At 42.1% G+C, this 144,179-nt stretch overlaps 1 protein-coding gene across 1 annotated transcript; it reads right to left on the bottom strand.

Annotated features, from left to right (window-relative positions):
• Positions 1 to 34,888: 34,888 nt before the first annotated feature.
• Positions 34,889 to 129,321, bottom strand: LOC136406446 (cytosolic beta-glucosidase-like). The gene is made up of 3 exons (XM_066386523.1): positions 129,249 to 129,321; positions 128,723 to 128,950; positions 34,889 to 35,085 (listed from the first exon to the last, which is right to left on the bottom strand). The coding sequence occupies exons 1-3, from the start codon at positions 129,319 to 129,321 to the stop codon at positions 34,889 to 34,891; spliced, it is 498 nt and encodes a 165-aa protein (XP_066242620.1).
• Positions 129,322 to 144,179: the final 14,858 nt, after the last annotated feature.

Raw genomic sequence — 144,179 nt, 5'->3', positions numbered from 1 at the left:
ATGGCCCGGGCGCTGGGGATGGCTCCTTGGCCTCTGCCCCAGGCGCTAGAGTGGCTCTGGTCGCAGCAGAGCGATGCCCCGGAGGGGCAGAGCATCGCCCCCCCCAGTGGGCAGAGCATCACCCCTGGTGGGTGTGCCAGGTGGATCCCGGTTGGGCGTATGCGGGAGTCTGTCTGACTGTCTCTCCCCGTTTCTAGCTTCAGAAAAATACAAAAAAAAAAAAAAATTAACTGATTATACTAAAAAGCTGCAGCAAGCACTCAGAGATAACACATACCTCTATTTTGTTAAAGCATACAACCTGGTTGGTAGAGGTACACGTGCATGGATGTAGTCCTCTAGAATGACTTCTGTTTCTAGCAGTACGGCACACGAGACGATTGTGAACAACTGCCCTGGCTCAAACAGCTAACGTCTTGGATCAAATATATATAGTCAATCTTCTAAAAGCATTGCTGAGTTGGCACAAAAAGATGGAATTCACAGAGGCAAAAAAAAAAAGAAATGTGAAAGCAGGAACCTTGAAAGAGGATACCAAAATGAGGTTCCCTGTAGAGATTTTTGGAAAATCCTATTGTTCCTACAACTTTAAAGTTGTAAAAGATACAGAAAACTGGAGTATTTTAAAATTTAGGATCAGCCTAAGGAGGGAGCCCGTGAAGACAAATGTCATAGGGTTCGGCCCCCAAGGACTGCATACCCTTAGTGAAAAGAGTTCCAAGAAAAGAAACATTTAGCAATTCATTTATTGATTCTATACTGGGTGAAAATTAAAAAAAAAAAATCAGTTGAGAAATTTTTTTACCAATATGCAATTATTATAGAACTTTATAATCCAAATACATATTTTCATCTTGGTTAAAAAAAAAAAATCCCAAAATGAAGTAAGTAATCCTATGTTTGGAAAAGCTGCCAAGTAGCCTGAGCAGCTACAATTGCAGTTTGGAGAAACCCAACCATCCTCAAGAAATTCTCACAGATAAAGTGCCAAGGAAAAGAAGCAAATCACAGCCAAAAATAATCACAGAATACAAAAGGGAACACAAAAGTGACAGCCAGCACAAACAAAGAGGTGACAGGACCGGGACTGAAAGTTCTCAGCAACGGCAAGACCTGATGCAGGATACAGAAAGTACCAACTCAGTGTGTTTAACAAAAAACAATTGGGAAGCTTAAAAATGTACGAGTAGAAAAATAGACTATAGAGAACATGTAAACATGATTGGAAAAGAGCCAGATAACACTACCAGAAATAAAAAAAATAATTAATTAAAATGAAAAATGCAGTGGGTAAAACAAATAACAAATTAAAGACAACAGCCAGGAGTGTTCAAAAGTTGAATGATAGATTCAAATAAATTATGTAGAATTATGTCAGAAAGAAAAGGTACTGAAAAATTAAAGAGGCTAAAAAACAGAGGGGATACAGGAAGGTCTGGCATAAGCATAATTGTTGTCCTAGAAGAAAATAAATTAGAATGGGCGAATCTGTGATATGGCAACAACAAAAGCTTCAAATTTACTATTGATAGCTTAACAAAATGAGCATATTTTTTTTCTTCTTTTCCAAGTGAGAGGAGGGGAGATAAAAAGACAGACTGACACATGCGCCCCAGCCAGTATCCAACTGACAACCCCCATCTGGGGCCGATGCTCATCTGGGGCCATGCTCACAGCCAAGCTATTTTTATCACCTGAGGCAGAGGCTCCATAGAGCCATCCTCAGTGCCCAGAGCCGACGTGCTCAAATCAATCAAGCCATGGCTGCAGGAGGAAAATAGAGAGAGAGAAGGGGAAGTGGAGAGGTGGAGAAGCAGATGTCACTTCTCCTGTGCACCCTGACCAGGAGTCAAACCTGGGGACATCCACATGCCAAGCTGACACTCTACCACTGAGCCAACCGCCAGGGCTGAGCATATTTTTTACTCACATAAAGTCTAATGTTTCCACTTGTTTGTATCTTCCTTGATTTCTTTTATCAATGTTTTATAATTTTCCGAGTACAAGTCTTTAGTCTCCTTGGTTAAATGTACTCCTAGGTACTTTATTTTTTTGGTTGTAATAGTGAAGGGGATTGTTTCCTTAATTTCTCTTTCTGATTGTTCATTGTTGGTGTATAAAAATGCCTCTGATTTCTGAGTATTAATTTTATATCCTGCCACCTTGCTGAATTCATTTATCAGGTCCAGTAGTTTTTTTGACTGAGACTTTAGGATTTTTTATATACAATATCATATTATCTGAAAATAATGATAGCTTTATTTCTTCTTTTCCAACTTGAATGCCTATTGGAAGATACAAACAAGTGGAAGCATTTACCATGCTCATGGTTAGGAAGAATAAACATCATTAAAATATCTATATTACACAAAGTAATTTATAAATTCAATGCAATACCAATTAAAATACCAGTGACATACTTTAAAGATATAGATCACATATCCCAAAAATTTATATGGAACCAAAAGAGAACACGAATAGCCTCAGCAATCTTAAAAAAGAAGAATAAAGGGGGGAGGTATCACACTTCCTGATATCAAGCTATACTACAAGGCCATTGTACTCAAAACAGCCTGGTACTGGAATAAGAACAGGCACATAGATCAATGGAACAGAACAGAGAACCCAGAAATAAACCCAGAACTCTATGGACAACTGATATTTGACAAAGGAGGTAAGGAAATACAATGGAGTAAAGACAGCCTCTTCAACAAATGGTGTTGGGAAAATGGGACAGCAATCTGCAAAAAAATGAATCTAGACCACCAACTTACACCATTCACAAAAATAAACTCAAAATGGATAAAAGACTTAAATGTAAGGCATGAAACCATAAATATCTTAGAAGAAAACATAGGCAGTAAGCTCTCTGACATCTCTCACAGCGATATATTTGCTGATTTGTCTCCACTGGCAAGGGAAATAAAAGACAGGATAAACAAATGGGACTATATCAAACTAAAAAGCTTTTGCACGGCCAAAGACAATAAGAACAGAATAAAAACACAAATTACACAATGGGAAAACATATTTGACAGTACATCTGATAAGGGGTTAATAACCAAAATTTATAAAGAACTTGTAAATCTCAACACCAGAAAGACAAACAATCCAATCAAAAAATGGGCAAAAGAAATGAATAGACACTTCTCCAAAGAGGATATACAGATGGCCAATAGGCATATGAAAAAATGCTCAACATCATTAATCATTAGAGAAATGCAAATTAAAACCACAATGAGATATCACCTCACACCAGTCAGAATGGCGCTCATCAACAAAACAACACAGAATAAGTGCTGGCGAGGATGTGGAGAAAGGGGAACCCTCCTGCATTGCTGGTGGGAATGCAGACTGGTGCAGCCTCTGTGGAAAACAGTATGGAGATTCCTCAAAAAATTGAAAATCGAACTGCCTTTTGACCCAGCCATCCCACTTTTAGGAATATACCCCAAGGACACCATAGAACGGTTCCAGAAGGAGAAATGCACCCCCATGTTTATAGCAGCATTGTTCACAATAGCGAAGATCTGGAAACAGCCCAAGTGTCCATCAGAGGACGAGTGGATTAAAAAGCTTTGGTACATATATACTATGGAATACTTCTCAGCCATAAGAAATGATGACATCGGATCATTTACAATAACATGGATGGACCTTGATAACATTATACGAGTGAAATAAGTAAATCAGAAAAAAACTAAGAACTATATGAACCAATTCATAGATGGGACATAAAAATGAGACTCAGAGACATGGAAAAAAATGAGATGGTAACAGGGAGTAGGGTGGAGGGGTGGGGAAGGGGCAAGGAAGGAGAGGGAGGGAGTGGGGGGAGGGTAGGGGCACAAAGAAAACCAGATAGAAGATGATGGTGAAGGAGGACGATTTGACTTTGAGTGAGGGGTATGCAGCATAATCAAAGGTCAAAATAATCTGGAGATGTTTTCTCAGAACATATGTACCCTGATTTATCAATGTCACTGCATTAAAATTAATAAAAATAATATAAAAAAAAGTCTAATGTGAATCAGGCAACTCTTTAGGGAAATAGTTTTTCCTGGATGCCCTAGATTTTTTTTTTTTTTTTTATTCTTCCATCTCAACAAGTGGTCTCTACAGCTACTTCCCAGAGACAGAAAGCTGGAGGGGGTCACAGAATAAGCAGAAATGATACAGTACGTGCACAGCATTATCTCTGCCCTCGTGTGCTCTTCATTCATCTCATTATTCTAGTTTTCTACCCACACATAGAGCACACTCAGCCCAACCCAAAGTCCCACTGAATCATTGCCCTGAGTTCAAAATCCAAGAAGTCTGACTGATATTCAGGTCAGTCTCTGAGAACATAGCTTCTCTTCTTCCTGAGGTCTATGAACTAACAAGTTATCATTATGCCCCATGTCATCGTATCAACAGCGGTGAAACAGGAAAAGAAATTAGAATACGTGTTCCCATTCTGAAAGAAAAAGAGTGGAAGACTTGTACTATTCACTTCAATCCATAGAGCAGACACTGTAGGTTGTCCTTCTTCAAGAGACGCTTTTCTTGACTAAGCCTTGATTCTCTCCTTTGGATGAATTCTTGTCCATTGGTTTTGTGTCTTTGGTGCCATTCTCTTCAACGTTATTGCTTTCTAATTACTGTGCTTGGCCACATGCGAAGTGGGCTCTGGGAGTCAATCATCCTGTGGTCTGCACAGGCTTCACAAGTGACTTTCTGTTTATGGAAAATTGGAACCGATAGGGTATTAGAATCTCAAAAAAAAAAAAATCTGTTTCTTTAAAAATCCATACTCATAATTCCTTTGTCAATATAGGTTTCCTAAAAACTTACTAAGTTTCTGATCTATTTGCTTTCCATCAGTGACATGTGCCAGGAATGGTACCAGAAGTACTCTTAGAGACCTTGTTCTCAGATAGGATTCTTTGTTTTCTCATCCTACTCACTTTTCTCTCTCTTGATCGAATAGCAGAGACAAACTATCTGGACCAATGAGTGGTGTGGCCAGATCTACAATGTGACTTTATTTTGGGTCATTTTATCTATCGATAGGTCTTGCTAGTTGCCATTTTCATACATTTTGACCTTTTCAATTATTTAAGGTTCTGAGTTTCCGAAATTTTATTTCCTCTTATTGTGCTTGCAAACTGGTCCCATCTCTCTTGAACAAATCCCATTTTTATAACACTGTCATGAGTTGGGTTTCGCAGGAAGCATATTTCAATACAGAGTTTCGGGTTACAGGATTCCTGCTAAGGGGCAGCCTTGGGATCAGCATCTATAAAAGGGAAGGGAAGGTGGCCGGTACAGAAAGAGGGAGAATGTGAGATGTGAGGAAGACTTGTAACAACCTCAGCCTACTCCACACGGCACTCCAGAACCAAAATGGTTCAAGAGAACTGTCGCAGGTTGGGACAAAATAGCTGGCTATTTATACATCTGTTCTGATCAATCATTCTGGATATAAGTCACCACCAGGAAGGTAGAGACTTTGGACAAGACGGCTTTCTGCAGGTAAGGAATTCCATGAAGAAGTTGGACCCTATTAATATAACTATCAGAAACAAGGGAATAAGTCATTCTGTGAAGAACATCTAGGAAAAACATCTCCATGTCCACCACAGGCCATCCATTCTGGCTCTTGGTAAGTTTGAAGAGCAGTTCTTCCACCGCTCCTGTGGGCCTCTCTTTTGGGGAGAACTTAGAAGAAAAAGGTAAATAGAACACAAACCAGTCCCACTACTGTAAATGGCCTCTGGGCTACAACTGATATTCAGTGTTACAATCAAGTCTCTACTAGATGACAAAACCCATGGATGTCATGGTGTGTATACCCAGTTGTATAACTTTCTGGTATAAACTGGGTCCTCTGAGGAAACACAGTATTATATGGGATGAACCAGTGAGTCAAAGATCTATAAGTCCTTCAATTGCAATGCTGGTTGAGGCCCGACAGGCAGAAATGGTAAATGCATACACAGCTCTATTCCTATGTGAATCCATCATGGGATTTTAGTCAACTTCCCACCAGAGCTGCTATTGGTCTGCTCAAGAAATGGTGTCATATCAGGGTCTTAACCTTGGTATCATGTATTGATTCGTTGGACATTCAGCAGTGGAAATAGCTACAACAGCCCTGGTGAGTGTGAGCTCATGTTATTGAGGCCATTCATGGCTCCCATCTCTGTCACTATGGCCATCTTTTTTCATGTGTCCATTATCCAGGACTAGGGTGACAGAGGCTGGACAATGTTAACCAGACAAGTCATTTTGTGGTAGTCAATTAGACATGAACAGAGCAAAGACTATAGGCCAGGCTGGAAAGGCCACCAGAGTGGAAAACCCCAGGTGCCTAGTAATGAGCAACACTGGAAAACAAGGACCTCACCCCCAGGGTGACCTCTCCTCCCTTAGCTGGTCATGCAGTTTAGGCTCCCTGATTTCGTGTCACTGCGCATAGAATTCAGACCCTCTCCTGACCTTTCCTCCCTGGCTTATCACTAATCATGTGGTTTTAGATTCCCTTAGAGGAGGAACAAACAAGAAAGCCAGAGAATAGTGCTTAAGCATTAACCCCTAGATATGACATGTAGGCCTCAGTTATGTTTCAGCTCCAGGCCCAGAAAGGCAGCAAAAGAAAGCCATAGCTAACCTCAGGACCAGCTGCGTTGACTTATGACCCCCTGCCTTGGTGCCGACCCATCAATGAAGGCCACGACCCTAAAAGACACATCTGGAGAGCTGATGAATATTCTATTCAGAACCTGCCCTGAGACCTCCGCTAAGATCCTCGCCCCTATAATGCCTTAGGACTGAGGTCCTGGGTGCAAACCCTTCGGCAGCATGCTACCCCTGCTTCTGCTTCCTTCTCTAACTTCTTTTAGGTGTGGTTTCCTTGCCCCTCTCCTCTCCTAAGTTCTAAGGGACCCTGAGAGACTGGCAAGCAGGGGAGCAGTGGGCAGTGGCCACTCACGTTGGGCTAACCCCTGAACCTGTCTCCATGGCCCCTTTCTCTCTGACTTGTTTCCTGTGCAACCAATCAATTCTTCCTTTGCTTGCTGCACTTTGTCTCTTGACTGAATTCTTTCTCTCAAAAAGAGAAGAATCGAGGTCTTGTTGCTCCCCCTGTAACAATTTGCTCCTGTCCCACAGAGGATGCTCTCTGATGGGTATCACTGGGTCTTACAAAGATCTTTTCACCTAGCACCGACTCCTATATGTTCACTCACATGCCTCTATCCTAGATCACCTCTTCCCTGGTCATCTAATATTTCTCTTTCCAGATGTCTGACCCATTGTCCAGCACAGTTGCATCTTCCCATAAGTCAATATATATTTTAATCTGAAGTGGTCACTCCTCTAGCCACATGTAGCTGATGACCAGGTGCACAATTTGTATGTCTTTCCAAACAAGATGGGACAATCCCTTCCATCCACACTCCATTGTCCATAACTCGCTTACATAGTTTCTAACTAAAAGAGGCTAGATAAGCTAATCTTATTCTGAAATGATCAAAGTATTGTTTTTGCCACAGAGATAACAAAGAATAGGGGAAAAAAAGTAATGTTAAAATTAATAATTGTTGGGAATTTTCCAAAGCTATTTAAGGACAACAATTCTCCGAACTAAGAACTGAAACAAATTCCAAGGAGATTAAATAAAAAGTGGCCATATATCAATCATAAAAATAATACTGAAGAATATCAAAAAGAAAGGAAAGGTCTTAAAAGACAGATTGTCCATAAAGGAATGGAAATTAGGCTCATTTATGACTTATCAACAGCAACAGTAAAAAAAAGATAGTATTAAAATAATACTTTCAATGTATGAGAAAAAAGAATGTTGAACTATTATTCAAGAAAGAAGATAAAGACATTTTCAGATAAATAATATATGAGAAGCTCAACTCTAGCACAGACACTCCCTAGAGTACAGTCCATGGAATGTATTTTAAACAGAAAGAAAATGATCACAGATAGAATATCTGAGATAGAAGGGTGAGCAAAAACAAAATAAAATTGAGAAATATGTGGGTAAATCGACATTAACACTGACTGCTCGAAATAACTACAAAATGTTGAATTGTTGAAGGAAAAATAGAAGAGAATTAAAATACAGGACCACGATGAGTTTTAAATTAGGGAAAATGTGATTACGGCTAAATTATTTAAGGTCCCTGCGTATGTGGGAGGATGTAAAATGGTGGTGGTGATGGTGGTGGTGGATAAATAAGTACGCTAGAGGTATGAGGGTAAGAAAAACACACTGAGCACATAACATCCCAACACAGAAAGGGAAAAATGAAATGAGATTTATACATATAAATCCTATATGTAAGTAAAATAATATGATTGTATTCGAAAGCCGCAAAATGAAACAATATTTTTTTAGGTGTATATATCAAACCATGAAAAAAATTTAGAGAGTTATTTAGAGGAACTTGAGCATAGTGGTTGCCCTGGGGGGAGGTTAGGGTGGGGGGAGCAACAAGAGAAATGCAATGAGGGAGGGGCACACAGGTTTCTATTCTTAAAGCTGGAGAGTGGTATTGAGGTATTTACTATTATCTTTTAAAAGAATTGTAAATGTTTTTAAATTTTTTTGTATATGCAAGACATATTTCATCAAAAAAATAAAGAGAAATATGTGAGTTGATAATGTTAATTAACTTGATTGTGGAAATCCTTTCACAATGAATACTTCTACTACATCATTCTATTGTACACTTTAAATGTATAGTAACTTTATTTGTCAGCTCTACCTCAATAAAGCTGAAAAATAAATGATAAAGTAAGTAAACAAACAAAGAAGGAAACCGACTTAGAAAGCCTGGCCTACCTCTGAGCAGTCAGAGCCCCATGGCTGTTGGTCATTACCTGTGGCTCACAGATGCATGTTAGAGAAGGAATGGAGAGGGTCAATCTGTACAGTCGAACGATCCACTCATCAAATATCTTAAATATTAAAAACATGAAGGCATCAATTTGATTGAGTAGAGACCAATTAAGAGTGGTTCCATTCTGGGCATATACAACCATCTGGACGGGCTCTCGCTGGGGAAAAGAGGACAGGACAGCAGACCGGGTGGAAGTCACTGCCCCTGGTTTAGTTTCTTGGAAACTTCCCTGGACGGTGGGTGCAGGTCTGGCTGACTGTGATGTGTGAGGACCCTGTGTGTGCTCCCCGCATTGGCATGGTGTGCAGACTGAGCTGCATTCTGCAGGCTCTAGTTCTTTCTATAGCATTACAGTGTGTCCGTAAAGTCAGGGTGCACTTTTGACCGGTCACAGGAAAGCAACAAAAGACGATAGAAATGTGAAATCTGCACCAAATAAAAGGAAAACTCTCCCAGTTTCATACCTATTCAGTGCAGTTCGATGTGGGCTCACACACAGATTTTTTAGGGCTCCTTAGGTAGCTATCCCGTATAGCCTCTACAGACTCGTCACTGACTGATGGCCTACCAGAACGGGGTGTCTCCACCAAACTGCCGGTTTCCTTCAACTGCTTATCCCACCGAGTAATGTTATTCCTATGTGGTGGCGCTCCATTATAAACGCGCCGATATTCACGTTGCACTTTGGTCACGGATTCGAATTTAGCGAGCCACAGAACACACTGAACTTTCCTCTGTACCGTCCACATCTCGACTGGCACGGCCGTGGGCTGCTCCACTGTATACACGGTGTTACGTCATCATCTGCGCATGCGCACATGCTGCCACATCATCCTACAGAAACTGGGAGGGTTTTCCTTTTATTGGTGCAGATTTCACATTTCTATCATCTTTTATTGCTTTCCTGTGACCGGTCAAAAGTGCACCATGACTTTACAGACACATTGTATTTTTCCTCCAGGAAAGGCACAGCAATATGTTACTGGTTAACAACAACAAAAAAGATGGTAGTTCTCATCAGGCTTGTCTTTCTTCTAAAGTTGCTTGAACAGTGTCTGCTTCGCTCCCTGAAGATACTTGGATAAATAGCGGTGTACATGTTATTAAATATGCAAGGAGTTTGAACATTAAAGGTGCCATTATCGGTATTACAGTTATCAGTAGAGAAGTTGTATACCTAATTCTCCATATATCATGATAAAAATTAACACACTGTCGCTAATACAATGTCAGAGACGATGTTAATGCAAAAATTAACTACGGCAAAGTGCAAAAGTGAAAAGAGGGAATTGTAAACGAAAAGATTAGAAAGATGGTAGCAAGAATATATCATTAGCTTCTGGAATTAACCCAAAAAGTTTTCCAAAGCAGCAGGCTAAAAAAATTCACTCGGGGGAAGTTTTACCTGTCGTCATTTACAATGACATAAACGATATGTAAAATGGCTAGTTAAAATGCAGTATTGATATTAGATTGATAGTGAATAAATAACCAAGAAGTACCAAGACTGCGTCCATCTGAACTGTTATAATGGCCAGACACTGTGCTTTGTCAGAGTGAACAAAGAAGACAGAAATTCTGTGCTCACAGAGTGAGTCCAGCCACCAGTTTCCTGTCTCTTAGTAGGTGCTTACTGAAACGTGAGCTGAATCATGGTGATGTGGTTGGCGTACTGGGTCAAAGTACGTTCAGAATACCAAAGCGTAGGTCAATACTCAAGCTGAATCTTTAAAGAAGGGCAGGGCGTATTCAAGAAGGGAAATTTTCAGCTAGCAGAGATCAAGGGACAGAAAAATTGTGTCTGCCTGTAGAAAATGTAAGGTAATGCAGAGGTAAACAGAAGCGTAAGCCCTGAAAAGTTCAGAGGGCCTGGAACAGAGGAGGAGGGTCGACTGGGCCATGTCGTGAGAGATAGCTATTCCAAAGCAAACAAACGGCTTGCACTTGTTCCTGCAGAAGATTTGGAGCCTACAGGGATTTTTCTGCAGGGGAGTATGCATACATATTTCTTTCTGTATGGAGAGTTCTGGAGCATAAGAGAGGCTGGATTCAGGTAGGAATGGCCTGTCTTAGGCTCTGTGCTAGGGACCACACAAAAATGAGGAGACCAGTTATTGACTTCTGGAAAGTGGCAGCCTAGTGGGGTAGGCAGGTACATCAGGGAACAGATGATTGCTATACAACGGCTATTGTATAGATTGTGAGGACTGACTCTCTCCATTCCTATTGTATAGGCTGTCCTAAAGATATACACAGTGATGCTTTGAAAGAACGCAGCGGGGCTCTCTACCTCATGGTGCAGAAGGCAGGGAAGGCTTCCGGGAGAAAATGTCTGCTGAACTGAGCCTAAGACATCAGGAAATAAAGGCACATCGGCCGCTAACTTTTTTTTTTTCCTGACAGAGACAGAGAGAGAGTCAGAGAGAGGAGCAGATAGGGACAGACAGACAGGAAGGGAGAAAGATGAGAAGCATCAATTCTTCATTGTGGCACCTTAGTTGTTCATTGATTTCTTTCTCATATGTGCCTTGATCGGGGGGCTACCGCAGACTGAGTGACCCCTTGCTCAAGCCAGCGACCTTGGGCTTAAGCTGGTGAGCCTTGCTCAAACCAGATGTCCCGGCACTCCAGCTGGTGACCTCCAGGTTTCAAACCTGGGTTCTCCGCGTCCCAGTCTGACGCTCTATCCACTGCACCACCGCCTGGTCAGGCTAGGCTGCTAACTTTAACTCACTGCTCAGACCACACCATAAGGTCCAGAGATCACAACTGAGTCTTATTCAATGGTGTTAGTTTGGGGAAAATGGCAGGGCCTACATATAAAAGTCATTAATTTAATAAATCAATGGAATTATAAAAATAGTATTTGATCTTAAGCACAGGAATGTTTAATTGGTTAGTCACACACAGAGAGAGCTTATCAAGGACTAGGCACCAGAGAAGCCGAGAGAGAATTTTTAAAAGTGGTCAAACTGTGACCCATGGGAGTCGCACTTTGGGAAGTGGGTTAGAATGGGTCACATTTTGTTAGGTCCCTTTGGGTATTGAGGGTCCATTTCTGCTGCCTTCTACCTCAAAAAGGTTATTACCTAACTGACGAAGCAGATTTTTCATGCTAGAAAAAAAATAATGGTCTAAAACAAGGTTCGTTTTTAAAGGTAGTAATAAGGGGTATGGTACAAAAGGCACTTCTCTGTGGGCTCTGAAGGATGAACTCAGGAATGTGTGCTAAAGTGTTCCAGCCAGAGGTGGTGTTCTGAGTAGAAGCCTCCCTCCTTCTTGCTCTTTCTCATTAGTTCTTCCCTTATTTCCTTCTTCTAATACACATTCATTAGAAGAAGCCTAGAATGGCTTTTTTTATTCAAAAAACATATTCCCTCACAGCAAGTTACATACTCACAGTTGTTCGATAAAGGGACCCCAAAAGAAGCACCCTGCCCCCCTTTCCTCCTACATCCAATTCCATCTTCCAGAAGCAGGAGTCGAGGTTTGATCAGAAAACAGAACCTCAAAAAGGTGATGTCAAGCTAAATCATGAAGGAACCTACTCACTCCGGGCAGAAAAACAGCTCCCATCAAAGCGAAATAGAGAGTGTGCCACGCTACAGGAAGCACAGGGGTTTGAACATAGCGGAAGTGGGGGTGGGGGTGGGCTGTAGAGGGGTGAGGGCCGGGAGCAGAGGTGCAGCGCAGTGATGACTCACAGGAAAGGGCGTGTCCTGGCTCCCAGTGGGGAACAGGAGATCACGTGGGATATAACAGATGGGCTTTGCATAAAAACGGTTCCTGATCGTTCTTCAGAACTGTGTTTGCGAAGCAATTTTACACACTTGGAAGCAATCCGGGTCCATTTAGGCCTTCTCACTGTGGCCTGTGTTACCTGTAATTATTATTAATTAAGGCTGAGACTTCTGTGTATGTGAAAGGAGTGTGGAAATCTGCAGGGTTCATTTTCATATTTGTCAACTTTTATTTGAAAACAGCAGGTGAAATTGTGATGTGAGCCATGTTTCGCCTCAAACTATCATGCCGATTATTTTGGTATCTATGTAAATTGCAAAAGCCAGAGCTGGTTGAAGCTCCTGAACACTTTTTTATTGTTAATTTTGGCAATAAACCTGTTAATTAGTTAATTGTAAAACACTAGTGAATCAGGGAAAAAGAATCCATCTGTTTATAAAAATTTCAAAGATCTCTTCTGGGCATAACATTTAAAAACAAGAGCTGGCTTGCCCTGTACTGCCTACTGACTACAAGCCATTATGGGGTATTTGTCCCGTCTCATCTTAGGGCTAAGAGGTGATATTTTAGTGCAACCGTTTGGTGTATTTGAAGGTAATTTTGCAGGCACGTGGTGCTGCATGCAATTGATTTCAGGAACTGCTGGAAATGAAAATATTGGTGAGGGATATATGACTTTTTCATCTATATACCAAGCTGGCCCTAGAAATAATTATCCAGGCAGGAAAAAAGCAGAAGGGCATTTTACAGTCATAAAAGCCAGAAGGGGAAAAGAAAAACTAAGAACTATATGAATCTATACCTAGATGGGACATAAAAATGAGACTCAGAGACATGGACAAGAGTGTGATGGTAACTGGGGGGGGGGGGGGAGGTGGGATGGGCGAGGAAGGAGAGAGAGGGGGTGGGAGGAGGGGAGGGGCACAAAGAAAACCAGATAGAAGGTGACAGAAGACAATTTGACTTTGGGTGAGGGGTATACAGCATAATCAAATGTCAAAATAATCTGGAGATGTTTTCTCTCAACATATGTACCCTAATTTATCAATGTCACTACACTAAATTTAATAAAATAAAAAAAGAACCTATAATTCAATTAAAATAAACTTATTTTGCAGCTAAGTTTTCCAAAATATATTAAGTATCTTTTAAACTGCAGAGCATATATCATCCATAGAACTTCTCTGTAGTTCTCAGTAGTCTAAGGTTTGGGTGGGTTTCCTAGCAAATACAATAGAAACTTCCACAAGGACACTGCAAGCCTGTATAACTGGTCTGTTTATAAATTAAACATTTTGCCATGATCTCACATAAAATCCTAAAATCCTAACCTTAGATGTATTTTCAAAATATGAACTTGGGAGAAATTGGTTTTTTTCCATCACCATGTGAAATCTGTTATAATGTGATAAACAGAATAAAAATTAAAAATTAAAAAAAAATAAAAAATAAAAGACTGCAGAAATCCCTAAACAAAGAAAATCAATAGTGTAGCAAGAAGGGTGAGAGAGAAGACTGAGGAGCTGGGTGGGGCTGGAGTGAAAAATTTAAATATCCATAAAGAGGGATCTTCCGGACATTTTACTATCACAGTCATGGGAATTCAGTGAAAATGCTCCATCTCGAGAGTATGACAAAAATCTGTTTTTAAGAAATGTCACCAATCATCCACTTGAAATATTGGGAAGCGTCTTCACTGAGAAGTGTAATAGGAAGCCCAGGGAAGCCTGGGCCCCCAAAATAAAGCAGGGGAAAGGTCGCCAGATTGAACCAGAGATGGGGGCTCTAGACTCAGCTCTCACTAGAGCTGAGGGGGGGGGGCAAGGGGTAAAGCCATGGTGATTGTCTTTCTGGGATCTCTAATATTCTCTGTTAATGAGAAAGTTGTCTGGGGACACATTTACCCGGGGTGGAAGGGGATAGATCCCATTTGTAGTCATTTCTATGGATAACTAAGTTACTGGTAGCTATCAAATGGATGTAGGAATTGCTTTAAGAAACTCCTACTACCTAGAATGCCAGCTAATCTGACCTCCTTACATGAAGGTGCAGGGCCTGAGGCTATATTGCAATATAAGCTAACACACCTATAACGAGAACTCTGTAGGCACTGGGGAAGAGACGAGGCTTGAACTGTAAGGTGGCAGAAGGTAGTCTATGGTCTAAAATCATAAGTGGAGTTTTGGTGGACATCTAATTATAATGAAAGTTACTGCATTTGTCATCATCTAATTTTTTTGTTACAATTTGCCTCTCAACATCAGAATGATTTCTACTGATTTTTTTTTTTTTACTGCTGATCTTCATAGATTTTGTTCTATATTCTATTTATTCTCTGACTTTACTCTCAGACCTCCAGTAAACAAATTTCAAGAGAGCACAAGAAGAAGGCACCCTTCAGATATGTCTACATTTACCATTCGTTGTGTTTCTTTAAACATTCTAAAATATCTTCCTAAAATGCAATTAAAATGAGAGTAGATTCGGCCCCTGGAGAGGATCATCAAAGGCACCCAAACTTTCAAACAGTCTTTCTCTAATGTCTGCTTTTCCTTTCTGTGGGAGTCATTATTATGTCTTGATGCCACGAGTTACTTCAACAGGATGGCGCCACCTCTAACTTCCCCGCTCATAGTTCTGCCTTGACCATCGATTGCCTACGTGTAAGTGAAAATTCCATTCGCTCAATTACTTTAAGGCTTTCTCTGCTTTGGTATTCCCACCTAGGGACCCAGTGGACATCTCTCATTCAGCATTCTGATTTCTTCATGGAGTCCTCATTTTACCTGTTCAGCAGAACCTGAAGAGGAAAAGGTAACACGATATGACAAAACAGCAAGAGCACTTTTTGGGGAGTCAGGAAAGGTGGCTGCGGGGTAGTCCTGAGAGCCATAGGACCTTTAACAATTCATTTCATCTCCCTAAGTCCCGGGTTCCTTCCACTGTAAAAACGGGCTTGACCAGATATCATTTCTGCTTGCTTCCAGTGACAACATGCTGAGATTTGATTTCCCAGGCCGTTCGGGGGCAGGGGGCATCTATTTGCTGCCAACTCAAGCAAGCCGAGGCCAAGGCTATTACAACCTGACAGCCGGGGAGAGAGAGAACGGGAAGGAACACTGCCTTAAGTGCTCCCGATACTCCTTTTTTTGTTGTAAATAAATGAAAAGACTTCATTTTCCAGAGCAAAGCCTGAGTTGCAGATGCCATTCTTTTTTCTTCTTCATGAGGAGGTTAAAAAATTAGCATTTAAAAATACTCCACCATGTAACATTTTGTTTGTTTCCATAATGTCTGATTTAAGGATAAAGATTTTTTTTTTTTAACACAGAAGACAAAACCTCCCAATTCATTTGCCTTCCAGGGTCATTTACATATCCAATGGAACATTCCCTTTATCTGACCAGAATTGAAGATGATACAACATTCTCGGCTGAGATTAAAAGTATATAAGGGTGGAATATTGAGGGCAGTACACAATATGGGGAAGAGCAGCCCAGCTGATGCTCTGTGGATGATAAGAATGAAATGGTTCTTAGCTAAAGTGAAACGATAACCTCAAAAGATATAGATTAATGACAGTAGTTTCTAAGATTGTAAAAAAGGAAAGGCAAGGATAAAAGAGGAACACATTTAAGCATCTCAACAAAGGATGGAGAAATTTAAAGGCTCATGTTAATTGAATTATGTGTTGTAACCAGATAATACTCTATTATACAAAGATGAAAGCCACAGTCATATCAAACTATCTAGTGGGAAGACATCAACTTGAATTTGCCAGGGCTATTTTTTTAAAGTGGCAGAGTCTAAAGTGAATCTAAATTTCAGGAGTACAATTTTACTTGAACCTTCTTCATTTACAACGGTGATAAACTTAGTTTGATTGCTCAGGAACATATATCCAGATTTATGGCAAGGTCAGAATAACTTCTACACTGTTATTTTCCATCCAGAGTTCATTGACTCATTTTATATATTTATTGCGTTCCCCTATGTGTCCACAATACCAAGTGGTTCAAAGGGCCCTATTTTTCAATCTTCATTTATTCAACACACTTTTCCTAAGTACCTTCTGTGTGAAAAGCACTATACTAAATTTTAGAGCCTAAAAGAAGTTAATACACTTTTTTAAGGTAAGTGCTACATCATCTTTATCTTTCCATGCCTAGTAAGGGGCCCCAGACTAATACATGTAGTTGGTAAATGTTAAAATGAATTAAATATTCTAGGGAGGCACACATACATAAAACTATGAACTAAGAGAACCAAATACTATCTTACATGTCCAGAATCATGAACTGAAAAAGTTGGAAGAGATCTTATACTGAAGCTCATGTTCCTTGAGTTTGTTCCATGGGGTAAAAGCAACGGATGTGACTAAAGCAAAGGGGACTGGGAGAGTCCTTGGTCAAAGAAATATGAAATAGGCCTGATCTGTGGTGGCGCAGTGGATAAAGCGTCGACCTGGAAATGCTGAGGTCGCCGGTTCGAAACTCTGGGCTTGCCTGGTCAAGGCACATATGGGAGTTGATGCTTCCTGCTCCTCCCCCCTTCTCTCTCTCTCTCTCTCTCTCTCTCTCTCTCTCTCTCTCTCTCCCTCCCTCCCTTCCTCCCTCTCTCTCTCCTTTCTAAAATGAATAAAAAAATAAAAAAAAAGAAATCTGAAATAAACAATCAAACAAGTTTCCTCCCCTCTCAGAAATGCCAGTGTGCTAACAGTTTATATTTCCCTCAAACTCAGATATAGCACATATCATTTCCAACTGTATTCATTGGGGGCATGTTTATTGAGCTACATCTTGTGAAACTACTGAACTAATTTGAGGAAGGGCTCCACTGCTCCATTTCCCTAGCTTTACCCCTCGATCCCAACCACCCTTCACCCAGTGAAAGAGAACTTTAGAACTCTGCTTGAGTAATTATCTAAATGAGGGATTCATCCTAGTTCTTGAGCAAACAGGTTTTTATCATTGGCTAGCCTTACCTGTACAGCTCATTTGGAATTTGAGCTGACATCTGCCTCACAGTCCATTACAGGAGGTATTGGCGAACAGTGGTCTGCAGGAAAAATCTGGCCAATGTCTCATTTCTGTATGGCCTTTAAGCTAAGAATCATTTTTATATTCTTAAAGACTGTAAATAAAAAAAGGAGAGAGAGAGAGAGAGATGTGCAACAGTGATTACATTTGGTCTATCCAGCCTAGAATATTTACATAAAAAATATCTGGATCTTTACAAAAAAGTTTGCAGAACTGTGCTCTAAAGAAGTGGTGTCCAGATTTTTCCATCAAAAACTCTGTTGTAAGCAACCTCTAAATCAGTCCCCGAAGATCCCTGCATCATTGTATTCAAGTCCTTGTATAATCCTCTCTTCCTGAGCATGACCTAGATTTAGCAACGCACCTCAATTCTATTGCACTGCATTGCATTCCATTCCATTCCACTCAATTCTATCCTATTCTACAGACTCACTTTTATTCTATTCTGCTAAATTTAATATGGTGAAAGTGATGGAATGCCTCTTCTACAATTAAGTTTGGAAAAGACTGGCTTCTGACTTGGACTCTCTCTCTCCCACTCTCCCCCACTTGCTCTGAGGGGAGCCAGCTGACATATTGTAAACTACACTACAAAAAGACAAGAACAGGAGAAAGACCTCCCACCAAAAGACAACAAGGACCTAAGGCCTTCAGTCTAACTGTCTACAAGGAACTGAATCGTACCAACAACCAGGAAAGCGAGCTTAAAGCAGATTTCCCCACACTAGGTCCTTCAAATGTGACCACAGCCCTGGCGAACAGCCTTATTTCAAGTTCATGAGAGACCTTGAGCTACAGAGAGTCAGCTAAATTACACCCGGATTCCTAACCTATTAAAACTGTGAGATAATAAATGGTTGCTATATTAAGGTGTTATATTTTGAGGTAACTGTTATCCAGCAATAGATAACTAACACATACTCTGATTAGTAAAATAACAAAACAAGAAAATGAAAAAACCAACCAGAGGCATGCAGTCCCAAAATATGTATATTATGAATTATAAACATGTAGTACTACTAACTTTTACTTTAAATACTAGGAAAGCTTACATTTTTCTTAATTTTAGATAAAAATAAATATAGAGAAAAGTTGTAATAATAACTTGTTAAGGGTGTGGACCCTACTGGATTGGTGTGACTACATCTGCTCTGCAGAACACTGTCATAGAGTAGCATATGAAATCGTAATGACACAAACACTCCCCACGTTGTGAACATAGAATTTTATGTATATGATAACTATATCACTCAATAGAATCAAATCTTTCTGTCTAAAATATTTTTATTTGTTCAGAAGTGTTAGCTCCTCATTTATGTTAATCAATGGACAAATCACAGATGTCACCTTGGAAACCTTTACTCAGGTTTGCAGGAAATTTTCAGATGTCTAAGAGTTTATCTGTCTTAAGAGTTGCCTGGTCACTTTAAAAGGAATGTTAACAGCTGTGAGAGAAGCAATTAGTGTCCATTCTATCCTGATTGACAGTTTTCTAAAAGGCCCAATTGCATTTTTCTTACGTTTTTCTAAAATGGCGACCTTCTGTTTCAGAGTGCCGGGTGGCTATTGAGTTCTGCGTACAGTTAACATCATGAGGATGCCCCATGTGGCTTCCAATTAGGGAATCAAACCTAATTTCACTTCCCAACCAGACTGAAATATAAAAGAGACAGATAAGACCATCATAGTGAGGTATGAACAGAGATTTCGGGCAAGCGGAATGCATGAGTATCAACTTTTAGGAGCATTCAATTAGAAATGCAGAGGCACAGCTCTCCGAGAAACCGAGAGGCTCGGAATGAAAGGAGAGAGATTAGCAAGAACCCTGCGTGGAGCACGCTGTTTTCATACAATGCCCTAATCAGGAGGACAAGTGGCAGTTGTTGCGAAGCAGTGAGATTCAGAACAATGCCTTTCCCAGGGAAGCAGTCACCAGGAAACAAGGCCCGCAGGAGGACAATGCTGACTGGTACACATGAAAAAGGATAATTACTTTAAGACATTATGCCCAACAGCTGGTGAGTTTTCTTGGACCCAAAACAAAAATACTAGAAACTTGAAAGTAGTGGGTTATTTTTCCCTTGGCTTCCAAACTTCCTATTTTTCTCACTATGCATTTCATATTATCCCAATTATCTAAGTTAGTGCATTAATACAGAAATACTATGATCTTCCATTTTCCCTAATTAAGACTATTAGGAAGACATTTTATGCTCTTATTTTTTAATGAAATTCAATTTAAAGTCACTGTATCAGATCTTATTAGCTGCTACATTATAAAATATAATATTTCATTGGGGGCGAAATGCCTAAATCAAAAATTAGATCCAAACTTCAAGAATACAAACCATCATAGGAACATAGTCATGGTTCTTTGCATATATTTCATCCTGCATAAAATAAAACTTTTTTGTGTGTCAAGTTTTATTTAATCAAGAATGTCCCCAGGAAACAGTATGGCAATGGGAGATCAGGGAAGAAACAGTACCAGCCCAACTTTCGTACGAATAGGGCGTCTAAATTAAACTTTGCACATATTTTAAGAAGGATTGGAGCAGTGGATAAAGGACTTGACCCACATTATACCATTGTATAAAGAAATAAAATGGGAAAATTTTATTTAATTAATACAGCAAGCACATTGAAGCGTTATCTGCATGCTAAGTGTGACTCGGGACACAATGGGCGGGCATACTGAAGGCAGCTAGCCCGCTGCCCAGCACCCGGCAAAGTCCTTAGTCTCTTTTCTAAAGGAGCACGTGATATAGTTGGAATTAACAGACCCTCCCTCGTGTGACCTTCGCTATACATCTGTGAGGAACAAGGAAGCATTTGTCAGCTAATCTTATAACCGAGGCAGCTGGGGTTCTGAAAGGTTATTTACTCAAGGTCAGAGTATTAGGGGGGCGGTGGAGGAAGGAATGTCATCCCACCTGTCTGACTCCGGAGTGCCGGCTCTTGACTGGGACCCGAATCCTTCAGCTGCGGACGTTTCCCTACTCTGAGAGCGAGGGACCGCACTCCATGATCTCCTGGTAGGCTGGCCGTCCGGGACTCTTCTCAATACGTGTTCTGCCTTCCCCTACGATTCTCCCTTAGCAATGCTTACAATAGCAATCCAGCCTCCTCCAGGAAATCTTCCAGCTATAACTATCAAAACACAGTAAACATGGACACCCCCTCCGCCGCAGAGGTTGAGGGAAAATCATACTTCCGGTCAAACCTTGAGGTGACCTGGCAAGCCAGTTGGCACATACCCAGGGTTCAGGACAGCCACCACCAGGACAATTGATGCTCAGGGATGTTTTCTTTGTCATTGCTGAATGGAAGGGACCTTCCTCAATGATTTTCTGTCACCCCATGATAAGTTCTATGAATAGTTTAATGGCCAAATACAGGATTTCTTGGATCCCCTATGGAGGGGATTCTCAATTTTGCTGTGTTCCCAGCACATCTCACAGAGATACTGTCAAGGGCACATCGACGTTCAAGTTTTTACCAAGGCTCAGGATCGTCTGTTTCTCTTAGAACAGCTCAGCATGGGCAGGGCTTGGCTGAGACGCAGATAAAGTAACTTAGGAAATTGACAGTCAATAAAATGGTATGGGGCCTCACTTTTAGCTGATGGGGACAGAAGGATTTTTCACTGGGGGTCTAATACTTTAAAGCCTCAATAAATTTGAATAGAAGAGGTACATACAACTGATAAATAGGCCAAAAAATAAAAATGACAATTAGGATTCCTCAACCAACACCAATGAATTGTGTCACACAGCCAAAATAGTTTGGTGACTGATTTACTGTTGTTTTTGTTTGTAAAGCATAGGATTCTTGATGAACACATTATCACTCTTGAAGGAGGTTCAGCCATTCTTGGGCAATAGGCTTCATCCTTTCACTCAGAGTCTGATCTGGTGAAGAAAATTGAAAACTCTGGTTCCCCCCAAATTGACAGATTGCCAAATACAACAAAGAAGGAATTTACGGAAACGACACAGAATTGGTCACACCCAATTTTTCTGTGATGCCTGATTTATTGCATATTAATGGTCTACATTGCATTCTACCTGTAATCATCATTGTCTGAGGTCAGAGATTTTCTTTCTTTCCCCATCTGTGGGCCATTGTTCATTGCACGCCCTAGACAGAGGTATATGATCATGGTGAGAAGTACAAAAAGTTAAATCTCAGAGGATTTTTTTTTTCAGTTTACAGAATACTTTCAGATTTATAATTTGATTCTTGCAGTAACACTGCTATAAAAACATGCATTCGATACATCGGGGAAGAAATTTAGAGCACTTCAACAAGAAGATGATGAGAGCATTTAAACAGTGGGTCTGGAAATCGATTCGGGTCTTCTGATTCTTAGGCCAATACTCTTTCCACCACTCCATGATTAAGGTTTAGTTAATTAATTGTATACACCCAGTGTTCTCAAAGTGGGCAGTAGCAGTATTACCTGGCCACTCATGAAAAATGCAAATCCTCAGTCACCTCATGCCCAGACCTGCTGAGTCAGAAATTCTGAGATGGGGCCCAGCAATCAGTGTTCTGAAAACCCTCTGGGTGAGGTTGATGCCCACTAATGTTTAAGAACCATTCACATATGCTAAACACAGCCTAGCTAACATTATGATTGATTTACAACCTTATATCAAACTGCCTAAGGACCAGGCAATATGTTCCTACTTATGATATCAAAAAGTCCTCCCAACCTGACCTGTGGTGGCGCAGTGGATAAAGCGTCAACCTGCAACACTGAAGTCACCTGTTCAAAACCCTGGGCTTGCCTGGTCAAGGCACATATGGGAGTTGATGCTTCCTGCTCCTCCCCTTCTCTCTTTCTTTCTCTGTCTCTCTCTCTCTCCTTTCTCCTCACTAAAATGAATTTTTTAAAAAAAGTCATCCCCGAAGCAGTCCTTATACCAACAGTCCTTACAGTAAACTTCCAGAAGACACCTAGTCCATGAGGAGCAGGACATGTAAAGCTTATCTCTACAGTGCAGGTGACTTGGCCTTTACTTACTTTCTGTCCCCCTCTTCCCAACCACTCGGGGATAAAGGAAAGGGTTCGCGCTTCTTAATCCCAACATCCTCCAATGACTCCATTTTGCTAGAGTAAAAAAAATCTTTATCCTATGCAAGTCTTTTCTTAAAAGTTATCCATTCTTTCTGAATCTTCCCCAGTGTTCTTACCCAACTCAAGGACAGCCAGAAAGAATGGTGACTGCCCCCCACCGTCACCCACTCCAGGCACTGTTGACACCAGCTCTTCCAAGACCTACACCCCGCCAGGGGGTAAAGTGTGTGTGTCTTGGATTTCATGGAGAAAAGAGAAGGGAGGTCAGGCCCCCGTCACATGCTCCACAGCACTCCTCTCTACGGCAGGCGCTCCTCCTTACCCGCTCAAAGTCACCGTCTAAGTACTGGGCCCCCACATGGTCTCTATGAAAACTTTTAGAGGCCCTAAGCTCCGACAAGATAATGGTGTCTCCTCCAACACCATATGGATTTTTGGAAATAAGAAATCAAACTAACTTTCAGGTTAGTTTAAGATGTCCAACAAGGTTCTGCCAGTTCCCATCACTGTCGGCCCCGTGAGCCGAGGGGGGGGGTTGTCATAAGTGACCGGTGAAGGACTCAGACGGCGAAAGGGTTGGTGAGTGAGTGAATGAGAGGATGGGGTGACAGGAAGAGAATGAGGAAGAAAAGATAAAGCCACAGGAAGGAAAGGATAAGAGAAAGAAAAGAGGGGGGGGGGAAGAGAAGGAGGGGAGAGAGACAGAGCTGAAGGGCAGGGGGAAATAAAGCTTGTTGATTATATCCCTCTTGCTGTAGCTTAGGAAGGAGAGGTATTGGTAGTCAACGCCCTGCTCCCCCCGCTACTGCTCCAACAATCATCTGTTTCATTGCTGCCTGCCTCATTCTAGAATAAATGTTGTCATCGTCCTTTCATAGAATTATGAACTATGTCTTTATTTACTTAGACGGCACCGTTTTCAACCATGCACTTGCCCATTGCTCCTGTTGTCTTTGTCACAGAATTAGGGAAATGTAGCATAAGCTATAAATTTGCAGCTGCCCTCCGCTCAGGGTGGGGGGACCACCGGCGGGCAGGTCGCGCGCGCCATAAGACGTGAAGTGAAGTCAGCGATTCGACAGTCACTGTCCTTGGGACTTCTGATTTCTGTCCCCCTGCAAAATAAACAGCACTTGTGCTGACAGCTTTTTTGTTCTTCCCAATTCACCCCTTTTCTAATGAATCTATTGTGAACTGAGAGACGCATTTAAATAAATTTTACACACCTATCAGAAGGGCAATATTAGCCGTGCTTGTTGCCACAAAATCCCATGCAAATCACAGGGAACGTACGCACGGCAATCCATTTAGCCAAAATGGGGCTTCTGAATGACATCAATCTTATACGGTGTCAACACCCAGCAATGATGTGCAGACCTTATTTTCTGCTTTTTCTTGATGAGAACAAAAGTAGGGTGTGGTGTAGAATACAAATTCATCAACTAAGTCCCCAAACACAGAGTTACTGCACAGGCTGACGTTGAGTAAAGAAGGCCCATATGCTGTGTAAAAAAGGCTTTTATATCTTTAGGTCCCCAGATCCTAATGTGACAAGGATATTATTATCCACTAGAGTCATAAAGCCTTTTATAGAGATATTTTCTCCTTTGCCCTGTTATTTTAATTTGTGCACAGATTTTAGCACAGGCAATTTCCCTCGGCAAGGGCTTTGCACTAATAGAATTAGACTGTCTTAGCTCAAAAATGGCCTTTGCTTCTTAGTCCACTGGGCTCAAAAGATTATTTCCTTACGGTGGAGAGCTCTCCACACCATCCGGAAGCCCACCGTTATCTGCACTGAACACCCCAATCCTCCACATCCTTCAAGAGGTCGCGCGGCTGGGCCCAGCATGAAAACGAAAAGCGTTAGAAAGCTCCGAGAGTTTCTCTTTCTCCGGCTGGCCACCTTGGCTCCTGGACTCCCGTCAACGCCATCACAACACACGCCTTTCAATAAAAAGAGATCCTAACAGGATTAAATGTAATTGAGAGTCAATAAGGAGAAGTTCGCCATCGGCCGGAATTATCATAGACAGTAGGATCAGAAAATAGACAATATGGAAGGTTTTCAGGGATGCATTCTACTATAAAAATGAAACACAGAAAAGAGGGAAAAAAACCACTTTATTCTTAGCTGGACCCTTTGATTAGTTCCTTTTTTTTTTTTTTTTTTTTTTAGTTTTGGATTTTAGTTTCCTTTCTTTTTATATAATTTTATTTAGAAAATGACATTTAATGGGATGACATTGATCAATAAGAGGACAGGCTTCATTCAGGTAGACATCTCTTAGCATTTGAACTGTGGATTATGTTGTGTGCCCATCACCCAAAGTCAAATCATTCCATCTTGCAAGCAAATCAGTTCGTGGTCTATTGAAGTGACAAGAACCACCTATTGTCATTTACGGGGGAGGTCACAAAGAGGAAGAGGGACATATGGGAGAAAGGAAAACAGAGCGTCATTTCTTCGTCGGTCTTCTTGGTTTATGTGTGTGGTAAATACCAAGTTTTCGGTTCTGCGTGGTGTGAAACATGAACCCACAAACGGTACATGGCGCCCACCACAGAATTATATCTGATGCGGGCAGTTTCTACGTCATCACTCGGCAGGCAGCAGCGTTGCGAAAGCAGCCATGTTGTAGAAGGCAGCCCTCCATCTCCCGGGCAGCGCGGATCCGGGAAAGTCCCGGAGGAACTGACAGCTGGATCGGAATTCTGCCAGGTGCACGGGCTGTCTTCTTGAAGCTGCAGGCAGAAGCTCCTCTTCTACTCTTTTTTTTTTTTTGTATTTTTCTGAAGCTGGAAACGGGGAGAGACAGTCCGACAGACTCCCGCATGCGCCCGACCGGGATCCACCCGGCACGCCCACCAGGGGGTGACACTCTGCCCACCAGAGGGCGATGCTCTGCCCCTCCGGGGCATCGCTCTGCTGCGACCAGAGCCACTCTAGCGCCTGGGGCAGAGGCCACAGAGCCATCCCCAGCGCCCAGGCCATCTTTGCTCCAATGGAGCCTTGGCTGCGGGAGGGGAAGAGAGAGACAGAGAGGAAGGGGGGGGGGGTGGAGAAGCAAATGGGCGCTTCTCCTGTGTGCCCTGGCCGGGAATTGAACCCGGGTCCCCCGCACGCCAGGCTGACGCTCTACTGCTGAGCCAACCGGCCAGGGCCCAGAAGCTCCTCTTCTGGACCAACTGCTTCAGTGTGGGTGGGAGGAATGGGAAGCAAGGTGGGCAGGTAGCATGAGCTGCCTGCCTGCAGTAATGCCTGTCATCTCAGCGTCTTTGCATTCATATCAACAGAGAAAAGTACAGTGATACCTCGGTTCTCGAACGCCTTGACTTTCGACCAAATCGGTATTCGACCAGGAAATTCGAGAAAATTTTGTCTTGGAATCCGAACAAATATTTGGAACTCGAACGTCCGAGATTAGCCGAGTTGAGCCGAATGGCGTTCATTCGGCCGAGCGCGCCTTGCCTGCGTCATCAGTGTGAGTCGCGCTTTGTCACGCTTTGTGGAGAGAGAGAATCACGTTTTTGTGGAGAGAGTCACGCTTTGTGTTGAGAGTCACGCTTTGTGGTGAGAGTCACGCTTTGTGGTGAGACTCACGCTTTGTGGAGAGACTCACGCTTTGTGCACGCTTTGTACACTGAATTTAACCCTTAGACATGGGTCCAAAGAAAGCCAGAAGTGGTAATGCAGACAAAGGTAAGCGGAAAGCTGTGAGAACAACGATTGAGCTGAAAAAAGAAATCATTGCCAAATATGAACAGGGCACACGTGTTTCAGATCTGTCTGCTGAGTATGGCATGCCAAGATCTACTATCTCAACTTTCCTTAAGAATAAAGCTGTTATAAAGGCTGCCAATGTTGCCAAAGGTGTTACATTGTTAACAAAGCAAAGGCCTCAGATAATGGAGGAAATGGAGAAGCTGCTTCTTATTTTCATTAAAGAAAAAGAGTTAGCAGGTGACAGCATCAATGAAGTCGTTATTTGTGAGAAAGCACCAGTAAATAGGCATATTTTTGGGGCTTGGAACAAATTAATCCAGTTTCCATTATTTCCTATGGGTTTCATTGTTTCGGTTCTCGAACAATTTGGTTCTCGACCGTTCTCCCGGAACGAATTATGTTCGAGAACCGAGGTATCACTGTAATAGTAGCTCACTAGCACCTATTGGACACTGTAGTGGATACTGTTCTAAGTTCTCTCGCATGTATCATCTCATTTAATCCTCATGACAGTGCTATGGAGTTGCTAGTTTTTTTTTACTTCTTACTTTACAGATGAGGGAAATGAAAATCAGAGACATGTGTTGTAAGTGGCCCAAGGTATCCCATAAATGCTGGTGCTCCACTCGAGCCCTGAGTGACTTGACACTGTCCATGCACTGAACCTCCACATCTGCTCTGCTGGTGGCCGGAAATGCAGCACTTTTACTGTGGGAACCTGTTCGTTCTGTTAGTGCCATTGCTGGGAAAGGTAGCTAGCTACCCTACTCTAAAACATAGGACTTAAAAACAAAGTGGCCTGGGTCAGTGCAGAAGCAAAGAAAACAATGTTTGCTGCAGACAATGGTCATCTTAGGAGAAGAAATAAACTAACCAACTACCACTCTGTGGAAGCACTAGCTGAGAAGTGTGGATATCAGCTGGCGTTGCAGAGACGCAGATGTTGTGATAAGGCTAAATCAGGTATCAGGGTAGCCTAGGGAAAATTACAGGATTAGGGAAAAAATACAAACTCGTAGACACAGACAACAGTATGATGAGTACTAGAGGAGAATAGGGTGAGGGAAGTAGAAAAGGATAAATGGGAATAAAGGAACTTAACTTGGGGTGGTGAACACAAAATACAATACAATATACAGGTGATGTATTGTAGAATTGTACACATAAAACCTATGTAATTTTTTTTTTTAGGTGAGACAATGGGAGACAGTGAGGCAGATTCCCACATGCACCCTGACTATGATCTACCTGGCAACCCCATATAGGGCTGATGCTCAATTACCAAACTATTTTTAGTGCCTGAGGCTAATGCGCTCCAACGGGGCTATCCTCAGTGCCCAGGGCCATGCTCAAACCAACTGAGCCACTGGCTATGTGAGGGGAAGAGGGAGGGAAGAGGGAGAGGAAGGGAGGGAGAAGCAGATGGTCACTTCTCCTGTGTGCCCTGACCGGGAATCAAACCCAGGATGTCATACACCAGGCTGAAGTTCTATCCACTGAGCCAGGGCCTAAACCTTTGTAATTTTATTAACAAATGTCACCCCAATGACTCAATAAAATTTAAAAAAGAGAGGGAGAACCCAGGATCCAAAAGCCTTAAGCCAGACTTATTCTACTACAACCTTATCAGGAAAGAATAGGAAATATCATTTTGGTGTGGGAAAACAGACTGTATGGGTTGCAATGTTAGCTCTACCACTTACTAGCTCTATGGTTTAGACAAGTCACTTTCTCTCTCCCTCAATTTACTCATCTGTAAAACCAGGATAACAATTGTAGAATTTAACTCCCAGGGTTCTAGAAAGGATTAAATGAGTCAATCTATGTCTTAAGTTTCTACTGCAAATGAGAATTTGACTACTGGACATCCACTGCATCAATGATTTAATACATATTTATAAATGGCTTAGATATGCCGGGTATTATGCTAGGTACTGGAAATACTAAGATGGATAATACTTCAAATTGTTCACCATTCTAGATGGGCAAACAAACAGAAAACGTTAGGGGCGACAGAGATATACTAAATTGGCGATTACAGATCAGAAGTAGCAGTTAATTTTTAAACATCTCAAAACTGTAACACATACTTAAGAAATATTTGTTGCCCCGATGTGTTTAAAGTATCACCTCGATGAAGTACTGTGTATACTGGGCAACCCCTATCGATTGTACCATTGTTCCTGCACAAAGCCATTGCTGCCTTATCTACCTCCACTACTCCAACAGCCAATCAATCACCTGGGCTGCTGAAGTTTGTCTTTATACATATATCCTAATAACGAAAGAAATCAGAAGCTAAGTAAGAAAAACTTGGGAGCAAATTATAAAGTAAAAAACAAAACAAAACAAAAAAAGCTATAGTAGTACCACCACTGAGAGAGAGAAACAAAAGAAAATGTCAGGACAGTAACAGTGGTTTTCTTTCCTCTCTCTTATCGCTGTATATGTAGATTATAATATATGACTTTATGCAATACATTCTCTCAATAGAGCATTAACTATCCCCATGCACAGTTTTAAAACTTCGGGTAGGGGATAATTTTAGATTTACGAAAGAGTTACAAAGGAAAAACAAAAGATTTCATATGCTCTTCACCCAGCTTCCCCTAAAACATCTTACACGACTATTGTGTATTTTTTTTATCAAACCTAACAACTTAACATTGGTAAAACGTTGTTAATTAAGCTAAAGACTATCTGTACTTCCCAGACTCTACTAACATCCTTTTTGTTGTTTCAGAATCCGACCCAAGAGACCCTGTTGCATTTAGGTTCCTGAGTACTCGTGATACATAATTACACATTAACTTTTCATGCATGTGCTTCTCACCATACATAGGGTCCTCAGCACATCAGCTGCATGTATACCACTACAAGAAACTTTCTATCTGCTTCTGACATCCTACTTTCTTTGTCATCTTTCAATATGGTGCTTTTTATTTTTTTCTTTTTCCAAGTGAGAGAAGGGAAGATAGAGAAACAGACTCCGGCATGTGCTCCAACCAGGATCCATCTGACACCCTCATCTGGGGCCAATGCTCTGCCCATCTAGGGCTATGCTCCCAATCAAGCTATTTTTAGCACCTTTAGGCAGAGGCTCCATGGGGCTATACTCAGTTCCTGGGGCCAATATGCTCAAACCAATCGAGCCATGACTGTAGGAAGGGAAGAGAGAGGTGAAGGGCGGGGTAGAGAAGCAGATGGTCACTTCTCCTGTGTGCCCTAACCAGGAATTGAATCCAGGACATCCATCAATGTGTTGCTTTAAAACACTGCTATGCTGCTCAGAAATCTTCAACCATGCTCTAAGATCAAACAAAAACATCTTCGAAGGACACCAGAAAAATCTCCATGTTTTAGCACCCCAACCTGTACACGCTCTTTGCCAAGGTGACCTGGCCTGGGTTCTGCCCCTCAACTCCAATGGGTCTTATACTTTTTGACTCCCATATTTTTACCTACACTCTTTTATATGACCATAGTATCTTTTACATTATTTTTATATGACACGGTTTCCCCCTGCCCATAAAGCCATATATGCCCACCTTCCTCTTACTGTCCGGAAAATTCACCAGGCATTGTTTATCATTTTGTGTCTCAAGCTTAGTGCCCCAACTAGACCTGAACTTCTGCTGAGAAGAACTGTCTTGTCTACCAGATTGCATCTGTACAACACAGTTGAGTTTAATAAAGACATACTGATTAGGCTGCAGGAAAACTTCAATCCCAATGATTACAAAAATAATGGCGACTTCCTGTTTCCGGTCCCATATGTAAGGGGCTTGAAAGTCACTGCTCCCTTCTTAACAAAAAAAAAAAGCTGAACAAATTGAAAATTAACAGCTCTTCTTAGATCAGTCAGAGAATTGAGGTCACAGGGAAAACAGCTGCCGCATAAATTAGAGAGACAGAAAATGGGAGAGAGGATGAATTGCAACTGACCGGGGACGACACCTCTGCAGGAACGAAATTAGTACCAGAGTAGAAAAAACCAGGACTGTAGCTGAGGAATTGCTGAAGGATCGAGGTGGACACATTTGAGGTTAAAAATAATGGCTCACACTTACCACGCCCTTGCCAGGTTCCAGGGACTGCTCTAAGCACATTACAACTATCAATTTATTTAACTCTCACAATAGCCTGGTAAGGAGCCCATTTTACAGGGAGGAATGTCAAGGCACAAGAGTTCAGTAAATTGCTTCAATGTCGCTTGGCTATTAAGTGTCAGAACCAAGATTTAAATCCAGATAAACTGGCTCCAGAGCCTACAATCAGAAAGATTAAGCTATATTTGCTTTATACTGCATTCCAACCACCACTCAGGCAAGGTCACATGAGCCATGGGTCGTGGGTCAGGTGACACTGGTAGATGCTGAGAAAACCTGAGACAACAAGCCTTGTCTATTCTCTGCAAGTAAACAGTCATCAGCCCTCAGCATTGGGAACCACGCTTCCCCGTGACCCTAAACCAGAGCTTCTACACGTCTCCCCACCTTCCCTGCTGCCATCATTAAGACGGCTGATTCTCCTTCATGCTGCCGTCATTCTAAAGGCCACCATGAAGCATCTCTATGTCAGAATGTCTTCTAATTTCATTCTTTGGCTCATCGTGCTTTGCGCTTAGTACTGTATCCCTCCCAGGACAACTGCAGCCTAAAACATTGTGATCAGTGATGAATATGCTTTCTCTGGGTAAGGTGTATTGCTAGTAATTAAACAGTATTAATTCCATCAGCTTTGATTTATTCTGCTCTCTCGATAATGCAGCTCAATATTTTATTTTCTTTCTGCTTAGCACTGAGCAATAGAATTGGTGTTTAAGGATTATCATATAAATCTACTTTGGGGTCAGTCAGTGTTGGGAAATTTTTTCAATATATTACAAATGTGTTCATTATTCCCTCATTCATAAAAATAATTAAAAGCTACAGGCCAACACAAATTCCCTGAGCACCGAAGCCTGCCCGGCACTGGAACTGCCAAACACTGGGGTTGCCAGCTTCTTAGTTTACGAGGTTCTTAAGGAGAACTCATGCCTCCTCCTTCAACAAAGGGCTCAGGTGGACATTTTCTGGCGGTGTTTACAGGAATTATAAAACGAAAACCCTATGCATTCATAATGAAAATGAGCCACTGTTCTCTTCCACATGGTTTTAGCAATTCAGAAATGACTTGCCCTAAATTTAAAAATGACTTAAAAGCAATCCCCAGGATGTGAATAACACCTGTTCATGTTCCCTTAAAAAAAAAAAAAAAAAAAAGCAAGGAAGGAAGATGAAGAGAAAGAAATACAAGGAGCTCCGATCCATCACTGTGATATCTAAGTTTCTCCTTAGATAAAACAGACATAAAACATGTGTTTTACAAGCCTCCCATGACCTCCAAGACATCTAAGTACAGTATCTATGGATTTTTAAGTATAATTAACAACTCCTGTTTTTCTCATTTAAAGCATCCAAGCTCTGTTTCCTTGACAGGCAAAAGGCAATCAATCTCGTTTTCAAATGCTAATATGAGCAATTAAATATAACATTAATTAGAATACTGCAGGGGCTGTTAGATTTGGGGCAGGTGGGTTCTTTTTGTTGTTGTTGTTGTTTTCGTTTTTCCCTTTAGCTTAACCTCATGGCGGTTCTAATTTACAGGATGAATTAGGGAAGCACCCTTGCTTTGAGCCATCTCTGGGATGAATAACTGGACGTTTCACCCAGCCCAGAGCTGCGGGAGCCCGCACACCGAGCGGGGAGCCCCGGTCCTAGCGTTTCTTCCACCGGCTGGACTGGACGTGACAGATCCCGTTATTTACAGTGCGATTATTAATTTTCTTGTTTTGGTAACCAAAGTACAGCGCTCATTTGTACTGTTGCAAAACTTGTAAACAGGCCCTAGGATAAGTAATATTCAAAGCAGCATGCTAATTAAAAGGAAAAATTCGGTTGTCTTGCAAGATAATAGAGGAGGACGCATAAATTGTAAAGGAAGATGCATGGTGAAAATGGAAAAGACAGGCTGGATAGGAGAGGAATGAAATAAGATTTGGAAATGTGCTTTTAAAATGAACACAAATTGTGAGATAATGTCTCATTGAACAATAAAAATAACAAACCAGTGTAAAAGATGTAATAGAATTTCCTGTGTATACCATTTTAATCTTCATATAATTTCCCCCAGTGCATCCACGTTTATTGAACGACTACGACATTTCTTTCTCGCTCTGTCCAAAGTTACTGAGAGAGTATTCTCTGCTGTAAATAATCCCCCGATTATGAACATGAAAGCAAGCCAGAAATTGACCACAGTTTTTTGTGTTTTTTTTAATGACATAGCATCTGCGGAGAGCCCAAAGCCCTCTGAGCCATTTCTTCCAGCAGCAGACTGAGAACACAGGAAACCCCTATGCACTCCCTCCTGCATAAGGCAACTCCATACCTTTGCTTCTTTTTTCTTTCTCAATTCAAAAAAACACAGAGAAGGCTCCCCTGGCCCCCCAACCCATAGTACCGGGCAGAGAACAGAGCTGATGCCAGAGAAGTGCTGGGTCCAGTACACATGTACTATTGTGACTTTAGGAAGGAGCCCATCAGCGCGGCCTCAGTTTCTCAGTCTGCAAAATGGGGTGAAAGGACTTCTTAGTTTTGAGCCTGAGATCCAGATAAACATTTAGTAAATACCACGTAAATAAGGATGCGAGAGTCCAAATGCCACATAGGTGAAGGTTTGCTGGGAGTAGAGACATGAAAACCAGAGGGAGCCATACATCTATGACTAAAAAAGTTCAGTAAAAGGTCAAACTCCACTCGACCCCATAGACATCTCAGACATTTCAGCCACCAGTGTGATGAATTACTCTCTCCCCTGCCCACACTCCTGGTCAGTCAATGCATGCACGTGTTCATGAGGGTCATCAATGTTCGTTTGGATCTTAAAATTCTTAAATTACTGTACTGCCCTATGTATCATATAAGACACTCCCATGTATAAGAAGCACCTTAATTTTGGGGCCCAAAATTTGAAAATAAATGTATTACATAAAGTTATTGAACTCAAGTTTCATTCATCATAAAATTCAGACAACTCCTAATTACTGTCGAAACGCCCATCCATTAGCTTGTCCTCATCTGTCTCTGGTGACATGACGACTCACTGTCTTCAATAAGGAGCTCAAAAACAAGCGTGAAAAAGCGGGAAACGCAAGTAAGAAAATCTACAACCACTGTATAAGATGCACTCGAGTTTTAGACCTTAATTTTTTTTTTAAAGGTGCGTCTTATACATGAGGAATACAGTACGCAAAAGTAGAGACCATGAAAAGTAGTTTTCATCTGGTGTTACTGTGCAGTAGGAAGCCAGTTCCTGCCAAACACCAACACTCAAATATTGTTTCTGGCATTCTTAGTCTAATTTGTTTCATTTATTAGTTTTCAAAACCTCATCAGGCAAGAGAAAGGTGTACTTTTTCAGGCATAGATATAATATATGCCAAATATATCAACACATTCATTTCACTAAATAGGTTATCAATTAATCCCTTTAGAATGCTTAACTAGATCATGTTGCTTTTTTTTAATTTTTATTTTTGTTCAGAGACAGAGAGAGAGTCAGAGAGAGGGATAGATAGGGACAGACAGATGGGAACAGAGAGAGATGAGAAGCATCACTCATCAGTTTTTCGTTGTGACACCTTAGTTGTTCATTGATTGCTTTCTCATATGTGCCTTGACCGTGGGCCTTCAGCAGACCGAGTAACCCCTTGCTGGAGCCAGCGACCTTGAGTCCAAGCTGGTGAGCTCCTGCTCAAACCAGATGAGCCCGCGCTCAAGCTGGCGACCTCGGGGTCTCGAACCTGGGTCTTCCGCATCCCAGTCCAATGCTCTATCCACTGTGCCACCGCCTGGTCAGGCTCATGTCGCTAACTTTTAATTTTGTTTTTTTTACATTAGATTAACTAGCAGGAAAATTATGGATCTAGTAGAAAATCATAGCTTATGTAACCAGGGGAAAAACTAAAGGCTTGTAAACAAGTATTTTTGTAATACGTGGTCCGCGGTTAGGTTTGCAAATCATAATATATTTTGCATTATTTTTTCTAAAAAATATATTTAAAGAATCTATATAGAAGTTTCTAAGTCTATCTGATTTCTTAATATAAAAATCAATTTCAGTGGTTTGCTATTATATTTTTTAAAATCCTCATTGATCCAAAAACATGCAGAGCAGAGGCCGTCATTAAATACATCTCCAGGTATTACGTGTTCAGAGTTCATGGTCACGGGTCAGCTGGGAGGACCTGTGGATTACAAAGGCAACTTGAGGTCATCTGAAGGTTCACAGAAGCAGATTTCCTTTACAAACTCAAAGGGCCTCTTCTCCAGGTGATACTGCCCAGACATCTTTTCTATAGATGTCCCTCTGAGCCATTGTTTTGAATGACCTTGGCATACTTGTTGGCTGATGAGTAAGGGACTCTTGGGTCTTCCAAATCAACGTGGAAGAAACCAAACCGTATGCTGTACCCCTGGCTCCACTCAAAGTTATCCAGAAGCGACCATGCACAATACAGTTTAAGATTGACTTTATTATCAAGTTGGACAGCTGAAATAAAAAAAGGGGGGGGGGGGGACAATGACCATTTCTGGGAAGGTTCTTCGAGAACACAGACACACTCACTGATGACCAGTGTGAGCGTCTCTCTTGTGTAGGAGATCACAAAGGGAATGGAACCCAGCTTCTCAGTCCCCTCCCCCAATTTTTTGTTTTAATCCAGCAGGGACTTCTTTGAAGGAGTTAAATTATATATTATGGTAATTATTGCGTGATTTTATTCATTTGATGCTTGTTTTACTTATTCATTTATCACATACACAGTTTTTCAATATCTGCTACTTTTCACACACACACACACACACACACACACACACACACAGTTTCTTCCTAGTGCCTAGAATTCTATTTGGTAAAGGAACCACCTAGCATCTAAATACATCTTATGAATAATCCAGAAAGCCCACTGGTAAACTCAAAGAGGGGAGAATAACACGACTGAGGAAGCCCCAGCCCTTAGCTTGGGTCCCCGGGACCAAATGGAGACGTATCTCACAATTCTGGAAATAGAGTCTCCAAAATGGAAAGGGTCAGCAGGCATTGCTGGCTGTGCCTACAACCTAGACAGTGTAGGCACGAAACTGCTCTGGCATCTCCTTTGCCCATCTAGCCCAGAGTGGTGCTTAAGCCCTCTGAGAGCAAAGCAATGGACCCCCCCCAAATAGACACACATACAAACACAACATTCTATTTCATTCGTGGCTGCCCCAAAGCCCAAATAGGGACTCCGTATAAAGACACCAGAATGTAGAGAATTCTCTAAGTAGTTTTACACTGAGTCCATCACTTCAGTCACAGAACTGAGTCTATTTTTTCCAATCTGAGGTTGTGCAGATCTTCGCATTGAGTATTTCCCTTTTTAAAATAATAAACCACGTCTACAGGGTGCACTCATCTGCATTTCTCAATTCAAAGCCTACATTTAAAAGGGGGGGCTTCCCTTATAAGCCAAAGAGATTCTCAAATAAGTTGGGTGAGAATGAAGATACATTTAACTGATCAAACTTTAAAATTATTGGAGATTGCTTTCAACCAAGGTAACTCTTCTTGTCTCAGCAAAGCAAAATCTATTCTCTTAATTTTTTCTTTGGTGCATTTTTTAGGTCTCTTGTAAGCATCACATCCACATACAAGGCCATATGTTTTGGTCTCCAAATCTTCTCGGAATTTTTTTTTTTTTTACTGTCTATATTCCATAGAAAAAAGGTTCCTCACAGGATAAATGATGCATAATGCTTCTACCTTTTCATATGGAGGCATGACAAGTGCTGAACCCAGAAAAGGCCTTAAGAATGGCTTTGGGGCAGAAATCCAGCCAAGCTGGTTAGCTCTTTTAAAATATAGTATAGTCCCTGGCCATTTGGCGCAATGGTAGAGCATCGGCCTGGCGTGTGGATGTTCTCGGTTCAATTTCTGGTCAGGGCACACAGGAGAAGCGCCCATCTGCTTCTCCACCCCTCCCCCTCCCTCTTCTGTCTCTCTCTCTTCCCCTCCCACAGCAATGGCCTGATTGGTTTGAGCACATTGGCCTGGGTGCTGAGGATAGCTCCATGGAACCTCTGTCTCAAGCACTAAAAATAGCTTGGTTGCCAGCATGGCTCGAGATGGGCAGAGCATCGGCCCCACACAGGGGTTGCCAGGTGGATCCCTGTCAGGGTGCACGTGGAACTCTGTCTCTACCTCCCCTCCTCTCACTTGGAAAAGAAGAAAAAATAAAAAATAATAAAAAAGATAAAGAATTGTTGGAAAGCAGAATAGACAATATGCAAGCACACAGAGCTTTTCAGGAAATAAAACATTCATTAGTGGCCCTGGCTGGCTAGCTCAATGGTAGAGCATCTTCCCAGCATGTGCAAGTCCCGGGTTCGATTCCCAGCCAGGGCACACAGGAGAAGCGCCCATCTGCTTCTCCACCCCTCCCCCTCTCCTTCCTCTCTGTCTCTCTCTTCCCCTCCCACAACCAGGGCTCCATTGGAGCAAACTTGGCCTGGGCGCTGAGGATGGTTCCATGGCCTCTGCCTCAGGCACTAGAATGGCTCAGGTTGCAAAGGAGCAACACCCCAGATGGGCAGAGCATCGCCCCCTGGTGGGCATGCCAGGTGGATCCTGGTTGGGCGCATGCGGGAGTCTGTCTCTCTGCCTCCCTCACTGACTCCTCACTTCAGAAAAATACAACAACAACAAAAAAAACCCAAACAAAAAAACATGTATTAGCTATTCCTTCTTCTCTTACTTGTCCACAAAGCCAGGTGTCTCCTCCCCTCTCTGTCAACCACAATCTGCAAAATACCAGTGCTTTTAAATAATCATTTTTTAAAAGCTAACAAGTTCTTGATGATCTAGCTCTAAGAATTCAAACAATCAAAGGCAAATATCAGGCCAGCAAACAACTGCCTCCTTTGACGGCCTGGTAATTCCATCGGGGACAGGTGAGAATCAGTGTATTTCCTTTCTCGTTTGCAGAACTCCCGCCCGACGGGCACACCTGCCAGGTTTAAAGCCAGACAGTTTCTGAAAACACGCACAGTCCCACTGATCAGGTACAAAAGGACCGATTCGTGCTCCGCCAGGGGATGAAAACGATGCCCGCCCGCTTGGAAGGGAACAGAAAGGAAACCACGACAATGTCATTGTTAACTGCCAGGAGTTCCGCAGCAGGTACGAAACCACCCGCGTGACGCCGGCGGTGGATGTCTCTGCGTTTTCATCGCAGGAACATCCAAGTAGAGAATTGCTTAGTTCGGGCGAGGAGCCTGCCTGTGGGAACCCTTCACACCGCGCCGCCGCGGGAAAAATGACAAAGCCGCGCTGGAACCCGCAGGCCTCTCCGCGTCCAATCTCAAGAACAGAAAGAGACCATCATCTCGTTTCTTGTCACCGTGATTTATGAGGTTCCAACTCTTAGTAGGGAAAAAAAAACACACTTCTGTGGGTTCACTTTCTTTCTTTCACTGGAGTTGGAAGCAAACACAAACTTATAGCCACTGATGGTGGGGACAAAGCAACGCTGGGATGAAGGTGACGCTTACCACGGGGTCAGACTTGGGTTGGGACTAAAAGGCCAGTGGGAAGGGTCACATAGCAGGCTGAATATAAAGATGCAAAGAGAAAAGTATCTCAGCCTTTCCCATATGTTATAGCCCGAGTCAGGCTGTGCGAATAAGAACCCCATGCCAGTTGTGTTACAGACACAATACTCACACACATGCACACACATAGACAAACTCCTTATATACTGCCCCGTGTTGGCCAAATTGAAAAGGTGGAGGACACAGTCCTCAACTGGACTGCCCTCACTTTTGACACCAAATGAAAGTTCAAAGGGCCCCAAACCACCCACAGTTTCAACAACTTGCTAGAAGGACCCACAGCACTCACAGAGGCTCATTATTCACACAGTGATGGTTTATTACAGGGAAGGACACGGATTACCATCAGCCAAAGAAAGAGGTGCATGGGGCAGTGTCTGAGGGGCTCCAAACACAAGGCTTCCATTGTTACCTCCCCCAGGAGCATGGTCAGGCCACCTCTTGGTATGGACATGTCTCCCCCCCAGGACCATGGACAGGCCACCTCCTGGTGTGGACATATCTCCCCTCCCCCAGGAGCGTGGTCAGGCCACCTCCTGGTATGGACATGTCTCCCCTCCCCCAGGAGCGTGGACAGGCCACCTCCTGGTATGGAAATGTCTCCCTCCCCAGGACCATGGACAGGCCACCTCCTGGTATGGACATGTCTCCCCCCCAGGACCATGGACAGGCCACCTCCTGGTATGGACATGTCTCCTCCCCCCCAGGACCATGGACAGGCCACCTCCTGGTATGGACATGTCTCCCCCCCAGGACCATGGACAGGCCACCTCCTGGTATGGACATGTCTCCCCCCCCAGGAGCGTGGACAGGCCACCTCCTGGTATGGACATGTATCCCCCCCAGGACCATGGACAGGCCACCTCCTGGTATGGACATGTCTCCCCCCCAGGACCATGGACAGGCCACCTCCTGGTATGGACATGTCTCCCCCCCCCCAGGAGCGTGGACAGGCCACCTCCTGGTATGGACATGTCTCCCCCCCAGGACCGAGGTCAGGCCACCTCCTGGTATGGACATGTGACAATACTCAGAGTGCCGCCCACCAGGAGAGCTCCCTTGAGCTTCAGTGTCCTGAGCTATCACTGGGCTTTGTTACATCGTCATGGTTGACTGATGGTCAATGTGGATGAACTCAGTCTCTAAGTTAAGTGACACTGTGTGACTCAAAGTCCCCACCCTCCATCACAGGACTGGTCTTTCTAGCATGACCAGCTCCCATCCTAACAAGGACATTCTGTCAGGAATGACATAGATTTCTTCCCAGAAGTTGAGGCCGAAGGCCAGTCCACCCTCTGGGCAAAACCAAATTCTTTACTCCACACATTCACACACATACACATACGTGCACTCATGCAGCTTATTTTAGAAGCTCATTGTTTCACTGTCTTGAGCCGAATCTTAGGAAGTTGCTATTTTATAAAGTGTCGCAATCATGTCTGTGTTTGCCACATTTCAAAAGGCTAGAGATTGGATTTTCAGACTCAACTGAATTTATATCCCCCAGGTTACAAACAGAGACAGCCTTGTTTCAAGACTGCCTAGGACTTATATAAGATATCCACAAATAGGGTGTAAGTATGAAGCTATCAGATGGACCACTAATCCACAGACCCAAGCCGCCATGACAAGAACCGGTGGAGAGGTTAGGACCAAACAAAGGGCAGCAGACCTCAGAGAAGGAAACAGATAAAACCACAAGAATGAGGAAAGAACAAAATATAGCCTCTCCCTCACTGTGGTCAGGTAATGGCAGGCTGCATTACTTGAGCAAACCCTTCGAATGAAAACAAGTAAATGTAGTGTATAAAATTTTAAGAACAAATCTTCAAAAACAATGAAAAGCTGACAATTTAGTAGGGAATTACCAAGCCAAAGCAGAAGGTGGATGCTGAGATTGGTAGACCTGGAAGCTACGTTAGCCTGATGGAATTTTCCAATCTTAGGATATCAGAATATTTATTTTCTGGGGTGAGGGTCAGTGTGAAAGCACAGCCACACCATGTCAAAAATCTAGTATGAGACCACATGCACTGAAAACTAGGACCCCCAAAGACTAAACTATCAGGATAAGGGGCAGCCAAAAGCAAACTAGTCATTGGAAAACCTCAAGTCACCTGGTGGTTCAATCTATCAAGCCTGGGGTTCTAGGTGGAGATGGCTGCAGACTGATAGTACCCCGAGTGTCTGGAAGATGAATATTTAAATTCTTTCCAAAGGGCTATACCTATATTCTAAACCTCCAATTGTTCTTACACATATTCTAAGTGTCATTTTCAGCCTATAATCAAATAGAACCAGACAGACAGAGAAAAACAATGACATTAAAAATAAAAAAAGTCACCAGAATGAACAGACAACAGAAACAAACCCACAAAGATCTCAGTTCTTAGAATTGTCAGACAGACTAGAAACAGCCGGGTTAACTGTGTTTAAATCACAGAGACGAACCTGAACTGTCTTCAAGGCTCAGGAACTATAACAATGATGTGGCAGGCGTACAGGCGTCCCCAAACTACAGCCCGCGGGCCGCAATGCGGCCCCCTGAGGCCATTTTATCCAGCCCCCACTGCACTTCTGGAAGGGGCACCTCTTTCATTGGTGGTTGGTGAGAGGACCACTGTATTTGGCAGCCCTCCAATGGTCTGAGGGACAGTGAACTGGCCCCCTGTGTAAAAAGTTTGGAGACCCCTGATAGATGCTGGGGTCAGAATCAAAAACCCAGTGCTGCGGTATGTAGGTGGGAGGACCCCTCGTTTCCTCCTGCTGTGAGGATTATATGTGATGGCATGGCCCCAGCACAACACCCAGCCCATGAGGGGCCTCTGCTGCTTCCCTCTCTGGCTGTGACTTAGACTTAGGAGAATGCATAATTCAAAGGAAAAATATACATTGATGTGTCTAACATTTAGCCTGAGAAAGATCAGTTTAAGGATGAGGATACAGGTACAAACAGAAGTGTAAAACCAAAGCACAGGGTTCTCCACATCAGTTGGCAGCTTCGTTTCTTTTCTCCAGAGTGGCCCCTGGCTTCCCCCCTCCTCTGAGTGCCGAGGAACCCACGAAAGCTCTAAGTTTCAGGTGTTCAAGCCCTTGAACCCGTGTGATGTCAGATGGGGAGGTGCATCCTGGGGATTAGTTCTTGAGCAGCAAATCCTCGCCCAGATGTGCAGAGCACCCGTGCAGGGCGATAGGAGTCGAAATCCTAAGTCGTATGTGTCTAAGTCGATGTCCTAACAGGTCCAAAAGACAGGACTCCAAACAGCCTCAGATTCAAGGTCACTGAAATGGAAAGGAAACATCTGAGACAGAGACCCCGGAGTTTAGGAGTGGTCTCAGGGAATGACTGCAAAGGGTCCCGAGTGTCTTCTATTTGCACTAAATTATTGTTAAATAGATAGTGTGAAAGAACTGGGAGGATGTAAAGACACAGAGTCAAAGCAAATGTCCCAGACATCTCAGAGTGTAGATCTGTCAACCTGAACCAGTGGCAATTACCTGGAACATAGCTTAAAAACTTCACTGGGCTCACCCTACTAAAATCAGCATCTCTTGGGGCCTGCTACGGGCTAAATATTGATGCTGAAGCACCAACCTCCAGGACCTCAGCAGATGACCTTATTTGGCCAGAAAGTTCTTTAAAGAGGAGAGTACATTAAAATGAGGTCTAATCCAACATGGCTGGTGTCCTTAAACAAGAGGGAGAGACACTGGGCGTACACGTACACACAGGAAAGACCAGCGAGGACACAGCTGGAGGATGGTGATCCGAAAGCAAGCCAAAAGGAGAGACCTCAGAAGAAATCAAACTTGCTGGTACCTTGATCTTGGACTTCCAGCCTTCAGAACTGTGAGAAAATTCTGTTGTTTAGGCCACCCAGTCTGTGGCCCTCCAGTACGACACTACAGTATGAGAGCATGACAGTATGACAACCCTAGCAAACTAACAGGCTGAGACTGAGGATTTCTGTTTTTGATAAACTCCCTGAGTGATTTTTTATACTTCATCAAGGCTCCTAAGTCTCGTAGAAGCTCTCATAATCCACGACAACTTTTTGAACACAGTTTCCAACCCCAGGGACATACCTAGTCAGGCTTGGAAATGGTGGAGAATCGCCCTCAGCCCCTCTCCCTAGGAGTCAAAGCCATCTGGGCGAAGAGCCACAGCTCTGTGCAAGGCAGGTCATACCACCTTCCAGAAATGCGTGGTTCCTGAGAGCCTCAGCTGGTGGTGCTGACTGCTAGGGACAGGGGGCACTCAAAACCTGCCAGAGGGGGACGGGGGAACTGGGTCAAAGAAAGGAAGGCATTAGCCAAAATCATAGATACCATATTCCGCCATGTATAAGATGCACCTTTTTTCCAAACAATGTGGGGACTAAAAACTGGGTGTGTCTTACACAGTGGCTGTGGCATTTCCGATGCCATAGAGGGAACTGAGAATGAGGCAATAGATGAAGACAGCGATTGGTCATCAGACACAGATGAGGACAAGCTAATGGGTGGGAGTTTTGATGGTGATGAGGAGTTGTATGATGAGTAAAACTTGAGTTCAATAACTTTACATAATACATCTTTTTTTTCCAATTTCAGGCCCCAAAATTAAGGTGCGTCTTATACATGGGAGTGTTTTATACATGGGGAAATATGATACATAACACATAGATACAGACAACCAGGTAGCGACAGCCAGAGGTAAACAGGGAGGTGGAGAGAGTGGGAAGTGGGCAAAGGAGGGGGAGGGGTGGACAGAGACTTTGCATGGGGCAGCGCGGGCATGATGCAGGGTGTAGAAGGTGCTGTATTGAGTGGGACACTTGAAATCATGTCAACCCAATAAATTTTTAAATAAATTTTTAAAAATACATAAACCAAAATAACCCCAAAATGCCCTGTTATCCCACTGCTTAGTCAGAGCCTAGCCTTCCCCCAGGATCATGAGCCACCCTCTCAACTCATGGTGTGGAATGGGCTGGTGGACTGTGCCCACAGAAGATCTGTCTATTACAAGCTTGCACATGTAACCTTATCTGGAAAAGAGACCTTTGCAAATGTAGTTAAGGATTTTTTTTTTTTTGTATTTTTCTGAAATGAGAAGCCAGGAAGCAGAGATACAGACTCTCACATGTGCCCGACAGGGACCCACCAGGCATGCCCACTAGGGGGCAATGCTCCATTGCAACTGGAGCCATTCTAGTGCCTGAGGTGGAGGCCATGGAGCCATCCTCAGTGCCCAGGCCAACTTTGCTCCAGTGGAGCCTTGGCTGTGGGAGGGGAAGAGAGAGATAGAGAGGAAGGAGAGGGGGAAGGGTGGAGAAGCAGATGAGTGCTTCTCCTGTGTGCCCTGGCCGGGAATCAAACCCAGGACTTCTACATGCTGGGCTGATGCTCTACTGCTGAGCCAACCAGCTGGGACAAGTTAAGGATTTTAAGATGAGATCATCCTTGTAAATGGTGAGTCCTAAACCCAATGACATGTGTCCTTATAAAAAGAAGAGAAGGCAGAGGCAGAGGTTGGAGAGCTCTATCCACAAGCCAAGGGATGCCAGGGCGGCCACCACAGGTGATGAGAGGAGCAAGAAGCAAGCTCTGCCTCAGGTGGCAGAAGGACTCAGTCCTACTGCGGCTGCGGCTTGAGTGTCAGGCTTCTGGCTTCCAGAACTGTGAGAGCATACATTTCTGTTGTCTGCCACCCCCACGCATGCAGTCGTTTGTTAGGGCAGCCACAGGAGACAAAAGCACTTGTGGGGTGCCTGTGAGACGCAGCCGCACCGCACCCACCTGATCCCGCGGAGGGCTGATGGGAAACTCTTGCAAAGCCTCTCAAAGCCAGAGACAGAAAGCCTGCCCAGGGCACAGGACGAAGCAGCTTTCCTGGCAACTGCCTCACACAGTAACTTGAAAAATGTCTTTCCCCGAGTTTGGGTAAAATGCCTATGAGCACTACCATTGGAGGACAGTTTTAGAACCGGCACACCGGCTGTTTCCCCTTTCTTTGGAGACAAATAAAATAAAACAACATCAGGAAGATCTAAACATAGAAAATGCACAGTAAGCGCCCCCCCCCCTTTCCAGGTGAATATCGATGGCTGGACAGCATCTGTGAAGATGCTCAAATAATCCCAATGCAGGGCCCCCACCTGCACAAGGGAATGCCTGGTAGCACAAACGGACTTTCTGAGAAACAGTGTCTTTGAAAACCGAAAGCTAATTTTTAAATATTTTATAGGAAAATGCCAATTAACCAGAAACAAGCTGTACAGATTTCTTAATTATTTGTTTTGTTCCCGATACCTACATTAGACTTTGGGGGGGAGGGGGAGCTACAAATAGCAAGCTCTGGAAAGGGATCATGTAAAAATATCTGAATTATAAAGCTGCTCTGAGGATAGTTACATATTCAGTGTCAGATTATATAATTTCTCCATCAATATTACTTTTGCAGTTACTTTCGCTGCCAGAGAGAAGTTTTATGGAAACCAAAGTTCGCAGCAGGTGAAGCTCTCTTCCACCAAGAAAGCTTCTATCCTTTTCCCCTTCCCTTCTTTTCTCTCCTTCCTTCCTCCTTCCTTCCTTCCTTCCTTCCTCCTTTCCTTCCTTCCTCCCCTCCTCCCTTTCTTCCTTCCTTCCTCCTTTCCTCCCTCCCTCCCTTCCTTCCTTCCTTCCTTCCTTCCTTCCTTCCTTCCTTCCTTCCTTCCTTCCTTCCTTCCTTCCTTCCTTCTTTCCTCCCCCCTCCCTTTCTTCCTTCCTTTCCTCACTTCCTTCCCTCCTTTCTTTCTGCCTTCTGACTTCTTGCTTTCCTTCCTTCCTGCCTTCCTTCCTTTATCTCCCTCTGAGACTTACTCTCCTCTTCTATAAAATGAGGACTTCAGTATCTTCTCCCTAGGATTGGAGTGGGTATTCAATAAATTACTCTGTATAAAGCTCAGTGAGTAATGCCTAGTTTATAGAGGGCCCTCAATACACGCCACTTGCTGTTACTGTTGATGCTGTTATTTCTCTCAGAGTCTGGGAGGGCAATGAATGAAGCCTGTTTTTTCTCTTCCTCCCATCTGGCCTCCAACAGCTTCCAGAGGGCAAAGAGTCAGCATAAAATGCTCAGTGCTGAGAACCAGAGAAATCAGGGCATGGAGGGAAAGCAGAGCATCTGGGGCAGCCTTGTGCTCGGTGGGAATGGGTCAGCTGTGGGTCACAAGGAATAAATCACTAAAGCCAAGCCAGGGAGGCTGCCAGGAGCCTGGCGGTGCTGCAGCTCCCCTCCTTGGAGTGGTCAGAGCGGGGATCGCATCGCTCAAGGGTTCTGGGATGTCCACCCTATGTTTGTCAAGTAAATATATACTGTGCTAGGGCCCTGGCCAGCTTGCTCAGTGGTAGAGCATCAGTCCCAAGCTCGATTCCCAGTCAGGACACAGAGGAGAAGTGCCCATCTGTTTCTCCGCTCTTCCCCCTCTCCTGTCTCTCTATCTCTCTCTTCCCCTCCTGCAGCCAAGGCTTCATTGGAGCAAAGTTGGCCCAGGCACTGAGGATGGCTCCATGGCCTCTGCCTCAGGTGCTAGAATGGCTCTGGTTGCAATGGAGCAACTGCCCAGAGCGGCCAAGCATCGCCCCCTGGTGGATCCCAGTTGGATGCATGTGGGAGTCTGTCTCTCTGCCTCCTTGCTTCTCACTTCAGAAAAATACAAAAAAATAAAAAATAGAAAAATATACTGTGCTAAAAATTGGAAATATAATTGTGAGAGGAATAAACAGCCCGTTTTTATAGAGCTTAACAGCCCATGGGACCTACCTATCTCAATTATTGCCATCCTGTAAGCCCTTAATGACGATCTGCGCAAGGTATCACGAAAGAAAGAAGAGGGAACTGTGGGAAAGAACCTAGGTGCTAACATTTATTGAGCATTTTGGTATGACTTCAAGGGATTCGTGTCTGTATTCATTCCGTAGACCTCTGCGTTTGATCGCATCCTTGTCTCCATCTTACAGAAAAGGGGATTGATACACTGAGGTTAGGTATCCTTGACCAAATTCACATATCAAGTGGGTAGGAGAGTTGAGAGAGTGGAACCCAGGCAGGTTAACAACAGAGGCTGCAGGCCAAGCCGTGACGCTACTGAGTCTTGACAACCTGCCATCGTGGAAGATACAGCTCAGCCACCAGGGTGGGGAAGGGGTGAACGGGGCTGTCTCCTGGAGGAACTAGCGCCGAGAGCTGTAGAATTGGTCGGAATTCTCCACTGCGACCAGCCAGAGCGCTTTCTTAGCTGTCAGCAACAAAAGCTCACCCGGGCTGATGAAGCATGGGAGGGGTCACGCTCCAGAACTAGGCTCCAATGGAGCTTTCAGGAACCGTGCCCAAAAGCACACTGCCGAACTGGGGAGGGGGTGGAGGAAACGGCCTTAACTGCTAATAACCCAGTGAGCCCCGGGTCCCACAGTTCTGGGTGCTGTCAACAGCTGCCTTTGCTGCACCACGGCAGCCACCAGCACCTCAGCCACCTCTGCACCAGAAACTAGACGTGGCAACCACTGTCATCCTCCAAAGCTGGATGTCCCTGGTGGCATCCTCACCAGCGTCAACGCGTTCTGCCTTCCACAGGCTGGTCACCTTCAAATGAAACTCTCACGTCGATAAGTCTGGTAGGCAGAGACTAGCTCACATGTCTGTATTCTTGCTCCAGAGACACCGGGAGAATGTTCTTTGATACCTGGCCTAGACAAAATTCCTAAGTCTGGACACTCCTCAAATGTAGCAAGTATATTCAACAAGTGCTGGACAGAAAGGAAATTTGACAGATTTTTTTTGACTCGATGAGGGACAAGAGGATTTCAAGAAAAAGAACAGCATGTGTGAGAGACCAGATACGGGAAAGCTCACGGTACATGCAAAGAACTTACAGGAGAGGGTTGAGTGGCTCATATCAGGAATTTGTGGGAACAGAGACTAGAATGGCAGTTACCACGGTCTGGGGGTGGGGGTCATGGGGCGATGTCACTCAAAGAGCGCAAACTTCCTGTTTTAAGATGAGTAGGTTTGGGAGATTTATGTACAGTACGGTGATTGGTATTAACAGTTCTGTATTACAGACTCGAGAGTTGCTAAGAGACTAGAACTTAAATGTTCTCACCCCGAGAAATAAATGGTAATTACGTGAGGTGATGGGGGGGGGGGTGTGTTAGCTAATGCCACATTCCTCAATATGTCAGTCTATCAAATCGGCACAGTGTGCATGTGAAACTCACACAATGTTCTGCATCGGATGTATCTCAAAACAGCCAAAGGAGAAGAAAAGAATTAATCAGGTGAAAGCCACGCAAGACAAGGCCTGAGACACGGAGGTCCTCCCAAAAATTTTTAAGAATTTCAATCTTTATCTTAACGGCAATGAAATGTCACTGAAGGAGCTTAAGCAAGAGAGCGACTTCAGCAAATCTGCATTTTTAGAAGATTCCTGGGACCACTGTGGAGAACAGATGTGAGTGTAGCAAGAATGGAATCTGAGAGAGCGTTTAGGAGTGAGTGCGGTAAATCACCAGGGAGGTGACGGGGGTGGGCGCCAGGGGCATAAGCGAAGACAGAAAGAGTCAGAGGGATTCAACAGATGCTCAGATAAGATCAACAGGGTTGAACATTTCCCGGGAAATCAGCGGTGAAGGAGATAAGGTAGCAAATCTAGCACGATGTAATGGATAATGTTGTGGGTCTCTGAGGTAGAACACTGGACACAGATAACGTTTTGGAAAAAAAGGCAGGGAAGATAATAAATTCAGTTTTGGTTATGGTGACTTTTAGTTACCATTTTTGGCTTCCAAATGAAGAGCTGAACAGATTGTTGAATAAATCAATAAAGAGCTCAAGCTAGAGTCTGGGATAGAAATGTAAATTTCGAAGCTATCATGTCGAGATGGCAATGGGAATCATAGTTCTTGAGCAGAATTTATCGAAGAAAAAAATGACATTCTTGTGTAAGACTTATGATATTCTATCATTTAAAGATAGGACTTACAGTATTCCATCATTTAAAGGTATTCCATCATTTAAAGATAACCTGAAAGGAGACATTGAGAAGGAGGGCCAGAAATGTCCTATGTCCTTGACATGATACAACCATAGGTGACACTTTCTGGGGATGTAATTTGATTAAAGCCGCACTCAAAGAGGAGAATTTGGAAATGAATCCTACGGCTGCCTGACTCCAACGTTCGTGGTCCTTATATCACAATAACACGACAAGATTGCAAATCCAGAAAGATGGCAAATCTAGGACTGGGGATGACATCCAAGGGTCAGAGCCACTATGGGAAGCACAGGGCCAGACCATATGGACAGCAGCAAGTGGGCGGGGGTAAGGGAGGCACCTGTAACATCAGTCTCTGAAGAGCAAGACCTGGGCAAGGTAGTTATAGGGGGAAAGCTCAAGGCTTCTCCATACCTTCTATAATGCCCTTATATCTCCCCAGAAAAAAAATTCAGGATTAAAACCAAGAAACTTGCCCCCAGTAAGAAAGAGTAGCAATCAATTTAGAAGACAGTAATTGCATCAAGTTTTTCTGGGGTGACAGTTTTAAAGGGGACCAGTTGACCTGGGGCGGGGTCTCTCTTGCATGTACTCCTGAAGTCAGTGGTAGGATGGCACAGACTCTCGCCCCCTTAGAGGACACTTTGCCAGGGCCCACACTTTGTTTAAAGTCTTCCTTTCCTTATTTCTTGACAGGCTCAATGTTTCTTGACTTGCTTAGGACCGGGACTGAACAGGCATGGCAACTGCTATCTGCTGATCTGGTTCCATTTCCTAGGATTGGTCTAGTGATGTTCCTTTTTATCCTACTAGAAAGATAAGTTCAGAGCTCCGAAGATGAATTTAGGGAAAACTATTTCCTTCTCAGCCTGTTTTAACTCTGGGCTTTACATTCACTCTAGGCTGCCTCTAATCTAAGCCAAAAAAATAAAAATAAGCCATATAGTTTAGACTAGCTCACTAGACTTCTGAAGACAATAAGGGGCCCAAGACCCAACTAATAATAGAATTTTATTTTACTTTCTTTGTTTCCTAAGTGTATCTATCTCCATGTGGGAGGAGGGGTAGAATTTGTGACTCAGCTATCGCAAAATGGGTCATGGGTACTCCAGTCAAATACTCTACAATGACTCCAAATTTATATCTCCAGTTCAGGCATTTCTCAAACCTACAAAAATCTACAAATAACTGACCATTTGAGTCCTCCTTTCTGGGTCTAAATGACACTTAGAACTTAATGTGTATATTTGTACACTAACGTTTAATACAACATTGTTCACAATAGCTGAAACCCAATTGTCCATCACTGGATGAATGGAAAGACAAAATGTGGTACATATCTACAATGGAATATTCCTTATTCAGTATTTAGAAAGAAAAGAATTTGATCATTTTAAAACATGGGTGAATTAGGCCCTGGCTGGTTGGCTCAGTGGTGGAGTGTCGGCCTGGCATGTGGAAGTCCCGGGTTTAATTCCCGGCCAGGGCACACAGGAGAAGCGCCCAACTGCTTCTCCACCTCTCCCCCTCTCCTTCCTCTCTGTCTCTCTCTTCTCTTTCTGCAGCCAAGGCTCCATTGGAACAAAGATAGCCCGGGCGCTGAAGATGGCTCCATGGCCTCTGCCTCAGGTGCTAGAGTGGCTCTGGTCGCAACAGAGCAATGCCCTGGATGGGCAGAGCATCGCCCCCTGGTGGGTGTGCTGGGTGGATCCCAGTCGGGCACATTCAGGAGTCTGTCTGACTGCCTCCCCGTTTCCAGCTTCAGAAAAATACAAAAAAAAAAAGGGGGGGGTGAACCTTGAAGACATTATCGAAGTGAAGTAAGTTAAACATAAAAAGCATGTATTGTATGGCTCCACTTATCTGAGTTACCTAATGTGTCAAATTCACGGAAACAGAAAGTAGACTACTAGTGACCAGGACTGAGGGGAGGAGGCAATGGGGAGTTACTGTTGAATGGGTGCAGTGTGTCAGTTTGGGGCAGATGGAATGTTCTAGACAGGGTTCGGGGTGACGGCTGCACCACAAGGTGAATGTACTTAGTGTCACTGAATTGTACACCTGGAAATTTAGATTTTATATTTAAAAATAAAGATTTTAAAATACTTTAAAACAAATTTTAATTATGAAAATTTTTCAAATTAAATTTAACCTTTAATAACTTATTTTAAAAAAATTTAAATAAGTAAATACAATTTGTGTATAAAACAGACTCTTGATTTTCCACCCACTTCTCAAACCCGCCCCATCATAGTTTTTCCAATCCCAGCAAATGGCACCATCCACTGGATTCTTCAGAACCAGTGCCTGGAAGTATGCCCTCATCCTTGTCCTCCTGGCCTGCCCACCTGTGGCTGGCTCTGCCTCTGTCCTCTCCTCTGCCCCTCTAAACTGGCACAACAGCTTCCTCACTGGCCTCTCTGTCACAACTCTAGCACACAATGTAGCCAGAAAGTGTAAATCTCTGAAAAACCAATTTGACTTACAGACTTCCCCTGTTTAACTCCCCCACTCAACGTTTGTCTATTTCATTTAGTGCCAAGTTTCAACTCCTTATATGACCCTTAGGAACCTATAGGATTGGGTTTTCCCAGCTTTCCTCCATCTTTTCCTTCCTGTCATCTACTGGTCCCTCTGCAGGCGTACTGGGCTTCTCACTCCTCCTCTTGAAATTTTCTCTCCAATTCACTTCTGGGTCTGGGAATCCTGGCATCTCCAAGGTGAACAACCAAGACCTCAATAGCCATTGATTCCGTGTCCCCACGCAGCACCTGTTCCTGGTTACTGTGCTCCTGGCTGTCCCTATCCAATGGGAAACCAGCTCCTGTTTCCAGTCCCAACCTGGCTACTCTGACTCTCCACCCATTCGGACCTGAGATTCCCCGTCCCTTTCCTCTGGCCTCCCGCTGTCTGATATTTTCCAAAAGCTTCTCCAGGACCTCAGCTGCCGCCGCCACACTTTACCTCTGGTTTCTAATCTATCTCAAAAAACCCTTTATTGGGCTCTTGGATGTTATTCTAGGGGAGTCCTCCTGAGTGTTTCCCCTTTCCTGTAGCAAGCTTTGTCATTCTACTCTCTTAGACCTGGTGCTAAGCTTGAATGGTGGCATTTTGGTCCCATAAGCCCCTTGGGTACCATAATGGAGCCCAAGAAAAAAACATTCCATCACATGACCTCATCCCTAGGCCTGAGCTACACACTTTGGAACAGCTATTACTTTTTAGGTCATTAGAATATTGATCCACCTGTATCTAGATAGCCTATCTTTAATCTATAGACACCTGAAAATTAGCACTCAAAGAAAGTAGCTGTGCCCCACACAGAAATACCAGAGTCCCGTATTTTTACACTGTTGTGAGTCGGGGGTGCAGAGAGAGAGAGAGATCAGCAGACAAAATCATCGTGGACTAGCAAAGGGCTACCACTTGCTCAGGCAAATGGTGCCGAGTTTGCACTGTGTCCTATTTTTATTCACAAGATTTCAAAAAGCTTGTTTACTTAGAAATTGGCATAGCATCAAGCATAACCTTTACTTAAAGAGACATGGAATACATCTGCATGATAGCTTAATAACAATACAATATCAAAAGGCATTAACTGCTATTGCTTTGATGGTTCCCACAACATTCCTCTCTTTATCTCACGGGATAGCCTTGAAAGGAACAGAAATCTTATGAGAACGTTTTACTGAGAAAAGCCCAGCAACCGCCTTCAGTCACATAGACCTGTTTCAGTGACCCACCTTCAAGTCACAAAACAATTCTCTTGGAAAAACATTCTTTTCTTGTCGGCTGTATTCCCATCCAAGGCCACGCAATGGGTTACTCCACTACACTACGCACAGGTAAAAGGCTGAGTTCTAGGTTCTGTGGCTCCATCAGTGGAAAAACAGGTAGCATGGGTGACTAAAAACTGTCATAGCTTCCCGTGAGGGCAAAGGAGGGAACCGTGTAGTCTTGCCGATGTAAAGCTTTAGAACTGCACTTTGTCAAACCATATCCTCAATAAGTGGACTAATGCTATTATTACCTCTTAGCTTCTTTCTTTCTTTTCTCTTTACAACCACAAAATACTTTATTAAGTATCCATTATACACAAGTTACTGTTTTATGCCAAGTGATTCTCATGGGGTCGTGGGGAACCAAACAGAGACCTTGCCCTCAAGGTCAAGTAGCCAAGTAGAGGAGCAAAGATGTCACATAGGTTCTCAGCTACATGCATTTACTTAACACCCTTAACTTCCCTTTGTAAGATGAAGAAGACATGGAATTAACTACTTGCTCAGTGTCTGCCTTGGAGTCCAGACTCTAAGATCCACGGGGGCAAGAATTACATATGGATCTTCTATTCCCAAAGCTTAGCAGAGCGGCCGCTGGTGAAGGGCAGGGGTTTATTGAATATCACTTAAATAAAGGATGACTACAAATAGATATAGCATACTGAACATAATGTTAGCAGTACAAGAATAGGCACCATGGGTGAAAAGAATATAGAGAACACGGTAGTTCTCAAGAAGGCAAGATTATTTTCTGGACTCAGCTGACAAACTTCAACTCCATTCTCACCTTGTCCAAATAAAAAGAAAGACATCTTCTTCCAGGCTGATCGACTCACCGCTTATTTTGTATGCTAGAATATTTGTTTCCAGGATCAACTGACTCCAAGATCATGTCCCTTGTCATTTACTCATATTCCTATACATATACAATAAATGGTGAATACATTATATTAAATGCTCCTTAAAAAGCCATTCTCAGAAGAGTCAATGACACCTTTTGTTAATGACTAAGTAAGAGGAAGCAAGTGTTAGCATTTTTCTTGCCACAATAACACCACAAAAACACTTCAAGTGCTTGGATACAGCAGTCACAGGACTTGCACAGATTTGAAAGATACAAAGAAATGAATAACAACGGCGAGATAAGAAAAAAGAACAAGGATGCCTCTTTAAAATGCCACCGTGTTAAGCTTTCATATTGCTGGCACTAAGTTCAAGTCCAGGTGGGCACACTTCACCCAGACTGCCAGTCCTGGCCTATTGTACAAGTCTCACTCGTCTGCTTTTTAAGGACAAAGAAGGACATGGCTTGGTGATATGGCCACAAGCTGTTCAGGGAAGAGACCTCGCTCAGCACATTTCGGCTCCCGAGCAAGGCTGGGTTCGTTTCCGAAAGGCACATGAAATAAATAATCGTGCGAAAGCAGATTCGTCCTGATCAAGCTCTGACAGCTGCTCCGAGAGGCAGGTCCTTGCAAAGCCCATCTTTCAACAGTGAACTGACCCAAAGATCCGGGAAGGCTCCAGACAGGACCATATGGCCTGGAATAAAAACATATTTCAAACTCTGTTTATTATGCATATCTTTCAAAGGTTCACTACTCTGTGATGAAACATTGCACCTGCAATGCTTTAATAAGCTTCCCCAGCAAGTGCAATTAGAAAATTGCAAGTCCCTGAAAGAACTGGTCTTCTTAACCAGGCACTGCCCACCAATGACTGATCTCAGTCTTTTTAATTTACACAGATTTGCAGTATTTTATAAGCTGTGATCAATAGTTATTTAGATAATACAATTCCTTATGGAACGCCCAGTGAAGGCCATGAAATACCTCTCTACCTACACTTTGGGGACTCCAACATCATGGCGTATAGAACTTGCCAGTCTGTCTGAAAAGAAGAGCAGCAGTTCAATCAGAAGACCACTGGATGTGAATTTAAGCTCAGCCTTATCCATTAGCAGTGGCGGGGCGGGAGGGGCCATGAACTGTTTCTCTTTTTTCTTTTTCTTTTTTTTTTTCTGTATTTTTCTGAAGCCGGAAACGGGGAGAGACAGTCAGACAGACTCCCGCATGCGCCCGACCGGGATCCACCCGGCACGCCCACCAGGGGGCGACGTTCTGCCCACCAGGGGACGATGCTCTGCCCCTCCGGGGTGTCGCTCTGTTGCGACCAGAGCCACTCTAGCGCCTGGGGCAGAGGCCGAGGAGCCATCCCCAGCGCCCGGGCCATCTTTGCTCCAGTGGAGCCTCGGCTGCGGGAGAGGAAGAGAGAGACAGAGAGGAAGGAGAGGGGGAGGGGTGGAGAAGCAGATGGGTGCTTCTCCTGTGTGCCCTGGCCGGGAATCGAACCTGGGACTTCTGCATGCCAGGCCGACGCTCTACCACTGCGCCAACCGGCCAGGGCTGAACTGTTTCTCTTTACCAGTGAGCTCTGTGGCTCCGCATCTGGTCCCAACATTCGAGAGGCACAATTTGTTCATTACTCACTCAACAAGTATCCACTGAACAGCTATTATGCGCCAGACTCCAGGCTAGGGGTGATGGCCCAGAGATAAACAGCACACAGTTTCTGCCCTCGGGAGTTGACTGTCTCAGTGAGAAGACAGGCTCAAAAGCCCTTGTTTGGAAGCAGAAAAGGATGCTGGGGGAGGGAGGTGTAATTTAGCTCTCCTGGGAAGTTCAAGGGGGCTTTCCAGAGGAACAGACAATTGAATCAAAACTTGAATGAGAAGTAAGAGTTTACTGGCTAGCCAAGTACAGGAAGACATGAGCCTTACCTGGGTTAGAACTTTGTCCACATGTCAATTTTAATGGCCTGTCCCAAGGCCACAAGCAGGGTGATTCAGTTTGAAGCTCTGAGTCTTACTTATATCTCTATCTCTAATTAGCTTATGCCTGAACAAAACGTGTGTCTGAGATGGCTCATACAATCCAATGATGGGTATAAAATGGGTGATCTCTCTTTCTATTGACCCTGGAATCCCTTTAGGGTTCTTTCCAAACTACAAATCTGCATGAAATAAAATTTGGAACTCTTTTATTTCTCTACCCCAAAATGGTACACAGTGGTACAACTTAGAATTTTAGAAATAATGTGGGTTTTTTGGTATTTTTCTGAAGTATTAAGCTGGGAGGCAGAGAGACAGACTCCCACATGTGCCCTACTGGGATCCACTTGGCAAGCCCACCAGGGGTGATGCTCTGCCCATCTGGGGTGTTGCTCCATTGCAACTGGAGCCATTCTAGTACCTGGGGCCAAGGCCATGGAGCCATCCTCAGCACCCAGGCCAACTATGCTCCAATGAAGCAAGGAAGGGAAAGAGAGAGATAGAGAGAAAAGGGAGAAGAGTGGAGAAGCAGATGGGCACTTCTGTGTGCCCTGGCTGGGAATTGAACCGAGGACTCCCACACACTGGACTGATGCTCTACCACTGAGCCAAGTGGCCAGGGCAGAAATAGATTTTATGTAAGATGGCTTTCCTAATCATTATACAGAGTGATGGAATAGCTGAGTTTTGCTTGGTGAGAGCCTGTCTTATTCCTCTTGAACTCATGGTCCCACATCAAAATATCCTTTGTATTGTATCCTGGAAGAATTATATCATATTCAACCTTCAAAATGAAGGCTGTAGGACCAATACAGTACATAGAAAGCCTTTGATTATGAAATTCCATGGTAGACCTGGCGACTGTAAAAGAAGTGCCTGTGGCTTCCTAGAGGCACTGACGAGGACATCCTAGAGGCACTGACGAGGACATCCTAGAGCACTGACGAGGACATCCTAGAGCACTGACGAGGACATCCTAGGGCACTGACGAGGACATCCTAGGGCACTGACGAGGACATCCTAGGGCACTGACGAGGACATCCTAGAGGCACTGACGAGGACATCCTAGAGCACTGACGAGGACATCCTAGAGCACTGACGAGGACATCCTAGAGCACTGACGAGGACATCCTAGAGCACTGACGAGGACATCCTAGAGCACTGACGAGGACATCCTAGAGCACTGACGAGGACATCCTAGGGCACTGACGAGGACATCCTAGGGCACTGACGAGGACATCCTAGAGCACTGACGAGGACATCCTAGGGCACTGACGAGGACATCCTAGAGCACTGACGAGGACATCCTAGAGCACTGACGAGGACATCCTAGGGCACTGACGAGGACATCCTAGGGCACTGACGAGGACACCCTAGAGCACTGACGAGGACACCCTAGAGGCACTGACGAGGACATCCTAAAGGCACTGACGAGGACATCCTAGAGCACTGACGAGGACATCCTAGGGCACTGACGAGGACATCCTAGAGCACTGACGAGGACATCCTAGGGCACTGACGAGGACATCCTAGGGCACTGACGAGGACACCCTAGAGCACTGACGAGGACACCCTAGGGCACTGACGAGGACATCCTAGGGCACTGACGAGGACATCCTAGAGCACTGACGAGGACATCCTAGAGGCACTGACGAGGACATCCTAGAGCACTGACGAGGACATCCTAGAGCACTGACGAGGACATCCTAGAGCACTGATGAGGACATCCTAGAGCACTGACGAGGACATCCTAGAGCACTGACGAGGACATCCTAGAGCACTGACGAGGACATCCTAGAGGCACTGACGAGGACATCCTAGAGGCACTGACGAGGACATCCTAGAGCACTGACGAGGACATCCTAGGGCACTGACGAGGACATCCTAGAGCACTGACGAGGACATCCTAGGGCACTGACGAGGACATCCTAGGGCACTGACGAGGACATCCTAGAGCACTGACGAGGACATCCTAGAGCACTGACGAGGACATCCTAGAGGCACTGACGAGGACATCCTAGAGGCACTGATGAGGACATCCTAGAGCACTGACGAGGACATCCTAGAGGCACTGATGAGGACATCCTAGAGCACTGACAAGGACATCCTAGAGGCACTGATGAGGACATTAGTAAAATGCAAGAAGATGGGTTTCTTTGACCAAGGGGTTTTATTTGACAAGTGCATGAGGGTGCAAAAGAAAGGAAGAATGGATGTGAGGGAGGAAGTATGAAAAAAAGAAATGAAGGAGAGAGGTGGCAGAGAGGAAGAGAGGGGGAAGGAGGAAAGTGGGGACAGAAGGAGGGAGGAAGAAAAACAGGGAGAAACGGCTACTTGCTACAATCAATAGGATCTCTAAACTGTGCCCATCTCCAGGCTCTCAGCAACAGCTCACAGGTGTAAAACCGGAGTGGGGGTGGTTATCTTTCAAGTCTTTTCAGACTCAAGGTGAACAGCAGTGATGTTATCAAATGATGGCACAGATCCTGCCCAGGTACATAGAAAAAGGAACAACTATAAGTCATTGCTTAAAAACTATATTCTTCAAAACAACCCTTAAAGATTGATGGTGTTATGCCCATGACATGGACACAGAATATGGAGTTCAGAGATAGTGAATGCATTCAAAGTGATCAAGGAAGCAGGTAACCGAGAAGGGAATGAAACCCAGCAATCTGTCCCCAGAGCCCATACTCTTTCCAAAACCCTCTGATGTCCTTTCTCTAATTCATCTACATGAGAGTTCACATGTCTGCTGAGGAGGCAAGGAATAGCCATTTCTTTCTCCATTGCATTTATTCTCTGAAAGACTGTTGATCATAGCTGTGTAGGTGGCCATAGCAGATGAAATGTCAGAGGGATTCTGGATGAGTGCCTGACATTGAGCATGTGACTCACAGGGGCGTGTCCAACCAGTGACCAGCCTCTTTTAACTTGACCTCTCTGTCTCTTGGATATTACTTAATAGTTTCCGGTTTGCATATTTAGAAGACAAAATATTTCTTAGAGGCATTAACAGAAAGGGATATAGACTAGAGAATATGTGTAGAAGCTAAAACCCTCTATTTTACTGTGAACTGCAGGGCAGAAAAAAATATGAGACAAAGACAGATTTTTGTTTTCTTTGGCTTATGCCAGGACTCGATTTGAATTCTTCTTTTTTTTTTTTTAATAAATATCAGCTTTGTTTGGATTTTAACAAACCCACTGTTTTATGAGCTACTTCAACTGAAGTTAAGAAAACTTACATACCACCTCTCTAATTCAATCTCTCATTAACCACCTCCAGGAGCGCCATTCCCCAATAATGGATGGGGTGAATTTACTGCCATTCCAGAGCTAATAAAAGAGTAGTAATTCACATTCACCGAGTGTTATTGGAATCCAAGCACTGTTTTAAGGGTTTTCTATGCATATCTACTTGCTATTTCCAAAAATCCTATAAGGTAAAACTCTTATTATTTCCATTTTACAAGATGAAAAGAACAAGACACAGGGAGGCTGTCATATGCCTAAGGTCACACGTGGATAACACACTTAAGTGTGGTCTCTTTCGTAAGCCTCTTTTAGAGTGGAATGGATTAGCAACTGGAGATGATACATGAAGGATGACAACATTATCTTCTTTTCATTCAGTATACCATTCTTTCATTGAAGAACATTTATTGTTTTTGTTTTAAGACACTGGGAACACAGACACAAGGAGAATGTGATGCTCATCTCCAAGAGTTCTTCTATCCTGTAAGGAAGGGAGAGAGATAAAAGAGCAGCGATGATACAGTGTGATCAGGGTAAACACTGGGTGGCATGGGGCCATAGAGAAAGACTTCAGCTCAGTGAAGGCTCCAGGGAAAGGCTGTCAGACAAGGCTGCTTTACAGTCGGTGATGCTAAAATAACCTTGAAAAGCAGGCAGCAGATAATGAGAAGTAAAAGGCCAGAAAGCATACGAAAAAGACAAGGACATGTTCTGGGAACTACATCTAATTTGCTGTGACACAAGGCATCGATAAAGGTAAAAGGGCAGGAATGACCCTGGGTAAGTGCGGGAAAAGTGTGTAAAAAGCCATGTCGTGGGAGACCTTGCTTGTCATGCTAAGAAATTGGGATTTTATGCCGAAGGCTGTGAGAAGCCACTAGGGAGGTTTAAGTAGGGGGAGGAGAAGACTGAATTTAGAACCATCATTCTGCCAGCAGACTCGAGACTGGAGGTGAGGAGGCCAGTTGAGAGGCTGGTAAAACCTGTTATTTTTCAGGAAATTGCAATAGGACAGACAGGAAGGAGGGTCCAGAGACTAAAAATATTAAGAAGAAGAATTAAATCTTACCGGCCACGAATTGGGAGGAAGAGTTTATGATGACCTCAGTTTTATAGCTGTGTCAATGGTTTACTAAGAAAGAGATTGAAACTGAAGGATTGGGTTTGGGCCATTCATGATGATAATGAATATGAGGCTTTCAAGTTTACCAATGAAATCGACAGATATTGTTTTATTGTTGCTATAAACAACCTTATGAGGTTGGTGTTATCCTCATCTCACATGAGAATATTGAATAGAGTGATTGACTTGTTCAAGACCTCAAAAGTAGAAAAACTAGAATTGATCTTTTTCTACATCTCATTTTATGTCCACTACATAATCTGATCCACATAATAAAGTCGCAAAATAATAACGAGAGTTCATGTATTGATTGTTTGTGCCTTCTCTTAAGAACTTTATCAACTCAATCTTCACAACAACCCTAGGCAGTAGGTACTATTGTCTCCATTATATAACTGAAACAAATCAGCACGAAGAGGAGCTAGCAATTAGCTGTATCAGTTGGGGTAAAAATTGGCCCATTGCCCTTTTCCCTGGAGGGGAGAGTCTGGTGTCCCGGGAAACAGAGACACATCTTTGTGGTTCTTACCAGAGACTTCCGTGCTTTAGAGCCTATGGGCTGAGCAAAGATGCAAACACAAGCCCTCATGGTTTTAGCCCACACGTGAAAGGTGGATACTTTTCTCCCCGCCATCTACAAGTCCTTCAGTGTTCAGGTGAGGCTATCCAGGACCTCCTTGCTGGGCTGCTAGTATTGCCTCCTGAAAGCTGGTGCCAGGTTCCACGGATCAGGTTTGAGTTTTCAGTAAGGGAACGCATTCTAGCAGCAGCAGTGTGCTGTGCTGTGCTGTGCTGTCCTGGGTCAGGACCAACAGCCCTGGGCTTGACTGTCCAGCACTTCAGGCAATAGAAACAGCCCTTCTGAGGACACTACGCACAGAAAGCCCATTAGCCAGTTATTCAAAGCCTGTTTAGTGAGTGAGCTCTGTCTGTGCGCAAAGGAGCGTCCTATAGAAGTAAACTTGCAGTGAGAAGCTAGCTCTCTCTGGCCAGATGTCTTTCTCTGCAGCACCTCAGACTCAGGCACGCTGGAAAAGGCAGGATGGGGCAGTGGTCCAGTCAGCCACAAGCTCTACGCCTGGACTGCCTGGATTCTGACCCCAGTTCGGGTATTTACCAGCCATGTAGCCTTCATCCAGTTAATCTGTCCTCAGTTTCCTTAGTAGTGACTGAGTATCAGAGGACCTATTTCATGGTAATACACCTATGCCCGGCACATAGGAACTATTCAATGAATGTTAGCTAGTATTATTTACTTCTTTAGCCTATTTAATTGGAACAAACCAACTTAGTCTAAGAAATTTGATATAAAAAATTCCAAGGAGGGATATTAAATTTATTCAGTTTTGAGCAAATAAATGTACTCAGGGCATCTGTGATGTCTGCTCTACCCTCATGTGGCAATTAATATGTACCTTATTATTAGTTTGCCTTACTGTGTTGCTGACTTTTCATATACCTGAGTATTAATTATATTATCAACTTAATTTTTATGCTTCTTGAATACAGGTTCCACATACATTCATGCTCTACCAAGTAACATCCAAACACTCAACAGATGTTTATTTGTTGACTGATGTCCTTGTGTAAATTTCTGCCAGTCCTGATGAAAATTCCCTGGAGAGAATATTGGTGAATTAGCTTTACTGTACATGAATACTTAATTCTTTGAGACAATTTAACTTCTATTCAAATTTTGGGGTCAAATTAGGCACAAATACAGTCAGATCCACAGAACATGATAGTAATAAATAAATCAAGGCAAGAACTTATAGTCATGAGCCACAGACAGTTTATTCTATGAGGGCTTCATAACAAAGTTAAAGTAGATGAATACTAAAAAGCCTTCCTGGTCTTAACCCCATTGGAGTTAAACACCAATTAGCCCAAAGGTACAAAACACTGAAAAGGAAATTGAAGTTCTTGAGTTATTGCATAATTTTCATAAAAGTTGTACAAATTTGATCAAATAGTTTCATTATCTACAAAATTTTAAGTATATTCTGTTTAAATGAGAAAATGTTTGGTATTATTGAAACATCATTAACCCAGTAACCATTTTCTGGATTTGAGTCCTTGATGATTATTTAAAATTATAGTTGTTGGCACTGGCCAGTTGGCTCAGTGGTAGAGTATGAGTACTGGCCTGTTGTGTAGATATTCTGGGTTTGATTCCTAGTCAAGGCACACAGGAGAAGTGACCATCTGTTTCTCCACCCTTCCCCCTTCTCTCTCTCTTCCTCCTGCAGCCATGGCTTGATTGGATTGATTCAAGTGCATCAGCCTCAGGCACTGAGGATGGCTCCATGGAGCCTGCCCCTTAGGTGCTAAAAATAGCTCAGTTGTGCCAGGTAGATCCCAGTCAGGGTAACTATTTCAATGACCAGCACAAAATTTCTTGTTGACTGGTTGTTGATATACACTGGACTAATTTATAGAAAGTTAAGTCCCTATGGCACCTCATCAATGTTATAACAAATAGACATTATTCAAGGACTTGCAGTATGTGTGTGTGTGTGTGTGTGTGTGTGTGTGTATGTGTGTGTGTGTGTCAACATATATCTCCACAAATAATCCTACTAGACCCAGACAAATTTAACTATATTGACTTTAAGCAAGAGTGGACTAAATCCTATACCAAGAATGACAAAAAATTCTGGTGAGAAATGTTTATTAAAAATGCTTTACCTACAATCACCCAAGCCTGAGCCATAAAACAATAGAAACTCTGACCTGACCAATTACTAGTATGGAATGGAATCAGTAATCACAAACCTCCCCAAAACAAACTCCCCAAATTCCAGAACCAGACAGCTTTACTGGTAACTTCTACCAAACATTTAAAGAAGTTTAATGCCCATCCTTCTCAAATGTTCCCAAAAAGTTAAAGAGAATGAAAGCTCCCAAATTTACTTTACAAGGTCATCTTTATCCTAATACCAAAATCAAACAAGGACACCACAATAAAAAAAAAAATTATAGGCCCAAATCCTTGGTAAACATAGGTGCAAAAATTTTCAACAAAATCTTAGCAAACCTAATTCAACAATACATTAAAAAGGTCTTACACCATGACCAAGTAGAATTTATTCCAGGGATGCAGGACTGATTCAACATCTGCAAATCAATCAATTTGATACACCACATCCACCAAATGAAGTATAAAATCATGTGACCATCTCAACAGATGCAGAAAAATCATTTGACAAAATTCAACATCTATTTGTGATAAAAAGAAAAAGCTCTCAAAAAAAGTGGGTACAAAGGGAACATACCTAAATATAATAAAGGTCATGTGTGCCAAGCACACATCTAACAGACTTAAAGAGGTAGAAATTTGGAAGCTTTCCCTCTAAGATCAGGAACAAAGAAGGATGGATGTGCACTCTCACCACTTTTATTCAACACAGTATTGGAAGTCCTAGCCAGAGCAATCAGGCAAGAAAGAAATAAAAGGCATTCATATTGGAAACAAAGAAGTAAAATTCTCATTATTTGTGGGCATGATTTTATTTACAGTCAGCCCTCTGTATCCATAGGTTTTGCGTTTGTAGATTCAACCAGCAGCAGATGGAAAATATTCTCATGCTGACTTGACTTGGAGTGGTGGACACAGTGCAATGTACAGATGATGTTTGATAAAGCTGTACACCTGAAACCTATATAATTTTATTCTACAGTGTCACCCCAATAAATCCAACTTATAAAAAATGATTAATGGCTATGAAAAAATTACCTCACCAAAAAAAATCCAAATATTTCCAAAAAGCAAAATTTGAATTTGCTGTGGACCAAGAACTACAAGAAATTGATATGAAAAAAGTGATGTGTAGGCATACCCTGCAGTAGCCTATATGCAAAATATAGGTTAAATGCAAATACTATGTCATTTTATATAAGGAACTTGAGCATCTGCAGATTTGGGTATCCACAGTGTATCCTGAATAAATTCCCCGTAGATACCGAGGTACGTCTGTATAGAACACACTAAAGACTCCACCAAAAACTGTTAAAAATAATAAACAAATTGAGTAAAGTTTCAGGGTGCAATATCAATATTGTATATATAATGGGGAAAGGACAGTCTCTTCAATAAATAATTTTGAGATAACTGGATAGCCACATCCAAAATAATAAAACTAGACTATTATCTCACACCATACACACACACACAAAAAAAAACCTCAAAATGGATTGAACACCTGAATGTAAAAATTGGTTGCAGTTTTATACACTAACTATAAATATCAGAAAAAGAAATTAAGGGGGAAAATCCAATTGATAATTACATCAAAAAGAATAAAATACCTAGAAATAAATTTAAGCAAGAAGATAAAAGACCTATACACTAAAGTTGCAAGATATTGATAAATAAAATTGTTGAAGACACAAATAAATGTAAAGATATCCCATATTTATGAATTGGAAGAATTCTTATTGTTAAAAATCACCCATATTACTCAAAGCAATATACATTTTCAATGCAATTCTTATCAAAAGTCCAGTGGCATTTTTTAAAGAAATATAATTAACAATCTTAAAATTTTTATAGAACCACAATAGACCTCAAATAGCAAAAACAAATTGAAAAAGAAAAAGCTGGAAGCATTATGCTTCTTAACTTTAAACAATATGTCAAAGCTATAATATTTATAACAATATGGCATTGACATAAAAAATAGACATAGATCAATGGAACAGAATAGAGAACCCAGAAACAAACCCATGCTTATATGGCCAGTTAATTTATGACAAAAAAGACAAGAATATATAACAGGGAAAGGACAGTATCTTCAATAAATAATTTTGGGATAACTGGACAGCCACATGCAAAAGAATGAAACTAGACTATTATCTCACAGCATACACACAAAAAAATAATTCAAAATGGATTAAACACTTGAATGCAAAACCTGAAATCATAAAACTCTTAGAAGAAAAACATAGATGGTGATCTCGTAGACATCAGTCTTGGTCATTATTTCTTAGATATGGCTCCAAAAGCAATGGCAACAATAGCAGAAGTAGAAAAAAATGGGACTACATCACACTAGAAAGCTTCTTCACAGCAAAGACAACCATTAGAAAAATTCAAAGTCAACCTACTGAATAGGAGAAAATATTTGCAAATCATATATCTGATGAGATTAATATACAAATATATAAGAACTCATACACTGCAGTAGCAAAAATAAATCTGATTAAAAAATGGACAGAGGGTCTGAATGGATATATTTCCAAAGAAGACATACAGATGGCCAACAGACACATGAAAAGATGCTCAACATCACTAATCATCAGAGAAATGCTAATCAAAGCCTCACACATAATAAAATCAAGTGATATCACCTAATGAGATATCACTCGGATATCTTGGTGATGATCTATTAGAATGGCTATTATCAAAAAGATAAGAAAGAAGCATTTGTGAGGATGTGGAGAAAAGGGAACCTTCCTGTGTTGTTGGTGGAAATGTAAACTGGTACAGCCACTATAGAAAACAGTATGGAGTTTCCTCAAAAAGTTAAAAATAGGGTTACCATCTGACTCAGCATTTCAACTGCATGGAGAAGAAACTATAAATGTTAACTGAAAAAGATATATGCAGCCAATGTTCATTGAAACATTGTTTGTAGTAGACAAGATATGGAAATAATGTAAGTGCCCCCTGATAGATGAACAAAGAATATATATGATACATATGTATCTTCATATATATATATATAATATATATATTATATATGTATATATTTGATGGAATACTACTTAGCCATAAAAAAGAAAACTTGCCACTTATGAGAACATGGATGGACCTTGAGGGTATTATGCTAAGCGAAATAAATCGGACAGAGAAACACAAATATTGTATGATTTCACTTATATGTAGAATCTAAAAGACAAATCAAATAAACCAAAAAAAAAAAAAGCTCATAGAGACAGAAAAGAGAATGGGGATTTTCAGAGAAAAGAGGGTTTGGTTTGGGGAGTGAGAAAATGAGAAAAGAGGATCAAGAGGTACAAATTTCAAGTTATCAAATAAATAAATCTTTGGGATGTAATGTTAAAAAAAAAGAAAGAAAAAGAAGAAATAAAAAGAAAAACTCCAAACCCTCGTTTCCTGTCAACAGCTTCAGAGACTTATTGTAAAGTCACCTAAGTAAATCTATTTAACTAAAGAGAGAGAAGCCATTTTTAATGGTCCTCAGAGCCCTGGACTTCACAGTGTTCTACAGATGAAAACTGATAGCCTCGAGGGGATCCCTAGTCTGAAAACAGCACCATCCACACGCCCTGAGTCATACTCCTAACTCAGCGGCCTCTGCAGCCACCATTAGCTCAGACTTGAAAGACAAAGTCAAGGCCAGTCTTCCAAAGTAGGTGCCACAGTAGCCTCATCTGTAAGTTAGGAGCAGATGAACCATAAAGATGAGGCAACAAGAAACGACGTCTGCTCTACAACGCATACAGACTGAAATGGAAGGAAGAAAAGAACGTGTAGTATATTCAATTCAGGGCAGATAGAGACTTTACCGGTCACACACGGTAGTGTGGGAGTAACACGTGGAATGTAAAACTTTCCCCACCGGCAAAGAAGAAATGAATGCACAGCGCCCAATGCCCACAGGGCTTCTCAGCGTTTGTGCAGGTGCCTGGTTACCCTTCACAAAAATAGAAACAGTCAACACAATTGTGTCAGAATTAAGAGAGGAGTTGGCTTTTTTTCTGGTTGGGGATTTGAAATTTGCATTCTGTTAAAACCACTCAACTGAAACTTCAAAGTAAGTTTCTTTGTTTTGTCTCAAATTTACCATATACATCTTAATTAATTCATCAGTCATTCGCTTATTAAGTCAGCAAATATTTACTGAGAGCTTCCAAGTATCAGGCACGGCCCTGGATGCAGGGTTATAGCAATGAACGGAGCAGAGCGAGTCCCTGGGAGGGTGTGTCAATACACAAGCGTAGACGTGTGTATATCAGGTGGTGATAGATGACATGAAGGAAAAGAACTCAGGGCAGGAGTTGAGAGTGTTGGAAGATGCTTTTTCATATAGACTTGTCAAGGAAGACCTCACTGATAAAATGACATTTGAGACAAGCATTACAAGAGAAAGAGAAAATCCTGAGAATATACAATGAGCTGATTCCAGGCAGAGGAAAAAGCAAGTGCCTGAGCTATCGAGTGAAAGCATTTTGCACACACCCGCGGAACAACAAGGAGTCCGGGCGAGACTTCAAAGAGAAGAAAGAGTGTTAGCGCCTGATTGAGGGAGAAGCAGGTCCTGACCAGTGGGCGGTCTTCTAGACACCAGCAAGAACTTTGATCTTATTCTGAGTGAGATGGAAAGCCATTAGAGTGTTTTGAGCAAAGAAGAGACATTGACTTGGCTGGTGTGAGAAGAACGCACTACTGGAAAGCCAATGCAGCTCAGAGAACAGACAGTCATCAGGGCTTGCTCTAGTCATGGCCTCAGTTCCTCATCCCCCACCATGATCACCCACCACAGCTCCACCCAACCCACGGTATATACGTGAAACCAGGAGGAGAGAAAGAGGGCGCCCTGTGACAGCTGGTAGACCAGTAAGCTTTCTTTCTTTTAGGACCTTTCCACCATCCCCTTCTGTACTATTGAGGGAACCCCATGTCTTTCCCAACTCTCCTAAGTTGGGGACTGGTGATCATTTCTCACCTGCAGCGCTGAGCAGTAGGATCCTCAGTTGCTCAATGTTGCAGAGATGTGGGACAAAGGGCAGGCGCCAGGTGGTGGAGGTAAGGCAGGCAGTGGCTTGAAGGCTGTCTGCCCTCACGCAGATTACCGTGGTAAGGATATAGTTCATTCCTATGGGTTGACCAGATGCCAGAGGATAAAATGATTAAAGAACTTCCACAAGAGTCACTCAATAAATGAGGGGACCCTGCAGCAAGAGGCCATGGGGAAGAGCAGGCGGCCCAGACAGGGTGGAAACTAGCAAGAAGAGGTTCAGACTGCACCCAGTCTGCATAGTGAAAATGTGACGAGGGCTCTCCTGAGAGCAATCAAGAGGAAACCCTTTGGGAACCAGGCACACAGAAGAGTGACAGCCAGTCAGTAACAGAAAGCAGACCGAAGTGTTCTAAGAAAGCCCGAGAAGGCCCTTACCCTAAAACCGATGTGTACGTGTCATAACAATATCACTCCAGCAATCTCTCATTGAGGAATTTGCAGACATGGCTTTCCAGGAATACAATTTAAGTTGTGAAAATACCCGAGTGAACATTTTCTACATACAAGTCATCATAAGAGACTGATTAAGTAGAGCTTTTATAGTCTCCTTTTACAGAATTAAATTCAAAACAATTCAACAGAGAAAGTTTCAATAGTTCTCTCATGAAGTCATATTCTCCTTGCTTTTGGGGCCTTTCCAAATTTTTGAAATTAGGCAAAAATATCATTTTAAAAAATTGACTACTCTTAAAATCCTGGATGTTATTAACTTAGGAAATGTCTTATTCTGAAGGAAGGGCATTAGAATGGGTTAGGCTGGCTCTACCTTTCCAAATGTGATTCTCTGGAAAGGGCAATCCATTTTTCAGAGCTTACATCCTCATGAAGGCGTTCCTACAACATATTCCTAACTTGTGTATTTACCATCCTCCAGGAATAGTTCTTCCTAATATCTCCTACCTCCCATCCTGTTATGACTGCAGGTATTTGGGAATACACTTGAGAACTTCTCATGAGCATCTCTTAGTTTTGCTTACCGTGCATCTACCTGCCACCAAACACTTATACGAGCACCTCAGTTTTTCTGGAAAACCTGTACAGCCCACCCTCGGTGCACATGATCTAGAAGATGGAACTGGACCCACTCCCTGAATCCACATGAGGACACAAGATCTATTTCTGATCAATAATTCCCAAAATTAAAGTCACAGTAAGTGGTCCAGGGATGAACTCCTGTCTCAAGCTATGAAACCAGGACTAAGACAAGCTGGAGAAGCTGGAGAAAATTGTTTTCTGACCTCTGATCCTGAGCCTTGAGGATATAAATCTGGGTCAGCTAGAAACCAGCGGAAGAATTAAGTCTGAGAGCTGAAGAAAGTTCACAGAAAACAGGACCAAGAGATGGAGAAGAAATACTTCTCCTTGAGCCTCAGCAACCAATTAATCTAAAGAACTCGGACCTTTCAGTCACTAGAACGAATAATTTCTCTTATTTTTGTTAAGATTTTTTTGTAACTAAAACCAGTTTCTGTTAAGCTCTTATTAAATGTGTTTGGTATATGTACTCTCTAAATTAAATAATTCATTGTCTAATACAGAGATATATAAATATTTTTATAAAATATGTTAATAATGTGCCAAATAAAATATAAATCAGGGCCCTGGCCAGTTGGCTCAGTGGATTGAACATCATCCCAGTTTGTGGACATCCTGGGTTCTATCCCCAGTGGGGGCACACAGGAGGAGTGAACATCTGTTCTCTTCCCCTCCCACAGTCAGTGGAGCAATTGGCTCGAGCGTCGGTCCTGAGTGCTGAGAACAGCTCAGTTGATTCGAGCATCAGCCCCAAATGGGGTTTCTGGGTAGATACTGGTCTGGGCACATACAGGAAGGAGTCTGTCTCATCATCTCTCTTCTTCTAACTTAAAATATATATATATACACACACACACACACACACACACACTGATTATATATATCAGTGTAAAAAAAATTTAAGCATTTTTATTAGGATTTTTTTCAATCAATATCTAGTAAAAGTACAATTAGGAATTTTGGCAGTCCCTTCAGCTTCTGATACCCTCAGATGTTTAAGAGCCTTTGCATTAGATATATATCAAGGTGCAAACCTCCGCCTGAAATGGCACAGAGGACACTGTCCCTCGGAGATTAACCAATCAGCAACTGTGGACCTTTGCCTGCTATTGTGAAATGCCATGGCTTTGAGTCAGTGATGTCAGCTTGTGGGTTTTGCAGATTAAAGACATAGAAAGAAGGCTATCAATTCCAAAATAAGCCAAAAAAAAAAAATTAAAATCTAAAGATGCCTTTTGTTTTGATCCTTTTTCTTTCTTTCTTTTTTATTTATTTATTTATTTTTTTATTTTGGTGCCAGTAGAAATTTCACAGTGGGTACTATAAATCACCAACGTGCTAATTAAGCTGTGTTTCTTCTCACTTTCAGGTCTTCCTGTGCTTTGCTCAGAGTGATAACAAACGGAGCGTCATCATTTTCCTCAGATCTGAGATCACAACACGTCCACGAGCCATTTACAGTGGTCGGGATACAACGGCCAGCAAAATAGAAGGCTTTCAGGCTCACCCACCGCTAACCTGGAATATATAATGTGAAATTGGCAGCGGTTTGACTAATGGGGTGATTTCTATTTCTCCAGCAACTGAATACCCAGTCCAGGCACCGAGCACGTATAATACTTAGAGAAAACTGACAGATATACAGGGCATTTTATCTTGCGTTATGTGATTTGTAGAAGTAATCTCTACTGGAACTACTTCAAAGGGAGGCATTAAACAAGTGTAAAATAACTAATCTACAAGTATTTATTAACTGTTTGCTGTGTTACCAGCCCAGTCCAAGGTGGCTGAGGAGGAGGCAAGAGAGGGACATCTGAGGACGCTGTTGAGAGTAACCTCATACCTATGTCCCCCTGTTTCAGGCTCCTTGCTCCAACCACTATGCATGTGGCTCCCAGGGTAATTGATTCAAAGCACGTCTGACTCCTTTCAATCTCCAGCTCAAGCACCTTCAGTGGCTCCCTGGTGCCTGCTAAATACATTGCGGATCTCTTAGAGTGACATAAACTAGTCCCTCCCTAATCTACCTTATCTCCCAGTGTTCCGCTCTGGGTGACATGGATAGCGGTTAGCATTTTTATCGGAAGAGAAACTAGTTCTAGAATTGCTAGGACGATGAGGGTAGCGATGGTGATGGAGGAGGAGGAGGAGGAGGAGACTGTCATTCCAACCTTCTCTGGTTGGTTGCCGTGCGCCCAGTGTTAGTCATTGTGCTAAGTAGCCAGCCTCCTCAGATCTCATCCTGACCCAATGAGGTGTGTGCTATTTCCATCACCTCTTTTTTTTTATCTCTCTGGGTGACAGTCCCATTAGATAAAAATAACTGTTTTTAAGTAAACAAGCATTTAGTACATTCACAATGTTGTGCAACCACCACCTCTCTCTAATTTCAAAATGATCCCATCGCCCCAGAAGGAAAGCCCCTACGCACCAGGAGGTCACCCTCGTCCGTCCCTCCTCCCAGGCCCTGGCGGCCTCAGAGCCTCGTTCTGTCTTTCTGTAACCCCTGCTGTAAAGACGAGGAAATTCTGTTTGACAGAGGGGAGGTGACGAGTCCAAATTCTCACTGCTAGGCACACAACGGAGCTGGGATTCTGTCTCCTTTCTTAAAACAACTAATCAATAAGGCTTTTTGAAACATAATTACTTAAAGAACAAACACTATGAATATGGGAGCTAGACAGAGGTGGGGTGCACCTTGGGAGACTAAGGACTATAAAGTAGTCCGGATCCCCCATCCATCCCAGAGACCCCACACAGTGGGCCCAGGGGCCTTCACCAGCAGCTCTCAGCACCCCAAGGTCCCCCAGAGATGCCTTTCCAGCCAAGCTTTGCCCTCACCATTTCTATATCATGTGATATGTGTTGAGCACCTACTCTCTATATAAACTCAGTGTAGATGCACGGTCTCCTGAATTTTTTATGCCTTTAAAACTCCCAGAAGTGATCAAGTTCAACACGAAATAGCGATACGCCTGAACATCCCCACTCAGTAAGAGGGGCTACTTTGCTTCCCTCGTGTTGAGATCTCGTTTCTTTTGTAGACTGTGGTGTAACGATTATGATGTATCTTATACAGCAGATGTAAACAACCCAAACGATTAGATGCTATACAAATTGCAATATTATCCTATTATAATTTATTAGAAATCTAGATATAGTACTATTATACTTAAGAGGTCATATAAATTAACTACAAGAACATAAAGTTATAAGCATCTCACTTGACCTGAGTCTAGATTAACCACCACAGCAGCTATCTGACTTGTGCCTCTAAACACACCCTGGCTACCTGTACTAGTCAGAGTATTCCAGAGAAACAGAACCAGTAGTGCGCGCATGCGTGTGTGTGTGTGTGCGCGCGCGCGCGCGTGTGTTTACGAGGGAGAGATTTATTTTAAGGAATTGGCTCACATGGTTGGGGACCACGCAGTGCAGAGTCTGCAGGGCAGGCTGGAGACCCGGGGAAGGGCTGATGCTGCTGCCCAGTCTGATGGCAGGCGGGAGCTCCATCTTCCTTTTTCTCTTAATGGCACTGACATACAAACCCCTGTACTGCCTGTCATGGGCCAGATTTTGTCCCTCCAAAATGCATATGTTGAAGCCTTAATTCCCAATGTAACCATATTTGGAGATAGGACGTAAGGAGATAAGCAGGGTTAAATGAGGTCATAAGGGTGGGATACTGGTGCCTTAATCTTATTAGAACTGGTGACCTTGTTAGAAAATGTACCATCTCTCTCTCTCTCTCTCTCTCTCTCTCTCTCTCTCTCTCTCTCTCTCTCTCTCTCTCTCTCTCTCCCTGGCTCTGGCTCTCACACTCTCTCTGTTCCCCAACACGACTTTGTAAGAAGAGGTACAATCTCTCTCTCTCATTCTTGCTCTGTCCCCCACCATGATCCCCGCTACCTCCTGCACAGAGCAGACACAGAGAGAAGGCAGCTATCTATAAACCTCTCACCGGAAACCAACCCTTTTAGCACCTGGATTTCAGAATTCTCAGCCTCCAGAAACATAAGAAAAGACATTTCTGTCATTTAAGCTACCCAGTCTGTGATGTGTTTTTATGGCAGTTCTAGCAACTAATATATCACCCTCATCTTTTCCTGGTGGAACGGCCAGGGGTCCACTGGCACGACAGACTCTGTCCGTTTTCTGCACAAAACCTTTCGATGCCTCTGATGTCAATCAAAGCAGACGCAGTGCTGTGAAGCCCCACCCTTCCCCAGGGCTCTGTTCACAGGGTTCCCACTCTCCACAGTGACCCCTCCCACTTCGCTCATGCTGCTCGGACCACGCAGGCCCGCTTCCTGTCCCTGGGCGGTGCCAGACCATACCTCCACTCGGGGACTCTGCGCTGGCTCCGCCCTCTGACCGCAAGCTTTCCCCCACATACCTGCAACGTTCCCACTCTCATCTCCTCCAAGACAATCCTCACAAGAACCCCTCTTGGACGAGAGTTACGTTGTAAACAGCCCTTCGCCTCCACCCACCCAACTCTCCTCCTAGTACCCCTGGTCCCCTGTCCCTGCTTCACCTCATTAGTCCTCTCAGAAACCCCACAAAGAAAGTGCTACATTTACCCCAATTTTATAGACCAGTCGACAGAGATAGATGGTTGAATTACCTTGCCCTTACCCATTATTTCCAAAAGCAGAGGAACCAGAATTTGAAGCCAGGAAGTCTTAGTCTGATTCCAGGCCGTTACCACTCAATATTAGACTGTATCTAGCAGTTTGAGGGAAGCAAAGAAAATGTCACCTTCTTTTTCTCCCCCCAACTTTATTGAGCTATGACTGACATATAACACTGCGGAACTTTAAGGGGTACAACACAATGATTTGATACATGTATATATAGCTCAAAATGCTGACCACGGGAAAGCCTGCTTTCTCAGTGAACACAATGCACCACGCCCGCTTGCACCGCACGCCAATGTGTTCCTTTGTGCGTTGATTCATTTAATTGTCACACGATTCTGTGAGTCCATGTGGTTCGCTTTATACACATAGGGCAATGTCCTTTTCAGAGAGATCAGGCAACACAACAAATGAGAAAATTCGAATGTTTTCTCCAAAATCTGGATCTCCACTACTCCAATGCCAATGTTGACCACCTGGCTGTGTGCGAGGCAAGTATGACATACCTGTGCATCTAGGATGGGTTCAGAGGTGAGAATGCCCTGTGACTTCGGGTCTTCTCAAAGACATAACTATTGATAGTAGAGTTCAGGAGTGCCCTTGTGTACAGGGTCATACGCTACATCGGATTCATTCCTTGTGGTCAGGGCTGACCTTTTACCTGGCCTACTGGTCAGGGCTATCCTTTTACCTGGCCTACATATGATGAGCTGAGGGACACTATGAAGTCTGTTACAGTGCATGAAATGTCATCATCAAATATGAACTTCCGAGTTATCGCTTTGCTCGATCCCACTAAACCTTTGGAAATTACAACAGAGTATCTTCCATAATTCTTTCTTTGGGCACTGACAACGACCCAGGCCCCAACAATAAAGGTTTATAGGCCGAGATAATTAAAAGTCTAGAGACATACCAGGTAAAGGTAAGGTTTGATCCAACAGCTCAGACGACCTCACCAAGGTTGTCTGACCCCCCCCCCCCACCTGCCTGTTCTCACCGCATGACACCTGCTTCAGCCCAGGCAGCCCCTCCCAGCCCACAGAGCTCCGGGTCCTCCCCGGGGTGTGAATACAACACAGCGACCTATGTTTCAGACTCCCCTTTCTCACACCACATGGGAAAGACCAAGGGAGCCCTTTAGTAGTTTCCATAGAGGAGGGGAAACCACCTGTGTAGACACACGGACAGACACCTTCCTGCCTCCCTTGATCTCATACTGGGTTACATCCCTGCCCACGCTCTAGTCAGAGCATCTGGGGGCTGAGTCTCTGATTAACTTGAACTAATTAGGGTTTCCCTCTGCAGCTGAGGGTGAAGTCATGCTTGCTAAAATTAGGTGGCTGAAATGGGGATCAAATGAATGGTTCAAAGGAAAAGTGGGACAAGATTAGAAGATGTAGTGTATACCCATTAGAAAGGGGTGAGATCTAAAACCGTTTGAGGCCATTAATACTTTTTGGGGATACTGGTATGTTCATTGATTGTAAATTACGGCACCTCCCTGGTACAAGGCAATGAGAAGAAGGGTGTGCACAGGATGTCAGTCTGGGTGCATGTCCGGGTGTGGGGGGGGAAACATTTTACCTCCTGAAGCGAGAAACTGACAGAGCAAGCAAATGCAAGAACTGGGACAACCTGAGAGGTGCGAGTGCCTTAGGTCACCCGTGAGCATCAGAGTTACGAGGCAGAGCAAGAGGAGGAAGTCAGGAAGGTGCAGGAAGGAGAAATCACCTACTTGACAATTTCTGTCTTGTCTGTGAGGCATGAGCTAGAGGACAAGCAGGCTACAAAATGAGAAGAGAGAGACTCTGCAAAAACAAGCATACATTACAGAAATTCTCAGATGGGATGATCCTCCCGAGAGTTTTGTTATGTCCTAGCTAATTAGCCGAGTAGATAATTCCTGTTACCCTTGAGATTCCAGTTTTCCCCCAGGGAGGAAAATAGTCAAGGTCTGCAAAAAGAGAGTCCCCGATTACTGTGAGTGTTACTAAATACCAAACATTCACCCTCCGGGGCCTGAGCCCAACAAGGACAAAGCAAAGACAAATGATCTGGCTTTGGGAGTAGCCTCTCCTCTCACACTTCCCTTCACCCCCTTCCATCTAGTTTTCCTGTCTCCTCCTCTAGCATGTAGTTTGGGAGATACCCCATGTCATGGGAAGGCAGACCTCAGAGACAATTCCTTTTGTTACTTTCAAAATACCCAGCATGGAGAATTACACAGTAATGCAGTAGGGTGTGGGCGGGACACAGAAGGCACGCCCACCGCTCAGTGAGTTAGAAGAGCATCCCTCGGTAATAAAGTGACAGCTGCAGACAGGTTCTTGAGCAACCCAGTTTCCCCCAGGACAGCACAAGGCTGACTGGGGCCACAAGGAAGGTGTGGTTTGACCCACAGATAGGAGGCCGCAGGGAAAAAGAGAAATTCAGCCTTGAAAACATTGGCCAATACGTGTCCAGGTCAGGCAGAGAATGAATGCCCTTGAACAGCTAGTATAATTTTTTTGCCCTATATGGGAGTACCATTATAATTAAGGCGGGGAGATCAAGCTAAAAGATGGTGATCTTATGACTCCTTCTTGTCCCTTGACCGTCTTCTGTTTCACTGACAGCTTTCTTCCAGGAGGACAATGTGTCAACAAATTGTCACCAATATCTTACATCCCCAAGAGCTGTATCTCAAGTCACAAATTTATAAATTGACCATTTGGTTTATAGATCGGTGTCTTACAAGTTACTGATACAAGCCTATCCCATGAGAAACATGTTGTATATACTCTGGGAATGCGGACAGCACTTCAGTTCCATGACCATGATCACTGGCCGGATGTCTTCCAAAGAGCCTTGCCGACTATCTGGATGGACTTTCTATGTCTCACTCCTTTGCTCATGCCCTTCATGCTACAACAGCAATGCAGTCAACAAGGTCAATATCATGGCCAAGGATTAGCCTCCACTCTAAGAGATATTTTGTGTGTTGAAACTTTGTGGTCATTTTATTCAAAGTAACCTTAAGTCAAACCATCATATAGAATTTAAAAGCTGTTAGTGAGCCCTCATTTCACAGTGATGATAGAGTCTCAAATGAATTGAATGATGTGTTTATGGTAACATATTTTTGGCAAAAAAAAAAAAAAAAAAAAAAGAGCCCAGGATTCTTAGTTTAAGTCCAGGATTCTTTCCACTTCAACACAACAGGCCCCAAAGGCCATTGGAGTTATCATCCTAGCCACAAAATGCCAGGTTTCTAACAGCATCCTTGGCAGTCACAGTTATTCTTAAGTGAATTCAGTTTGAAAATACAGCCAACCCCATTTGTTTGTCTTGTCCCTCTAACGGAAGTGTAGAAATTTTTGTTATATTTCAAAGTTGAAATGCTTAAACTAGTTTGTAAGCAAATTATAAATGATCTTATGGGGTCATTTCTTAAGATTTCATATAAAATTTCAACATAGATCAAGTAAATCTTAAGCTCAGTGAGTTGTCAACTCAACATGAGTTCTTATTTTGACACGGTGCGTAGTAAGGTAGCAGTAAAGTCAGAGTTGTGTGTATATATACATACACTACTGTACATACATATTTGGTATCAGGAGATCATACTGTTTTTTCTCTTGGAGAACTGGCATGCATCCTTTTATTGGGTAAAGAAAAGTATACAACTCATAGTATTGTCCTTTTTGTCCGGGTTGACAGGTGAACAAGCACAGGAATTGTGCTAAGCCACTGCTTTGATTTATTCTCACCCCTCACTCGGCACTGGCCGTGCTGAGCTCCAGCCACAGTCAGACAGAGCTGCCTAAAAAACAAACTACGTAGGGATCATGAAGAGTCAAGAGTCTGGTCATAGGTCAGCTACATTACATCTGGGAGGAGCTAACGAACTAAAAGCTTAGCAAGATGAAAGACAGTTGGATAGGACAAAGAGTATGTCAGACTGGAGAAAGAAACCACAGGCAATAAAATAGGAGTGAAACATGTGTTGGTTAGAAAGAATGAAATCTAAAGGAAGGGGCCAGCCAGGACAGAGAGAGATCTGCTGAATTCAGCACCGGCTCTCTGCCGTCTCCCTGTAAGGACATTGATTGGTCTCCCAGCCCAGTTTTCATTCCTAAAGAGTCTTTTCCCCTTAATTTTGCACTTTTGTTACTGATTTGTCTAATTGTATATGTTAGGGTATTTTTTTTGTGTGTGTGGGTTGTTTTTGTTTTTTTTTTGGACAATAAAGAATTTCTGAGATATTCTCAATTAATTTGCAGTGGGCAAGAAAATGAAAGAGAGAGAGACAGAGCAGTTAGCCTCTTCCTAGCCAGAGGCAGCTGCCATACGGCTGCTCGCGTTCCTGAATAGCTGGAGCTGTGGAACAACATGCAGGCGTCTACCAGCTCCACGAGAGCGCCACCACATCCTGCTCGAGCATGGGCTTTCCGGGCTGCTGCCTGCAACCAATCAGAAGTGCTAAATAGTTCTTCCTTACAGACCGTGTTCCTATCATAGACCTGCCCCCAATCCACCTTATCCTGCCCCCTTATCTGTAGCCAATGTAAATTCTTTCAAAGCAGCTTTTCTTCCCCCTATTTGATGTATATTGTTTAAAAAGCACATCAACTCCAGGATGGCAGAGGTGTGGCCTTTTTCACCTAGTGCTGCGGCTGGTGGTTTAGACTTCATCTCCCAAAACTTTCTCCTTTATGGTTCCATAAACCCTTTGTTTTAAAAAGGCTTTCAACTGTGGAAGTCAATTTTATGTTTAACAGCTTTAAACCTCCTCTATATCTATATGAAAGCAAGTAGATTATAAAACACTCATTTTAAAATATATGCTATTCGCAAGAACATATGTGTGATGCACAAACACCATGTGGAGGTGCTGACAAACACCTCTCTTTAAAAATGTGACTCTCGAGAGGCCAAGATGGCGATGGAGCAGGCAGACGTACCAACTTCCACCTTCCAGAACCAAAGTGGATTACAACTTAATTTTAAAAACCATCATCTGGAAAAACCAACTTTGGACTAAACTAAGAGGACTCTTCAACCAAGGAACATTGAAGAAGCCACACTGAGACTGGTAGGAAAAGTGGAAATGCGGAGAGGGCTGCCCAGCTCCCCGGAGTGAATGGCATTCTGGTAAGACTAGCATGGCGGGAAGTGAGTTTAGCAGAAAGAGAGGGTCCTGATTCCCAGCAACAAATCCCCAGCCTGCAGCCCCAGAGCCCAGAAGAGGCATATGGACAGTATTTAACTGGAAACAAGACAGGATACTGTTTGGAGAAAGAAACTGATTTCTCAGACCCAGGATTCTTCTTAAAGGGACCACGCAGAAAACCTCTCTCACAACCACTCACCTGGGACTCCAGGGAATGGGGAGAGAGGAGAGGACCGGAGAAAGGAGAGGACTGGAGCAGCAGGAAGAGAGTACAATATAGGAGGCACAGGGAGAAACACTTTGAGGGACAGCCACCCTAACCCCTGGGCTGAATCACTCCCCAAATCTGAAGTGAATATTTCCCTGGGAAACAACAATACCAGCAAAGGGAAGCAGGACAACAGCCAAACAAGCTTTCCCATGGCACTCAGAGCAGAGTCGCTTAGAAGGAGGGAGCTTTCAGGACTACAGTATTGAGTCTTAGAGTCTGAGTTTCAGCACCCCCACCCACAGGGCTGAGGGCTCACCCGAGGGCGGGCGGTGGCGGGACACAGAAGCGCGGTTCTGTCGGCAAAGGCAGAAGCCAGCTGGCCACAACTGAGGCCCAGGTGTGAGCTCAGTCTTGCCCAGGTGGGGTGGAGGGGACACGTGAAAGTGGTCAAGCCCAGCTGCAGGCTGCCTGCAATTCAGCCTGCGGGGGAAGGGCAGGAGCCCTGGAAGGGGCAGAGACCTGCCATTGAGCAAGGGTGCAGGAGCACAGCGTTGCCCGGCCTGTGGTAACTGAGCCTTGCAGCCTGAAGCAGGATCCAGCTCCTCCCGTGGGGGTGGAGCGAAAGCCCAGAATAGGCGGAATCCCATGACTGAGCAAGGGCACGCAGCTCCACCTGGCCTGTAGAGCCAAAGCTTGCAGCCATCCTGAGAGCAGGCTCCTCCTGCAGGGGCGGGACGAAAGCCTGGAATCAGGCGGAGACCCACAGCTGAGCAAAGGTGCTCACCCCTCCCCTCAGGGCCAAGGCTTGCAGCCAGGTGCAGGGCATAACTCCACCAATAGAGGCGGCGTGAAGGCTGAAGCCACTGAGGTTTGTTCACCCGAGCAGGTGATCACAGCCCCTCCCATGAAGGAGAGGCAGAAACCACAGCAACAGCCCCAGTGGGCTGGCACCAACAATCCCCATACCCAAATGCCCTAGGTAGCAGCAGCAGAGGGGGTGGCGGGCCTGCAGAGAGACTACACATAGGGAACACAGAGGTCACACCCAGTGGACTCCAGTGACCAAAACCTTCTTTTACACAGACAAAATGAGAAGGCAGAGAAACGCAACACATATGAATCAAGAGAAATCCCCAGAAAAGGACCCAAATGAGTCAGATATAACCAAATTACCAGATGCAGAGTTTAAAATAACAATTGTTAGGATGCTCAAAGATCTTAGAACAACAATAGATGGTCTTACAAACACCTAAATAAAGAGATAGCAAATAAAAAAAAGGACATTGAAATAATAAAAAGGAATCAGACAGAAATGACAAATACAGTATCAGAAGTTTAGAACACAATAGAAGGAATTAAAAGCAGGATGAATGAAGCTGAGAATTAAAAAAGCGAGTTAGAGGACAAGATAAACAAAGGCACGGAAGCAGAGCAGAAAAAAAAAGAGACTCAAAAAGTCTGAGGAAACTCTAAGAGAGCTCTGTGACAACATAAAGAGAAATAACATCTGCATCATAGGGGTTCCTGAAGAAGAAGAGAAAGAACAAGGGACAGAGACTTTGTTCAAACATATCACAAATGAAAACTTCCCTAAATTAAGGCAAAAAAACATCTCACAAGTTTAAGAAGCACAGAGAACTCCATTAAAGAGAAACCCAAAGAAATCTACACTAAGACACATCATAAGTAAAATACTAAAGCTAAGTGATAAAGAAAAAATATTAAAAGCTGCTAGAGAAAAAAAGACTATCACCTACAAAGGAGCCCCCATAAGGATGACTTCCAACATCTCAACAGAAACACTTGAGGCCAGAAGGAAATGGCAAGAAATATTCAAAGTATTGCAGAACAAGAGCCTACAACCAAGACTACTTTATCCAGCAAGGCTATCATTTAAAATTGAAGGTGAAATAAAAAGCTTTCCAGAAAAAAAAAAACTCAAGGAATTCACTACAACCAAACCAATGCTGCAAGAAATGCTAAGGGGCCTGTTGTAAACAGATCAAAGGGCAAAAAGAATATAGCAAAAGAGGAATACAGTTTTAAAGAATAAAATGACAATAAACAAACACATATCAATAATAACCTTAAATGTAAATGGATTAAATAATCCGATCAAAAGCCATAGGGTAGCTGCGTGGATAAGAAAACAGGACTCATACATATGCTGTCTAGAAGAGATACACCTTAAAACAAAAGATGCACATAAACTGAAGATAAAAGGATGGAAAAAAAATATTTCTCACAAATGGAAATGAAAAAAAAGCTAGAGTAGCAATACTTATATCAGAAAAAATGGACTTTAAAACAAAGGCTATAGTAAGAGATAAAGAAGGTCATTACATAATGATAAAGGGAGCAATCCAACAGGAAGATATAACCGTTATAAATATGTACGCACCTAATATAGGAGCACATAAATATATAAAGCAGACTTTGATGGATTTAAAGGGCAAGATCAACAGCAATAATATAATAGTAGGGGATTTCAATAACCCACTAACATTACTAGATAGATCCTCAAAAAAAAAATTAACAAAGAAACTTAAAGGACACACTAGATCAACTTGATTTAATAGATATATTCAGAACCTTTCACCATAAAGGAGCAGCATATACATTCTTTTCAAGTGCTCATGGTTTATTCTCTAGGATAGACCACATGTTAGGGCACAAAAGCGGTCTCAACAAATTTAAGAAGATTGAAATCATATTGAGCACTTTCTCTGATCACAATGGCATGAAACTAGAAATCAACCACATCAGAAAAACTGAAAAATACTCAAACACTTGTAAACTAAATAGCATGTTATTAAATAATGACTGGGTTAACAATGAGATCAAAGAAGAAATTTTTTTAAAAAATCCTAGAAACGAATGAGAATGAGCATACATCAACTCAAAATTTATGGAAAACAGCAAAAGCAGTCCTGAGAGGGAAGTTCATTACATAACAGGCATACCTTAAGAAGCTAGAAAAAGCTCAAATAAACAACTTGACAGTGCATCTAAAAGAACTAGAAAAAGAACAGCAAGTAAAGCCCAGAGGTAGTAGAAGGAAGGAAATAATAAAGATCAGAGTGGAAATAAATGACATAGAGGCTAAAGAAACAATACAGAGGATCAATGAAACCAGGAGCTGGTTCGTGAAAAGGTAAACAAGATTGATGAACCTTTAACCAGACTCACCAAGAAAAAAGAGAGAGGACTCAAAAAAATAAAATTAGAAATGAGTGTGGAGAAATAACAACTGACACAACAGAAATACAAAATATTGTAAGAAAATACTATGAAGAACTGTATGCCAAAAAACTAGACAACCTAGATGAAATGGACAAATTCCTTGAAACATATAATCTTCCAAAATTTTATCTGGAAGAATCAGAAAACCTAAACAGACAGATTACAACAAATGAGATTGAAACCATTATCAAAAAACTCCCCCCCCAAAAAAGTCCTAGGCCTGATGGCTTCACAAGTGAATTCTACCAAATATTCAAAGAGGAACTAACTCCTATCCATCTCAATCTATTTCAAAAAATTCAAGAGGAAGAAAGACTTCCAAGCTTCTTTTATGAGGCGAACATAATTCTGATTCCAAAACCAGGCATAGACAACAAAAAGAAAGAAAATTATAGGCCAATATCCCTGATGAATTTAGATGCTAAAATCCTCAACAAAATATTAGCAAACCAGATCCAGCAATATATGAAAAAAAATCATACACCATGATCAAGTGGGATTTATTCTTGGGAGGCAAGGCTGGTATAATATTTGCAAATCAATCAATGTGATTCATCACATAAACAAAAGGAAGGAGAAAAACCACAGGATAATTTCAATAGATGCAGAAAAAGCATTTGATAAAATCCAGCACCCATTCATGATCAAAACTCTCAGCAAAGTGGGAATACAGGGAATATACCACAACATGATAAAGTCCATCTATGACAAACCCACAGCCAATATCATACTCAATGGTTAAAAATGAAAAAAAAATCCCCTTAAGATCAGGAACAAGGCAGGGGTGCCCCTTTTCACCACTCTTATTCAACATAGTTCTGGAAGTTCTAGTCATAGCAATCAGACAAGAAAAAGAAATAAAAGGCATCCAAATTGGAAAAGAAGAAGTAAAACTATCATTATTTGCAGATGATATGATATTGTATATAGAAAACCCTAAAGTATCAGTCAAAAAGCTACTGGTCCTGATAAATGAATTCAGCAAGGTGGCAGGATATAAAATTAATACTCAGAAATCAGAGGCATTTTTATACACCAACAATGAACTGTCAGAAAGAGAAATTAAGGAAACAATCCCCTTCACTATAGCAACCAAAAAAATGAAGTACCTAGGAGTAAATTTAACCAAGGAGATTAAAGACTTGTACTTGGAAAATTATAAAACATTGATAAAAGAAATCAAGGAAGATACAAACAAGTGGAAGCATATACCCTGCTCATGGTCAGGAAGAATAAACATCATTAAAATGTCTATATTACCCAAAGCAATTTATAAATTCAATGCAATACCAATTAAAATACCAATGACATACTTCAAAGATATAGAACACAGACATACTGTCAAATATAATCTCCCATTGTGTAGTTTGTCTTTTTACTCTGTTCTTATTGTCTTTGGCCGTGCAAAAGCTTTTTAGTTTGATATAGTCCCATTTGTTTATCCTGTCTTTTATTTCCCTTGCCCGTGGAGATCAATCAGCAAATATATCGCTGCGAGAGATGTCGGAGAGCTTACTGCCTATGTTTTCTTCTAAGATGCTTATGGTTTCACGCCTTACATTTAAGTCTTTTATCCATATATACTATGGAATACTACTCAGCCATAAGAAATGATGACATCGGATCATTTACAATAACATGGATGGACCTTGATAACATTATACGGAGTGAAATAAGTAAATCAGAAAAAAAAACTAAGAACTATATGAACCAATGCATAGATGGGACAAAAAATGAGACTCAGAGACATGGACAAGAATGTGATGGTAACAGGGAGTGGGGTGGAGGGGTGGGGAAGAGGCAAGAAAGGAGAGGGAGGGAGTGGGGAGAGGGGAGGGGCACAAAGAAAACCAGATAGAAGGTGACGGAGGACGATTTGACTTTCAGTAAGGGGTATGCAGCATAATCAAAGGTCAAAATAATCTGGAGATGTTTTCTCAGAACATATGTACCCTGATTTATCAATGTCACTGCATTAAATTGAATAAAAAGGCCCTGGCCGGTTGGCTCAGGGGTAGAGCGTGCAGGGGACCCGGGTTCGATTCCTGGCCAGGGCACATAGGAGTAGCGCCCATTTGCTTCTCCACCCCCCCTCCTTCCTCTCTGTCTCTCTCTTCCCCTCCTGCAGCCAAGGCTCCCTTGGAGCAAAGATGGCCTGGGCACTGGGGATGGCTCCTTGGCCTCTGCCCCAGGCGCTAGAGTGGCTCTGGTCGCCGCAGAGCGACGCCCCGGAGGGGCAGAGCATCGCCCCCTGGTGGGCAGAGCGTCACCCCTGGTGGGCGTGCTGGGTGGATCCCGGTCGGGCGCATGCGGGAGTCTGTCTGACTGTCTCTCCCCGTTTCCAGCTTCAGAAAAATACAAAAAAAAACAACAAAACACATTGAATAAAAATAAGATAAAAAAAAAGATATAGAACACATATTCTAAAAATTTATATGGAACCAAAAGAGAACACAAATAGCCTCAGCAATCTTGAAAAGGAAGAATAAAGTGGGAGGCATCAAACTTCTGGATATCAAGTTATACTACAAGGCCATTGTACTCAAAACAGCCTGGTGCTGGCATAAGAATAGGCATATAGATCAATGGAACAGAACAGAGAACTCAGAAATAAACCCAGACCTTTATAGACAACTGTTATTTGACAAAGGGGTAAAGACAGCCTCTTCAACAAATGGTGTTGGGAAAATTGGACAGCTACCTGCAAAGAAATGAAACTAGATCACCAACTTACACCATTCACAAAAATAAACTCAAAATGGATAAAAGACTTAAATGTAAGCCATAAAACCATAAGCATCTTAGAAGAAAACATAGGCAATAAGCTCTCTGACATCTCTCGCAGCAATATATTTGCCAATTTATCTCCACGGGCAAGTGAAATAAAAGACAAGATAAACAAATGGGACTATATCAAACTAAAAAGCTTCTGCACAGCTAAAGACAATAAAGAACAGAGTAAAAAGACAAACTACACAATGGGAGAACATATTTGACAATATGTCTGATAAGGGGTTAATAACCAAAATTTATAAAGAACTTGTAAAACTCAACACCAGGAAGACAAACAATTTAATCCTAAAATGGGCAAAAGAAATGAATAGACACTTCTCCAAAGAGGACATACAGATGGCCAATAGGCATTTGAAAAAATGCTCAACATCACTAATCATTAGAGAAATGCAAATTAAAACCACAATGAGATATCACCTCACACCAGTCGGAATGGCACTCATCAATAAAATACACAGAATAAGTGCTGGCAAGGATGTGGACAAAAGGGAACCTTCCTGCACTGCTGGTGGGAATGCAGTCTGGTGCAGCCTCTGTGGAAAACAGTATGGAGATTCTTCAAAAAATTAAAAATCAAACTGACATTTGACCTAGCTATTCCACTTTTAGGAATATACCCCAAGAACACCATACCACTGTTTCAAAAGGAGAAATATACCCCCATGTTTATGGCAGCTTTGTTCACAATAGCGAAGATCTGAAAACAGCCTAGTGTTCGTCAGTGGACAAGTAGATTAAAAAGCTTTGGTACACATATACTATGGAATACTACTCAGCCATAAGAAATGATGACATCGGATCATTTACAACAACATGGATGGACCTTGATAACATTATACGGAGCAAAATAAGTAAATAGGAAAAAACTAAGAACTATATGATTTCATACATATGTGGGACATAAAAATGAGAGTCAGAGACATGGACAAGAGTGTGGTAGCTACAGGTGTGGGGGTCAGCGAGGAGAAGGAGGGGGTTGGGTGAGGGGAGGGGCATAAAGAAAACCAGTTAGAACGTGATGGAAGACAATTGGACTTTGGGTGATGGTAATGCAGTATAATCAAATGTCAAAATAATCTGGAGATGTTTTCTCTGAATATATGTACCCTGATTTATCAGTGTCACCCCATAAAAATTAATAATAAAGAAATAATGTGACTTTCACCCTCACTCTAGGCAGTCACATGCCTGGCGAATCGAAAAACAGCAAGAAGGCATGTGTAGCTAGAGCAGAAGGAGGCAGAAGGAATAACCGGAAACAAAGTCCAAGGATTTGGGTAAGAAGGTGATCATGTAGGGTCCCAGTGATCGATTAAGGGCTCTCCCTGTTCCTCTGTGTGAGATGGAAAGCCACCGAAGAGCTCTAGGCAGAATGTCTATGTGACCCAGGATAAGCGCTGCTGCCATAGGCTGGGGAAATGAGAAACCACTCCATTACTCCCAGAAGAGATGACTGTAGCTTCAACGTAGCTGTTGGGGGATTAATTTGCTAAGAAAGCACAAAAGAAAGAGAGGAGATAAAAATGAGTCCATGATTTTAGGTTCAAGCCATGGGAAGCACGGAGTTGCCACTGGACAAGATGATAGGCCCAGGAGTAGGACATCTGAGATGAACAGGACACAGCGGCTCTGAGAACCCACTGTCTAGAAGAGGAGATGGATGAGGAAAAAGAAAGTCAATGAAAGCAAGTTGCATGCCCTAGGTCAGTGGTCGGCAAACCGTGGCTCGTGAGCCACATGCGGCTCTTTGGCCCCTTGAATGTGGCTCTTCCACAAAATACCACGTGCAGGCACTACCTCGATAAGGAATGTACCTGCCTATATAGTTTAAGTTTAAGAAATTTGGCTCTCAAAAGAAATTTCAATTGTTGTACTGTTAATATTTGGCTCTGTTGACTAATGAGTTTGGTGACCACTGTCCTAGGTAATGACTTCGCACCAGGCACTGAGCTCGAAATTCTACCAATATGACACAACTCAGTCCTCATAATCACTTAATGTGGTTGATACCATTAGTCCCTTTTTTAGATGAAAAAAAAAACAAAAACAAAACCAAACCCCACTGAAGCTCAGCAGAGTGACATGAGATCTGAGAGCTGAAAGACGGAGTCTTGGTTTGACCCATAACTGTCTAACCTCAAACGTACGCTACCAACTACTGCACTTTATTCTAAGTCCAGCTCAACTTAACCTGAAGGAATAAAGTCGGCGGGATATATAAAGCCGGCCCGTGAGTACGGGGAGCAGTTTCCCGATGACAGGATGATGGCCTGATCCCTTTAATCCATAAAACAAGAAGGACAGACTCCGTGTTTTCCCTGGTGCCTCTTAGCTCTAAAAGCCTATCATTTTAACACATAGCAATGCTTCTTTTCACTAAAGGGAAATTCATTCCTCCCTCTTTAGACTGAATAGCATATAACACAACTCTCCTCTTTATACATAAAACTATTCCAAGCCAGGCTGAATGGAGCCTCCGACCTTACAGTCTCCCCAGTCTGACACAGAAAGAGCTAAGGTTGATGGGGGAGCAGTGAACAGGGAACGGGAACAAAGCAAAAGGAAGAGGCCCCTCAAGGGCATAAGAAAGAGATCTGAAAAAAGTTGTCATTTGTCCAGAAAACGGAAGAATTTTTCCATCTTGTATACCGCAGCACCTTGATTGCTGACTAAAAAGTTTGGGGACAAGTAAAAAGGAATCTTTCATGTTAACAGAAACTTTAATTTTCATCATCTTTGTTGTTCCAGATCGTGGGCTATTATAATATCACACCTTTGATTTATCACAATAGCAGAACCACATGAAAGTATTTTCACCCAGAGAGGGTCATACACAGTCTGGAGAAGAGTGCGTTTATGTTCGCCTTGGACTTGGAAGATGTCGGCGAGATTGAAGTAGAACTTGGCCTCAATCGAAGCAATCATAAAAAGAAGTCTGGGTGTAATTAGCAGGTGAGAAGCGGCACGGTGTTCTTCATCCTGGTCACTCAACTCGTGATGGGATTCCAGACGTGTGCATGGCTCTCTGGAGCCGCCGGCAGCTGTGGGGCTTTGCCGACACTGAAAGCAAATGAAGTTACAGAGAACCGATACCAAAGTGTTTTATTGCCGTGAACAGAAAAGGAAAAGCTCTAAACTGGTGTTAAAAACCGTGTCTCGTGGAACGAGAGTGTCGTAGTCCAGACAGAAGAGCCGTCCCTCTCTCTCTCTCCCTCTGTCGCCCCCTCCCTCCCCCTCACTTCATCCCCCCTTGAGATCCTCTCAGATGATTACATCTTAAAATCTCATTGTAAAGCTCTAAAAAATGTGGAAAACTGCAACTAAGATGATAATGAACGGACTCAATGTCTAAAACTGTGAGCGAGATGGAAGGCTTTGCCCCTACATTAAGATCATCATTGGCTCTATATACTTCCTGGAGATCGCTGGGGGAAGCGGCATTTAGTTATTCTCAGGGTTATTCTTCTCTTAAAACACATGCTACATAAAAGATACAATAGAATGCTCAGAGGACGGGACAGACACCTCACACAAAAATTCTAATAACGAATAAAACCTCCAGTCTTCTCTGAAATTAAAACAAAGGCAAATGAAAACAACAAAAACATATGCAAATGTACATGTCATATTACATTATCAACTGTATCTTGCCTGTGTGGGTGTGTGTGTTTTAAAGATAATATGGGTATTGATGAAGATGTGGCAAAATAGGTCTCCTAACAAGTATTAAGGAAAAAAAAATAGTATTTCCAAAAATCAATTTGAAAATATATATCTAAATATTTTTTAAAAGTGCATAATTTTTGACTCAGCAATTTTTCATCTAGAACTGTATCTTAAGGACATCAACAGAAGCTGGGTCAAAAAAAATATTTTCCACTGATTTATCAGGATTTATAAAAGCTGTCAATGTGAGTAAAAGCATCTAACTCTCCCAATTTCCATATTCTTATAAACATTTCAAAACAGACAGTAAGTTAAACTGGCATTTATTCTGGAAGCCATAAAGGATCGGTTCCATTTGCCAAAAAAAAAAAAAAAAAAGATGTAAAGTTTTTGGTTTGTCTACTGGAGAAAGAGGTCAGGGAGCACAGTCTGAAGGCAGGAGAGCAGCTAGGACAGTGTGGACAGAAAGGAGAGAACACACCGGTGGCAGGCTGACACAGCCAGAGGAAGGCCACTGCGTGGACTCTTCCCAAACGAGGAGGAAAGCAGTTAGACCTCTGAGAACGTATTCCCTGTCATAAGAAGAAAAACACTCTTAAAAATCAGAGACAATGTTGCACATTAAAAGAGACTTATTGCAAGAAAAGTATGCATGTTTAGAAGATATGTGAGCATTTATTGTGCTTATGAAACTAAAGTACGCAGTTTTGAGATCACACACAAAAAGAGCACGTGGAGAAAATAAATTGGTGAATCAAAAACCATCGTAGTGGTAGAGACGAGACAACCAGGCAGAACCAAAGGTCAAATTAGTGAACAGAAGACACAATTGGAGATCTATCCAGATCTCACAGAAAGGCAAAAAAAAATTCAACTCTAAGAGGGAAAAAACACAAAAGACACAGAGAACAGATTCAGAAAAGCCAATACTCTGTATGTAAAAATTAGAACTTCTGTTAGAGACCATGGTAGAGAGGAAGCAGCCCTATTCTTAAAGATATTATGGCACAAAATTTTCCTGATCTTCTGACAAACCTGAAACTATTGTTGCAAATGGCTACTGGCAGGCTACGTGAATGAACAGACAGGCATCATCTGTTACGTATCTCAACAATAAACAAATATTCTCAGAAGCGTCCATGTGGATGCTTAATCCCCTACAAAGAGACACAAATCCATCTACAAACTTTGCTTCCACAACACTGACATCTAGAAGAAAATGGATCAAACCCTTGATTCCAAAAAAGAACAGGGGAAGGGAGATGGGGAAGAGGAGGAGAATTTTAGACACATACCGATTGCTATTCATGTGCCAGGACAACAGAGACATTCTCAAACAGGACGTTTCAGAGATGCACTGAAATCACTACACCTGTACAGAACTCTTTCTCTCTTTTATTTATTTATTTTTTCAAAACAATTCTTCCATTTCAGGATCGTTCAACATAGATGAGAACCCCGGCCTGAAGGGTCCCCTAGACCTTTGTTCGGTTCTCAGATCCAAACAGTGGACATTCTATCCAAATGACGCTCCACAAAAAAATAACTGAGAAAAATGTAGATTTCTCTTTTTTTTTATATCTAGGAAGTGGAATGTGATACAGTGACACTGATCTAAGAAGAGGACATATTAGAAGATCAGAGGTCTTACAACAGCACCTCTCTGCATGATCTGCAGATTAGACTCTCCTGGGGCACTTGTGAAACCCCTACCGCCCGGGCACCCTCCCGGTGCCATGTTTAAACTCGAATCTCTTTCTGCACGCCCATGTTTACGGCAGCGTGACTCACCAGGGCCAAGATAAGGAAACAACCTAACGGCCTTTCTAGGGACGAATGTATACAGAAGACACGAGGTCCCGGACGGATGACAGAAAGACACAACGAAGTATCACTCAGTCACGAAAAAGAAGAAAGTCCTGCCATTTGCAACAACACGGATGGACTGTGAGGCCATTATGCTGAGTGAAGTCAGTCAGCCAGAGAAAGACCAATACCACAAGATCTCACTTACGTGTAGAATCTAAAATAAATAAATAAATAAATAGACGGAACATAGAAACAGGGAAATGAAGGGTGGTCACCAGAGCCCGGGGGTGGGGGAAAAAAAGGAAATGTTGGTCAAAATGGATAAACTTCCAGTTATAAGGTGAGTAAGTCCTGAGAAATTGGGTGTGCCACACGCTGGCTATCGTTAACAATACTGTGCTATAGGTACACTTGAAAGTTGTCAGGAGAGGAGATTTTAAATGTTCCCGCCATGGAAAGAAAAAGACAGTTATGTGAGAGGATGGAGGTGCCAACTAAGCCTATTGTAGTAAGCAGTTCACAAAATATACATACATCTAAATATCACCTTGTACATCTTAAAATTACACAATGGTTATGTGTCAATTATCTCTCAACAGCTGGAAAAATTACATACACCAGAGGTAGAACCCAGTACTTTTTAAATCTCTCCAAGTTATTCCAATGTCTACAGTCAAGATTCAGAAGCTCCTATTTTTGCTCTATGTAGGGTTTTCGTGCTCCAATGAGTACTAACAAAGAAGGACTGTAGGGGGGATGCTTTCTGTTTTAGTCAAAGTGTGCAAACTTGCATTTCAGTATTTTTAACTTCCAAAATGCATTGCTTTGGTAGCTAAGATTCTTGTAAAACACTTGTATGCCATGCTGAGTGGACACGTGAGGCCTTGCTGGCTGGTCACCCTTAGCAAATCCACAGTGCTGGCTGGGGAAATCTGTTTCCATCACATGCTTCCTTTGTACTATCTTCCTTTCTCAGAACAGATGAATCTGACCGCATTTGGACACTATAATTTAACAATGGATTAATTTGGGGGTCAACGAATGAAGCATAGACACATACAAAGAGACTTTGGCCAGTAGAAGAATGACTTGGCCCCCAGACTATATGGCAAAGGAAAAAGATCGCTCAAATATCTTGTATACTTATCAATATAATAATGAAAGCAAACATTAAGTATCTGAGCTGTAACCTGCTCAGGGTTCAAGTGGCTCCCAATGGTATATTAAGCAGCCGAAGGAAGTATGTTAATTCCTCAGGTTACTAGGATAGAATGTGGATCAGTGACTACAGGAAATACTAATGAGATTCTAACCTGAAGGGTAAGGACAGAGATGCTTTATCCATGTGACGGTCAAGGTCATGTCTTTAGCATAAACTGGAACATTCAGACCCAGATGTTACTTACGTTCATAATGTGATATCCTAACCTAACCTCCAAAACTGTTCCGCTAAGATATTTATTTATTAATGTCCTCTACTGCACAGAAAGAGGTTGCCAAGTCACTTTGTGATTGATTGGAGCAGATGTGACTTTAAAGAAATGAAGTGTGCTTACTTATCATTCCATAAAGTCCCTACTTTATAGTTCATGGTTTTGTCATTAATGAAAATCACAAAGATCCAATTCTAATAAAAAATATTTATTTCAACAAATTTGGTTAAAGCCAATAACACACATCACCCTGAGCTCAGCAGTCATATTAACCAGAAGAGAAGGGAGTCAAGGAAAAGAAAATATCCTGGATAGGCCATAAACTGCCATGTCACAAAAGCAGAGCCACCATATCTTAGTTATTCCAAAAACTTCAGAAATGATAATTAAGTGACATGATAGAGGTGCTAATTACCACTACAGTAGCAATCATATTACAATATGTAAATGTACCAAATCAACATGTTGAATACCTTAAATGTACAAAATGTTCTATGTCAAATATACCTCAATTAAAAAAAAAACACAAAAACTAAAAAGCAAAGTCAGAGCTTAAATAGAGACACAAAGGTAGGATGTAGCTATGAAGTGGTATTCTTCTTCCTGCTGGGCATAAGGTTAAGTATTCCCAGTAGGTTGACAGTGTTTTGAGACCTCCTCACTTCACACAGCTCTAATGTGGAATGGGCGAGAATTACAACCGAGCCTTGGCTAAAACTCCCTGAGATCCACAGAATTTAGGGCTAGAAGTTGATCATGTCCAGGCAGCAGCTGTGCCTTATATATCTCTGTATATATAACCAGAAGCAAGAACACTGTGGGTCCTCAATAAATATTAGGTGGCTGTCCATACTTGTGAAAGACCCTCCCACGTGGGACAGACATTCCCCCAACAGTGTCTCTGACAGATGGGCGTCTGGCACCTGCTTCCACACCATCTATTGACAGGTACCTAATGATCTCCTGAGGACATCCATTCCCTGACTCAGGCCCACTGATTATTAGAAAGCTCTGTCTTACGTTGAATTGAAACTTACTTTCATGTAATGGGCCCCCACTGGCTTGAGTTCTGCCCCCCTCTAACCACATAAAATGAGTCTTTTCAGTCTTCTCCCAAGCAGTTCTTTAACAGTTTTAACAAAAACTAGCAGGGCTCCCCCTCTATGAGCTTGTCTTAGACATTCTTTGTCTGGGTACAATTTAACTTGTGAATACTCAGTGGAGCCATGAATGGAAGATCATATTCCAGATATAAACTGAGAGTGAGGCTTTATACCTTATCATCAGGAGATGTGCCATGGAATGCAAAGAAGGCACATTTCAAGTGACTACACATCTATCCATATGTGCTTCCATGAAGCATAGTCAACAGTGGCTACCAGGCTGCCAGTCTTGACTCCTTCCAGGTGTCATTTCGAAACCAGGAATCTGGTCATGTCACTTTCTTATCTAATATTCTTCAGTGATCCCCACAGTTTTCTTTCAATCGACAACAGTTTAGTAAGTCCCTACTATGAGCCAGAAATATTCTATGTCCTGGGGTTCCAGAAATGATCAGAGCAGTGTGGGCCCTTCTCTCTTCAAGCTTCTAGTCTGTGGGGATGTGTCAGGACACGAGTTAACAACTACAGTTAAAAAGATAGGTTAACGGCCTGACCTGTGGTGGCGCAGTGGATCAAGCGTCGACCTGGAATGCTGAGGTCACTGGTTCAAAACCCTGGGCTTGCCTGGTCAAGGCACATATAGGAGTTGATGCTTCCTGCTCCTCCCCCCTTCTCTCCTCTCTCTCTCTCTCTCTCTCTCTCTCTTCTCTAAAATGAATAAATAAAAAAAAATAAAGTGCTTGGCTTTAAAAAAAACAAAAAATATAAAGGTTAACATCTAAGGCTTAACTACTAATGTTAGCAACTAAAAATACAAGTAAACAACCACAGTTAACATACAGGTTAAGAAAAAACAAAACAGGTAAAAATGGATCAGAAATGGAGGCCATATATTTGTCAGATCCCCAGCGAAAGCATCTGTGAGCAGGTGAACTTGAAGCTAAGACCTGTTTGATATAAATGGACAAACCACTATAAAGTAGCAGCGAGCAGGTTTCTGCTCTCTCCTAATGAGCTTTTTGTCATCTGCAGATTTGAAACACAGCCCCTCAACTTTGCACCCAAATCATTGATTAAAATGTTGTGTGTGACAGGGTCAAGAAGAAAGACACTTTAGGCACCTGGAGAGTTCTCTGGTAAACTGTCTTGTGCGACATCTAATTACAAGGGCTTTGCAAAAGCAAACATTATGCTTTCAAGATCTTCAAAGCAGGGCAGAACATCTCCCTCATTAAACTCACATAAACAATAGAGGCTGCATTGCACTGCCTGTTGTGGGGTCGTTTTCATCCCCAGGCAAAGCGACGGAGGGAGGAGCAAAGGAACTTCAGATGCACACATTTCAGTGTATTGATACTTGTGGCACCAGCTCCAGTGGGAAGCTCGCAGCTTGGTACTCAGCTCAATACAATCCCAACTTCCTTTCCCAGAGCAAGGGCACGATTTGCCCTTCCTTAGTAGTATGCTGTGGATTTAGCAGACGAGGCCTCACAGAAGTCTGCACAGTATATCTGTGTACGTAGAATGGGCTTGAGGGCGGTATTCTGAAAAAGGGAGAAACTGACCTTTCCTTGGTCCTGCCAATGGTCTTCTCTGACCTGGAAAAAACAGGCACCTTCAACATCTTTCTTGTGTTCTCCATTTGCAACATTTTATCTCTAAAAAAGGTATAGTTTTCCCCAGCCCAAACCATTAGCTAGAAAAGCCTCATGTACATAAATACTAAGCATGCATAGTTTATTTAGATAACAATGGCTGACCTGTTAGACACACAGATTCATCAAACCTCTGTATGCTACCATTCTTCCCACTTACAGCAGCCCCTCCGGCCAGGACTGCTGCCTATGGTTACACAGTTTTCACTTTGCACAGCTCTGGAGGACACCCTTGACATAAGGTTACTGTAAATGTTTTTTAGTCTCTGTGACTAGTTTCCAGAAAATATAAAGAGTATTGAGGAACAGGGGCCTCGTTCTAAGTGGTACAAAGACACTTTGTGGGCTAGCGGTAAGGCTGCTTCATAAACTCCCAGGTGGGACATGTCTTGCAAACACATGAGCTACTCAAGGATATTCAATGCAGCACTGTTTGTAAAAGTAAAAAAAAAAAAAAAGTTCATCATTTAGGTCCCAAATGTCCATCAGCAGGAGAACGGATAAATAAATGTGATCTGTTCATGTATCAAAATGCCACAGAGCCATTAAAAAGAGCGACTTAAAGCTAAAAGTATCAACATGGATAAATCTTGAAGAATACAATGTTGAAAATAAATATATATATAGTGTGACATCATTTATATAAATATATATAGTAAAATGCACAATAAATAGACAAATCTGTGATGGTTACTGGTACATGCATTTGTATCAAGATATCTATCTAGTATGTGGCAGATACTTAACTTCTCGTCATGGTCAGCCCAGGGGAGGGAGGGAGGAAAGGGCATTTGGGAAGAGTAGAATCGGGTTACACCTGGATCAGTGGCATTTTATTTCTTTTTTAAATGTAAAATATATGTGGCAAAATATTAACATCTGTTAAATCTGAGTTACAATTATATGGATACTAATATTGTTTCTGTATGCTGAGATAATTTGTTTTTTAGGTAAAAGAGAAGAGCAGTTAAGCTTCATTTCCCCAAAGGAGCTACTATGTTTCTTCTCTGCTGATAATGAGATCCCTATTATTCAGTGCCTTTCCAAATTCCATTTTTAGCAACAGAGTTTTCCTTTCAAATGAACATTGTTATGGATTCCTAATACATGCAACCAATAAGCGTTGAGGTGCCCTGAAGCCCTGCTTGCTCTCCTAGCAGCGTCCCCAAAGGAATCTCCATGGGACCCAAGCTCCACAGAGCACACTTAGAGAACTGCTGATGTAACTACCGGTGAATCCCTTTCTCCCTGGATGCCAGGAAGCAATGAGCCAGTATTCACGGTGTGTGTCATATCTTTGGTCAAGACATTTGCATGCTCCTTTACCCTCATGTTTGTGGCTTACTATCTGATATTTCTTTTTCTCTGAAATGTAATAAAATGGCCCATCTTCAATAACTGACAAAAATTAACACTTCTCAATGAGTTTAAACTGGCAATTCTTAACTGTCCTCCTTACCATTGTTCTGAATGACATATTTAACAGTGTCTGTGTTACCCAAAAACTATTTTTTAAAAAGCAAAGTACAAACAGATGATAATTTTTTTTAAATGGGCAAACTGTTCTTAAATAAAAGGAAAGCAATAAGTGACTTAGAGTAAATGTAATTACATATATTTAAAAGAGAAGCCAGCATATAGGAGTGTCAAAAGTTAAAAAATAGCCCTGGCCGGTTGGCTCAGTGGTAGAGTGTCGGCCTGGAGTGCAGGAGTCTCAGGTTCAATTCCCAGCCAGGGCACACAAGAGAAGTGCCCATCTGTTTCTCCACCCCCCCCCCCTTCCTCTCTTTCTCTTCCCCTCCCACAGCCAAGGCTCCATTGGAGCAAAGTTGACCCGGGCGCTGAGGATGGCTCTGTGGCCTCTGCCTCAGGCGCTAGAATGGCTCTGGTTGCAACAGACCAACGCCCCAGATGGGCAGAGCATCGCCCCCTGGTGAGCATGCCGGGTGGATCCCGGGCGGGCGCATGCGGGAGTCTGTCTGACTGCCTCCCTGTTTCCAACTTCAGAAAAATAAAAAAAAAAATAACTTAGACTTATTGGGTGATCATTTCACAATATATAAAAATATCAAATAATTATGTTGTACACCAGAAACTAATATAATGTTATATGTCAATTAAATCTGATAAGCACTTTTTTAAAAAAGCTGAAAGGAAGAAATATCATATAAACTTCCTTCAACTCTTGACAAGCACAATATTCAGTATAACATTTGCATAACTAGTAATGTATTGATACAGAAAACCAGTGAGGATATTTGAATGACAATTTTGTGAATGTTCTTAAGGTTTAACACTTTCTATGAACATAAAGGTATTTGTTCTGCCAGTTGATCTTATACTCTATTTATGAAAATGTCGTATTTGTTAAAGAAGTCTATTCCACATTGCAATTGACCATTCTAATCTACCAAGTTCAAAATCATGGTTCCCAGAAGAGTCAAAAGAGTCCCATAATGTGAATATGGTTTGTCAGACATGGAAGATCTTTGCATTAGTTAAATAGGTACAAGTCTGCTATAGCTATAGAAGCAATGATATTGATACCATTGAGTTCTGGTTTTTACTATATGTCTATATGAGAACAAAAATCACTTTGTGGAGAAACTGCACACAATGGCAGTAACAGGCAACTCACATTACCAACTGAAGGACAGCTACCTAACGAGTTGAGTCTTAGATAAATCACAGGATTAGAGCAGAATGCCTATGGCTGGTTTCCGGCTATACACCCAGGCTCCCTATCCTCACATAGCGCCCCTCCCCCACACCCATATATCACTAAGGAAGACATTTTGGCTAAAGCATCCTAGCGGATCCTTTCTCCATACCAGGGTCAGGTGTTGCCCAGGACTGGAAAGCATAATGAACTACCTCTTCCCCAGCTGTTTTCCCCTTGGCCTCGCTCTCCCTTTAAAGGAAGCAGTAAGCCTCCTTCTACGGCCACCACAGCACGCACGACACGGGGGACGTCGGCTGGCAGTGAAGGACGCTGTGGAAGAGAAGACCCTCGGTTAGAAGTAGGGGCTAGGCAGAGATGCAAGGAAAGGAAGAATGAGGCCAGATTAAAAAAAAAAAGGGGGCCGATGAATAACTATGTCCTCTGAAGATCAATTAAACCACTGAAGTCAATCTGCTTGCCTGAAAACGTACCTACTACCTGAGATCAAAATGAGACAATAATGCTGATGAAAATGTATTTAAGAGACTTTATTTTTATCACCAGTCGGTTGTTAAGCCCTATTTTAAAAGCCGCCTATGACATTATGTGTGGGAGGAGGGGGGGGTTGGAAAAAGGAGAGAAACTGTGGTAAATGAAAAAAAGAATCACACAAATGATCAAATGCATGGTGAAGTTTTCATCAAGAAAAGTTATAGAGCCTAAAGAGCCCAGTGAAAATAAGTCTAAAAGGCGACCGGACAAGAGTAAAGGTTGATGAAAAAACAAGGCAGATTGATTACTAATGTCAGTCGAGATGACCATCTCCAGAAATCGATGGGAGAAGAACAGACAACCGTAAGGGCTAGAAGATGGAGTCGCTCATCTTTACAAAACGGGTGGGCTGACCAGCATCACGACCTTGTGAGAAAAAACACGCAAGGGAGACCTTGTGTAGACTCAGACTATTGTCTGAGGATATTTAAAGATGAATAAAGATGGGTTGTTACAGAACAGTCTGGGGATATAAAGAACAGCATAGGGAGTACAGGCAATAATATTTTAATAACTACGTATGGTGTCAGATAGGTATGAGATTTATTCGGATGATTACTTAGTAAGTTATATAATGTCTAATCACTGGGGTGTACACCTGAAACTAATATAATGTTGTATGTCAACAGTACAGTAATTGAGGCCCTGACCGGTTGGCTCAGCAGTAGAGCGTCGGCCTGGCGTGCGGGGGACCCGGGTTCGATTCCTGGCCAGGGCACATAGGAGAAGCGCCCATTTGCTTCTCCACCCCCCCCCCCTCCTTCCTCTCTGTCTCTCTCTTCCCCTCCTGCAGCCAAGGCTCCATTGGAGCAAAGATGGCCCGGGCGCTGGGGATGGCTCCTTGGCCTCTGCCCCAGGCGCTAGAGTGGCTCTGGTCGTGGCAGAGCCACGCCCTGGAGGGGCAGAGCATCGCCCCCTGGTGGGCAGAGCGTCACCCCTGGTGGGTGTGCTGGGTGGATCCCGGTTGGGCGCACGCGGGAGTCTGTCTGACTGTCTCTCCCCGTTTCCAGCTTCAGAAAAATACAAAAAAGAAAAAAAAAAAAAAAACAGTACAGTAATTGAAAAGTAAAAAAAAAAAAAAAATGATTAAAAACAAGAAAAATAATAATTCTAGAACATTGGCTCTAAGAATGGATGTAGGACCAGTGTGAAGTGAGTCTATCCAGCAAATGCCCCAGATTACCTGTAGGGAAGAATTTGGGGTTCAACATTATACCATAAACTCCTTATTAGTCAGATAGTCAGGAAGTGAAGTGCTCCAGCTAATCAAATATTTTCTGTTAATTGTTACTACATGCAGAAGGATTACAAATTTTTGAAGAATGCGAATAAATTAAAATACACTTAACACTGAAACTAAACTGATTATAATTTAATCTTTCCCTAATTATTCAGAATGCATTTCAGGGTCATCAAGAGAAGCATAAATTATCAGTGCTTGATGACTGTGCAGGAAGTCACAGTTTTTCTGAAATCCTGGTTAATAGATGCTGGGTAACAAAGAATTCACTGCAGTTGATATCATTTGGGGGATTTATGTGCTAGGCATTTTGTGAGGATATGAAGTATATCATTAATCCTCGCCAAAAATAAAATTTCACAGATGATGAACTGATATTCATGGAGTTAGAATAACTTGTCCAAGGTTATACGACAGGAAAGGGTGTCAGAGTTAGGTTTTGAATGGAGAACTGTTTTTTAAAGAATATTCCCTTTCATTTTGTCAAACAAGCATGTCCTTGTTGTATGAAAGTATTCAGAAAAGTTGCTGCCTCTACTCTCTGTATGAAACTTATGTACACTCTGTGGGTTATGTTTGTTTTTTCAGGAATGCTGAAGGAATTTTCTGAGCCATTTTTGAGATTGCTACCATATATTCAGAAGGGCAACAAACTTTGACCATAAATTATATTTGAAGTTTTTCTTTTTGGTTTGTTTGTTTGTTTGTTTTAATGAAAGACCCACAGCTCATTCAAAGGATCAAGAGCATAGAGCATGAATGTCTTTGGAAGAAAATTGTTTTAACTAAACCAGCAGAGCCTCAGCCATATAACAAAATGATCTACCAATAAATGTATATATTTAACATGTACGAATTTACTCATATTTTATGCAACGACCTAATTTTTGTCTTTCCACTTATTTTTAACTATAAAACACATTTTATTTGACTGTTACTTAGAAAAGAACGTGGTCATTTAAAATTATTGAAGACCTTAGAGTGGGCTTAAGTCTACTAAAGAAATAAATTCCACTTATTTAGGAGATTTTTAAAAAATTATTTTATCAACTACTTTTTAGTACCAAACTCCTTAATATTCTCTTTTGTTGTTGTTATTGAGAAACTTAAGATTTAAGTATATCAAATAAAACCAATTTCTGGGGGGGGGGGGGGAATCAAAACCCACAAAAGGGGAAAAAATAGCATTGTCTGGGGCACAGCAGAACCCAGAGAATATATTGTTTTAACTGAAAATTTCTAGGTGCTTTATACTGGCTCATCAAGCCAAGGAAGAAACCACCCAGAAGGCAGGCGCTGTTGTTGCCGCTACCTCCCAGACAAGGAAAAACCTAACTCCTGAATGTTTTCACCAAAAACATTTATGGTTTCTTGTTCACCTGCACTCACCAGTGCCAATTAAAATTCTTCAAGGTCCAAATGCCTGTTCTTCCTCCATGCGTAATGGTTTCACTAATCTCAAAAGCAGGAAGTGATTCCCATGATGGAATTTCACAAACAAGAGGGGAAATGTGGCTGAACTTTAGAACGGTGCAAAATAACTCTCATAGTGCTGTTTCATTAGCTGATCTCACTCACACACAGGAGACTTGGCCATTGCTGAGGTGACCCTATTCAAAGAGACGGGCTTCCCGCCCCTTCCTCTGCACTTAACGTTTCCAGATAAGCTGTCAAGAATTGCTTTCTATTCCAAAAGAAACTATTTTCATCTCTAACACCAGGCTAAAATTTTTATTGTATTGAAAAAAAAAAAAAGCTACTTTAATGGTAACTTGGGGTAAAAGGAGTAAGCTCCATCTCAAAAGTTCAGAACAAAAAAAGACACACTCATATATGTCTCTACACAGAATTGCAGCAAGAAAGTAATTCTGAAAAGGCTACAACTTGATCCCACCTTCTGCTCCAGGATCCTGCTTAGAGACAAAAGTTTCACTCTTAAGTTAAACTTAAGGGAAGTTGAAATTACCGCACTGCCTAACGAATTAAATGATACATTTCTGGAGAAGCTTGAACATTGTGATTGTTGTAACTGCAGTAGGGTTGTTCAGATGGAGATTTTATTTGTTCGCTCAATTTCCTCACTGAGATTTTATACTCTCTACAGTTACTTTGTTAAACTTGAATCTGACATGGCCCTTCTGGCTCTGAACTCCGAGGGACAACTTCCTCAGGGAAAGAAAGGGGAGGGTCATTTTCAATAAGAGTGAACAGCAGAGAAAATACCCAGATTGAAGGTCAAGAAACTGCAGTCTGGAACCTGAATCAATATCAATAGAAATAGTTCATTGAAGATCAAGTTCATTTATGACAAAAAGGATGAACATTTAGATCATTATGCTAAGTGAAATAGGTCAGGCAGAAATAGATAAACACTGTATGGTACCTTATATGTGGAACCTAAAAAATAGCCAAACTCACAGAAACAGGGAGTAGAATGGTGGTTACCAGAGGCTGGGGGTGGGGAGATTGGGGAAATGTTACTTAAGGGTAAAAAAACAACAGACCAGTAAATACTGGAGAGCTAATGCACCTCATAGGGACTGTAGTCAATAATACTGTGTAATAGACTTCCAAGTTGCTAAGAGACTAGACCTTAATTGTTCCCACTACAGAAAAGAAATAAATCATAATTCTGTACTGTGAAAGATGTGCTCGCTAACAGCAGCGTGATAATCAGATTGCAATGTATAAATGTAGCAAGTAAACATGTATACCTTAAACTTACAAAATGTTATATGTCAATCCTACTTAATTTAAAAAGTCATCATCAAATTCTTCCTCTTTTACATTTTTTTCAAGATTCTATTGAGTCAACTCTTTATATTAAAAAAGTAGATTTTCTTCAGCTAAATTATACTTCAGTTATTTTACAGTTCTCTTTTAAGTTATAAAAATAAAACTGAGCTTCTGTTTGCTGTTACATCACACAAAAACCACTAGACAGATTGTCATTAAAAATGTAGGGTACATTTGGAATAATCTGAATTTTTTTTTAAAGAGGCTTTACAGTAGTCATACAATTCACTGGGCTTGCGGCGGTGAGGGATCTTAAGCAGTTATCCCCAAGAGAAGTTGGAACTGAATTAAAGTGAAGCCCAAGCAAATGCCCATCTGGAGGGGCACAGCTTATATATTAGAATGCTATGGAAAAAGAAGATAAAGAATGGTTTCCAATCAGAGAGCACAGGATGGATTCTCTGATGTGTGATGGAGCTGCTTCTCACACGGGCAACTCCACGAAACCTGTTCCCAGGCAACCGACGCACCAGGCTCTGACTCTCCGAGGGCGTGCCTGCTGAATGGTGCACGTCCCTGATCATATCAGCATGCGCCTCACCTGGATAAGCCTGGTGAAGGGGCTCAACAATGTGTTTGTGTGTGTGTGTGTGTGTGTGTGTGTGTACACACACGCGCACACATATGTGCGCACATGCTTCTGAGTTTTACCAAGTGCTGCTCCAGTCACGTGGTCATAGTATGTGTCCGCTAAGACCCCTAAATTGGTTACACTGTCATAGCAATCTAGAAATGTGTAGAAAAAATTATATAGAGCATCTGAGAATGGCAGATGTTGAACGTACCATTTCCTTCCCTTTGTGATGGACAATACTGAGGTCCAGATAGTGTATTTTGGCCAGAGAGAAAATCCTTCAAAGTGTAAAGTAACTATTATCAAACATGAAAATAATCTTTAACATTGTAAGGTGTTCACAGCACACATAGACACAAATTATCGCATTGTATCTTCACAACCGACTTTGTGTTAGGCAGAATAGTAATTAGCATTAGTCCCATTAAACAGGTGCAGAAGTTGACCTTCAGAGAACCCTAATGATAACTTATCCAAAGGCACAACACCAGAAACGGACTTAGTCCCTGCCTTCACTCCCCAAGTCCGGCAGACTTCCTACTGTGCCACACTTCGTATGTGCAATGGAAGTCGATGGAAGTCAAGCAGAAGAAGTAAGGGAAGGTCATCGGGCATACCTGTTCAAGCTGAACTCTAACCTCAGGCTCTCTGAGTCTCTGCGTGGTGTAAGTATGTAGGCTGGTGAAACGCTAATATATTGGAAATTGTTTTCTTTATAACTTCAAATTCCATATAGTTCTAGAAACTAACAATTTTTGTGCACAGCCTTTGAATTTCATTCTTTCTTCTCTATTCTGATGTTGAGTCCTCTGTACTGCCATCCAGCCCGACAGTGGCAACAGTGCCAAGTGACTCCAACATCCCTTGCCATGGGTACCCAAAGTTGTGTTATCCATGAGCTATGAGATGAACTGCTTCACGGAGGCTAAGCTGACCAAGGTCTGCTTGGAGAAGCAACAGAAGAAAAAAAAAAGCAGGCATCACTTTTTAGGTACTTGGGTCTCTGTTCTGGGCTTGCAATGGGTTTTTAATTAGTTAGTTTTTCTAAAAGGTCATTGCATTAACCTTTCAGATCTTCCTTTAATTCTTAGATGTTTTAAATGCACGTTTAGAGCAACACAGGTGCTTAACGCATTTTGTCCAGTTAAATGGGCCTCGGTGATCTGAAATTGGCATAGGCAGGTGGCTGCCAGGTCTGCACGATGTCGGGAAATGGATGTCTTTCTCCTTTCCACACTCTCCACGGGAAGGAGACGCGGAACGGGGAGGAGAACGCTGACAGACAGCAGCAGGGTGAGTCTGTGCTCAGCGTCTCGTCTTGGTGGGATACCCAAGCCGCAAGATTTATAACCTTCTTGTTACAATGCATCAGCTTCAACACTCTCAGTGAAGTCTTCAATAACTTTGATGACATCTTGCTGAGGGGTTTTGTCATTAAAAGCCGAAAGCTGGTCATTAACAAAGCTTCTCTGCAATCATCCACCGCTGTGCTCACTCAGGCATGGATCTGACTGGAAAGTTGGGCTTGCTCAGAAACTTTCCAGAAGGCTGCATTATTTTATTTTATTTTTTCTCTGTGGGCTATATTTCTTTAGGTAAAGGAAATACAGTACCCGATTATTTAATCATTTATTTCTCGTTACCCATTGACTAACGCTTCTCTGATAGGCAACCGTAATCAACAGACACGTGTAGAACACCTACAGGCATGGTGCTCAGGGCTGAAGATACAATGAGGAAAGATACAGCTTCCACTCTGAGAGGGTTTACGGGGCCTCTTCAATAATAATAATAGTAATAATTAAAATAACCATCATTTACAGAATCTTTCCTAATGTGCCAGACTCTGTAGTTAGCCTTTCCAAGCATTATCTTATTCATTTTTTACCAATCTTTAGAAGATTGATATTCTTCTTATCCCAATTTAAAGAGTTTATGGCTGAAGGGTTGGCTGTTTAAAAATTTTGCCGACTGACGTCAGCGTAATGGCGCGGTAGGAAGTGATATCGATAAATCTCCCCCAAAACTCAACAAGATCTTCAACCAGAAACAGAAAAACCTATCCTTGGAGCCTCCAGATGTTTCACAATATACCCGAAGGTATGGTCGAGCAAAAAATTGGCTAAATATATTATTAAACCCCGAAGGAAATAGGGAGTAAGAAATGCTCCGCTTTCCTCACTAAACTAAACAGGGCAGCTTTCACTGGGAACTGAGAATATAGAAACTGAGGTGGGCAAAGGGGGTGAATAGATCCAGGCCGCGGCACAAACGGCCGAACCTGGCTGTGGCACGGAGATCCAAGCTGAGGAAAAACTGTGCCTGTGGCAACCCAGTCAATACAAGCTAAGACTTGTGCCAAACCCAGACAAAGAAAGACAAGTGGGGCAGCCATTTTCCCCGATCCACTGGTCGGTGTGCGCAGATAGTGGGTGAGAGATTCCTCCGACTGCCTCAGCAGTGGACGCTCATGTTACCCCACAGAGAGGCAGAGTCAGAGGCATTTGTGTGGGCCAAAAGTGGAATCTCGAGCCACCCCAGCGCCCTGAGGGAGCCACGCACAGGGAGGGAGCAAGAGCTAATTCCAAAGCTGCAACTTTTCTGTGCGGGAGGGGGTTTCACTCAGAGGGTGAGGTGGCCGGCCTGATATCCTGGTCGGCGCGCACGGAGAGAGGGCAAGAGATTCCTCCCAGAACCTCAGGAGTGGGAGCCCGTGTTATCCGACAGAGGGGCAGAGTCAGAGGCCTTTGTGTGGGCCAAACGCAGAATCTCAGGCTGCCCCAGAGCCCTAAGGGAGACGCGCATGGGGAGGGAGCGAGAGCTAATTCCAACGCTGGAACTTTTCCGTGTGGGAGGGGGTTTCACTCAGAGTGTGATACTGCCGGCCTGATATCCTGGCCTGCGTGCACAGATAGTGAGAGAGAGTTTCCTCCAAGTGCCCCAGGAGTGGGTGCCCACCCGTGTTACCGGACAGAGTGGCAGAGCCAGAGGTCTTTGAGTGGGCAGAAGCCCTGCCTAATTATGCTAGCAGCTCTGACTGACTGAGCCTTACCCAGAGCCCTGTGCTGAGTGGGAATAGAGTGGGGAGTGGCCAGCTCTTTGAGCCTCTTACTATCCAGGCAGAGGCAGCAGCAACCCCATAGCTGGATTATCAGGCTACTAATTGAGGAAGGAAAGACTAGGAGAGAGGCTCCAGGAACACGGACTCTCTCACTGTCGGAGCCTATAAATGCTAATGAGCCTCGACTGCCAACGACACTGAAGCACAATACATGACATCGCCATAGAGACTTATCAACTGCAAACCTCTACCTGAGCGTGCCAAAGGGGCAGACCCCGGGGTACAGAGTCACCGACCAGAAAGAGGGAGAGAAAAGAAAAAGCAAGAAGATAACCTCTCAAAATCAAGAATAATCCGCAGACTTTATAACCTATCCCATTTTATAATATTTGTTCGTTTCTTCCTCTTATCTTCATTCTTGATTTTTTTTTCTTTTTTCCTCCTCCAATTTGGTTGTTTAACTCTCTGCTGGTCTTACTCTCTCCTCTCCTTGAACTACACTACCCATAAGTGTTACATTTCCCATTATCTTTTCTTTCCTCTTCCTTTCTCTCTATGAGGGTTGCACTCCAAAACCCTTAACTCTCTCTCTCTCTCTCTCTCTCTCTCTCTCTCCTCTTTTTTATTTTTTCTTCTTTTAGTGGTTCCTTTTATTTCTCTCTCTCTCTCTTTCTTTTCTCCCTCTATATTAGTTTCTTCCTTTCTCCTTTACGTCTCCTCTCATTCAAACCTCAATAATGAACAAATTATCTTATCTGGGACTCAAACGTATGTTTGTGGCATTTTGGGGGGTTTTTACTTCACCTTTTTAACTCACTAGCAGTGCTCCCATCCCTGGCTGTCCATTTTATCTAGTTCTTGTTCCACTAAACACAATAGTAATTTCTTAATTTGTCCTCCCATTTTCCTGATTCCCTCTTATTCCTCTCATAATAACTCTTAGTCAACCAACACCTAAAAGCAAATCATTTTATTCATGACCCAAATTTTTCCTTATTTGCTTTTTGTGGGTCCATACCCCCTTTTTTTTCTGGGTTGTTTTTTTTTGCCCCTTTATTACTTCTCCCCAATTCAGGCCCTCCAGTACAGGCATTGTTTGTTCTATTTAGTACAATATAATTCACAGTTCACCACAAGATTTTCTCAAGAAAGAGGGGAGAGGAGAGGAGAGGAAAAAAAGGAGGGGGGGGAATAATTTCCTTTTTTATTATTTATTTTATTTTATTTTTCTTTATTATTATTTTTTTTAAAAAAACTCTTTTTGATTTTTTATTTTTATTTTTTTTAACTTTTTATTCTTTATTAAATTTCATTAATACTATCAATAAAACCACCCTCAGATGCCATTAAGGAAGAGAAAATCGAATATCATGGATACAAAAGAAAGAGAGAACACAATTAGATGAGGAAAAATCTATGGAGAAAAAATTTAATATATTGGAAACCTTGGAGCTAAACGGCAGAGAATTTAAAACAGAAATCCTAAAAATACTCAAAGATTTACAAGAAAACACAGAAAGGCAATTTAGGGAGCTCAGAAAACAACTCAATGAACACAAAGAATATATTTCCAAGGAAATTGAAACTCTAAAAACAAATCAAACAGAGATGAAAAACTCAATACACGAGCTGAAAAACGAGGTAACAAGCTTAGCTAATAGAACAGGCCAGATAGAAGGTAGGATTAGTGAAATAGAAGACAAGCAACTTGAGGCACAACAGAGAGAAGAAGAAAGACTCAAAAATTTTAAAAAAATGAGATAGCCCGACAGGAATTATCTGACTCCATCAAAAAGAATAACATAAGAATAATAGGTATATCAGAGGGAAAAGAGAGAGAAAATGGAATGGAGAACATACTCAAACAAATAATAGATGAGAACTTCCCAAGCCTGTGGAAAGAACTAAAGCCTCAAATTCAAGAAGCAAACAGAACTCTGAGTTTTCTTAACCCCAACAAACCTACTCCAAGGCATATCATAATGAAATTGGCACAAACCAACGGCAAAGAAAAAATTCTCAAGGCAGCCAGGGAAAAGAAGAATACAACATATAAAGGAAGTCCCATTAGATTATCATCAGATTTCTCAACAGAAACTCTACAAGCTAGAAGAGAGTGGACCCCAATATTTAAAGTCCTGAAAGAGAGGAACTTTCAGCCACGAATACTATACCCATCAAAGCTATTCTCAAATATGAAGGAGAAATAAAAACATTCACAGATACAGAAAAGATGATGGAATTTATCATCAGAAAACCCCCACTCCAGGAATTACTAAAGGGGGTTCTCCAATCAGATACAAAGAACAAAAAAAAAAACCAAAAAACAAAGCCACAAGTAAAAGATCCAAGAAGAACACAATAAAACCAAATTTAAACTGTGACAACAACAAAAAGAAAGGGGGAGGAGAGGATGGAGATTAACAGTAGCAAAGGACAATGGAGTGCAAAAGTACTCACAAAATAGTGCACTACAATGAACAGGGTAGGAACCCTTTTTGTTACTTAAAGGTAACCACCATTGAAAAAACCACCACAGAAGCACATGATTTAAAAATGATAGCAACAGAGGAAAGATGTATGGAATACAACCAAATAAAAACAAAAGATAGAAAGATGAAAGAGAAGGATCAAACAAGACACAAAACTAACAGAAAGCAAGATATAAAATGGCAATAGGGAACTCACAAGTCTCAATAATTACACTAAATGTAAACAGATTAAACTCACCAATAAAAAGACACAGAGTAGCAGAATGGATTAAAAAAGAAAATCCAACTGTATGCTGCCTACAAGAAACTCATCTAAGTAACAAGGATAAAAACAAATTCAAAGTGAAAGGCTGGAAAACAATACTCCAAGCAAATAACATCCAAAAAGAAGCAGGCGTAGCAATACTCATATCTGATAATGCTGATTACAAGACAGCAAAAGTACTCAGAGACAAAAATGGCCATTTCATAATGGCTAAGGGGACACTGAATCAAGAAGACATAACAATTCTTAATATATATGCACCAAACCAAGGAGCACCAAAATATATAAGACAGCTACTTATTGACCTTAAAACAAAAACGGACAAAAATACAATCATACTTGGAGACCTCAATACACTGCTGATGGCTCTAGATCGGTCATTCAAACAGAAAATCAACAAAGATATAGTGGCCTTAAACAAAACACTAGAGCACCTGGATATGATAGACATCTACAGGACATTTCATCCCAAAGTGACTGAGTATACATTTTTCTCCAGTGTACATGGATCATTCTCAAGAACTGACCATATGTTGGGCCACAAAAACAACATCAGCAAATTCAGAAAAATCGAAGTTGTACCAAGCATATTTTCTGATCATAAAGCCTTGAAAGTAGAATTCAACTGCAAAAAAGAGGAAAAAAATCCCACAAAAATGTGGAAACTCAACAACATACTTTTAAAAAATGAATGGGTCAAAGAAGAAATAAGTGCAGAGATCAAAAGATATAAACAGACTAATGAAAATGACAATACGACATATCAGAATCTATGGGATGCAGCAAAAGCAGTGATAAGAGGGAAGTTCATATCACTTCAGGCATATATGAACAAACAAGAGAGAGCCCAAGTGAACCACTTAACTTCACACCTTAAGGAACTAGAAAAAGAAGAACAAAGACAACCCAAAACCAGCCGAAGAAAGGAGATAATAAAAATCAGAGCAGAAATAAATGAAATAGAGAACAGAAAAACTATAGAAAAAATTAATAGAACAAGGAGCTGGTTCTTTGAAAAGATCAACAAAATTGACAAACCCTTGGCAAGACTTACCAAGGAAAAAAGAGAAAGAACTCTATAAACAAAATCCAAAATGAAAGAGGAGAAATCACCACGGACACCGTAGATATACAAAGAATTATTATAGAATACTATGGAAAACTTTATGCCACTAAATTCAACAACCTAGAAGAAATGGATAAATTCTTAGAACAATACAACCTTCCTAGACTGAGTCAAGAAGAAGCAGAAAGCCTAAACAGACCTATTAGTAGAGAAGAAATAGAAAAAACCATTAAAAACCTCCTCAAAAATAAAAGTCCAGGCCCAGACGGCTATACCAGCGAATTTTCTCAAACATTCAAAGAAGACTTGGTTCCTATTCTACTGAAAGTCTTCCAAAAAATTGAAGAAGAAGCAATACTACCAAACACATTTTATGAGGCCAACATAACCCTCATACCAAAACCAGGCAAGGACAGCACAAAAAAAGAAAACTACAGACCAATATCTCTAATGAATACAGATGCTAAAATACTAAACAAAATACTAGCAAATCGAATACAACAACATATTAAAAAAATAATACATCATGATCAAGTGGGATTCATCCCAGAATCTCAAGGATGGTTCAACATACATAAAATGGTTAACGTAATACACCATATCAACAAAACAAAGAACAAAAACCACATGATCTTATCAATAGATGCAGAAAAGGCTTTAGATAAAATACAACAAAATTTTATGTTTAAGACTCTCAACAAAATGGGTGTAGAAAGAAAATATCTCAACATGATAAAGGCCATATATGATAAACCATCAGCTAACATCATATTAAATGGCACTAAACTGAAGGCTTTCCCCCTTAAATCAGGAACAAGACAGAGTTGTCCACTCTCTCCACTCTTATTTAATGTGGTACTAGAGGTTCTAGCCAGAGAAATCAGACAAGACAAAGAAATAAAAGGCATCCATATCGGAAAAGAAGAAGTAAAGGTATCACTTTTTGCAGATGATATGATCCTATACATCGAAAACCCCAAAGAATCCACAAAAAGACTACTAGAAACAATAAGCCAATACAGTAAGGTCGCAGGATACAAAATTAACATACAGAAGTCAATAGCCTTTCTATATGCCAACAATGAAACATTTGAGAACGAACTCAAAAGAATAATCCCCTTCATGATTGCAACAACAACAAAAAAATACCTAGGAATAAACATAACAAAGAATGTAAAGGACTTATATAATGAAAACTATAAACCATTGTTAAGGGAAATCAAAAAAGATATAATGAGATGGAAGAATATTCCTTGTTCTTGGTTAGGAAGAATAAATATAATCAAGATGGCCATATTACCCAAAGCAATATACAAATTTAATGCAATTCCCATCAAAATTCCAATGACATTTTTTAAAGAAATGGAGCAAAAAATCATCAGATTTATATGGAACTATAAAAAAACCCGAATAGCCAAAGCGATCCTAAAGAAAAAGAATGAAGCTGGGGGCATTACAATACCTGACTTCAAACTCTATTATAGGGCCACGACAATCAAAACAGCATGGTATTGGCAGAAAAATAGACACTCAGACCAATGGAACAGAATAGAAGGTCCAGAAATAAAACCACATATATATAGTCAAATAATTTTTGATAAAGGGGCCAACAACACACAATAGAGAAAAGAAAGCCTCTTCAATAAATGGTGCTGGGAAAACTGGAAAGCCACATGCAAAAGAATGAAACTGGACTATAGTTTGTCCCCCTGTACTAAAATTAACTCAAAATGGATCAAAGACCTGAAACAATTAAGTACATAGAAGAAGACATAGATAGTCAACTCATGGACCTGGGTTTTAAAGAGCATTTTATGAATTTGATTCCAATGGCAAGAGAAGTGAAGGCAAAAATTAATGAATGGGACTACATCAGACTAAGAAGTTTTTGCTCAGCAAGAGAAACTGATAACAAAATAAACAGACAGCCAACTAAATGGGAAATGATATTTTCAAACAACAGCTCAGATAAGGGCCTAATATCCAAAATATACAAAGAACTCATAAAACTCAACAAAAAACAAACAAACAATCCAATAAAAAAATAGGAAGAGGACATGAACAGACACTACTCCCAGGAAGAAATACAAATGGCCAACAGATATATGAAAAGATGCTCATCTTCTTTAGTTATTAGAGAAATATAAATCAAAATGGCAATGAGATACCACCTCACACCTGTTAGATTAGCTATTATTAACAAGACAGGTAATAGCAAATGTTGGAGAGGCTGTGGAGAAAAAGGAACCCTCATACACTGTTGGTGGGAATGTAAAGTAGTACAACCATTATGGAAGAAAGTATGGTGGTTCCTCCAAAAAACTGAAAATAGAACTACCTTATGACCCAGCAATCCCTCTACTGGGTATATACCCCAAAAACTCAGAAACATTGATACGTAAAGACCCATGTTCATTGCAGCATTGTTCACAGTGGCCAGGACATGGAAACAACCAAAAAGCTCATCAATAGATGACTGGATAAAGAAGATGTGGCACATATACACTATGGAATACTACTCAGCCATAAGAAATGATGACATCAGATCATTTACAGCAAAATGGTGGGATCTTGATAACATTATACGAAGTGAAATAAGTAAATCAGAAAAAAACAGGAACTGCATTATTTCATACATAGGTGGGACATAAAAGTTAGACTAAGAGTCATTGATAAGAGTGTGGTGGTTACACGGGGAGGGGGGAAAGGGAGAGGGAAAGAGGGGGGAGGGGCACAAAGAAAACTAGATAGAAGGTGACAGAGGACAATCTGACTTTGGGTGATGGGTATGCAAAATAATTGAACGACAAGATAACCTGGACATGTTATCTTTGAATATACGTATCCTGATTTATTGATGTAACCCCATTAAAAAAATAAAATTATTAAAAAAAAATTTTTGCCAAAATTAGTGGGCTTGTGAGAGGCAGAACCAGGTTTCAAAATGTCTTGTCTGACCTGAAACAAACTCGTGTACTCCAAATAGCAAGATTGGCCCAGGTGGAAGGCAAAGATGGTGGCAGTCTAGGTTGAGGAAAATCATGAGCAAGTGAAAGGCAGGCACATGTTGGGGAGGTATGAGGAATAGTCTGAACACAGATTTGAGTCCCCTTTGAGGAGACTTCGGTCATGGTTGGAATATTGTCTATTGCGAATAACCTCGCACACTTCCTGTCCCCCCCAATAACATAAGAATTATTGAGATTATCCATTTACGTGTGGGTTCATTTGAACTTAAACTTGACTGCTGGCTCTGGAGCAGCAAAGACTGGTGTACATCTTATGGATAGAATAAAGATGCATATGATATGAGTCAAGTTTAACTCTGAAGATCACTGATTCCTTAACTTCTATAAGAATTCAGGTGGCAGAGCCATCTAGGGACCCAGTAACTTGACAGTTGTTTCTGCTGCCAGTGATTTGATTTTTCACCTAATCTGGCAACCTCTCTGATGGAAATAATGAATGAAGGTGGTGGTTACTTTCTCCTCTATGGGATTCAACCACCAACGTCACAACCCTCATTCAGAGCTTCCCCAGAAAGAATGGTAGAGAAATATGCCAATACAAGGAACTATTCTGCTATAATTTAGAGAGGGGAGGGGTGTGGAGAGTTAAAAAAAAAAAAAGTCTTAGGATGACCAATTTTTTAAACAACAAGAAAAATAGCTTGAGGTGACTTACTCATAAGAGTACATGGTTTGTAAAAATAGGAATTATTGTCATTGATTGAGGACTTACTATGTTCCAGGCAATTTCTGGGAGGGGGATGTCCACAATAGCACATTATATAAAATCTTTACATCTAAAATGCCAGGGAAAGTGTTATCCGATTTTATAGATGAGCTAAGTAAGAGTTTGGGAGGCTGAACAATGGGCCATTGCCCCTCACTGCACATGTAGCAGAGCTGGCAGGCAAGCCCAGTTGTGTGCCATTGCAAGGTTTCAGGGTCTTCCCTCTGTTGCTTTTCTCTTACCTATATCTGCATTCATTCATTTAAAACACAACCTATTTAAAGGCATTTAAATAATGCAATGATTAAAAAGACATTAGCTGATTTCTCCCCCCCCCCCCCAATGTCATTATCCTCTTTTTTTTCTTTTCCTGAAAGGAGAAAGAAACATTAGCTTATTTTTTACACCCTAATTAACTGCTATGAGATTTTACCTGAAGAGATCCATAAGACCTCTAAGCGGACACCATTGATCCAACTACACTGCAGTGCTAGTTAACCTGGTCCCTACCGCCCACTAGGGGGCGTTCCAGCTTTCACGGTAGGCGGTAGTGGAGCAACCAAAGTATAAATAAAAAGATAGATTTAACTAGAGTAAGTTGTTTTATAAAGATTTATTCTGCCAAACTTAGCGAAAATCTGACATAAAGTACTTGGCAAGTAATTATTATTATATGTTTTAACTTACTGTAACTCTGCTTTATAAATTTTATAAAGTAAAGTTACTTCCCTACTTTATAAATCACCATTACTGTGGAACTGGTGGGCGGTTAGAAAATGTTACTACTAACAGAAATACAAAAGTGGGCGGTAGGTATAAAAAGGTTGACTACCCCTGAACTACAGTATCGTTATGTGCCTGTTCATATGCATGATGTTGGAGGGACGGGTTTGTTCCTGAGAATCACAGAGCCCTCCTCCACTGACTCCCTGGGTTCTGGTGGGCTCTCACGTGCAGCGCTTCCCACAAATGTCACCCCTGGCCTGTTATCATTTTTAATTGCCTACGGTGTGTTTCTTACTAGGAAAGTGCTCTGCAGTCAAGATCATTAGTGCTACCTTGAAGGAATCTCGGAAATTTGGTGAGTGAGCACAGCTCTACTCTGAGACAGGCAGGATAGGGGTTGCCTGTGCTCTGCCAAGGGCATAGGGCCGGGCAGAGACAGCATGACGCACTTTCAAAGAATCTACGGGAGCCCAAGACAGAACACAGAAGGTGAGGAAGAGGATCTGTGTGACAGGACAAGCAAGCACTCTGGGTCAGGAGGTCCTGAATTGCCAGACCATCTAAAACACCGAAATAGTAGCAATAACAATCATACACACATTCTACCTCGTTCCAGCAAACATCACTCAGCAACTTTGTGATCTTCAGTAAATCACGCAGCCTCTTTGAAACTCAGTTTTCTCATCTGGAAAGCAGGAGCAATGACCTCAAGTGACTGTTTTGAAAACGAAATGAGATGGTCTCAATTAAGACTCTTTTTGTTCCATGTGATAGAAACCCAATCAGAAGCAGATGAAGCAGAAAGAGTACTTAATTAAAAGTTTAAAAAAAGAAAAAAAAACTGTCTCTGCAGAACATGCACGCAGCTGGGTCTGAGGAAACCCTGGAACTAGAGGCCCAAGTGTCGTCTGGAATCTCTCTCCATTTCCTGTCGCCTCTTCTCCTCAGGAACCTGCAGTGGCCCTTCTCACTGCTGGTAAGTTGACGTGGCAGGACACAACCACCAATGGCCCCAAGGGTACATCCCCCTCCAACCCAGGCTAGGAGACAAACAAACTGATTGGTCCAAGGTCAAATCCCAGGCAAACCTGGGATTGGCCCAACTCATGTCACATGCCTACATCTAGACCAATCAGTTCTTTTTTGACATGAAGCAGTATCTTATTCTACTTATATAGCTGTCCCTGCGAGTAAGCCCAAAGATAAGGGGAAGTGGGTATTTTGTAGAAGAAAGAGGATGAATTACTAGAGAAGAGAGTTCTACCACAGGTGAAATAATTTGTATCCACTGCAACAGTATATGAAAAATAGTTATCACTACACCCAGCCCAGAATAGAGACATATATACATGGATATTTTTTTTTGTAAAATTGTAGATTTCTGCACATTTTGAAAGGCAATTATTTAAAAGCAAAATTAATACAGTATTATGTGTTACTTACAATGAATATAGATTATCGACTGTCAAAAATCAGAAGAGGACATAAATGTTGTTAACAATTAATGTTTAAAGACAATAGAAAGCCAACAAGTTGAAAAATAGGACTTTTTCCCTAACCCTAGAATCTTCTCCTGATCCTGAGAAGCCCACACCTTCTCCCATACGGCTCTTGCCTTCAGTTACTTTTCAGTCTTTAGTTGTTTCAATTAATTTCTTGGGTCCACCGCTGAGATTTTATCATTAAAGATCTAAGGGACTGTATAAAATATCCGAAACTACTTCAAAGAGCAATTGAACAACCTTGACACTACTCCAAGCTGGAGATGAAAAAAGCCAATTTCTGTTTTTCCCTTTTCCCCAAAAACACACAGAACAATTTTAGACAAGTCATTTGGGGTCCCTACGTCATCCATAAATCTGCCTGGTGGTAACGAGCCTACTTCTCTCTCAAGGTGAAGCCGGGAACATCAGTGAATTAAGTATAAATAGGCCCATTTAGGAGAAGTGGGGAAAAGCTGAAAAGCAGAGATTTCCCTTTCTTATCAGAATGTGAATTCCCACCCAGAAGAAGAACATGCTTTCTGTGTAAGACAGAGGAGTTATTTTGCTTGGATTAAGCTGTAGGAATCCAATTGCACTCTGGCAATAAACGCCAGGTCTGAGTGAGGGATCAAGTCAACATATTTTAGGTCTTAGAAAGAAAGTACTTTGTGCTACTTCCCAGAATCCCTTCTGGCTGATCTCAGCATATTGCTAATTAATTTCGGAAAGAACAGTTTCAGGACCTTTCAAATAGAATGATGAGAGAGAAGTGTGCCTACCAGGGTGAAAAAAAAAAAAAAAGAGATGTCGAAAGCCTCATCTTGCATTGGATTTTGTTACTGTGATAACATCCCCGTATAGGCAGGAGAAATTTAATTTATAAAGCAATAGTCTAAATGGTAGCTAAAAGGGGGGAATTCGCTGGTTTAGAAATGTAAGTTACCAGTTAAAGATTACTCCTTCACATTTGCTTTCAAATATGATTTTAAAAAGTCCATTAAGACATTACCATAATAATAATATTGTCTTGAAACAGAGTTCACAAAATCTACAGAACAAGCATAAATAAATAAATAAATAAATAAATAAATAAATAAATAAATAAATAAATAAATAAATGAAAATGGCTCCTAACTGGGCTGCGTGGTTACAGCTTAAATGAAACATAGGTTGATCAAAGACTCGAGCCACTTTAAAGTTTATTACACAAATGCTTACTTTTTGTCCTTTCAAAATTCTGTCAATTCATTTCTTGGTAGTTAGGATATTAAAATATGCAAATAAGCATGCGATAGTTGGTCGGTGCTAATCTTTTTGTAATAACAAATGTTCTCTCCCGACAGCCACCACTCCGCCTCTGCATGTCACCTTCACCCACGTGTCACAAAATGCTGAAGACAGTCGCTTTTTACTTGATTAAATTTTAGGAGGTTGAAGCTAGGCCAAAATCCTCACCCTACTCTTTCCTAAATACTTTTTCTCCTCTCTCTTAATTACATGGCTTTATACTGATTTACATGAATTTCAGCTTGTGAAATCATTGGTCTTTGCTGAATGCAAATGGGCACGTAAGTTTGCACAACTGATCTCTCATCATCTCTAACGGTACCTTTGAACAGTTCCTGAAATGTCTGTCTGAAATACTCCCAGCGCCAAGTGTCATCAAGAGATGTGGGATCACCCCGGGGAAACCCATTCTCAGTGATGTAAATTACAGGGTTATTATACGTATCCTGGAACCAGAGAGCAGAAGTTTTATTCCAAACAGATGTTAAAAAAAAAAAAAAAAAAAAGCTCATAACATCAGGTGCTTTATCCTCTATCTTCTCTAAGCTACAGCCCCAAACTAGTTTTCATCAAACTGCACTGACCCTATTAACTTAATTTTCTATGCTCTGATCTTTTATGACTAACAATGGAAAAGCAAAACTGTACAAATGTGCATGAAGACAGTCAAAGGACTCTTATTATAATGGGGAGACAGAAATATCTTTCCTCTATCAACACCTACTGATTGTCACTGCTCCTTAACCCTTTTTTCCCACCAGCAGCTGCACTCTCTACCCCCCCACCCTACAGAAGGGATCCTAAAAACCATTAACTTGAAACGTTCATTTCAGCTACCTGGATGCCATCCAGTATACCAGAGACCCAAGAATGATCCAGCTATTTCAACTCTCAATACGTCTGTTAAGAATCACAGTCATGACCCCAGCCTGGAAAATCTACCCAAGCTATTTCTGTGGCCAGAGCTGACTTTAACAGCTAGGAGTCCTAACTCTGCCTATGGTTTCAAAGACCTTTATCAACTATGTACCCCTCATTGGCTTATATCCTAACCTTCTCTTCCCAGGCCAACAAATGTATATGGTATTGCCTAAAATCATTCTTTTTTTCAGGTTCGGATACACCCATACATAGACCTGCCTTCGCATCTTTATGGATGTGGGGGTACGTGCAGACACAAACAAATGTCATTTACCTTAATGTATTTCAGTAGTTTCCATGTTCCCCATGGCATCACAGAGACCCAATCCAAACTTATCCAAGAAGGGAAAACCTTCAACCTCTGCATCCTGGTAAATACCCACTTCTCCTTTATGGTTCTCCTGGTGCCGGACAAGGTGACTTGAATAAGATTGCACAGCAACACCCTGGCCGGTTGGCTCAGTGGTAGAGCGTCGGCCTGGCGTGCAGAAGTCCTGGGTTCGATTCCCGGCCAGGGCACACAGGAGAAGCACCCATCTGCTTCTCCACCCCTCCCCCTCTCCTTCCTCTCTGTCTTTCTCTTCCCCTCCCGCCCCGAGGCTCCATTGGAGCAAAGATGGCCCGGGCACTGGGGATGGCTCCTTGGCCTCTGCCCCAGGCACTAGAGTGGCTCTGGTCGCAACAGAGCGACGCCCCAGAGGGGCAGAGCATCACCCCCTGGTGGGCGTGCCGGGTGGATCCCAGTTGGGCGCATGCGGGAGTCTGTCTGACTGTCTCTCCCCATTTCCAGCTTCAGAAAAATACAAAAAAAAAAAAAAAAAAGATTGCACAACAAAGAAATCAGCTGTCCCTTTGAGCCTTCCCTTCTCTTCTTCAGTGGATTCTGGAAGCCTTGATGATGCGTGGCCTTGCTTCTTACTCCTGGAGGCAATCTGGGACTTGACCACTTCCAGGTCATCACCATCCATCAGTACAGGTTCAGCGAAGAAATCCACCTGGGAAGCCATGGCTCTTCTAGCAGCCTCCTGGTCAGACTCTGAATCGGGATCTGCCGGCTCCACGCAGCCAACAAAAAGTCCTAGGGACATCATGGCCTTCTGCTTTCTCTGAAATCAGGAATCGTAGCTGCACCAGGCTCAGGAATGGGCCTCGACCAGATGATGAGCCGCCCAATAGCGCCCCGTTCTCAGGTGAGGTACACCAGGAGGGGGAATATACCAAAATCAGCAAGCAAACATATTCGGCTTACTTACGATGATCCACGGCTTGACCCGATCCTCACAGGTACTGAGGCAGAACCGGGTGTCCTCATCAAAGGGCTCAAGGGTGGCATCCAACAGCCAACCTCCTCGGTCCTCTAAGGCCCCAAGCAAGTCTAAGTGGTAGAGCGTCACAACGGGCATTACCTAGTTTGCTAACAAATTGCCAATGATCTTGTTGTAATAGTCAAGTAAAAGAAGATGTATAAGAAGAAAGTATTTTTAGTATGTGGGCAATACCTTTTAAAAGGGAGAGGTTCGGGGATAGTATCCTAAATAACCTTGGTTCAAAATAAGGTTACTTCTGACATATAGTCCATTAAAGGCTGAGAGGAAACATGAAGAACTCCAAGGAAGGTGGGTTAATGGGGAATGGGGCAGTGATGGGGTGATGTGATTGTGGGAGACGTCTGTTCTGAAAGGGACACTGCTGGGCAAGTGGCTATCACATAACTCTGTGTTATTGCTACACACGAAGTCATTTATATGCTTGTATGCAAGATTTGCCTTTTAACTTCAGTAGAATACAAACCCCATGATAGCAAAGAACTTTTATCTATTTTACCTCTGGGTTCCCCAAATCCTGGCTCAGTACCAAAAATTTTTTAGATAGTCAATAAATATTTGTTGAGTGAATGAAGAAAAAAAAGAAAAGCTCAATGATTTTATATATAAGGTTAAAAAAAAAATGGGACTGCCTTAGTCTGCTCCAGAACTATCAGTCTCAGAAGTCTAGGAACAATTATGCATTAAACATGGTCACGAGGTCAGCATCTTTCCGAAAACGTGGATCAGTGAGGACAATAAGGAATATTAGGTTGGGGTTGTCTGCTCTAAAATTCTGACAAAGTCCTTGAGAAAACACACCACCCCGGGCTCTGACTCGCAACTGACTCTCCAGCACTGCGTGAGACGAGAGAGCCCTCTCAGCATCGTGGCAGAGAGCAGAAGACTGTTACCAGGTTAGAGATGGTCTGCCTCAGAAACCAATGCCAAGAAGATGTTGGGTCCAAATTAATAATGCCTCTTCTCTTGGAAGAGACTTGCTGAGGAGGTGCTGATGTGAGTACTTTGTGTGATTCTGTGTCTAAGAGGCAGCCTACGCTTAAATGAAATAAGCTGTCCTTTCTTTTGAAAGGTTCCTTCCTGGATAGTAATTATAATTTCATATTGGAATTGTGTTTCATTCAGAAGTGGCCTAGGGAGAAGATTCCTTTCCCTTTTCTTTGACTTAGTAACTTTCAATTAAAAAGTAACAATGTAGACTTCTGTGTGTGTTTCCATCGATCATTCATTGATTCATTTCTTCAGAGCACATTTACAGAGAAGCTGCCATACGCTGAACCTGCAAACAGATTAAACACTGTCCTTGTCCTCAGGGAGCTTAAAGTCTAGTAGGGATTCCTGATAAAATTCATAAATAATTACAGGTCAGTATTCTTAGTAAAGGTGAAGTACAGAATATTATGCAAGCCTATGATAAAGACTACAAATCCCAAACTAAGGGCATTTGAAATTTTATTCTGAAAGAAATGTATCATGACTATTCATCAAAGTAAACAATGACACCGAGCTGCCTAAATTCTATGCCAACCCCTTCACTACAATCTCAGTGACCATGGGCAAGTTACGTCATCTTTGGGAATTATCGTTCACTTTCTGTCAAGTGTAAACAATAATAGAAGTTCACTTCCATAATTTTTATAAGAGTTTAATGAGTTAAAACATTGAACATGCTTAGCACAGTTTTGGGTATAAGATAAGGGATTAGTATAGGTTAGCGATCATTCTAATAATAATAATTATTGCTATTTTTGTCATTCATGACATCTCAGCTGACACTCAAAAGAAAAATAGAAATTACCCACACAGAACAAACAGAAAAGAGTGATTGAGGAAGAGAAAAAAAAGAAAACAAATGTCAAAAGACCGAAGGAGGCATGGAAATAAAAAATAAACTAACAAGCAAAAGAGAAACAAACTCTTACATAGAGAGCAGGCAGACAGCTGGGGTGGGGGTGGAGGGGTAGAACAAGAAAGGACGAACTGTCTCAGACAAGGACAACGGTGTGGTGGTCACTGGGGGGGTGCAGGTGGAGGAGGGTAAAGCGGAGAATAAATGGAGACGGACCCAGACCTGACTTGGGGAGTGGACGCACAACAGAGTATTACAGAATCGGGCACCTGCAACCTGTATAATTGTGTTAACCAGTGCTACTTCAATAAAATTCCATTTAAAATAAAGAAAAGAGGGTATCTGTTTACAGTCAGTTATTTCATTTGCAAACTGAAGGCACTGGAGTTAAACAGTTAGTATAATCTTTGCTAGGAGGCAAAATAACATCTTTTTGATCCGTGTTGCCCTGAGAATCGATGAACTGGCAGACTCTCCCAAGCTGGACCACCTATCCCAGTGCTGTGTGTTCTGAAATGCTTTCAATAAATACTTGCTTCAAAAAAAAAAAAAACAACAACAGAAAAAAAACCACCACCCAAATGTAAAGAGAGCTTGCTATAACCCGGGAGCCAGCCACCATGGCTGCCATCGGGCAGAGACTCAAAGGCTGCCAGGGAGGAGGGCAGGTTGTACAGTGCAGCACGGGGGGCTGTGTGCCATGCTGATTAGAGGTCGTTGGCACAGGGCCGGAGCGGGACCTCTCATGCCCCTGAACACACAGAAGCCGGCAGTGGTGACCAAGTCCCGACTGTTCCTTTGACTGCTACAGAGGTTTTAGTTTGCCCTCCTGGGCTTCTTATGTGGATCCATTTTATCATCATACGTGGCCTGACCATTGTTCATTTGCATTTTTATTCTCTTGGAAGAGTATGGATTTTTCTGGAAACTGAAAGTTCAGTGTAAGGAGAGCATATAATTCAGCAGAGAAGGAATAAGAATGGTGAGAGGTAATCAAGGTAAGCAGAAGTCACATTGTGCAAGGTCACGTTTGTCTGCCTGTCTGTCTATAAAAGTGGGTATTTTTAACAACGGCTCACTGATTTTGCAAAGTGTAACATAAAGTGCATCATGTAGAACAACTTCATATTTAGAAGACCCACTTGAATGCCATTAGTCACTTGGCAGACCAGTGGTTCTCAACCTGGGGTCGCGACCCCAGCGGGGGTCGAACGACCAAAACACAGGGGTCGACCCACAGGTTGAGAACCACTGTGGTAGACAAAATAAGCTCCCCACCCCCAAAGAAGTGCATGCCTTCATCCGTGGTCCATGTGAATGGGTTACCTTGCATCGCAAAAGGGGCACTATCCGTAAAAACTATTAGAGTGGGTTTCTGCTATTGTTCACACTTGATACCGAAAGGGAAAGACAATTCAGAAAGATAAAATCACTTGCCCAATGTCATTGTGATAGTAGTGAAGGGAATTAGCACACGTGATTAAGGTTAAGGATTTTGAGATGGAATGATTGCTCCAAACTGTTCAGTTTGGGGCCAGTCTAACCACATGAGTCCTTAGAAGAGAAAAAGGACGGCAGAGGAGTGGGTTAGGAGAGACAGGAGAGATGACAGCATAAGAAGGGCTTAACCCATTATTGCTGACTTTGAAGATGGAGGAAGGAAGCCAGGAGCCGAGAAATGCAGGTGGCCTCTAGAAGCTAAAAACGGCCCTCAGCTGACAACCATCCAGGAAATAAAGACTTCAGTCCTACAACCACAAGGAATTACATTTTAACAACCTGAATGAGCCAGGAAAACAGACTCTCCCCTAGTTCCTTCAGAAAGAAACGCAGCCCTGTAGTCACCTTGGTGAGACCTGTCCCCGGCTTCTGACAAACAGAACTCAAAGCTGATACATTTGTGGTGTTGTAAGCAGCAAAGCTGTTGGTGATTTGTTACAGCATCAACGGAAAAACTCATACACTCACTAAAATTTATAAAGGCTGCTATTTCTCTCTTAATGAAAGAGTATTCCACTATTCCGTCTCTGGACCTCTGGAAAACCACACATCCTCATTTGTCACATGGGATCATCTAAGCGGGTATAACGAAATCACTTTGGAATTCATATGTGCTAATGTTCACAAAGCCAATTTCTCCTATTGGCTTTGCATATAAAAAATATCAGCTTTTTTTTTAAAAAAATTGCATTTATACTTAAGCCCAAAAGGTGGATATTTTTATCCTCAATAAACATAAGGAAAAACTGAGATTTAGAGAGTGTCAACTGGACTTAAAGTGCCAATGCTGTCATAGGGCACAGCCAACATTTAAACCCAATGTGTTTCACTACAAAGACTGACCACCAGGCATTCCCAAACTACAGCCCGCAGGCCGCATGAGGCCCCCTGAGGCCATTTATCTGGCCCCCTGCTGCACTTCTGGAAGGGGCACCTCTTTCATTGGTGGTCAGTGGGAGGAGCACTGTATGTGGCGGCCCTCTAACAGTCTGAGGGACAGTGAACTGGCCCTCTGTGTAAAAAGTTTGGGGACCCCTGGTCCGTTTCTCCCACTTAGTAATGTTTCAGAGCCAGCGATGGGGTGACTGTTTTATTAACCTTAACCTTAACAACTTTGGAGCTGACTCACAGATTAGATTTTTTTTTCCTTTTCTCTTTTTTTTTTTTTTTTTTGAAGAATCGATTTATCTACTGTAAGCATCATTAAATATGGCACAATCATTAATGATGGCAATCAATGCAATTCAAACAACATGATAATCCTCAGTTGAATTGAAGATAAAAAAAAATTAAGTAAATTTTTTGCTCACTCATCAGCACGGCAGAGCACCAAAGCATTGCATAATTAATATTTAACATCCCACAATGGAGCATTTTATTTCTGGTTTGTATCATTTATTCAGTGCTGTAATAAAACTTTCCCATGAAGCAGTGGTGTGAGGTTTTTATGAGTCGAGCTTCCGAGTCAGACAACTCAGTCAAAAAATCCTGGACAAATCCCTTAGGCTCTCTACACCCCAATATCTTCATCTGTAAAAGAAGAATATTAATAGTGCCACCTCGTGAGTGTTGTAAGTATCGAACAAGGAAAATTCATCAAAGGGTTCTTGAGCTTTGCCAGACTGGTACAATTCTCGGCATACATGTGTATTTTAAAATGATCAACTGTTACCAATCTAGGACTGTGAAACTTTACCTGTTCCTTGGATCCCATTCTGCACCTGGATATTAGAAAAGGATCGATTATGTTAAGTATTGAAACTTTCATAGCTTTCTTACATTGTTCCTAACATCTTCTCTGTTTTAATTACAACTATTTCTTTTTATTTGATCTTAAAAAATATGAAGCATCTTTGCATTAAAGGCCTTTTGGATATAGAAAAACAAAAACCCACTTGGATTAAATCAAATCTAAAGGCGGCAGGGAAGGCTGGTGGCTGGTGGGAATGGGTTGCCATGAGCATTCTTTCAAATGCTCAAGAGTTATCACGTAGCCAATAACAGAAAATGATTGCAAATGGAGCTCAAGGGACCTGAAGCTGGGAGCTGAGAAAATCTTTGCATCGCAGGAAATGCTGGCCTCTCCCACCCCCACTTTTCTTGATACAGCTACGGCATGCCTGTCTTTTCTTGCAGAACCAGTTTTCTTTATGCAGCCAATTTGACATGGTCTCAAAACAGGCATCTCACCTGCCAAGGTCAGCCACCAATCATCTCAGCCTCTTGGCTCTTCTATTCCAAACATCTGAGGGGAAGTGGGGGGCAGAGGCAAGAGGATCTTTTTCAGTGAGGTTACACAAATAAAAAGTCACAAAGAAGTCTCTCCCTCACCCAGCAAGCTGTGACCAAGAAGAGTGGAACAAGACTGTGTAGAACAAAGAAACTAGGAAAATTTCTTGAGAAAAGAATGTGGCTAGAACTTGCAAAAATGATGTCTCATCATAGGAAATAACTAAACTGGAATCTCCCTAGGCAAGCTATATATAAATCCATTAGTGTAGAATTAACTTTAGTACAAACGTGAGATATATGATACCTGTCTAAGTCCGCTGCTCTCTACAACTCACACCACCGATTTCTCTCATAGCCCCGGGTTCTCCTGGCCCACCACTTATATTAGTTTCCTATTGGTGCTATAACCAACCAGTACAAACTCTGAAGCCTGAAACAACAAATGTATTATCTTACAGTCCTGGGCATCAGATATTCGAAATGGTTCTCACTGAGCTAAAATCAAGATGTCACTGGGGCTGCATCCCTTCTGGAGGTTTTCAAGGAGAATTCATTCCCTGGCCTTCTCCAGCATCGAGGCTGCCTTCATTCCTTGGCTTGTGGCCTCTTCCTTCACCTGCAAATCCAGTACTGCTATATCTTCCCTCCTTTCAGAGCTCTGCTTCAGTCCTTCTATCTTCTCTCTCTCTCCCTGGTCCTATTGCCTCCCTCACATACGGATTCACATGACACTGGAAACATCCAGATAGTCCAGGATGATCTCCCCATCACAAGATCCTTAACTTAATCACATCTGCAAAGTCCCTTTTACCAGATAACATATGAACAGTTTCTGAGGATCAGGAACTGAGTAAATTTATGGGGGTTGAAGACTGCCGCCCTGTCAAATACAGAGTAAGAGATTGATGAAGGTTTCTGTTGTTAATTTATTTAGTTAACATTTCTTCTAAGTGTGCCTATGGTTTAAATCTTAAAGTGAACAAGAAATTCTACATAAGCATTCCTTTTTCTTTTATTTCCAATACTTGAGTCTTCCACTCATCCCCTGAAACTTACACTTGTGGCAGATATGAAAATGCACTTGAACGTTTGAGAAATACAGAAATATGTGATTTCCCTTGCCAGCTCAATCTCTTCTTGTTAAACCTTGAAAACTTGACATTTGAAAGAGAAAAGACTGTGTAACGATTCCATTTCGTGAAATATTCTTCCAATTTAGCCACCTAGGACTTTTTAAGCTTTCAAATGTCTTCTTAACCAAGCTTTAACATAGGGAGTCAAACACACAAACAAGGGGACGCCTTGGAAAGAACAGTGACAAGGATTTCCAATTCTTTACATGCTCTTTGAGAAAATATTTAAACAGGAAAAAAAAAAAAAGGATGGCCTTTCTGAGTTAAAACAGTTCCAATTGCTTCAACAGATCACCGCACAAGACTGAGCACCTGCTTATTGAAATTCTGCCTCTTGGAAGGACCGCCGGTGCCCTCTTGCTCATGGAAAAGTCTGTGATATTAATCAGCTATGGTTTTACAAACGCTGGGCAGACACAGAGAGCTCCGTGCGGAGGGCACCTGATCCCCACGCGAGATCTGTACGAGTGGTCTGCCGGCCCTGTTCCGGGGGCCCCCGGGACCCTAGTGCCGCCCCCACCACGCTCTGCCCCGCTTCTCTGCTTCCTGCTCTTGGACGGCTGATCTACGGTGTCTTCTCTGAACTTCTGCACACCTTACGCTGGATTTACATAGCTTGATATATCAGCATTGGTACAGGTTCATAATCCTTTATCTGAAAAAATCATTGGTGGCCAATGTGTTTGAAATTTTTGGATATTAGCAAAGGAAATGCCATGTATTAAGCTTAACACCCCTTGTGGTGTCTGAATCAGTATCCCTTAATATATAAATATCCTCACCAAGCGGAATAAACCGAGATGATAAAAGTCTTTCGCATCCATTTAGAGCAGCTTTTGCTGCCAAGTTAGTTTTAGAACTAAACGTGCTAAAAAAAAAAAAAGGATTCGGTATTCAGAGACTTTCGGATTTTAGAATTTCAGATAAGGAATCATGGACTTATATGACAAGCTGCTGAGTTGTTTATGTTTTTGTTCTGCTTTTAATTCTTCTGTTTTTTTTTTGTTTTGTTTTGTTTTACCTACCAAGTGAAAACCCCAAACTCCTAGGATCACAAACTAGAACCAGGGAGAGACTTGGAGTGATGGGGTGTCTTCCCTTTCACTTTACCAACAAGGAAACTGTGACGCAATGAACGCAAGTCACTTGGCGAGGGCACAGAGGGGTCTAGACTAGACACGAGCTTTGTGACCTCAGACAGGCTTAGATTGAATCAGCCCTAACAGAACTTGTCATCTTAGCAAATGTATGCCCAAACTTACATCCAAATTGCCACGGTACCCTCTGTTCGGAGAACCCACTCACTTATAGGAGCTACTAGGAGCATTAAATCAACAAGAGCAGGTACGAGGTGGGCACAGTGAGTTGCTCATAGTACATATTCAATAAAATGTACGGTGTACATTCCTGTCCTTAGAGTGATCTTTATGATTGTTATTTAAATAATTCAGTTAAATTCAGCAACTGTTTACGAAACGCCTCCCTGCAGGGCACTGGTCAAGGTGGCAGGCGTGAGTGAGCCAGGCGAAGTCGCCTCCGGTCACACCACGAGCGACGAGAGAGGCTGTCTTGTGTACCTGGTATAGCGCCTGGCGCACCTGTCACACGGGCACCTAAGCCATGTTTGTTCCACTGCATTCAGCTCATGCGTTCACCGTCTAACAGGATATATAATAAAACCAAGAGCGGAGACTACGAGGTATATACCCCAAGGGTTTTACAAAGTGCTATGAAAACAGAAATAAGATTTGTCTTGAAATAGGAGAAGATTTAAAAAAAGAAGGAAATATTAGTGCTCAGCCTTAACGGGAAGAGAGACATTCAGGGGCCCAGCTGAGAGCTAAGGAAAGGCCCTGGCAAGCAAAAGGAAGAACTTAAGAAAGCTCCAACCGAGGTGGAAAAGTAGGTAGACTATGTCATAAGTGCGAGGCTGTGTGCTCAGGGAATGGTGTGGGTCGTACGCATGGGGTGATGTCAGCTTGTAATGAGCCACAGGTAAATTAAGACCAAGTCAAGTAACATCTGGAATCATATACGAAAGAGCATAGACTGTACATTGAGGCTTGGGGTGAATAACATTTTTTAGGCTGTTTTGGTTTTAGCACAGATGATGTAAGACAAATGACTTGGACCAAGCTTTAGAAAAATAGCTGTTGGTAGCATTTTGTATAAAGAATTTAAACAAAAAACAGGAAGAGAGAATGAAAGTAGATAGACCTGTCAAGTGTATATCAAAAAGTCCTTGATGAGAATGATGAAGACCTAAACTAGGGCAAGGCCAGAGCAGGTGGCTAGGAGGGGAGAAGCCAAAGAGACACAGAGTTGAATGGATCATCTTTGGCTGCTAATTAGATATAGAAAACAAAGAAAAGAGTCAAAGGTTACTTAGTTTTTAGACCTTGGGGATATGCTGGTGGCAGAGAGAAGAGAGGCGAATAGATAGTAGATTAAGAAGGTAGATCAGTATGAGTTTATTTTAAAACTGAACAACAAATTACCTTGTTCAAAATCACAAAATAAAACTGGCCAGTAATGTCAAGAAAGTCGACATTCCAAAAACAGCAGTTACTCACGGTGCTAATATCTTTAGAATCAAGCAATGAAGCTGGTAAACTTGTGTTGTTCCCATAGAACGGAGGCTACTCTAAGGCCATAGATGACATGTGAGTCTATGAGTTGTGGCTCCGTGGCACAAGGGAGAGATCCTACCTGACATAAAATGAGCGTTACAAGTGCACAAGTCTACCTAGAAGCTGTTATCCTATATTGTTCTTACTATGATATATACGCAATCAGATTACTCACTCGGATAGAACCCCTTAGTATCAATGAAGATTCTTTAGGCTGGAAGCATGCTGAGGCAAGCAGCTGCCTTCGTGCGGGTTCCTACAAGAGCCCATCTTGCACGTGGAAGACTCCAGATTTAATGACTCCTTAAATTTTGCAGCTTTGGCACCTCCCTTGCCTCAGCTAGTCCCAGCTCTGGAAATAGCGTAAAATCTCTTCCAAGACAAAGTAGCAATAAAGGTTCTTTATCAAGAAGCCATTGAGTTGTAGTACAGAGGTCACAATACTTTCCTGTGAAGAACCAGATAGTAACTATTTTAGGCTCTGTAGGCTACACGGTCTCAGCCCCAGCTACTCAATCCCGCCACTAAAGTGGGACAGAAGCCATAGACAACATATAATGATGGGACGTGGTGGCGCTGTGATATAACTCTGTTGACAAGAACAGGTGGCAGGCGACATTTGGCCTTCAGCTCATCATTTGCCAACCCTGTGGTGTGGAAGGAGGTAGCCAGACCTTTGATTCAGCTTGCAGACCCACCAATTACAAAATATCTGGATGTGGGCATGCACCTCAATAAAACGTGGTCATCCTATCCTATAGAATATATATATATAATGCCTCATAAATAAGCATCTTTCAAATAGGTCATACTATTTTGAATTACAAGGCATAATACAAATAATAGCTAACACTTATTGAATCATTTTATGGTGTACCAGCAAGTATAATGACTATAAAGATTATTTCATTTAATCTTCCAACAACTCTCTGCAGTAGGAGCTATTATAGTATCCCTTTCTACTTGTAGGGAAACTGAGGCACCAAGAGACACTTCCATAGCCAGGACGTGACGTAGCTGGTACTTAGCTCCCAGTAAGGGGACTCCGAATTCCTCAGCGCTCACCCCTGTGCTAGTCAATTAGCTCCATTAGTTCAGTTCCTATTGAAATGCTCAGAAGCCTTTCAAGTTCTCCAGGGCTTTTCATAGCTCATCCCAGTGTAATACAATAGAAAGTAATTTATACACAACTTTTGAAAATTCACCTTTGGGTTAACACTCAAATAATGCCTTCTATAAATAAAACACTATTCCACCCCTCTTTCTGCCAATCTACCTCCCCCCTCCCAACAAAGATTCTGCAGTTAAGGGAAACCAGAATATTATTGAGAAAGCTAATGCAAGCCCATTTCAAAAACAATGTTTCCCATAATCACTCCAAAAACCTGCACTTTCAAAGCTATACTGCAGAATAGCATACTGGATTAATTATGCCAGGCTGCAGCAATAACCTTGAATTAAAGTTGCAACCTTCTATTTTTAAGAAACACTTGCCTTTCTGCTTGATGAAACCTGTCGTCCCATCAGGTAACAGACGTGACCAGGAAAGAGAGAAGCGGTAATGAGTCAATCCAAGCTGTTTGATACATTTCAAATCTTCCTCCCACAGAGTGTAGCTGCCACAAGCTACATCGCCAGTTTGGTTCTTGAAAGCTCTCTCTCCTCCCTGATGGGTGAATGTGTCCCAGACACCAGGGCCTTTTCCATCTGCATCCCAGCCTCCTGAGAAAAAAGAAGAAAATGAAACAGTTACACTCTTGACATCAAGGGGCATATGTGGAATGTAAATATTTGTTGCCAAAAGAACATACCTCATTAACTCAATGCACCCTGTTTATAGCTTTAAAATACGCCTTTGAAATAGCATGCATGAGCAGGTTATGTGTTTTGCTGTCCTTGACCCCTGGAGCTGAGTGGAGGCACATGAAAAATTCCTGCATAATGCTGACACATAGCAGGATCTCCTGGTTCATTATCTGAAGATCTCCCAGCTGGTCAACAGAGGCAGGCTCTAGCTTACCTTGTCTGAGCTGAAAGCATCTCCTTGTGAATTTCTCTTGGCCATGAATGACAGCCTGGTCCTTGATACGCATGACCAAGTCCCGAGATCTTATCTTTGGCCCTCTGCACTTGAAGCCTATTCTCCCGTTATTTAGTTATTTACGAATGGAGCCTTGTGATGGTCTGGTCAGTTATTTGTGGGTAAGTTGTTGGTTGCTACCATTGCTGATAGAATAGCAGTGTCTCACATTCATTCATCCATACAGCGTTAGGTGCTATGTGTCAGGCACTGTGCTAAGCACGGGAGCCTCTCTGATGTGCTTCCTGTCCTTGGGGAATTTAGCTACAGGCAATTGTGACCTAGCCAACTTTAAGGCCAACTTTAAGGCCTTTGCAAGATAACTAGGAAGTGATGTTTATCTATATGTGGGCTCAAGACAGAAGTCTCTTAGAGAAGTGACTTCTAGACGGAACCCGGAACATAAAGGAAAGGGAGGAGCACCAGGGCAGACTGCTTGGACATGGGGGTGGGGAAAAATAGAGAAAAGAAAAATTAGGATTTGGCTAAGCTCAGGTGTGAGGAAATGCTGCACATTAGAAGAAGAAAAAAAAAGAAAGTAAAAATTGCATTAGATTTGGAATACCTGTTCAGATAGAGATTTTGTTTAAAGAGGTAGTTAGAATCTATTTTATGGGATAAAGGATTAATTTTTAAAATCTCATGACTCCCTAATTCCACTTCAAGATGCATACCCTGCAGACACACTCATATATTTTCACAAAGAGATTATATGAGGCAGAGAAGTCCATAATATATTGAGGCAGAAAAGTCTATAACAGCAAAATCCTGGAAACAACTTACATTCTATCAACAGCAGAGCAGATAATCAATTCAAGGTGTATCGATAGAGAAGAAATGCTAATCAACAGGGAAAATGAATGAATCAGAGAACAGATAACCCTCTGTGATGGTCTGAACGTTTGCACCCCCTCCAAAATTTGTGTGTTGATATCCCCCTGCCCAAGGTGATGGTATCAGGAAGTAGGTCTTTGGGAGGTCATCAGGTCAGAAGAGTAGAACCCTACTGGATAGCATGCGTGCTTTTACAAGAGACCCTGCAGAGCCCCCGGCTCCTCTGCAACGTGAGGATACACGTCTGGGAAAGAAGGCCCTTAGCCGGCCATACAGCGATCTGATCTCAGACTGCCAGCCGGCAGAACTGTGAAGTCCCCTCAAAATTATAATGTTAAAACAGCAGCAACAAAAACAATCAAGATTCAAAAGAATGTATACAGGGATGAATAAGTAAAATTGAGAAGTTTTGAGGGCAATGACTCTATTTTGTATGAGACAGTAATGATCGTTACATGTCACGATATGTCTGTCACAACCACAGATGTGAACTCTCGTGAGTAGTAAGAATCGATATTCCCTCATGAGCTGCACCAAATGCCCCACACTAACGCAAGAAGTTAATAGTGGAGTAATTGGGGGAATGGGTTCTATGGTAACTTTCTGTGATTTCTGCTCAGTTTTTCTATAAACCTAAAAGTGCTCTAAGATAATAGACTTTAGCTTGGTATTTTAATTAATGTATCAATTGATTGATTTGAGAGAGACAGAGAGAGAGAGAAAGAGAGGAAAATCGATCTGCTGCTCCACCCGTTATACATTCTTTGCTTGCTTCCTGTATGTGCCTTGACTGGGGATTGAACCTGAAACCTTGACACTCTAACCAATTGAGTTATCTGATCAGGGCTAGTCTGTTTTATATATTTAAAAATATGTAAGACAATCCATTACATATTAACATATACATATAAAGTATATAAAGTAAACATATAGCAACATGCCTGAAAATTAGAAAATTGGGTTGGTGGTGACATTTGATTCCCCAGAGCCCACACTCTTAACCGTTATGCCAGATAAGGAAACTAAATAAATCAAAAGGAGAACAGAAAATGAGAAAAAAAATAAACATATAAATGGTAAGAAAAATTAAAGCATAAAGTAACACGGTAAGACAAGGTATAAATTATCACTTATAACAATACAAATCAATAGACTGAACTCTCCAGGTAAAAGAAAAATATGGTCAGACTAGATTTTTTAAGAAATTCAGTGACATGGGCCCTGGCCGGGTGGCTCAGTGGTAGAGCATCGGCCTGGCGTGCAGAAGTCCCAGGTTTGATTCCGGCCAGGGCACACAGGAGAGGCGCCCATCTGCTTCTCCACCCCTCCCCCTCTCCTTCCTCTCTGTCTCTCTCTTCCTCTCCCGCAGCCGAGGCTCCACTGGAGCAAAAGATGGCCTGGGCGCTGGGGATGGCTCCTTGGCCTCTGCCCCAGGCGCTAGAGTGGCTCTGGTGGCGACAGAGTGATGCCCTGGATGGGCAGAGCATTGCCCCCTGGTGGGCAGAGCGTCGCCCCCTGGTGGGCGTGTCGGGTGGATCCCGGTCAGGCACATGCGGGAGTCTGTCTGACTGTCTCTCCCCGTTTACAGCTTCAGAAAAATACAAAAAAAAAAGAAATTCAGTGACATGTTGTGTAGCAATTCATCTAAGACATAAGAATATAGACAAATAAAAGTCAAAATATGGTATAAAAGCTCTCCCTACCACCCCCACCCCCACCCCCACAAAAAGCAGAGGACTTCAAGGGAGAAAGCAGTAGTGAGACAATGTGGCCACTATATAATCACAACACTGTTTTAAATGTGTACACACCTAGAACCTGTCTTCAAAATATGTGGATCAAGAATGGACCCGCCTGAAAAGCAACATTGACAAGCCCACCTCGTAATGGGAGAGTTTAATTAATGAGAGCTTTACCAAACACTTAAAAAAACAAAACAAAAAACTTACCCTTGCACAAATTACTCCAGAAAATAAAAAGGGAAGAATTCCTTAACTCATTTTATGGGGCTAGAATGACCTTGATACCAAAACCTCTCTCAGTAACTGAGAAAAGAGAGACGGCAACAAGCTTGATTTAATTGATATAAATGACACTGCTCAATAATGAATACCACAACTGAAGATTGTATTCTGTTCTTTTCAAACAGATAAAAATCATTATAAAAGTTGAGCACAAACTGATCCATATATAAAGACTCCATATATTTCAAAAGGTTGAAAAAATGCATAGGGCAATCCCTAATAAATTCTGTTAGAGGTGAATGTCTAAAGAACATTATAAACCCCAGAGTTCAGATATCTGCAAAGGTACATCGGAATAACTTAAGGGTTAAAGAAGACATAATAGTGACCACTAGAAACTATTAAAAAACTAAATAGCAAAATATAAATATTAAGACATTTTGGCATCTAGCTTAAGACATTTAGAGAGAAACCTTTAAGGCACATACTAGAATGGAAGCAAGCCTCAGAGTTAGTGAGATAAATGTGTTGTCACCTAAACGATGTAAAGAAGAAAGAGGAAGAGAAGGAAGAAGGAAAAGAGGAGGAGAGAAGAAGGAGGAGGAAACAGAAGGTGACAGAAACAGGAAAACAATATAAGGCAAGGTCAGAAATAATAAAATAGGAAAAAAAGCAGCATAGAGAGGATTATCAGAAGCAAAAGGTAGTTTTTAGAAAAGTCTAACAAAATATAATAAACGCCATGAAATAGATTTTTATAATGAGAGAAAAAAATTTTAAGTATTTATAATACAAAGAGGAAGACAACTACAAAAACTGCAGCAACGCTACTGATGAAAGAGTATATATATTAATTTTAAAAATTCTATAGAAACAAATGTGAAGTTATATGGAAATGAGAAAATCTAGGAAATGAAAACAACAAAATTGGCTTGACCAAAAGTGAAGAACTTGAAATATTTTTTTTTAATTTAGAAAATTAAATTTAATGACGTGACATTGATCAATAGGAGTACATAGGTTTCATGTAAACATCTCTAATAGCGCATTTGAACCGTTGATTGTGTTGTGTACCCAGCACCTAAAGTCAAATCACTCTCCGTCACTGTGTACTTGTCTCTCCTTACTCCACTCCCCCTTGCCCCACGACCCCCTCCCCCACTCACACCCCATAACCCATAACCACTTCACTTTTACCTATGCTCATGAGTCTCAGTTTTATATCCCACCTATGTATGAAATCATGTAGCTCTTAGCTTTTTCTGATTCATTTATTTCACTCAGTATAATATTCTATTAGTAGTTAAAATGTTACACACACACACATACACACACACAAAATGCCATGCCAATTGGTTCTACAATTGAGACCTACCTATTAAACAGTGTTTTTTTAATTAAAAAGAAAAAATTTCTCAACCCACATTCAGTGGCTAGAATATCTCTGATTTCAAAACCAGAAAGTGGCCCTACCAAAACAAAAAAACAAACAAAAAATAACAACAACAAAAACCATTATAAGCCAGTCTTACTCATTAACATAAATGTAAAAGTAAGTAGAGATATGAAAGATTTTTTTAAATAAAAGATCTAAATTGAACTTCAAGGGATAAAAACTACAATACCTGAGACAAAAAAAATGCACCAGATGGAATTAATAGAAGATTAAATATTGCAGAAGAAAAGATTAGTGCACTTGAGGATATAGCAAAATGAAGCAGAAAATGAAGCAGAAAACAACTCAATATAAATAGAGGATCAGTGACCCATGGGACACCTTCAATCAGCTTAATAATATACATGAAATCAGAATCTCCAAAGGAGAAAAAAGAGCAGAGAGGAAAAAAATTTAAAGAAATAATTGATGAAATTTTTTTAATGTGATGAAAACTATAGACCCACAGCTCCCAAACCAATGAGCCCCAAGCACAAAACAAATGAAGATAGCACATCACAATCGAATTGCTCAAAACCAGTGGTGAAGAGATAAATCTTAAAAGCCACCAGAGGAAAAGAAATAAAGTCTAGAGGATCAAAGATAAAAATACAGTTGTCAAAAAACAATGCAAGCAAGGAAAACTGGAGTAACATCTTCAACATAATGAAAGACAGAAAAAAAATATCTGTCCAATTAGAATTCTAAACCCAGTGAAAGTATGTTTCAGAAATAAAAGCTAAATATTTTTTTCAGACATACAAGAACTCAAATAATTTATCACTTGCAAACCTTCTCTATAATAAATTTTTAAAAGGTAGAAATACAAGGTGGAAGCGTGGATCTACACAAAGAAAAAGAAGAGCTCTGGAATTACATGGGTAAACAGGTAAGTTTTTTTTATTATTTAAACTCTTTAGTACATAATGTATTGTTTTTAAAAAAAAACTGAAACAATGTAGTATAGCATTGTTAACATATCAGTATAAAATGCATGTACAAAGGCCAGGAGGGGAGAATGAAAGTTTGCTGTTATAAGAGTCTTCAGTTACGTCAAAGGACAGTAATACAGTGTTCAAAACAAAAAGTCTCCAATTACACATGAAGTGGTATAACATCACTTGGATGTTGACTATAACAAGTTAAAGATGTATACCATAACTCTTACTGAAAAGACTACAAAAGTTATAGCTAATAAGCCTGCAAAAATAGATATAATAGAATCATAAAAGTAATTAATAAAAAAAGACAGAAACAAATGGAAAGGGAAAAAAAGATGGATCAAATAAAAAACAAATAGCAAGATGGTAGATTTAAACCTAACTACACTAATAATTTAAATAAATATAAATAAGTCTAAGCCCAATTCAAAAAGATTGTCAAATTGAATAAAAACACCAAACTCAGCTATACACTGCTTACAAGAAACTCAAGTTGAAATATAAAGACAACAGGTTAAAAGTGACAGTTTGAAAAAGCTGTACCATGCTAACCCTCATCGGGGAGTAGCTCTGCTAATAACTATAGATTTCAGAGGAAGAATATTACCAGGTATTAGAAAAATCATCTTATAATATTCAAGTGGTCAATTTATCAAGAGGATTACAATTTTAAATGTATACGTACCTAATAACAGACATTCCAAATAGATGAAGCAAAAACAGAAAGAAACTGCAAAAAAAAAAAATAGACATTTGGATATTTTAATTAAAAAGACCAACAACACTATAGAAAAATGGACCAAAGATGTGAGTAGTCCCTTCACAGAAGGAGAAACACATGGCTAGCAAACATTTTTAAAAATGTAAGAGATCATTAAAAATCTGGGAAATGCAAATGAAAACCACAACAAGATACCATCCTACACCCACACAGTTGGCATACATTTAAAAGTTGGGCATTCTGAAGCATTAGAGAGATTATTGCATGGTAGGAATGTTTACACACGTTGGAAGGAGAGCAATATGGGAATGGCTAGTAAAGCTGGAAGAATCTATACACTAAAACCCAGTGATTTACGTACCACCACATACCCAGTTTCCACAGTGTATACCAGGAGACATATATTATATATCCACGAGGAAACAACAAAACCCACACTGCAAACTGCCCACATTACCTCTGTCAGGACAATGAATCAATGGGAGCATAAATAAATCATAGAATAGTCATAAAATAAAAGACTACAGGAGCAAGAATGAATGACATCTGTACAGATCAACATGAATACATCTTCCAAATATAATTATAAGCGGGGAAAGAGCAAGTTGCAAAGAATATACATAGCATATTTCTACTTATACCATGTCCAAAACATGTAAAATTAAACAATAAATTGTTTAGCTATACATTCTCATGTAGTAAAACCACAACAAAAAATAAAGATTTGATAAATGCAAAATTCATACTTTTGGGAAGAAAGGCAAAGAGAAAATATTAGAGAGAGGTTCTAGAAATACGGTGACTAGGTCAATATTATTTTTACTTTTTATACTATACACATAAGATAAGTATTATTTTATCTAATTTGTAATGCTTTTCATTGTTTATAGTAAAGGAGATTTATTGAGTTTTAGCTCTCTGTCAGTCCTATACCAACAACTTCATCAACTATCTTGTTGATTCCCTAACAACTACCTTTACAAGATGTGCTACTATTATTACTAATAATAAGAACAAAAGGAAACTAAGACTTACAAAGATTAACTTTCCCAAGATCACCTATCACATAACTAATAACTATCAAATGTGATAATCCAGTCCTATCCTTAACTGGCACCAACAGATTGAACTCTGAAGTCTATTATTTACAATGAGTCTTGGACTAATTGAAATCTTTCTTTGTGAGTTAATGGTTTAGTCCCCATTTACATTGCATAGCCCACATAATTATTGCATACCCACTTTCCTTTGAGGCTCTCGCAATCAAGTAAATATCAGACAAATAAATTCATAGGCCACATTAAGATGAGTTATGTTAAGATCATGAAAAAACACTATGGGAGAATGAAGAAGCAAGCATTCCAGAGTTACTCTGTCATTGGGAATCAGACTTGCCCACAAGAAAACATTTTAAGGCATGCATTGAGAGATGAGGAAGAGTTGTCACAGAGAACCCAATAAGGGGGAAAGCAAACATGTCACTTAGTGGCAATGCTGAGGGTGAGTTGCAGAAAGAAGGCAGTTGGCAGGTTATTGAAACATTTCTGGCAAGAAATGATAAGCTCCTGTATGTTATTTTTTAGTAATTTGGAAGAAAATAAAACTGTCTCTGAATTCGCACCACACTAAGACAGAGAAGGTATTCCCATTAAAAATGTAAAATATTTATATTACTGACAAACTTAAATATCAAAGACTTCCAAGGCTGCAAAGTATTGTGAGAAGAGCACAGGCTTCAGAGTGGGACATAATTGAGTTCACATCCTGTCTCCGCCCCTTACCTGACTTGTCTGTATATAAAGTGGGAGGACAGTACTTCTTTCATGAGGTTCTAGGAAACATCACCGGAGCCAGGGCAGCAGTGCCCAGAAGGCACAGGGCAGATGGAATGTGCTCAGCAAGTTAATTTTCTCCTCCTCCAGACGTGAGGCCATGAACACTCGCTAGGTAGACACAACAAGCGGCCAGTCACTCTTTCTTCTTCTCTCTGCCACCAGCTCTTGAGACCAAATTGCATGTGTAGAAGATATTAACTGAAAACATATGCTAACCTGCCTGTGATTATGAATCAAGTGTCTGGGCTTGTAGGACTTGGTCTGTGGGGCTCTCAGCTTCCCGATTTAGAAGCCATCGTTACAAGTGATGTCATGTCCGTTTCCCTTTTGCCAAGACAATGTCCTTCAAGAGGACATGGATCTAAATAGAACTCAGTCCTCTGCACAAAAGAAATCATGTCAAGGTTGGCTCAGTAGCAGAGTGTTGACCTGGTCGGTGGAAGTGCCAGGTTCAATTCCCAGTCAGGGCACACAAGAGAATCAACCATCTGCTTCTTCAGTCCTCCTCTTCTTCCTTCTCTCTTTCTCTCTGTCTCTCTTTCTCTCTCCCTTTCTTGAAATCATGGCTCGATTGGTTCAAGCACATTGGCCCTGGGTGCTAAGGATGACTCTGTGGAGCCTCTGCCTCAAGCACTAAGATAGCTTGGTTGCAAACAGCCCCAGATGGGCAGAACATCGGCCCCAGACAGAGGATGTTGGGTGGATCCCCACTGGGGTGCATGCGGGAGTCTGTCTCTGTACCTCCCCTACTGTTACAATAAATAAATAAATAGATAGATAAATAAATAAATAAATCATGTGAAGTAAAAACTAAATAAATGTGAGTGTGTGTGCACGAGCATGTAGACGATTTCTTCAAAATCCCAAAACGACATCACCACATTCTTTTTTCAGTAATACCTTCCAGATCCCCGCCCATGATACAAATAACACAAAAGGGTCGAGTTATCTTCTAAAATACCTTGGAGCTCTGTCAAGGAAGGTCCAATTTGTACTCACTTCTCTGTGTCTTTCCAGTAGCAAGACTAGAAATAGGGACAGAGTGTGTGATGACTAACATCCTGGCACGGTGTGCTTAACACAAAACATCAGTAATAGTGCCGGTGATCTCGTTGCCTCCCAGAGATATGCAGAAGTTACCTCTGTGCGTGTAGGTTACCACACATTCTTTGTCTGAGAGTTGAAATGTGGCTAAAAATTCAAGTCATTCTCATCTGTAACTTATAATAAAACTAGTTACTTTTTTTTTTAAACTAGTCACTTTTATCATTAACATGCACTTAGGGTATTAGACATCACCGTTCTCTGGAACCGGAAGGCTGTGGAGAGTGAAGACACCCCGCTCTAGAAGCGGTGCTCTGGTCTGAGGCTAGTGCAAACGGGACGAGGGCCCCCAAAGTGACCAGGAAAACAACCAGACTTCATGGGAACGCCCTTCACTATTGTGTCTTAGGAGAATGATGAGTTCCAGAAGGAATGTCTCCAAGGGGGAAGAGAATCTAATAACCTATCTGATGGGTTCTAACATGTCAAGAAGAAGTTGACATTACTGGCAGACAGGGAATGAATTAGCCAAAGAACGGGAAGCCAACAACAGCCGACAAGTGTTAACTCTCCGGCAAAACGAAACCCGGGCCAGGAAAAGATGTTCCCTAGCTCAGTTGTGTACCACAGTGACATAAGAACTGAATGGTGAAGTCAAACAAAATGTGTTAAATAGCCAAACTAGAAAAAGAGAGAAGAGAAAGTTGACTTTGTGAGTATGATGCTTTAAACAGACCTTAAAATTTTTTTCTCTTATATCGAGGAAGTCAATATGTTATCTCTTCAACTAGAACATCAAGTGATAGCTGTACACACATTCCATTGAGAAACACGGAAGTCAGTACGAGGCAAAGGTAGTGAAAAGACTCAAAAGTGTTGGCTCTGGGAAAAGGAAATAATTCGTAGAGTGACATGACATAAAATAAACCTTTCTTTGTTGTTGACTGTTGAAACTCTCACAGGACTTATCTGGGCTTTTAAACTATGCATCTATGTTACTAAGATAAAATTTCAAATAAAGATAGAAAACACAAATATAACCGTAAGAGAAGAGAAGTTGTAGACTGAAGTTCCAAACTAGTAGGTTGTAGTTTAGGGTCAGGAGTGGTATGATGACCCAAGGAGGATGTGGACAAGGTCCCAACTGGGATCCTAATGACAGTGGTGGGGCCAACAGTGAGGTCCTGCCAAGACAGAGCACCACACACAACACAGAGATGGCCAGACCGCAGGCCACCAGCACGTCCCCTGGAAACACTGGGCCGGTGGGAAAAGGGCACAGAGCTGCCGTATATAATGGGGCTGGGGAAAGAAAAGGGGAGGGCACAAGGAAACTATGGTATTAAAAATTAAAAGAATAATGATACAGCAGATTAAACTGAAGACATCAGTATTCAGAAAAATCACAAATCTATTATGTAATCCTGTTGAAACACAAGTAAAGGTTAAGAGAAAAGCTGTTTCTCATGTGAATACTGATAAAAAAAAATACAGTCAATTTTGCGATATTGAGATGATATAAAAATGAATACAAAGAAAAAAGCATTAAATGGAACAAAGTAAAAATTTCATATTAATAAAAGTTACAGCTCACCAACCCAACACTATACAGTAACCATGAACTTTTGTGCATTTAACAATTGAGTTTTGAAATGTACAAGAAAAATCCTGCCACAACTGCAAGGAAATAGAGAAAACTCCACTAACGCAGTGAGAGACTCTCTGAAACTGACAAGGGAAGAGAGAATTTGATTAACAGGGTTTGCAAACATACTCTCTCTTACGGATACAGGTCCATGTCTGACTTTATACATACAGCTGTATATGTATGTATGGACATATATCTATACATATGATACACACACATCCGAGAGAGACACAGAGATTACTCATCAACAGGAAATTATTTCCAAACACCTTGAAGCATTCACAAATGTTAGAATTCATGCAGGCTACATTCTCTGACAATGAAATAAAAAGAGGAAAGGAAATGAGCAAAGAGAAGATGGAGGGGAGGGGAGTGGAGGGGAAGAGAGAGGAGGGGAGGGGAGGGGAGGGGAGGGGAGGGGAGGGGAGGGGAAGGGAGGGGAGGGGAGGGGAGGAGAGGAGAGGAGAGGAAGAGAGATTAACAATAAAATAAGCCCATCTAACCACTTGGATTTTTTTTAAATCCTAACTAAATCTTGGAGTAGACAGAAAATAAAAGCAGAATGATTTTCAAGACCGTGTTCTTAAAATTCTCTTTAGAAAAGGCATACACCTGAAAGTCAACATCTTTAATGCAGCTAAATGCTTTAAAATGAACTTTTCCCCAACAAATGGAAGCTGAGGTGGATGGCTGCAGAGAGGGGATGATGAGCTGGGGGAGACGGTTTCCTACGGGTCTGGGGTAGCAGGGGGACCCCAGCAACGGGGAGGTCTCTGAAGGAGCCACAGACAGGTCCCTGAGGGAAACAATCAGCTCTGACTACCTGCCCAAGTCCGATGCTGCGAACCCACGCTAACAACCTTTCTTTTAATTACCTCACCTTCAGCCGGGTCAGCCAAGGCCAACCAGGTCAGCAGGCCCAGGACACAAGTGGAAATCTGAGAAGCAGGGGAAGAAGGAAGATGACCCACACCCTCTCCTCCTCTAGAGCCAAGAGAGAGACTTTTCACATTAATAGGACTTGAGTTGAACTACTTCTCAGATTAATTATTCTAAATACCAGAAGCCAGACTGTGTTTTGCCACTAGAAGGGGAGGGGCCATATGTATCAGCCGGGGTCTCAGCAGGAAACAGATGGCACTCACACTGGGTGACTGAGGAGAGTTTTGAAAAAGGACTGTTTACAGTGGTTGAAGTCCGGTGTGGGGATGGTGACAAGGGATGGTGCAGGACCTCGGGGCTTGCAGCAGCAGGAAGCCGTCAGCACCTCTGAAGGGGCCAGGAGCTGAATCTTCCTAAATCCTGGAGCCAGGAAGGGCTGGCTGGGAGCCGCCTGGAGAAAGAAGGGGCCTCGGCCGGGACACAGACAACCGGCTGCCATCCAACAGGGCAGGAACCAGAAGAACAAATACTTGGGCTTCTCTCTCCTCCCTCCCGACTCTACTGCCTCCTGCTAATACTTCCACTGATCAAGCCCAAACCGAAGCCGCAGGACAATGCCACCCGTCCAGGCTGGCCGCCCAGGGCCAAGCGCAGGGAAAGGCAGAGAGTAGATCTGGAAGGGCGAGTAGAAAGCAACCAGGACACAATCAGACCTAACGCCACCAGGGGAACGAGTTCCGCTGTGTTTCCCCTTAAGGAAAGGGACACGCTGACCCCTCACCAAGGGCAGACAAACCCAGGGGACCCCGCGTGCTCCCCTTGCGCACGGCACCGACACAGCACGTCCCAGGTGGTGACTATAATTTACAGCCTGACTTGGTCATTCGGAGAGGTGGTCAATTCCTGCAGGAATGAAGAGTGAGGGGAAATGTTTCAATCCTGCTTCCGGGACTCAGCCTCCTGGACACCAACCCTACACTTGCGTCTTCTGGGGTTTTTTTGTTTGTTTTTTTTCCTGTATTTTTCTGAAGCCGGAAACGGGGAGAGACAGTCAGACAGACTCCCGCATGCGCCCGACCGGGATCCACCCGGCACGCCCACCAGGGGGCGATGCTCTGCCCACCAGGGGGCGATGCTCTGCCCCTCCGGGGCGTCGCTCTGCCGCGACCAGAGCCATTCTAGCGCCTGGGGCAGAGGCCAAGGAGCCATCCCCAGCGCCCGGGCCATCTTTGCTCCAATGGAGCCTTGGCTGTGGGAGGGGAAGAGAGAGACAGAGAGGAAGGAGAGGGGGAGGGGTGGAGAAGCAAATGGGCGCTTCTCCTGTGTGCCCTGGCCGGGAATCGAACCAGGATCCCCCGCACGCCAGGCCGACGCTCTACCACTGAGCCAACCGGCCAGAACCGCATCTTCTGTTTTTGATGACCACATTGTCTTCGGCTACGAGGACTTCTCAGAGTCCCTGGCATGGACGCTGGTCTTGGTCAACACACCTGCGGCTTTCCGGCCGAAGCGCTTTGCCTCTGCTCCTCCGCTGCAGTTACTCCTGGATCTTGCGAAGAGGTCTCTGCACGTAGCCACTAATGCAGGGCATCCCTCTTTCTACTGAACGATGCTTTTCTCTCTGCAGGAAAACCTCTCTCTTCTTTTCATCCATCAGAGCATTGCCTGGGTCTCAGCTAGCTCAGCTTCTGATGGCCACCATGCTAACTTGGGCCCCATTTAAAAGAACGAGAGAATAACTGGAAAAGCATTGTGACGGTAATAATAGTTACCACTGATCAAGCCTCTACAAGCTCTTCACATGTTTGGGGAAGGAAAACGTTCTCCTAGAAATCTCTTCGGGATCCTGGCTGGGTGTGCCAGTTTAACCGACAAAGACAGCAGAACAGGGGAAAGCATACAGACGTATTCGCTGTGAAGGAAATGAGGACCGACAGAGAGGGTTAGTTAGACCTGGGTGCTGTACTCCAGGCGTGAGGAAGAGCGGATGGTCCTGCAGGAACGGGCCAGTCAAGGCGCACGAGGGCAGTGTGGCAGAGTGGGGGGGACTCAGTAAGGCCTGTCGGTTCGGATTCTCATCAGTGGCCCTTCCAGACCTAAGGCTGCTCCCTCCTTTCAGGGACACAGAAGGCACCTCTCATGGGAGTGCTTTGTGACCTGTTTCAAGGGAGAAGGGGGTGGGGCGAAGGTCACAGCGACCTCTGTTACTGCTGTTTTCTCAAAGTCCTTCAGCTTCCATGGTGCCACGTCTGGGGTGGCGTGCCCTGAACCCTATCAGATGTTTTATGCCTATTGATATGACCCCCGTTTAAATGGAAAGGGATCTGGGGTCCCCTTGAGTTTCAGGAGCCAGAAGAGGTTATAGAGCGGCTCACCGATGAAGCCAGCGTCATCAGCTGTTGTGGCTGAGCTGAGCCTGTGCTCCTGATGACATCCTACGGCCTTTTCTACATCCTATGGCCTTTTCTTCTCTTCTCTGCACCTTGCTCCCCTGTGACCCTCAGAAATTCACTCAGCCTCTCTGGGCCTCACGCTCTTCATCTGCAAAATGAAACTGATAACAACACCTGGGTGGTCCCACTGGGCAGAGTTGTTGGGGACATTAGAGAGGTTGACGCATTTAAAACTGACTCCCTAGGAGGTGTTGTTAATAGACAGTCTGTATTCCTACATTCTGGGCTATACTGTGCCCCCTGAGAAGAGGTGGCAGAGCCAATCCTTTTAGAAGCCCACTTTGTCTTGCTGGCCTGTTTGAGGACTACGGTCCCGGTTCTGTTTCCTGGACCAGCTAGCTGCATTGGCTCTCTGGGCCGGTGACCACCCAGAGTGCGGCCTGTGCCCAGGGAAACCGGCCCACGGCTCTGGGGTTCCCGCCCCCCACCCCGTGCCCTCCTGCTGTCAGGCTCTGGGGTTCCCGCCCCCACCCCGTGCCCTCCGGCTCTCAGCAGTCCCATTCACCCTGCTCCGGAGCCCTGGGGCGGGAGGGGTGGGTCCTGGACCAAAACACTGTAAAAGTTGTCCCCGAGGAGCAAGTTCTTTCCTCAGTGGCCTTTTTTTCTGTTTCTTTTAAAAAATAATAATATATTTCTCTTGTTACATAAGGATGAGACAAGAGATTAAACATCAGTGTTTAATATGCAAAAGGTGCCCCGCGTTCAAACTGCAGTTGCCCAGAAGAAACGCTCTCTACAGCACTCAGCGGTTTAACCCTCTCCTCCCTCTGCTCCGTGAAAATGACAGTGAGCACCCTGCCATCGATCTGTTACTTCCTGCTGACATCACGTGAGCCCTGAAACACTCCAAGAAACAGGGACTCCTGGGAATTTGCCTGGCCTGATTCCACAAGCCAATCAACCCAAGCATTTTATAAACACCAATTTGATTCTCATTGTTTTCTTAACAACCAAAAATCACAAATTTTCACTGTAAAACACACAGAAGCCAAAAATAAAAAGTAAGGGGGGGTTTCCTAAATCTATTCCATGAATTGGGCTAGGTAAATCAACTCTGCTTGTCAGTGAAATTCAAAGGTCTCATTTTAATGAATCCAGTTTTGATGTTTCCTAG

The sequence above is a fragment of the Saccopteryx leptura genome, chromosome 5, assembly GCF_036850995.1.
Source record: "Saccopteryx leptura isolate mSacLep1 chromosome 5, mSacLep1_pri_phased_curated, whole genome shotgun sequence".
Taxonomy (NCBI): Eukaryota; Metazoa; Chordata; class Mammalia; order Chiroptera; family Emballonuridae; genus Saccopteryx; species Saccopteryx leptura.
The sequence above is the reverse complement of the archived record's forward strand: the minus strand, read 5'-3'. Positions and strand labels throughout refer to the sequence as shown.

Excerpts from the sequence above, each read along its gene's own strand:
- LOC136406446 (XM_066386523.1), bottom strand. The coding sequence starts at position 129,321 with ATGCGTATCAAGGACCAGGCTGTCATTCATGGCCAAGAGAAATTCACA. Across the intron at positions 128,951-129,248 it reads ATGCTTTCAGCTCAGACAAG|GAGGCTGGGATGCAGATGGA; the intron begins GTAAGCTAGAGC and ends CTTTTTTCTCAG. Across the intron at positions 35,086-128,722 it reads AGGTTTCATCAAGCAGAAAG|CTGTCCAACTTGATAATAAA; the intron begins GCAAGTGTTTCT and ends TTTTTATTTCAG.